This window comes from Siphateles boraxobius, unplaced genomic scaffold, assembly GCF_051911475.1.
Source record: "Siphateles boraxobius isolate OS27281-9 unplaced genomic scaffold, OSU_SipBor_1 12, whole genome shotgun sequence".
NCBI lineage: Eukaryota > Metazoa > Chordata > Actinopteri > Cypriniformes > Leuciscidae > Siphateles > Siphateles boraxobius.
The window spans coordinates 15,376,055-15,520,233 of record NW_027508722.1 but is presented as its reverse complement, the minus strand read 5'-3'; the positions used below and the strand labels follow the sequence as shown (position 1 = coordinate 15,520,233).

Below are 144,179 nucleotides of genomic sequence, written 5' to 3'. Positions count from 1 at the left end.
TGGAACCAGGAAGTGGGGTTTTGACAGCATCCTTGCACCACACTGAACACAATTGGATACTGAGACATCACATTTTTATTGGGATGTCACTATTAACAAAAAAATAAAAATAATACATGGATGGACGGAAACCCAGCAATTGTAGCAGCCTGGTAACTTCCAAGTGCACTGGTAAAACTAATTTTTATGGCCAACATGCATCAGGCGGTCCATATACGGTTCATGGTTATCCTGTCTGAGACTACGAGTCACCAAGGTAACATAAACCCCTGAATTAAGTTACATGCATACTACAATTCCAGAGAAACTACACAGTTTTTATCCTTAATGGGTATTGAGGGTGCTGTCTGTGACACTTAATCCTTCGTGATGCATAGATAGCCGTAGCCGTCCTGCTTCCACACAATGACACAGATGTTAATCTGGGATAAGGCTTATGGAGGTAATGAAGCCTGATTCTGTCAAGAGGGTTTAGGGACATGAGATAAACAATGAGATTGTGAAGAAATATACAGTAACTACTACGTAAGATAATTAATGTGATAAATGTTAACATGATACACTTTTGAGTGTTTTTGAAACTGATCACACAAACTATAAATTAAGGGGGCGTTTACATGACACCGCGTTTTCAACCAAAAAATGTACAACTCTTTATGCGCTCTGGCCGTTCATTTAAACGACAACAGTGTTTGGGGGCCTGAAAATGCAAGCTTTTGAAAACTGATTTTAAAGTGAAGTTTCTGAAAACAATACCATTATCTTCTCAATGTAAACAACAAAAACGCAAATTTGTGAAACTCGGTGACATCATGCGCAAATGTATAACATGTTCATGTCTATATGCGCGTGAAGTTTTTTTTACAAAGTGACATCGCCAACTACTGGCCTGCCATCATAATATAGCGTTGTAGTCGTTTTCACGGATCCATGTGAACGGGGATCGTTTTGACAACGTTGTTGTCTGTACACGAAAAACACAAAGGAAAAACTTTTCCTTTATTAGTACATCGTTGTCGTATAAACGTTTCCTCTTCAGCCAAAATGGAATTAAATTTAAAATGTTTTAAAACTCCAATATGTTTTTTCCATGGGTGAGTGTGACCGTGTGTGTGTGTGTGTGTGTGTGTGTGTGTGTGTGTGTGTGTGTGTGTGTGTGTGTGTGTGTGTGTGTGTGTACCCTGGCATTCAAATAAAGTTGCAGCATTAGCTATTTTATATTGATTTAGGAATCAAGCATGGAAGAAGTTTAAAGTAAATCATAAATGTTGTGGCGTGAGGGCATATTAACAACAGGAAATCTATACCACACAGTAAAAATCAAGCAAGGGTAAGTTTAATTTACAAATCCATCATTCAACAAGCAACAAATGAGAAAATAATTCCTAAACAATCTGATGCAGCTAGAATCTGCTGACTGAGCAAGAAATTGAAATGGGTGAAGATGGAGTATTACATGTTTTTCTCACCATTCATAGTTTATTTAAATGAAAACAGTATCTAGTTACTCACCTATGCAGGCATGGACTCTGACAGACAGCTGTGTTCTCAGGACAATGCTGTGCTTCTTTCCTCTCCTGAGGAACAAACACAAAAAACAAATTATCATAAAGCAGAAAACTGAATAAATAAGCATAGTTAACAGGAATATGTTTGAAATATGGTAAAACTTTTAATATCTTTGATGAGATTCACTTTTTTCGCAATGCATAAAAACATCCTAAGAGAGAAAGAGAGAAATAAATAAACTGTGTGCACGGTTTTACAATCCGTGGGGACAGATAGTTTTAAACTGTGGGTACAGATTGTCAATTTACATCCATGTGGACAGATTGGTAAACTGTGCCTAGTTTTGTAAAACTGTGCACACGGTAGTTTATTTTCCTTCTGTAATGAAGCTTGGCTGTCCATCTAGTGAAAAATGTTGGTACTGCGGCCAAATAAAATCTTACTGAAAGCTATTTTTTTGAGATATCAACCTAAAAATTGGAACTCACAAAGAGCTTAGAAAATGTGTAAAGGAGTCAAAACGGCACCAGGAATTCCACCATTGCACACACTGCTGCAAGAACACTGCTGCTGTACTGAACTGTTAGGATCAACATCACGACTTTGACGAAAAGAACCAGGTGTGCTTGAACATTCATTTTGTGACATTACGTCCCGTTTTTGTTTCGTTTAGATGTCTTTGATCCATGTTGCATCCAAGCAGAACCGCACCAGAGTTCGTTTGGAAGCGGACTGAGACCCATCTTTTCAGCTTGTTTGGTGTGCACCAGGGTTCGGATGGCACTTTTTCAAATCAACACCAGAGTTAGTTTTAATCTAACAAAACCTGTCAAGTGCGAACACACCCTAAAGTTTGAGTTGATTTGAGGGAGTGATGCTAGATGACTTGTCACAGGAGTAGGCTAAATAGCCTCATGTTATGATTGATGATTAGATAAACAAGCTCTAATGTGGAACTCCATATACAGGATAGGAGAGCATTTTGATAGAGCACAATGCAACCAGCCGTATTTATATACACTTGTGAAGGTGAATGTTCCACAGCACCTCTGTTTACATCAGTAGACTGATGCTGTGTGTTGCATCTGCTCTTATATTTAGGTTAAGTGATTTAAGCTACTAAAGTCTTGAGGGAGCGGAGCCATGTGTGGCCTTGAGCTCCAAAAGACAGTAAAGACTCAGCCGACTTCCTGTGACCTACTACTAAATACCAGGAGACTCAGGGGAAGGAGAAACTGGACAGACTAAGGGGGCGAAGAGAGCCCTGTTGTGAAGAAAGGGTCAGATGGCATCCGGACTTCCCTGACCCCTAGAGCAGAGGTGGCTGCAAGAATGACATGTAGGTCACGTCATCCATATAAAGAGTGACAGACAAGTACGGGCACAGACCCAACCCCCTGTTTTCCATAGATTATCAGGCCAGATGAACAGAGGAACTGTCTGTCTCATGAATACCTGGAAGTAAACACACAATGGAATGAGATGCAGCTGCATTTTGAGTTGGAGGATAGATAAAGATGGATGGATGCTTAACGTTCAGCTTTAGAACAAGTCGACCAACCGCAATCCGTATCGACAGCGACTCTGTAGTAACATCCATGTGGGTTGAAGCCTCCATTTACCAGACATGAGATAAACATGGAGTGGACAAGATGCAACACAATAATGAAATGCAGACAAAACAGAAACTCATGGAGATGGGAGAAAAGATATGATTTCACTAGAAGATTCACTTCCTCAAACCTACAGCGTATGACAGTGCTTCCCAAAAGCAGGACGCAAAGAGTGAGACCTATAAACAAACACAGCATTGTCTGAGTTACACAATGAAAGTTTGATGGTCTAGCTGGCAGCATGCCACAGATGGGGGCATCTCCATTAGTGACTACCTACCAGTAGTCTTCAAAATGCCCTGCTACACACTTAAAAACACTGAAGTGATATAGCACACAGATTTGAAGAGCAGTTTAGGCCAGAGGAGACATGTATTCGGTAATAGTGTGTACCTCTAACATTAACATGCATGCTGGTATCATTGTAGACACTTTCAAAATACTTTTTGGAAACATTCTAGATAATCTATTAACCAAAATGTTTAGATTATTCTGAACACATGTACAGGGCTCCAGACTGCAACCTTTTTTCCTCCCGGTGCGAAGAAAATGTTGTGAGAGGTCGCATTGGTGCCACCATCATGTTGCCCAACTAAGTTGCCATTATTTTTTGCATATGAGAAACAGAAAACAAAACTAAAACGGAACGAAACCACGCTACTCAGTGGACCTGTGCAGCACAGACCGTTTATCAGCTCGGACAAATAAAAGTCAACACAGCGCGAGCTCAGAATAGGTTAAAGAAATAGTCTATTGTTTTTACATTATTAATTTCAGGGTTCATTCAATCTTTTGAGAGTGAAATTCAAGCACTTTTTTCAAGGACTTTCAAAAGCATTTGATCTTACGATAATTTTTCAAATGTGCCTACAGTACATGTGATTTAAAGAACTTACGTAAGCACAAAAAAAAAAGTTATAAATCGCAAATGATCTTGAAAGTGTGCGCAGCTGAATGGTTTTCGATCTCCACTTTGTAAACGTCGCCTAATTAATGTCATTAACATATAAAAGAGCTAAGAGCACCAGTCAATGTCCAAATCTTTTACTTGAAAATGGTGAGTGGCAAGAAGTTCTTAGATTTCCAAATACCTGCAGTACTTCGACTTTCTGTCACAGGGAAAAGTGTGTACGCCTGATGTGATGCTAAGCACTTTTCCACAACAAAGACCGTTTTAATAAATATTAACGCTGGCGTGGATTTTAGTGTACACACACTCTAAGATAAGTCTGTGTGTAAGCACGCTTTATAAATGAGGCTAGAATTTGCTAAATTTTTGGTCAAACCGCCCAGCACTAAATGAGGCCCAGAAGCTCTAAATATTTTCCAATTTCTATGTTATTATTAATGTGATGACAAAATATATAAATCTGGATATATATATTTTTTAAAATAAGTCACTAATATTGGTCATCAAGAACAATAAAGTTTATCTTTAACCTATTTTGTAATGTAATACAATGATAATACTGTAGTGTATACATTGATAACAGTGTTAAAAATTTAACCAATTTGTCTAATAGGTTGTCTGAAAAAAATTCATGGCATTTCAAAATGGGCAATTTTCAAAACACAACATATGGACACATGCCTGGGCCGAAGACAGTATGTGTCAGCATGGCTTTTACAAAGGGAACTTGACAGACAACATCATGCAACATAATCTTTCTGCTGTTGAAGCTAATGAGTAACTGGATCTATTTCATAATGAACTTGCGCTTTCCTCACCAGTAACATTAGCCTGGCTACTAACAATAACCTTACTCTACAGCACCCAACATGCTCATTATCAAATTAAACAGCAAGTCTATGAGATACCCAGAGGAATCCAGTTTTTGCATTTCTGGAGCAATCCGGAGAAAAGTGCAGGATAACTGGATTCTGAGGGTGAAGCTGTATGTCTTGGCTTTACGTCTTGGCTCAATACTGTGAGAATTTCAACGTGCGGGTGCCTGCCAAGTGACTACATGGCTATGGATGGTCTAGCACATACAGTACGGCTGACATAGAGTGTATCATCCTGCACTGGTGTCCACGCCGTTTCCCAGAGCGTAGATCTGCAGCGGGATGACTCAGTCTTTTTCCACAGCTCACGGCCCAATGATTTGAGTTACCCAGACAAACGTGCCCAGCTTTGTGAAACAGAATAGCCCCTGCAACCTGAGATCTGTTTGGGGCCAAAAGGAGAAAATGTCTCCAACTTAGGCCACGTAACACCAGCCAAAGACACAGACAGTCTCATTTTGCTTATCCAAGACAAATTATCCTGACTTTACAATTTCACAACCATGAACAGACCTTTCACAGTCGCTCTGTTACATAACACCACAAATAAAACACTGTTGCACTAACAATATCAGTCGATAAACGAAGAATTTTAATTTGGGCATTGGCAATCTGCAACAAAGTTCTGTTAAATTGGAAAACTTAAAAACTTAAAATGTATATAAATCTGTTACAATAATTAATGAATTAATCGATTAAAAAACAGAAATAAATACGCCGTTTAAAATATCATTGGCAATCTATTATATTTTTTATGAGTATGCTCCATTAAAATTTTAGTTAGTCCCAGTGCACACATTTCAGTTTAATCATACCCCTTTAAAACTTTAACTTTTTGTTACAATCAGTATTATGCTTCCATCTTTTATATACATATAGAGGCAAGCTGCTGTTCAGTGCCTATTAAAGATACAACAACATTGAGTAAGGGAAAGATTATTATCATGATGAGTAGTCATCCCAGCACAAAAAGACATCAAAAATTCTGTTCAACAGGATAAATACAAACAAAATATGTTCTATTCTCAAAAATTGAAAATGTAAAAAGTGTAGTTGCTGCCTGAAAATAAGTTTGGTTGATAAAGTGAAAGGAAAATAAAGTGTTAGCAGCTATTAAGCAGACAGTTACCAAATACTCTGACAGGTAGTTTACATGTAATTGCAAAATTATTTCTAGTCAGTAGAATGACTAGAAGTGGTACCATAAGTTTTAATCTACAGTCAAGCCCACTGCATGTTTTAGACCAATTTGAAATTAATTACTTATGTTTAAAAATCGTATTGTTCTCTAAGAAGAAATATATCCTTATTACATCTCTAACAAAGTATTTTATCAGAACAGTTTGTCCAACTACCAAGATTATCAGTAGCTGCGTTTCCATTACCCTTCAAATTGCGCAACTTGAAAATACGCCCAATGGAAGCACGTCAATGTCACAAAACTCCCCCACATATTGCAAAAAAGTTTTACGCTCGCATAAGGTGTTTTTTCAGGCAATTTGAAAAAGGAATATTTCGCAAAACTGCAATGGAAACAGATTTTCGCATTTACAGGTCACCTGGCGTACGTAAAAGTCAATCATTCTTTAAAGGCGGCATGGTATGTTTGGACAGAAGACAAAAGAATTATGGAAATACTGGATTCCAAGCAACATAGAAGTGCCACAATTGAAGCAGATGGGAGGGAGAAACACCCAGAAACACCTAATTCGTGGCTGCTCCCAAGTATAAGGGGCTTTCCTTGCCATTAATGCTTGGAAAACACGCCTACGGCTCATTCGATTAAAAATACTGGCTAGTGCGGTGGCAGTGATATACACATAAACCTTCGAACATCCGTTTAGATGATTTTTGCGATGACTTATCATCACGAGAGGAAAAAATTAAGTTTTTAGTTGCATAACATCTGTTTAATGGAAACGCCATCCTTTCGCAGTAGTTTATTATCAACATGTAGAAAATATCGCAAAAGTTTTGCGTAAATCTGTAATGGAAACCAGGCTACTGGATCATCTGATTCACCCACCTCCCAAATCCGACCTCCGCTTCAATCCCTCATTTCCATTTGTAACTAATTAAATACTGTATAGTGTATATCCTGACTTAAGTCTCTGGCAGAGAGAGCAAGTGAGGAGTACTGTAGATTCAGGACCCTGCTCTGGCAAATGAATGAACAAACCTAACCTCTGCAGGTTAATCATCACAACTCCTGAACAGACCATCATAACAAATGCTTGTCTGGAGGAAAAGTTGAAGTTTAAAGTAGTATCAGACATCTGAGTTGAACTAGCACATCACTCTACTCTTTATTTACTCCCAAAGCTCTTATAAACCCTGATCCCGGCCCCATGCAGTCTCTCCTGGGTCCGAGGAGTTTAACCATACGGACTCTAACCAACTTTATTTGACTGTTCACTACCAGCCTATTTATGGAACATCACACTATGAAGTCCCATAAAAACACAAAGGGACAGAAAAATTGAGAGGGAGAAAATTATAAAGAGAAGACCCATTGTCGACAGGTAGCGTTTACCTCCTTGCCCTGCATACTTGGACCCTGTTCAAAAACAACCATTTGCCTATAGTGCAATTAACAGCAGACTATACAGGGCCTCCTGGAACCAATAATATGACTGAGCAAATAAGCTAGAAATTAAGGTTTCCGAGCACCTAGTGCATTTATGGACCAGCACTTCTCAGTGCAAGAATTAAGCACTTATGTATTTCTCAAGACAAAAGGACAAAGTTCACAAAAAATAAAGGATTTGACATAATTTCCTTGTTCCTGTGTCATTCTTTCTTCAATGGATATCAAAATGGGAAAATTTGAAGACCTTTTTCCATGCTCTTTTCTATGTGATTACAATTAATGACTAAAGTTTCTAAAAGGACACAAAAAGCACCATGGAAGTATCATGTGATGCATATGTCAATGAAAATCTTGGCATACCTGTATGACCTAGAACTCTTTGAGAGTTCATAACAGAAGTAGCAATATCCAGTTTCTGAATGAATCATTATGAGACCAATACAATTAATCAGTTAATGACAAATCAGTTATTCACAAAACGAAAGATTTTAGAAAAAAATAAGTATACACATTTTTTTTTAAATAATTGTTTTTGTTAAATGTAATGGTAAATATTCTTTACAAAAAAATAAAACATTACGGATTACTTTTATAGTTTAGTTAAAGTTTAGATAAATATTTATATTAGTTGATATTCTTCCAGGTCATTTACAAGTTTTAACAAAATGTTACTAGAAAACGCTAAATAATCATTGTGACATATACCAAAGATGAATTTGCAACAAGGTTCAAAAAGACTCAGAAAACCCTGGAAACCTGTTTGGAAACAATTATTTATGCAGTTCCATTTCGTGCCACTAGTGGTGGTGGAATTACACACGGTAATGTGTTTTTATATTTTATTCATATAAACTGTATAGCTGGAAGCATCCTAAATATGTAAAAATCTGCTGAAGGATTATCACTAGGGATGCAGTGATATGAACATGTTGGACGATACCGCTAACCGATAATTCTTTGTATCTGAAAACCGATAACCGATATATTGGCCGATAAATCTAAATCCAATTGTTTAGATAATTTTTGAGAGCCTGATTACAAAACCAAGTAGCACCATTAAAATCCATGACCCAAGCACACAATTATAATGATGTTCTTAGTATAATTTTATGTATCTTATATGACAGATTTGCATGTTGCACTTGACTGTATTTTATTTTTTTGAAGTGATTCCAATCATATTTCAAGCAATTCAAAACCATAATGGGGAACAGGGTGTGTATCTGAGGTGTCTCAGATAACATTTAAAAATTAACATTTATCGGCCGACGGGCCAATACCGATATGGTGTATTCCTAATGATCACCTGCCAATCTATTCATAAAGTTCTCAAAAAAACAGATCATAGAAACACATACACCTCAGTGTTTCCACACTTTCGACCACACTTCCTCTGCCTGCCATTTACTTCAGCAATAAGGGAAAAATCCAGTGGTCCAGCTGAGCAGCCTCCTACCCCTCTATCCATTTAATCCGCACAAATATTTGAAGCGTTCCCATTAAAAGGAACTAGGCGTTTCTCCAGGGCCAGAGGCTAACCGAGCCCGACGAAAGCTCCTCCGGCATATCGGCCAGGAAAAAAAACAAGTTTAAGAAAAATATAAGTGGGCAGAGAAAGCAAGAGAGGGAGACAAAGAGAATAGGCGAGGTATTCACATATAAAGAAGATTTTTTAAGAGATTTCAGACACATTTATTCATTAAATGTCAACCGTTATCTTAGGAGTAAAAGAGTTCCGAGATTTGAGCCGTTTGATTACAATATTTTACAAATTATTAAAATATTTATTTATTTAAAATAAATTATCGTTAAAAAAAATCTAAAATATTTTTTTTAAATGTTTATCTGTTTCTAATGAAATAATATATTTATTTAAATATATAGAACAAATAATATTAATCATTTCTGTGGTGGGGCCAATAACATTTTTGGCAAGACAAGTAAAAATCTGACTGGGCCGCAAAACAGTTGAGCCCTGGTGTGAGAAAATTTTGTTGGTGGTTTGCCAGAAGAGGGTCTGCACTAACAGCGAGTAGGATTAAATCTGGGGCCCGGTTTCAGACTCTGACAGCTTTTTCTGCATGAGGTGGTGTGGTAATGATTAGGATGGTTAAGCCACTATGAAACAGAGATATCCACCTTACAAAATTAGGCGTTAGATGATCATTCCTCAATCAGAGACCAAAGTGACTTCATATGACTGAGGCACCTGTGGAATGCAACCTCTAATCTATATCCATTTCTGATTGTCCCTTTGGAATCCCATCACAGGCCTCCAGGTTCAACATTGAGAAAGAAATCTTCAAGGACATGGATAAGCAACAAGAATAAGTCGCATGCAAAATCACATTTTTATAAGATGAAGTTATTTAATAATGTGCATCAAAGCAATGGAGTAAATGTGTTATTGCAGTTGTTAGAACAGTTAATCTCAGTTTGAAAAGAACTGAAAGCCAAAAGAAGGGGAAAATGAATACTTGAGAATTAAGAAAAGCCTGATAATTCATCCCGGGCCTAATGTAAACAGTAAGAAGATACAGTAGCAACAATAAAGAAGCAACAAAGGAACCTCAAATTATTCCTTGAGGCAATTAGCCTACTTTTTGTGTTTTCAGCAATTGATGAAATGTAGGTCAGGGACATCACATGAAGCAAGATAGAAAAGCCACAAAAGAGGGAAGGAGGAGGAGATTGGGTTTGGTTTAATCACGTACTTCGGCCAAGGTTTTTAGACCCCGTAATAAAGCACAACTTCAGTAAATGGAGGGGGCTGTGAACTCCAGCCCATCCAGGCCATAAAAGCCCACTGTGCTGAATTACCCTGTTATTAACAGTAATGTAGTCCCCCATTCCTGCTTTCCACAGCCCACTCAGACACTCTGCATGGGTCTAATAATGCACACCCTTGATAGCCTCTTGGGAAAGGAGGGGGGGTGGGGGGCGGGTGGACACAGACAGAAGAGATAAACAGCATGCCAGTTGGCACTACTATTCATCTCTCAGAGACCAAAAGAAGTGGCCCTTCAGCCTCTCACTCTTCCAAAAGAAATCCATTCACTTACTGTCTTTAAATATTTTGAAATTGAGCCAAAATCCAGTGGAAATGAAATGGCGCTAGACCTGCCTCCAAATTTACACAAATACATCAAATACATAAATCTAGCCTTCAATCACTGGCATTTGGCGGTTTCTGAAGGCTATGTCAACTCGTGGCTTGAAAAGATAGCAGGGTCATCTAACAAAACTGTGAGTCAAAAGCTACTCCTTGAGGTAAAAGAAAAACTTGTTGGTTTTATTTGGTATGTTTACATGGGTTTGCACCAGTATAAGATTCATCTGACAGAGTTCAGGCACATTGTTAGCATTCATTTATGGAAGCTCGCTTTTGCCTCGGATTAAAAAATAAAATGGTAATGCTGGGATAAAGTTTAAAAAGTCAAAATTGCAAGAAATAAAGTCACACTGCAAGTTATAAAATTACATAGTAAGATATTCACATTGGGTTATATAAAATTGCTATTATGATGAAGTAAAGTCAATTGATATATATAAAACTAGCATTGTGAGATATAGTCACAATTACAAGACAGTCACAACTGTGACACAAAGCCACATTGCGAGAGATAAAGTTGCAAGTGAATTGTGAGATGGTCACATTTGATGTGGTAGTTCTCAGAATGAAGACGAGGAAGATTAAATGCTAAATTTCTTTAATAACCATGAAGATAATACATAGAGTAAGGCAGACAGAACGATCACACAAACTACTCACATATAGATGAGAACCGACAATGAACAGAAAGAAACGGGGTATAAATACACAGGGAACTTAAGGACAGACAGCTGAACGTAATCAGTAACCAAGGAGACTAACCAGCAGGTGATTAAGACTAAACTGAAGCACATGAAACCAACACAAGTCACAACATAATACTGACAGAAATATAAAAACTGACATTAGGCGATTAAAATAACAATTGTGAGAAATAAAGTTGCAATTATGAGAAATAAAGTCACTCACACATTGTGAGTGATAAAGTCGTAGTTATGAGAAATAGTCAGAGTTTTAAAATATAAAGTCAAGTCACATTGTGAGAGATAAAGTTGTAAGCGACTATTTCTCATAATTACAAGTTCTAATTATGAGAAATAGTCGTTTGTGAGATATAAAAGTAACATTGCGTGATATCATGTCACAAATACAAGAAATAAAGTGGTGGAAACAGGCTTCCATACTAATGCCATGGATTTAAAACTGTAAGCTAAAAGGATTCTAGGGGATACATAGTAATTTAAACCATGATTAATTTTAAAAGAAGCATTTACTCTTGGACTTTGCTCAACCCAAGACAATTAACTCTGAATCTTGCCAACTTTCTTAAAACCGGAGGCTGACATCATCTGTGCCCTTGCCAACCAGTCAGGTATTTTGAGGGCTTGCTGAATAGAGGCCTGTCACAGAACGATTGGTATGTGCTCAAGACAAAAGAACATGTGCTGTGAGATTTTAAGGTCTTTCTGATAGCTTTAGACAGAATGTTTTATGGAATGCACATGACTAGATTATGCTTATAGTTGTCAAGGTCAATAAAGGGACACCAGGAGATCATCATCAGACACTTCAGTATTAGAAGTGATTCAGACTAACAAAATGATTGTCAGTATACAGTATAGCTAACATATATTAGATGTCTAATTTTAAACTCATATATGAAAACACACAAATGCTTTAAGCGTGAGTAGCTTTTTTGCTTGTTTTTGACAATTCGGAAATCAGAACATGGGGTAAATATTTAAAGGTATACTTAGCCAAAAAAAAAAAAAATCTGTAATCATTTATTCACCCAGTGATAACCATACCAGTATGCTGTTTTTTTTTCCCATGGAAAATAAAGCAAGAAACGTAATGCAGCCCTTAAGCTACAAAATTACATCAAAACACTACAGACTGAAATCTAAGCCATTGTTCACTGACAAGTCTATTTAATTATATTATATAAGTGTCAAGCCTAAATGTGGGGTATGGGATCAAATTTGGGTCAAACATATTTGGCTCAATGAGGATAAAGAAAATAAAAAAATATTATTTAAAAATTGTAGAATTTAAAACACATCAAATTTTAGAAATTTACTCTTTGTATTCATCATGTTGGTTACAGTTTTCAGAAAATGAAGACAATATCTATTTTTTGTTCCACAGAGGAAAGTCATACAGGTTTGTAACAACATTACCGTAAGTGAATAATGACAATGTTCTTTTTCTTTTTTTGTTGTTGCTTACCCTCCATCCTCCTGAAAGCCTTCAACTTCATCTCTCTGCTCGGCCAAGGTGGATTCCAGGTCCAGATAACTGCCATTATGAGATAACTGTAAAGCACAGTCGTCGAGCTGAGAGAGAAACAAAATGAAAAAGGCAGATTAAAAGAAATATTCATATGCTAAAAGTATCAAAGTTCCTTCTTAAAATATATAACTATGATGAGACAACATTACATCCGCGTGCAATAATAAATGCATATTTTAGTAAATCATCAGTAATACTGATGCATTTGATATGCATGACATCAGGCTGATATAATGCTGAGCCTTGACATGTCAGCTATGTGCATCACAGGAATGCACCATCATTTTTTTATATATAACATCACACAGATTTATAACTGTGACTAATCACATTCAAGCAGTCATGATTCATATTTCAACTTAATATCAACTCTTTGACACAGATACTGCGAAACACTAGGTGCCATTAAAGCTTAAAGTCATTATGCTGTCATGTTTCTAAACTCACTTCATTAATGGACACATTTTGTCAGAACGTTATTTCAAAACGTGTCTCGTTCATTTTAATATCTCAACCGAGGAATCAAAAGAACTTGCCATAACTATAACACACTCTTGTTCAAGGCATTCAGGCTAACTGATTTATAGAAGTGCTGTGAGGAGCCCATCCACACCATTTTGAGATATGCAGCAGTGTTAAGAGATCTGCTCCGTTGGAGGCCTGTCTGTTTGTTGACACTCAATTACAGCCCAGTGATGGGATTTGAAACCTCCCAGGGGGCTGTTGCTGGGCAGCAGCGTGAACTGTCAATCAACGTGTGAGCCCGGGTCACCCGCGACTCTAAACATGCTAATTACACGCACTGTTCCCAGTTGACTCCCCCCACCCCCAGTTCAGGCCTTTAAGCCTCAGTCTGGCATACTGAGCCACTTCCAGCCCCAGGGACAGGTAAGAATATCCTTCATGCGTTGGCACCAAGTGGAGTTTACTTTTGCCAGCACGTCTATGAAAACCAAAGGGGTCTTTGCTAAAAGTCTCTGTCCCCACCCGTAAGATCTTTGGAATCCTGCTAGCTTTGATTTCCATCGCTATATGAAAACACATGCTTGGACAGGGGACAACTGATTTAGCTAAAATTACCATAAATGTGCAAGAGCCTAAATGTGGGGTATGGGATACAATTTGGGCCAATGACAAAATAGAGTATCTACGACAAAGAAAACACAAAACAATTAAAAACAAATATCCAAGTTCTAAGAATATACTCTTTGTATTCACATTGGTTGTATATGGTTTAGAAAAACGTATAACACTTTCATATGGTTTTGAAAAACTTTTATACCATTTTCAAGAAAGTTTACGTTTAATGCCTCATGCGTTGTGTAAACATTGAATAAAATCATTAATGTAAAAAATGCTTTTTAAAGATTTTTAAGTGTTTATTTTATTAGGTAACACTTTAGTTTAGGGTCCACTTCTTTGTATTAACTAGTTGCTTCTTAGCATGCATTTTAATAGGATATTGGCTGTTTATTTGTACTTATAAAGCACATACTAGTTCCTCATTCTGCATGATCATATTCTACATACCATAATCCTACCCAATACCTAAACTTAACAACTACCTTACTAACTATTAATAAGCAGTAATTAGGAGATTATTGAGGCAAAAGTCATAGTTAATAGTTAGTTAATAGTAAGAATTGGACCCTAATCTAAAGTGTGACCATGCATTAATATCATTAGCCTACTTATTGGAGTCGCACCACATGACATTGTCTTGTCATTTAAAAGTCAAAAGATCTGACTATTTTGGAGACTTGCTGACCTTGACTTGAAGTCATGAGTGTAATTTCCTGTTTTTTTCTGCATTTTTATTGCACCACATGACTTTGCAGACAACGTTGTTGTTTTTTCAAATATAAGGTTTTCTTTTAAAGAATTTCTTCTTCAGTATGAAACCAATAGAGATCTATGGAAGCCTTTTTCCGCCAAAGAATAAAAAATAAAAAGGTAATTGCTACCATTTATCTCGCAATTTTGACTTTTTATCTCACAATTGCATGATATAAAGTCGCAACTGTGTGTTATAAAGTCAGAATTGCGTGATTTAAAATCGCAATAGCGTGTTGTAAAGTCAGAATTGTGAGATATAAACTCGCAATTCTAAAGAGAAAAAAGTCAGACTTTATTTCCTTAGAATTGGACTTTATAACTTGCAATTGTGAGTTTATATCTTACAATTTTGAGAAAAGATGTCAGAATTGCATAAAATAAACTCGCAATTGCGTGTTATAAAGTATATATTTATATATCGCAATTCTGACATTACAAAACACATTTGCGACTTTATATTCCGCAATTCTGACTTTATATACTGCAATTCTGAGAAGTCAGTTCACTGACTTTTTTCCCTTCCAAAAAAAAATATCACAACGTATTTTAATTCGAAAATTAAAAACAAGTTCATTATAGGGGAGGTATATTCAAATGACTATGCATGAATTGTATTTTAAATGTATTTTTAAATAAATTAATGAATCTGCACAAATAAAAGAAATTTAACATCATATCATTGATCCATTTATATTATACCTGCAACCCTGAACAGAGCACTTTCCCCAAACCTGACTTAACTATAACCTTTGAAACGATTAATCCAGCCCAGAGTTTTGGTCTGTGTTTTCCATAAAGTCACTGTCTCTGTTTCTTCCTCTGTCTTGGGCAGAACTGAGATAAAGACGACAGACCTTCAAGCAGATTGCAATTGGCCCGGTAACAGGATTATAGCTCTTCTCCACCTCCCAGAACCTTTGACTGCATGTGTGCTGCGAATTACACACCAGTCAACACCATTAGGTGTGGCAGCTAGAAACCTTAAGCCTCTTTTACACAGAGATTTCAGAAAAGTTGTTCCGGTAACTGTTCTGGTATATTAGGATTTGTTCATTCACACTGTCAGAGCTTTCTTGAATTCTGTGCTTGGGAATTTGACCAGATTTAAATAGCTAACTATCGAAGAAGGAGAAAGTCTGAATACAAAAGGGGGGAAGCGAAGATGAAAATAGCTGCAAACTGATTTGCTGAAAAATGTTTCAATTGTTCGATATACACAATATTACAATACAAAATACACAATACACAATACAAAATGAGTCGATATACACAATATTCAAAACATCCTACTTGTGATTTAAATATTATAACCATAAAAAATCTGTTTTTAATCATTTAAAAATTAAAGATCTAAAATATTTAAAACAAAAAAAGTGTAAAGATTTAAAGTTAAAGAAATAATATAATAAAAAATCAATTAAAAAAAATGTAAACGAGTTTTTACAGGATGTCCTGCCACTTTTTTCCCATTGCATTTTTAAAAAGATTTTTACCTAAGTTGAACATTACGCTTTCCTCCCCATGTGAATATTAGGGATGTGTCCATATTTTTAAATAGACTGTTTAGTGCGTTGTCTAAATGGCTAGTCCACTAATCGTCTTAAGGAAGCTCTGTATAATAAGGCTAGTTTCAGGTTAAACTGAACCTGATCGGACCTGTTTCTTAGAGGCGTTTACATAAGACGTGTTCTTGGCGAAGCAAAACAAAATGGAACAGTGTTCAAGGTGCGTTTTTAACCTGACAACACTCATGGCGGGAAGCTCAAAAAACACCAGACAATGTGATGCGATCACCAAAATGGCCTTAATCGTAATGCGTATGGCATTAGAGGCAGTGCTTTTTTGAGAAATTTAAGGGCACTAGTTTTCCAAGAATGCTTTATCATGTCTAATGCACACCAATTACAACTATTTATCATAAAAGTATCAAAACTATAAATATACATATGGGAAAATAGACATGATTGCTTACTGTCTAGTCAATTTCTGGATGCAGATTTGTCAGTAAAATTAATGAAACCAGGGACAAAAATGTTCCTGTTCCAGGTTGTCCCTTCTTGAAAACAGCCCCAGTTGGACCATCATGTCCAATTTGTGAACATTTTACATACACTGTAAAAAACTATTTTCCTAAGTTGTAAACAAAACATTACGTTACAATGTGTTCTAACCTTGACTGGTTTTCAAATTATCCATTAACAGGCTCTGTCATTCAATTTCCTGCCACAAATTACAGTAATTTAATTAAAAGTGGAGAGAAGGATTTAGGATGTTACTGTAACTGGTAAAGGCATTAAGAGTTGAAAAGCTTTGATCCCATTGCAACTCTATTCATTTCAGAGAGCTGGTGGTGCCCATACATCATGTCATGTTGGAGAAAAGACAAACAACATGTGGTCAACCACGGCAACGATAACTACACTGCCTCATCTTTCTACCTCAAGGGTCTACATTTCCTATCACCCCATGAAAGAAAGCCCAAATTTTCTTCTGACAAGAAGCTCAGTGAGGCATGATATAGGACAGGGGACTAGAAGGAAAAGGATGAGGGCCGTTACAAATAGAGAGTGTTTAATTTAACATGTCCTTAAGATAGAAAGAGTGCTCCACAAGATTATAGCCCAGATCTGAAGCTCACAGGAAATCCAGACACGCAATCCAAAGTCAGACTATATTTAGGGCACATAGACCTGGTAGAGGCATGTCTGGTAGAGGTACAGGTGGGGAGTGATAAGATGTGCAAGTACTCATGACAAAAAAAAGAAAAGAAAAACCATGAACGTTCCACTCATTCTTGTTCCATTCACCAGTTTTAAAGCCATTTACAGCAGGGCAAGAGGGCATAAAGTAGACAATGACATAACTGTCCTGATATTATACAATGAAAAAAACAAGCCTCAAAAAGTACCAAATTCCTTTTCTTGATGGTTACACCACATGACAAATTATTGAGTTAAAATTGTAGATGAAAATGGTCTAATCTTTAAAAAATGAATGCAGATGGGAAAAAAAACAGAAGAATAGTTAACAGAAGAGATATCACAGGTTTATCACTTATCTTAAAGGGTTAGTTCATCCAAAAAAAAAAAAAATCATAATTTACTCACCCTCAAGTTATTCCAAACCTGAATGTATTTCTTTCTTCTGGTGAACACAAAAGAAGATATTTTGAAGTATTTTGGTAACCAAACAGCTGATGGGCCCCATTGACTTCCATAATATGGAAAAGGAAAAAAAAAAACTATGGAAGTCAATGGGGCCCATCAACTGTTTGGTTAACAACATTCTTCAAGATATCTTCTAGATTTTATTTTACAGAAGAGGCCAGGAAATTCCAGGAACGTAGAGAGATAGTTTATCCAAAAATGAAAATTCTGTCATCTTTTACTCATCCTTAAGTCGCTCCAGTCCAAACCTAAGACTTTTTCGATATTTTACTACGTTTTTGTCCAAACAATGAAATTAAATGGGGTCCAATGTTGTTTGGATCTCAACGTTCTTCAAAATGTTGTCTTTTGGTTTGGAACAACAAGGTGAGTGAATTTATTTTCATTTCTGAGAAAACTATCTCATTTTATTCCTCCTAAAGTAACAAGAACTGATCCTGAATCATCTCATAACTTCAGACTCTGTTAGCTTAAAATAACTCCGATTTAGATCCAAGACTAAACTCTTCCTTTTAAAACATTGCAAACATTAAAGTGCCTGATACCCCTGGATATAAATCCTCAGGCAAACATTATATATAGCCCATTATGTTGTTATAAGACCCTTATGTTAGACCCTTAAACTAAAGTGTTGCACTTCGTTCTTGAGCCAGAACTCCCTTGTCTTGGCTCAAGAGTTGTAATGTATTTACATCTTCAAGAGGCAGAAAGTAGATTGCTTCCTAAGAACTTGGCAGGGTAATTGAGCGAAGGGAAAAAAAACATTTTTGGTTCATTTTTCCTCCTTTTCGTGGTCTCCAGATGTGCTCAGTCTTTTTCAGTTTGACCCAGATATTTCATTGCAAGAGACCCATTGCAGGTACTTCAGATTAGTCACCCGGCCGGGAGCGAGTCAGGGACACTGATAACCATCAGACGGATGCGGCCTCCAGGGTGCTCGATTCCATGTGTTTTCATGTCAGCTGTACCATGGATCAATCAGACTGAAGCTAACAGCATTCCTCTCTGCTGCTGAGCTGACTGCCAGGTTCCTTGCATTACTGTCAACAGACTTGTGAAGGTGAGGGCCAGCTTTAACCGTAATGTGCTGGTGTTTCTTGGGAAACAGTCACCCTTCAATGGTCTTCGTCATCATGTCTGTTCTATAATCTCACTCTCTCTGTGCCCTTCATCAAGTGTTTCATAAGGCTCACAGTGATGGTGTGAGATTCGCCAGCCTTTCTTCAAAATGACATCAGCCCCTAAAAAGGGCAGTGACTCTATCTGAAAACTCATTTTCACTCATTTACAACTCTTGTTACTGGAACACACACTGTCTAATGACAAGACAATAAGAAATCATGTGCAATTCAAGTAAAACAAAAGAAAAAAAATAGATGGAAGTTATTAGTATTTTTTTATTTTTTTTATAACCGAAATTCACAGTTAAAGCTAAATTCCTAGTCACAGAGCTCAAAACAAAAGTATTGTGTGATTGGCCGAAAAAAAAAGTATTTAACTTTTATTAATTTGATTTCATATTTATAAATGTTAATTTCTATTGTTAAATGGATACTATTTGCATTCACATTTCAGTTGTATCTCATCATTTCTTTCAAAAAATCTTTTTGTATAGCTTTTTTTTATTTTTAATGTATGTGATGTGTACTTTATCTAAAGTAACTGAAACTTTATCTAAAGTAGAGATTTAGAGGATAAATATTATTTACTATACTACATTTTTTTCAAATGTTAAGCTTTTTTAATGTTTGTTTAAATGTTTACTTGATTAAGAAATGTTCTTACATTTTGTTTTTAAATGTATACTATTTACATTTTATTTACAACATATTTTTAAAAAGTTTAATATATATGTGTGTGTATATAGGCTATACATATATATATATATAATATATATATATATATGTATGTGTGTGTGTGTGTGTGTGTGTGTGTATATATATTTATATATATATATATATATATACTCGATATATATATATCATACTTTGTTCTGTTTGTTTTTATTCCATCAAATGTAGTCAAATAAAAATTTTCAATAATAACTTGGACTCATAGTGTTACATTAATATTCAGTTGAAAATTAAGCCATACATGGTCAAATAAATAAATACTGGCGTAAGGTTCCAGACTTTATCTGCAAATTTAGCTAGCTTACCCAAGTTGACACACATAAAATGCACCCAAATGGGTAACACTTTATATTAACTGCACACTATTTATTATTAGTTAATCATCAGTAAACAGTTAATGCATCATTTATAAAGCGTTAATATAAATTAATAAGCAGTTTATACATACAGCTATAAATGATTTATTCTTGATTTATAAGGATACCTATAATGTGTTAAATAATTGTATTTTCAAACTTTATTAATGATTATTTATTATTTCTAAATGAAGTATTGCATTATTTACAAACCAGTTGTTTAGTAGTCAGTGGTTCATAAGATCACTTAGAAAGTGTAAGTAAATTATTAATAAACAATTTAAATGTACATTCATACAAATTATTCAGACATATAGTAGTTACTTAGTGTGTTTATAAATGCTTTATTAACAAATATTTCTGCTGTAATTCATGGTTAATTCAGGTAGTTATGAAGCATTTAGTAGTGGTCAGTTAACTATTTTTGTGAGTGATACAGAACATAGAACAAGCGACTGTTCTGTCATTTGAATCACACTTGGAATGTATTCAGGAAAACTGGGTCATTTTTTGACATTAAGGTGACCCAAATGGCCCAATTTAACTGAACACACCCTAATAATACAAGGAATTAAATGTGAATATACAATATATACAGGTATGGTTAAATAAACAAGCTCCAGATTAAAGAGTAGTGCAAAGGATTAAAGCAGTAGCAAAGGCTGCAGTTCTGGGAGAGCAGCTAATCTGAGCGCAGAGCTCCTGGATTAACAACAGTATAACTGACGGTTCCCCACCCAGCCACTGACCCTGTGACCCTGTGGTCATGAGGACGGAAAGCCGGGCCTGGCCTTCCTCTTCCAACCACAGAATACAGCACTGGCAAGCGAGCACAGATCTGGGGATGTCCTAAAAATAAGAGTTCACTGGGAACTAGCATCGCTTTCCAAATCCACACACAAAATTTCATCCTCAATTTCATCTCCAAGCTCAGTTTTAGCCATTGTAGGAAGGGAATAAACTTTTCTCATTCAGATTTTTTCAGTCGCTGCCGTCACCCTGACTGAACTCCTCAGGTCATGGCGAATAAAATATAAAACAACATCCTCCAAACTGCAATGTAGCATATTAACCAAGCTGCTTTTATTAAATCTGTGAACTGTGAAACCGACAGCGGTCTGCGTGTTCCAGAAAGTCTGGTTCTACATCAAAGACGTAATTAAATGACATAACAATGTGCAGCGGCTAAATGAATCACTCGTTGACATGCTTCGGCCACTTGATGTGTGTTAGCAATAAGTATTTTTGTGTTTGTTTCCATTTTAAAATTATAACAGTGTCTGTGGCTGCCTTCTAAATACGCAGCAGCAAATTAGCAAACATGTTAAGAAGGGTTTGTCACATGTATGTGGACCACAACAGCAATCATTCGTGTTTCGGAGGCGTGCGAAGCCAACGAGAAACGTGGAGCTTTTTTTTTTTTTTGCAGACTCTGCCGAAAAAATACAGAGGAAAAGTCGTTGGCCTGCAAAAACCTTAACTCTGCATAACAATGTGTAAGGCTAATCCAGAGTTCAGCCGCAGATGTGAAGGGCTAGCCTATATTTTACAGCATTTAGCATAACTTCTCATTACCAGACTCTGTAATTTCGGCAAAATTCATGCGCAGACAGAAAAGGCTTCCCGAAAAAAAGGAACTCGGTGAAGACCCGCATCCATCAAGCTTAGTAGGAGATGTGTGTGCAAGTGTATGTCTGTGCGTGTGTATGTGAGAGAGATAAAACAGAAAGTGAGAAATGTCGATTTACTATTTAAATAATCTGGCTTTTTTTACTATTTAAATAAAAGTACCTTAAATTATGATCTTAAAAGCAAAATAGGATTTAATAGGAGTAAAATAGGATATTCAATGAGAAAAAAATTACTGGTGAGACTTAAATTTATCCGTCAAGAATTTATTTGATCATGAAAAGTGGGCTTTAAACAACAAAATAATGCCTTAGTAGCTCTATTTGGTTGTTGGTTTACATTATCCAATAGCCCGCCCAGCCTGAGTGACATCAGCAAAAAGTGATGAAAAGCAAGTTCCTTTTGGAATAATGTGCAGTGATAAATTGTTCACAATAAGTGCAAGAATTTGCTCCATTACTTTATCAGTTGGGTGGATGTTTTAATATTCTGCAATAAAGTAGCATTTGGATCAGATGTTTTACAAATGGAGTAAGTCCTTAAAGGACTATTCAATCTGGAAACAAGATAACTAAACCATCTGAAAATACATTCAACCCATTAAGCTCAGAAGGCATCACAAACCATATCACTATAATTTGGTTGGCACATTGACACAACATTTCACCTGTTTTGCACTGCACATACTAGGCTACCTGGGGGGCAAAAAATAAATCTACACCACAAAGTAACTCCAACTATTCAAAATCAACAACAGTGTCACACCATATGGTACATGTTCCTCATTGCATCCTGAATAAACAATTTATAATGCTGCTAAAAACATGTCTGTATATCTTACATAAAAATATTATAATCAGGCTAGTCTTCATTTTATTCAAGTATGAAGAGAAATATATGTCCTAGGCATTTTATAACCAAGTTCCACATTGATGGAATTGTTTGATAACTTTAAAATACTCTACTAATGCACATTTTGATTAACAACATAACTTATGACAGCCTTTTATGACACCCTGGACACGTAACTCTGTTACTCTTTGCTGTAAATGAAAATAAAAATCAAGACAAAGATGGACCGTGTTCAACCGAACGAATCCAACTGGCTCATTTGCGGGCTGATGTTAAATAGCAGGCCAGCACATCACATGACCTCCACCAACCCCTAACCCCCCTCCCCGTCCTTCCCCCTCTCCCTCTCTCTCTCTGTTTCTAACTTTCTCTGTCTCACTGGCTCTACTTCACTGAAGCTTTATTTGATCTCTGTTGTTTCTTATACTGACTGCTTAATTGTAGTAAATCTGGGAAAACAAACTGTTTCTTCAATAAGAGTTTAAATCATATCTCATGTTGCAAAGCTGCCAACACTTTTAAACTGAAAATTGTGTGGAGGGTAGGGATGTTCAGGTTCCCTATTAGCATTTAAATCCCAAATTTAGCAAACCTAAGTGGAGGGAAGTTGAAAAATTTGCTGGCCTGGGACCTTCTGATGCACCAGAGAATTCATTCCTTGCCAGAGAGAAGCAAATTAGAAATAATAATAATAAAGGAAACACCCAGATATACATGTATGAATCATAACTACATTGATCTTATTTTGGAAAAACTTTGTGATCAAATTTGGTCCAGAGTTATATAATAATAATTATATAGTAATAAATAAGATAACAGAGCTTTGATGCTTGTTATATTAGTGCATTGTGGACCACTAGCATCCCCAACAGCCATGTCATAGCCTACATATATGAAATATGGCTACACAGCACTGGGCACTGAAAAAATGGTGCTCACTTTTACATTCAAAGTTCCAATGGATGCCGTTTACTGGAAAAAGAATCCTTCAGATCTGGTGCCTTCAAAAGTGAACCGGATCTTACACGATTGGGCATGTTTTGTTTCAAAATACAGGTATGAACTCCAATTTTCATTATGCATGTTTAGATCTGTGCTTCTGACACAAATTATGAAAATATGATTGCTAAATCGTTATCGCCATGAACACATCATGTTCAAAATGATAGTTACATTATTTATTTATTTGGAGAGCGAGACCTAATACTGGACATTGTAAAATACAATATGGTCAGTGTCTTAATTGCACACATATGTGGTCAAGAAAAGAAGTCATGGTCACATGAGGGCAAAATCCAATAGTTAAGAGAGTAGCGATATATAATAATAATAATTCATTACATTTATATAGCGCTTTTCTCTGCACTCAAATCGCTTTATTTAGAAGGGGGAATCTCCTCAACCTTGTATTGAAGCACAATATATCAAGCACAGGTCAATTTCAAAATCAAGGAACTATTTGTTAGGTCACCACAGCACATCCAAATGAAAAACTGAAACATGTTGCAAAATCTGCAAGGAGAAATCTTTCCCTTACGCGCAAAGTTCCGGATCGTGTGGATTCCTATTGAATTTACTTGATTTTGCCCGTGAAAATTTGCCGAACAACAGTATTTTGGTAAATGTGGAAGCACCTTAACACTGCTTATATTTCTCTCTGGGACATTAGGAGCACACCGGGGGGGTTCACGGTGATGCCTTAAAAGAACCATTTTGGGTTCCCCAAAGAAGCTTTCAGTAAACAGTTCTTAAAAGAACCAACCATCTTTTCTTATTGTAAAGAACATATCAATAATCTAAAGAACCTTTTTTTACTAAGACCTTTCTTTGCAAAGGATGTCAAAGATTCTTCATGGAACCATAAATTATAATAAATAACTTTTATTTTTAAGAGTGAATTTTAACATACTATAAAAAGATATTCTGTTGAGTATTCATCCCTAAATAGTGATTAGAATAATCAAATAATATAATTCTTCATGAATTTTGTCCTATTTTTGGACTACAATGTCAACAGTTGAAGACATCTTTCACAGGAAATACGTCTAAGAAGACTTTAGGTAATTGGGCTCATCAGAAAGTATGAAGTAGAACAAAATTCTAATTGTAAAACAAAAGTCAAATAACTAATGAGTTTCTGGACTTGTGTATCCATCTGTTGAAAATGTTTCACCATTTAACCAAGTGGCTTAAGGAACCGTCTAAATGGTGGGGATTGAGTGCTAGTCACGAAGCAACTGAGATGCTGTAAAAGTTCCATTGATGTAGTGGGTAAGTCACATTATCTTTTATCTGGTGAACGTTCGCAAGCCAACTAATGGCAACACGGAGTTGACATTCACCTTTTTGAAAACAACAGTCGTACTCGCAGTACACAAGAGAACCGTTATGTTCCTATACAAACAACAATAGGACAAGCTACACCAAACAGGAAGGTTCGGCCCCTCGTAGGACCCTTTTTATCTGAACGGTCATCACCGACAGTGCCAATGACAGCTGAAGATTCCTGAGTATATGGACATGGTATGCTCAAGCATTCAGTCCACCCAAGTATGGCCCTCAGCTGCTGTGCATTCCTCTAAGACCACAATAACAGCACTCCTAAAACCTGCTTAAGGGATAACACTGTTTATGTGGTGGAAACGAACCAAGTTTAAGACAACAATTATATCTTATACAGTTGGAGAAGGACCTTGATTGTTTTGGGTCATGAGTGTAATGAAGGAGAGCTGGGTAATTTAGACGTGAGGTTTATTACAGGCTGTGAGAAGAGACAGAATGTGAATATCCACAATACCAACACCAGCTACCTGTCGTTCCTATTATGACATCAGCAAACTGATTACTCATAATTGCAAATAAACAATGCTGCCAGCTATAATAGTTTTGTTATTGACTGTATCTAAATAGAACAGCATAAATAACTATTCCAGCCTGAAAAGATGTGCTTTAGAAGCACTGATAAAAACAAACAACCCCCTGGGTGCACAGGACACCACCTTGGTGCAGTGCGGACCGAGACGCACTGAAGTATCCTGACATCATATCACTTCTCCCTAACAGTGCCTTGCCACAGCACAAATAATATGGCAAGTCATTTCAACATTAAATCTTTTACTCTAACTAGTATCTATTTTATATTACTACTACATGTTTTTAAATACACTGAAAAAAATGGAAACATAAATTGAAAAAATTTATTAAAATCAAAATTATTATTTAACATCAATGAATCAACAAAAATACATCAATTTATACCAACAAAAAAGAGCTCTTTAAAGTAACAATTGCAGGTTTCAATTTTTTACAGTGTACTAGTTAACCCAACAATGACTAGTATCTGATTAAATTAGTCATTAGAACATGTACTTTTAGTCACTATTACAGTAGTGACAAGTAACTGTTCCTTAGTTTTGATAACAATTTGCTATTTTTTGTCAATTAATTTTAAATTTAATCTGTGGTTTAAATATCAACTATTCAATTCAGACTTCAAATACCACTTTTACAAGTAATTATTCACTAAGTACTAGCATTGTATAACTGTTACTAGTGTGCAGTCCAAGTACTTGTTGAATAGACTTGTACTTATTTATTAACACTAATAACTTAGTATCTATATTTATTAGACACTTGTATTAGTAACATTTCTTATCTAACTAGTTACAATTGTTGTTTACAAATTAATACTCAGACTAGCCACTTAATAATTACAATATACCCGTTTACTAGAATACTAATTGGTAGGCCTATATGTATTGTCTAATAAATAGATACTAATAAATAGTTGCAAGTAATTAATTAATAAATACTAGGCTACTAGTAGGCTATCTAATGAAAAATGAACCTGGTCACTATTAAAGTATTTTCTATGAATTACAAAAAGAACTAGTAGCATAAATATAGATGCTGCTAGTTCTAAGTTTTGGGGAATAAATGCCAAAAAGGCTTGCCATATAACTGCATGATGCCCTGCAGAATTACTGCAATAACATTAGTGCACTGCATCAGAAATAGGTGTAAATACCTCTAATAAAAAGTAATGTAAATAGAGTGAATAAAATGATGTTTGCCTTAGGGGTGTCATACCTTGTGTGGTGCTTTCAGAAGTCTGTGAACTCCAGCGATCTGATTGATGAGCGGAATATCCTCTCTGAATGTGAAATGTGGGGGTCTGGTCGGCTCCGGAAAATTTGTGCTATTAAATGGATCAGTATCATCTAAGAACTGCACCCTGCATGCAAACGTAGCCATGATACATCCATACACGTCGATTTGGGAAAAGTCGGTACAACAACAAAAAAGTATATAACGACTTAAAATCCTTTAGATCAGTCGCAGTGTAAAAGTGTCAAGAATCCAGGTAACGTTAGCCTACACTCCGTCCTACTCCGATGTCCTGTTAGTGTTTAGTGGTTTCTATATTTCTACAGTAGTTTATAGCTAGAGAAAGGACGGTAATATCCAAGGGCATGTCGGGTAGGCAAGGTGCTGAGGCAGACTGCTGCAGATGGGACGGGACGGGACATCTACAGCCTGTGATGTCTACAGCGATGTAAGTATGTGAGCGGGACTGGGGGACTCCCTCCAGTCACAACAGTGAAGGGAAGAGAGAAAGAGCCGGAGTTTTGGCGACATCTAGAGGTGGAGTTTATATCACAACACGGCGCCTTTGTGCAAAATTATCTTTAAATTGTATTGTTTATTCTCTTGTGAAAACGCAGTACTTGGCATAATTTTTAAAAAGAGTACTTATAACACAAATAATAAACTTTAAAGAATATACTTGTGAACAGATTAAGTGTGAACAGAATGCATTTTTTTTAAACAATTATGTGCATGATATTTACAATCAAATGAAATGTAGCCTAATATTTAAAAAAAATTGAAATACGGTTAAACTGTAGCCTGCGGTCCAGCATTTGGTAAAGGATGTATATGGAATGTACCATATTGGAAAGCTTAAAGTAAAACTTTTAATTTTATATTATTAGGCCTACACACTTTTAAGTGAAAGTAAAAGAAAGTTTACTTTCTCTAGGTAGCCTAACCTACACTAGTTTACCCAAAAATTTAAATTCTGCAATTTTACTTACCCTCAAGTTAAGTGTATATACCTGTATGAATATCAGCAGTTGATGGGCTCTATTTTTTCCCCCATATTATGGAAGTCAATGTGGCCCATCAGCCTGAGCCCATCAGTTTGGTTACCGACATTCTTCACTATTGGGTGAACTATCCTCTATTGTTGATAGTGAAATTGTATTTTATTTAATTAATAGGCCTATTATATAATAAAAAAAATACATTTTAACTAGGCTACGTTGTTTGTATGTAGGCTATGTATATGTAGCCTATATATATATAGCACTTTGCACATTTCAGAAAAGAACCATATCTTTCACGAGGAACTGCAATCGTTATTGTGGTGAATTATGTTTTTTACTGAAATGTTGTCTCACTACATCTCACCCTAATTAGTTGTAAGCATATTAGCACTCATAGTAGGCTAACCTAAACCTAAACTATGTTTGCTTATTAAATATGGCATCTGTTTCAGCGTCCGACAAGGAAGCAACATTCTCTTACGAGAGGTTCTCTCGTATTGCGTAAGTTTAGCTTACGCTACGGAAAGATTCATCTTCTCGAGATACTGAAGCCAAAAAATTATCCTTAATTTTGTATACCTTGTCAACGCAGTGCAGCAGCTAGCAGACCTAGAGCAGGCCATCTCGCGTGCTCATTGGCTGCCCTGCGGGCAACTGCTGCAGCCTACCAGTGAGCCCGGCGTGACGTCACGCCCAATGAAGGGCGCCCGCGCCTTTATAGCGTCACAGCCCGCCAGATAGGCGTGGCTTAGCGTATAAAATAGGGGCTGTAGGCTGAATTCTCTGATTTTTCGACTCTTCAGCGAGCTCTTCGCATCGCTGGATTTGAGAGAAGCCACCGCCGCCGTCGAACAGCGAACAGCCAGCCTAGGACAGCGCTGAGGAAGCCGGCCGTCTTCGCCACCTTCAGCCATCCGTGCGAGCTACGCTATCCGGCGACGTATCCTTTTTGCCTTGCTATTATTCTAAAGCCCCGCTCAGCGCCGGAGACCGCCACCTGATCTGCGCTCTCTGCCTGGGCCTGGAACACGCAGAGCTCGCCCTCCCGTCCGGGGGCTGCGAGCTCTGTGAGGAGCTTCCGCTGTCGACCCTGCGGGCTCGACTCGAAGTTTTCAACACCACAGCAGTCACTCCGCCCCCTGTGGGACCGCGCAGAAAGAAGCGCCGTTCCCTGAGACAGCCGGAACCTGTGGCCACAGCGACGCGCTCGCCGGAGAACCTCCCTCGAGCCTCGCTCTCGCCTTCCCCACCTCTCCTCACTGACGCGCAGCTGACGCGCAGAATGGTCGCTTCACTCCGCCACCTCGTCAATCCAGGAATCCACCCGTACCCGCGCTGGAGCTGACGCGGAACTTATGCGCCTGCTGACACAAGCTGTTGACCGTCTCGGGCTCGAGTGGTCGCTGCCGAAGGAACCCGCGGCGAACAGGCTCGACGGCTGCTTCCTTCAAAGTCGCCGCCGCGCAGTTTCAGAAACTAGGCCCGCTCCATTCCTGCCGGAACTTCATGCGGAGCTGACGAAGTCATGGAATACACCGTTTTCTGCTAGACTTCAGTCACAGGCCTCCGCGTCGCTCTCCCGAGTGGACGGCGCTGCCGAGAAAGGGTACACAGCGATTCCCCCTGTGGAAGAGGCGGTCGCAGCGCACCTTTGCCCGCCCTCCGCGAGATGGCGGTCACGGTCATCCCTCCCGTCTAAAGCCTGCAGAGCCACTTCCGCCTTGGTCGGCCGCGCTTATGCCGCCTCCGGCCAGGCCGCGTCTGCTCTACACTCGATGGCTGTGCTTCAGATCCTGCAAGCCGACCTCCTCCGTGTATGGGATGAGAAGGGCCGGGACCCAGCTGAGATTACGGATTTGAGAAGCGCGACGGATCTCTCTCTCCGCGCCACCAAAGCCGCAGCCCAAGCCATCGGACGAGCCATGGCCGCGTTAACCGTGACGGAGAGGCACCTCTGGTTAACGCTTGCGGATATGAGGGAACCTGAGCGAGCCACCTTTCTGAACGCGCCGCCTTCCCCCACTGGTCTCTTCGGCCCAGCGGTGAACGGGATTGTTGACCGCTTCTCTGTGGTGCAAAAGACCACGCAGGCCATGAACCTCTTCCTGCCGTGACGCTCGAGTTCCGCCACAGGCCGCTCTCGCGAGAGACAAAGCCAGCCTCCTGTGCGAACCAGCACCCAGCGTCCAGCACAGCCTCAGCCTTCGCAGCGACGTCAGGGCGGCCGCCCTAGATCGCGCTCAGACAGCCGTCACAGACCGCCGCCCCCCAGAGGGCCTCGGCAAAGAATCACGCTGAAGTCCGAGCACGCGAGGCCCTCCTAACAGTGAGAGAGAAAAGACGCGCGTGTCCCGCTGCGGCCGGACCGCCGTCAAAGTTCATTTCCCTGTCAGTCCCCTTCGAACAGGCTACTGCAGTGGTTCAACTAGCAGCCAACGAGCCGGTTTATTCACCCTCTCGCCTGCACACAAACACCGTTTTCACAGCGACCCAGAGAAATCTCAAAAAGAGTATAATGTCTGGTCCGGCTCACGCCGTCAGTGTTTTAAGTGTAGTGAATGTGCCCACGCCCCAGTGTTAACCCCTACACATAAGCACTCCAAATCCCGTGTTACTCACAGAGCACACTCTCATAAAGCGCAGAAAAGCTGCTCGAGTGTTGAATGTAAGAAATGTGTCCACAGGTCTGTGCCCACTATCTGCCCGCTCTGTTACACGATCAAAGAAGCAGGTTATGAACGTAAGTCTCGTGCCCGCCAGAGAGCGCTCACGCTTGCTAACACAAACCTCCCCCCGGGCCCCGCCTGCGCGTTTAAGTGTTATCACAAAAAACAGGGCGTTAATAAAGCGCTCCCCATCTATCATGATCGAGGCGTCAGATACAGTTGTGAGTCTCGTGCCCGCGTGCGCGCGCTCACGCTTACAGAGAGCTCTTCCGCCCAGAGCGCTGCTCGCGCGTCAAAGTGTGGTAAAAGTATGTTCCCCATCCCTTATGATCGGGACATCTCACATAAGTCAGCCGGTTTCGGCTGTGAGCGAGCGGCCATTGCCCAGAACCGAGAGCGCGCGCGAACCCGGAGGCCATTCGCCCCCTAGCGGCTCACATAGCTGCGTGGGAAACTATCCCAGGGATTTCAGAATGGGTGTTGAGCACAATAAAGCAGGGCTATACACTTCAATTCATTCGGCGTCCCCCGCGCATTCAAGCCCGGACCGCGACGATAGTGAATGCGGAAGTAGCACACCTACTTCACGCAGAAATAGCAAAGCTGCTGTGCAAAGGGGCTATAGAAAAGGTACCGCCTTCTCTGAGCGAGTCAGGCTTTTACAGCCGATATTTTCTCGTACCCAAGAAGGACGGAGCCTTCAGACCTATCCTAGATCTGAGATATTTGAACGGCTTGCAAAAAGACCGTTCAGAATGCTTACGACCAGGAAAATCCTCGCCTTCGACGATCAGGCATATCAATACACCGTCCTGCCGTTCGGCCTGTCCCTGGCACCCCGTACATTTACAAAGTGCATGGACGCAGCACTCGCCCCCCTGAGAAGTCAGGGGCTGCGCATAATGAACTATCTGGACGATTGGCTGATATTGGCACAGTCAGAGACAGAACTACTATCTCACAGAACAGTGCTTCTCAGTCATCTGGAAAGCTTCGGTCTCACGGTCAACTGGACCAAGAGCTCATTACTGCCCAGCCAGTCAATTTCCTTTTTAGGAATAGAACTGGACACGGTGACCATGACGGCTCGTCTATCGACACAGCGCGCGCGCCGTGTTCGCCACCTAGCCGCATCTTTCCAGAAGGGCAGCTTTCTCCCTTTGAAAACATTTCAAAGGATGTTGGGCTGTATGGCATCAGCTGCAGCGGTGCTCCATCTGGGCCTACTGCGCATGCGCCCGCTCCAACGCTGGTTGAACGCTCGCGTGCCTCGCCGAGCCTGGGTGTCTGGCGGCCAGAAAATCAGAGTGACTCAGACCTGAGTTAGCAGCTCTGCAGCCCTGGTTAGTGGCCGACTGGTACCAGCAGGGAGTAATGATGGGAACCATCTCTTATCGTAAAGTCATCTCGACAGACGCGTCCAACTCGGGTTGGGGCGCGCTGCTCGAGAGCAGACCGGCCTTTGGCCAGTGGTCAGACCAGGAGAAGGGTTTTCACATAAACTGTCTGGAAATGATAGCGGTCGAGAACGCGCTGAAGTGCTTCCTCCCGTTCATACAGGACCAGCATGTTCTTGTCCGCTCGGACAACACATCTGTGGTATCCTATGTAAACCGTCAGGGCGGTGTCAGATCCAGAAATCTCTGCAATCTGACGGAACGCCTCCTTATTTGGTCACAGATGAACCTGCGCTCGCTGAGGGCGGCGCATGTGCCTGGCCATTTGAACGATGGCCCAGACAAACTGTCCAGGGACAATGTTCCCCCAGGGGAATGGTCCCTGCACCCCCAAACGGTCCAGAAACTGTGGCGCCTATTCGGCAGAGCGGAAGTCGACCTGTTTGCGTCAAAAGACAACGCTCAATGCCCGACGTTCTTCTCGAAGGACGAGGACGCGCTGGCCCAGGTTTGGCCCAGCCTCCCGCTATATGCTTTCCCTCCGGTCTCTCTGTTGCCACAGGTGATCAAGAGAATCAGGGAAACGCGCCACTCAGTGCTCCTCATAGCCCCGCGTTGGGAGAATCAGACTTGCTTCCCGGAACTGGCACGGCTGTCACATACAGCTCAGTGGCCGATTCCGGTGAGGGCAGATCTCCTCTCTCAGGCTCGCGGCACGATCTGGCATCCCCATCCAGAGCGCTGGTCTCTGCATGCATGGTTGATCAACGGGTACTCGTTGCCCTGCCAGAAGGAGTGATGAACACGATCACGCAGTCTAGAGCCCCTTCCACGAGAAGGCTCTACGCGTCTAAATGGTTGGTGTTCTCTGGATGGTGCACCGACAGAGGTCTGGACCCGCGGACATGCGGGGTGGCGCAGCTGCTCACCTTCCTACAAGAGCTGTTGGATAAGGGAAGGTCCCCATCCACGCTCAAAGTATACGTGGCGGCCGTGGCAGCGTTCGCGGAATCAACGCACGGCCAGTCACTGGGAAGACATGAGTTGGTCATCCGCTTCCTTAGAGGAGCTAGAAGGATGAATCCGCCGCGCCCCCCGTCGGTTCCCATGTGGGATCTTTCATTGGTCCTCGAGGCCCTGAAAGCTTTTCCATTTGAACCACTAGACTCCGTGGGGTTTAAATATCTATCACTAAAAAACGTTTTTCTGACTGCACTGTCGTCAGTAAAACGTGTAGGGGATCTGCACGCACTGTCTGTCAGCGCGTCGTGTCTTGAGTTCGGACCAAATGACTCTAAAGTCATCCTCAGACTTAGACATGGTTATGTCCCTAAAGTGATGGGCATTCAGAGCGCAAGTTATTTCGCTGTCAGCTCTCCCAGCATCTGACAGCGAAAGTGATGTGAATCTCCTCTGCCCTGTCAGAGCGCTGAGATTTTACATTACGCGCTCCGCCTCCTTCAGGCGCTCGGATCAGCTTTTCGTTTCGTTTGGTGGGCGCGCCAAGGGGCTTGCCTCCTCGAAACAGAACCTGTCCAGATGGATAGTGGACGCTATAGCGGCAGCTTACGCGTCAAAAGGTCTGCAATGCCCTCTGGGCATCAGGGCTCATTCCACGAGAGGCGTGGCCTTGTCGTGGGCATGGTCCAGTGGAATTTCTATCCATGACATATGTGTAGCGGCGGGCTGGAGCTCCCCGTCTACCTTTGTCAGGTTTTATAACCTAGAAGTTCCTGCCTTGCAGGCTAAACTGTTGTCAGTCTGAAAAATAGGTGTATTCTGCCCAGATCTCCTGCTCAGATCACTTTCATGACTCAGCTCTCCTGGTTGAGCTGCACTAAGTAGGGTATGTGCCATATGACTATACAGACCGGCGCGCTGCTCTGTATTCCCTATGTGTGCTTATGTACAAGTGATGGCCCGCGTGGCTGGCCACCTTATTTTTTCCACTTATGGGGTTCCCCTCAAGCTCGGGGTCTCATGTGGATGCTTGGCGCGCACGGCGTTGACAAAGTGTTCCCGTAGCGTAAGCTAAACTTACGCAATACGAGAGAACCTCTCGTAAGATAACGATACTCGGTTACTAACGTAACCTCGGTTCTCTCTAGAGAGGGAACGAGTATTGCGTAACCGGCTGTGCTCGCGCCACGAGCGACTTCGATTCAGTCGTCGAAAAACCAGAGAATTCAGCCTACAGCCCCTATTTTATACGCTAAGCCACGCCTATCTGGCTCACTGGTAGGCTGCAGCAGTTGCCCGCAGGGCAGCCAATGAGCACGCGAGATGGCCTGCTCTAGGTCTGCTAGCTGCTGCACTGCGTTGACAAGGTATACAAAATTAAGGATAATTTTTTGGCTTCAGTGTCTCGAGAAGATGAATCTTTCCGTAGCGTAAGCTAAACTTACGCAATACTCGTTCCCTCTCTAGAGAGCACCGAGGTTACGTTAGTAACCGAGTATCGTTTTCAACTGCTATCTGATTGTGTAAGCACATTCGATCACACATTAAGCTGTCTGTGGGGGAAAAACTGATATAAATCCAATCTATTATTCCCGTCCTATACTCAAATGTAACGGATTCCACCATTTCCATGACGATGCTAATGTCACGCACTGAAATGTTCTATCCAATGCTCTTTTCTTCGCATAGGTCTGCGTGTAAAAATTGTTTGAGTATCCCGGTTGGTTGCTCCAGTCTTGCTTCTTGCTCGTGATGTGTGGCGGGGCTACTAAACGTCCGTATGCTGACGTATTTAGGAGGAGTGACGTTTACACGTGTGGCCTGAACAACATTTGTTGACCCTAAAACTGTTTGACCACCTGCGCTCCCCAGTTTCCTGTGGTTATTGTGATGCAATTATTATTCAGCAACTAATGCTAGGTGTCAGTGTAAACGAAGAGGAAAAATTTACAGTTTTTAAAAAAAATTGCTTACACACTAAAAATGGAACTTGAGTCTAACTCAGTGAAACTTCACTCGTGTACCGAATCTTCAGACCAAGTCTGCAAAACTACAAGCACATGATACACTTTACACTCAGTTTTCTACTGTAAAACAGACTTTTTGCAAAAAACTTTAAACACAGTTCTCTACACACATCATTCAAAACTAACAGCTAAATTGTTTAATTTTGGAAACATTGCCATTTAAATGCCACATTCATTGACTGATGACCAACAACCAATGATCATGTGTTGAAACACGTATACAAAAATGTACCATTTAGAAATCAAAACTCACTGTTTTGAGAAAGAAATTATTTTTACCCCCTTGAATTTTTGTTTATAGTTTATATATATATATATATATATATATATATATATATATATATATAGCCTATATATATATATATAGTATCTCACAAAAGTGAGTACACTCCTCACATTTCAGCAAACATTTTAGTATATCTTCTCAAGGGACAATACTATAGAAATTAAACTTTGATAGATTTTAGAGTATCAATGTGTTGCTTGTATAGCAGTATATAGTTACTGTCCTCTGAAAATAACTCAACATACAGCCATTATTGTCAAAATAGCTGACAACAAAAGTGAAACCCTAAATCAGGGGTCGGGAGCCATATATGGCTCTTTTCAGGATTTAATATGGCTCTCCAATTTTCAAATGTTGACTGAAAATACACTCTCAAACATTATGATAAAATTATTGTTAAACAATTAGCATATTTGATTAATGTATAATTATGAATGTGTAAATTTAAATTAAATATGTTCCAAATATTTACGTAAGAGACTGGCAGCTTAATATGATTGACAGCGGCGTTTTGCCTGTACCTAGCCTACCTTACAAAGAGCAGCATTTTAATTGGCCGGCGTGGTTAGGCCTGCGTCCAAAAAGTGTTATGGAATTGTTTTTCATTATTTTAGATTAATTAATATGATTGAGGGGATTTCATTTTTTTTCCTTTGTAATAAATGTAAGTAATAGTTATTCAGTTCCACATTCCATACCAGTTGGTGGCAGTAATGCACCATTTCATTGTGTGCCAACCGCCAAAAAACTCTAATAGAAGAAGAAGAAGAAGAAGAAGAAGGCCTGCGTCAAGACAAGATCAAGTTAAACAACTACCTAGCTGGCTAAATTAAAAATCATCATCAACGAGAGGAAAATGGTGAAAAGAAAAAAAGACTACGATTACTGTTCATTTTGGCCCGAATGGACGGATCAATTTGCATGTGTAGAGAAGTTGGGGTCCGCAGTGTGTCTCGTTTGCAATGAACGTATTGCGTCACTCAAAAAGTCAAATATTAAGAGACATTTTGAGACGCACCATGCAGCATTCGCCGCAAAATATCCCGATGGGGAATGCAGGGGAAAAGCTTGCGTTGAGCATCAGCGGAGAATGGAAAAGAATGGACAGCAGGAGCTGCTAGCATGGACTAATAAAGGCGGGAATCTGAATTCTGCGAGCTTTGCTGGCGCTCTGGAGATTGTACGGAGTGGGAAACCATTTACAGATGGAGACTACATTAAGGGTTGCATGCTCAGTGTGGCAAAAAAACTGTTTAACGACTTCCCAAACAAGGATAAAATTATCCAAAAACTCGAAGACATGCCTTTCTCTGCAAGAACTGTTAATGATTGTGCACTTGTGATGGCACGCCAGATAGAGGAGATGCAAATCAATGACATCAGTTCAGGTAGTTACTTTTCTCTTTCCTTGGATGAGTCTACCGCTGTGAGCAATATAGCACAGCTAAGCATAATCGGGCGGTATGTGACGTGTGATACAGTGCGTGAAGAGAGTCTCGTTGTTTTGCGATGAAAGATACAACAAGAGGCGAGGATGTGTTAAAATCTCTGATGGACTTTGCTGCAGAGAAAAAGCTACCACTGAATAAGCTTATAACTGTGTGTACTGATGGAGCACCCAGTATGTTAGGGAAACATAAAGGATTCGTTGCCCTTCTGCCTGAGCAAGAGAAGTGGCCCATCTTAAACATTCATTGCATTGTACATCAAGAGGCACTGTGTGCTCAGTCGTGTGGAGAGGAACTTCGCGAAGTGATGTCATTGGTCATTCGCATTGCGAACTTCATTGTGGCCCGAGCTTTAAATGATCGCCAGTTTAAGGCCCTGTTGGATGAAGTGGGGAGTAATTATCCATGGCTGCTACTGCACAGCAATGTGTGTTGGTTATCCAGGGGAAAAACGCTCGCCCGCTTTGCTGCCTGTTTAAATTAAGTGAGGGCATTTCTGGAAATGAAAGGAAATGTTCATCTCGAGCTCACTGACATTGAGTGGCTCCTGAAGTTTCACTACCTGATGGATATTACATGTCATATGAACCACCTCAATGTGCAAATGCAAGGCATTGGAAACACAATATTGTCCCTACAACAGGCAGTGTTTGCATTTGAAACAAAGCTGGAGCTGTTTATCAAGGACATTGAAAGTGGCCGTCTCCTGCACTTCGAAACATTGCGGGCATACATGGAATTCTTAGCAAGGCAATCAATGCTTACATCTGATTTACTAATGTCATTCAAATCACACTTTGTGGACTTCCACAGACATGCTGATGTGTTCAAAGTGATAACTCATCCACATGTGTGCACCGTGGACGCACAGAACCTGAGTGTCTTCCCTGACATCTCCACCAGAGATTTTGAGCTGGAAGCTGCTGAACTGAAGGTGTCGGATATGTGGGTGTCAACATTTTTCACTTTGAATTCCAAACTGGAAAGCCTCGCTCGTCAGCGGGCAAAACTGGCAAAGCAACATAAGTGGGCAGATATGAGAAAACTCCAACGCGAAAACAATCTCATCCTGAAAACCTGGAACAAACTTCCAGCCACTTTCAGCACAATGCGTCGCATCAGTGTTGCTGTCTTGACAATGTTTGGCTCAACATACACATGCGAGCAGTCCTCACATCTGAACAACATCAAAACCAACCTGCGCTCAAGGTTAACAGATGAAAGCCTGAATGCCTGCATGAAGCTAAATATCACTAGTTACGACCTCAACTACAAAGCACTCAGCAAAATGATGCAGCAACAGAAATCTCATTAATGTAAGTAGGGTGCAATGCACTTCTTGTTAATCACTTGTTTATGATGCCCGTTTCGCTATTTTTTTTTTTGGTGTCTTAGGAGTGCTAGAAACCAGCACTATGTCAGTGGACAAAATATAGTATGAAGTACCCTTAGCTTGGGTGTTAGCTTAATCCTCCTGGACATGGAGTTCACCAGAGCTGCACAGGTTGTTGCTGGGACCATCTTCCACTCCTCCATAATGACATAACGGAGTTGCTGGATTTTAGACACATGGTGCTTCTCCACCTTCTGCTTGAGGACACACCACAGGTGCTCAATAGGGTTCAGGTCTGGAGACATACTTGGCCACTCCATCACCTTCAGCTTCCTCAGCAAGGCAGTTGTCATCTTGGCGGTGTGTTTGGGGTCCCTCGGATGAGACGTCAAACCGAGGTCCTGACTCGCTGTGGTCATTAAAAATCCCATGGTACTTCTCGTAAAGAGTAGGGGTTTAACCCTGGTGTCCCGGCCACATTCCCTCCAATGGCTCTTGCCAATCATGGCCTCCTAATAATCCCCATCCATTGAATTGGCTCTATCACTCTCTCTCCTCTCCATCTATAGCTGGTGTGTGGTGAGCGCCATCAGACCACAGTTACATGGTTCCAGTAATTCATGCTCTTGGAAAGGTTGCTTCCAGCAAACTGTTTGCAGGCTTTCTTGTGAGCCAGCTTCAGAAGAGACTTCCTTCTGGGACAACAACCATGCAAACCGACTTGTTGCAGTGTGCGGTGTATGGTCTGAGCACTGACAAGCTGACATTCTGCTTCTGCAACCTTACAAAGCAATGCTGGCAGCACTCATGCGTCTGTCTTTTGAAGCCAGCTTCTGCACCTGACGCACAGCACGAGGACTCGACTTCTTAGATCGACCCTTGCGAGTCCTGTTCCGTGTGGAACCCATCTTGGAAAACCTATGTATGACCCTGGACTGTACTGTAACTCAGTTTCAGGGTGTTACCAATCTTTTTATAACCTAGGTCAACTTTGTGGAGAGCAACATGTCTAATTCTCAAATCCTTGGAGAGTTCTTCACCACGAGCTGCCATGTTGAACATCCAGGGGTCAGTGTGAGAGAATTTTACTCAAAGCACAAATTGTAACTGTTCTAATACAAGATACACAAATTTGTATGGTCCTGTCAAGCAGACAAAAACATGAAAATGATGAATAGGACATGTGGCTTTGCATGGTTAAACACTGTGCAGCTATTATCACTTAGGTTGTACTCACTTTTGTAGCCAGCTATTTTGACAATAATGGCTGGATGTTAAATTATTTTCAGAGGACAGTAAATATATACTGCTATACAAGCAGCACATTGACTACTCTAAAATATATAGCTAAAATATATAAAAGTTCCATTTCTATAGTACTTACCCTTAAGATGCATATAAACTTACACACAAAGCGCTTTAGAATCAAAGTTGAAGTTCCGTTAAAGTTGGTTTGTATGCATATTCAGTGTGTGTATATATATATATATACAGGTCCTTCTAAAAAAAATTGCATTTTGTGATAAAGTTCATTATTTTCCATAATGTAATGATAAAAATTAAACTTTCAAATATTTTAGATTCATTGCACACCAACTGAAATATTTCAGGTCTTTTATTGTTTTAATACTGATGATTTCGGCATACAGCTCATGAAAACCCAAAATTCCTATCTGAAAAAAATTTGCATATCATGAAAAGGGTCTCTAAACGAGCTATTAACCTAATCATCTGAATCAACTAATTAACTCTAAACACCTGCAAAAGATTCCTGAGGCTTTTAAAAACTCCCAGCCTGTTTCATTACTCAAAACCGCAATCATGGGTAAGACTGCCGACCTGACTGCTGTCCAGAAGGCCATCATTGACACCCTCAAGCAAAAGGGTAAGACACAGAAAGAAATTTCTGAACAAATAGGCTGTTCCCAGAGTGCTGTATCAAGGCACCTCAGTGGGAAGTTTGTGGGAAGGAAAAAGTGTGGCAAAAAACGCTGCACAATGAGAAGAGGTGACCGGACCCTGAAGAAGATTGTGGAGAAGGACCGATTCCAGACCTTGGGGGACCTGCGGACGCAGTGGACTGAGTCTGGAGTAGAAACATCCAGAGCCACCGTGCACAGGCGTGTGCAGGAAATGGGCTCCAGGTGCCTCATTCTCCAGGTCAAGCCACTTTTGAACCAGAAACAGCGGCAGAAGCGCCTGACCTGGGCTACAGAGAAGCAGCACTGGATTTTGCTCAGTGGTCCAAAGTACTTTTTTCGGATGAAAGCAAATTTTGCATGTCATTCGGAAATCAAGGTGCCAGAGTCTGGAGGATGACTGGGGAGAAGGAAATGCCAAAAATGCCTAAAGTCCAGTGTCAAGTACCCACAGTCAGTGATGGTCTGGGGTGCCATGTCAGCTGCTGGTGTTGGTCCACTGTGTTTTATCAAGGGCAGGGTTAATGCAGCTAGCTATCAGGAGATTTTGGAGCACTTCATGCTTCCATCTGCTGAAAAGCTTTATGGAGATGAAGATTTCCTTTTTCAGCACGACCTGGCACCTGCTCACAGTGCCAAAACCACTGGTAACTGGTTTACTGACCATGGTATTACTGTGCTCAATTGGCCTGCCAACTCTCCTGACCTGAACCCCATAGAGAATCTGTGGGATATTGTGAAGAGAAAGTTGAGAGACACAAGACCCAACACTCTGGATGAGCTTAAGGCCGCTATGGAAGCATCCTGGGCCTCCATAACACCTCAGCAGTGCCACAGGTGATTGCCTCCATGCCACGCCGCATTGAAGCAGTCATTTCTGCAAAAGGATTCCCGACCAAGTATTGAGTGCATAACTGAACATAATTATTTGAAGGTTGACTTTTTTTGTATTAAAAACACTTCTTTTATCGGTCGGATGAAATATGCTAATTTTTTGAGATAGGAATTTTGGGTTTTCATGAGCTGTATGCCGAAATCATCAGTATTAAAACAATAAAAGACCTGAAATATTTCAGTTGGTGTGCAATGAATCTAAAATATATGAAAGTTTAATTTTTATCATTACATTATGGAAAATAATGAACTTTATCACAATATGCAAATTTTTTGAGAAGGACCTGTATATATATATGTATATATATATATATATATATATATATACATATGTACATTAGGGGTGGAATGGTACACAGAAGTCACGGTTCGGTTCATACCTCGGTTCAGACATCACGGTTCGGTACGAGTTCGGTACAATGGAGGGAAAAGCAAAACAAAAATGCAGAAGGCAATAATTTTTTTTATTTTTTTTTTACCCCCAGTTCTTGCGTCTAAATTAGTTGCTTACCTTAACAAAATGAGCAAACAATAGCAGACATAAGCCCTTTAAATAAAAATAAATGGCCATGTTTTATAAAAAGGTTCACAAAACTAAATAAAAATGTTTAGAAAATATGTAAGATAACGTTAATTTAGTTAACATTTTTTTTCTAATGTCACAAGAAATAATCTGGTTTACTGCTTTACACGATTCTTTAGTAGTGTGGTTTGCGTGTCCTAAAGTGTTAGTAGAGTACTAAAGTACTAAAATAAACATTCACGAGTGTACCTTACTTCTCACCGCTGATTTCTGATGGTTTAGAGGACAATTACACAGAGTTGCACACTGTCGTTTCAAAGAATAGTACACCGGCGAGCGCAAAGTATAAATGCCTTGTTCATTTGGGAAGGCGCGCGCGCAGTCAGCGGAGGCTTGCGCTGCGGAGGCAGGCTAAAGTAAACAAACCTAGCAGGGCAACAGCTAAAGGACACGCGTATCTAACAGTAGTTCACCATTACATTAATTATTTGCACGCGAGTTTTATTTATTTTTATACCGTGTATTCTCCGTGTTAATTCATGCACCGAACAGTGACGCCCGTACCGATTCGGTTCAATACGAATACATGTACCGTTCCACCCCTAATATACATATACATATATATATATATATATATATATATATATATATATATATATGTGTGTGTCATCAAATATACATCCTAGGATGCGCTGGGACACATCTTTAGTGATGTTCCTGAAGTCATTGGGTGTTTCGGATCTTTCAACATCATACACCCTCACCCAGGTGACCCAGCCAGGGTTGATCAGACCCTGGCTTGTGCCCCAGCAGTACTGGCCCACAGATCGCTCCTCTTTAGCCACAGCCATCTGGAGGCCCTTTCTGCAGCCTCCATAGCGGACTTCATGGCTTTGCCCTTCTTAGCCCCAGAAATGCCAAGCAGCGTGTTGACCTTACACAGTGACCGACCAGCAAAGCCTCTACACCCAACTTCAATGAGCTCACAGCGTGCCTTCCAGCCCTCACCGGCCCTGACAAAGGTGATGTTCCGCCGGTGGCAGCTGTGCTTATTGTTGGGCTCTGAATGTGGCTGCTCACCGGCCTTGACAAAGGTGATGTTCCGCCGGTGGCAGCTGTGCTTATTGTTGGCCATAGCTTTGGAAATGGACCATGCAATAGCCTTAAGCACCTGATAATGCCGCCAGCGGTAGCGGCCCTCCCCCAGGGCTGTTGGGCAGCTGGTTAAGATGTGCTCTAGAGAACCCCTCCCAAGGCACAGAGGACATGTTGGTGATTCATTCCTACCCCAGATGTGGAGATTTGCCGGGCAAGGAAGAACATCACAGACTGCTCGGACCAAGAACTTGATCCGCTGTGGATCTGCCTGTCAAAGAGATCTTCTGTTTGAGAGCACTCTCCCACCTTGTCCATGCTATCTGCTGCTGCATGCCCACCATCCTGCAGGTCCTTTCCTCTTCTGCACCTGCCCACACTTCCTCAAAGGACTAGCTGGTGTCGGTCCCTACCCTGGGCCTTGTCATAGCGAGGTTTTGGGTTGGCTCCTAACTCTGCCAGGCCCATAGCCACAGTGCCAAACAAAGCCCTGTGTCTCAGCCAGGACTCTGCTATTTCTAGACCTTCCTGTGCTCTCCACTTCCTACCTGTCAGCACTGTGATGCCTGCTGATGCCACCACCGGGTCTTTGGAGTCCCGATAGAGTAGTGCCTCTCTGGTGCGAGAGACCATAAACTCCTTGTCGAGACTCCTAAATGGGAGCTGAAGCTTGTTCCTCTTTACATGGAGTGCTGCGCTGCTCAAACTACGTGGCAATACAAGCCACCTACGAAGGTAGCTACTGATCTTCTTCTCCATGGTTTCCACTGTTGTCAAGGTTACCTCATACACGAGCAGTGGCCAGAGGACTCGAGGTAAGATGCCATGTTGGTATATCCAGTCCTTAAATCGACCTGGTAGGCCAGATTTTTCGACTGTGGTGAGCCAAGATTCAAGCTCCCTGATGGTGCCTTGGATGGCTGTCACATCCCTGAGGCTACAGTCAAAACCCTTACCAATGCTCCTTTTCAGTGATGGATGGAATTACAATACCATCCAAACTTGTCCACCACTTTCCCCCTCTTCGGAACCATGGACCTGGACTTGTTAGGCTTGAAACTCATCCTTTTCCAGGATATAAGTTTCTCAGGCCCTGAAGTATCCACTGGTCTCCTGGCACTGATGGTGTGGTTACCGTTAGGTCATCCATAAAGGCTCATGTCGTTAACATGTAACATTAACATTAATAGCATTAACATGTAAGCAATTTGAAAGAAAAAAAACGGCAAAAAAATTTGACAGAATAATAAAACAACTCTAAAACATTGTAGTAGGGCTACGCTTATCTTAGCCAAATTAACTGCAGCTGATAAGTAAAAGCACAGTAAGACAAGACTTTTTATGAATATATATACTGCAATTATGTAAATATTTGAAAGTAACTACAAAATTAAAATGAAAAAAACACAAATTTTATATACACACACACACACACACACTATATATATATTACCAGAGACAATTGGAGACGCTGATATATATAAAGAAGTGATAAGAAACCAGCTTTATGAAAAGATTATGAAAGTTATGAACAACACAGTGTCTCCATTTGTCTCTGGTAATATATAGGTGTGTGTGTGTGTGTGTGTGTGTGTATGTGTAAATAAATATATACACACACACACATACACACACACACACACACACACACACACACACACACAACGTTTGGACTTTGTTTTCAGTTTGCAACGTTTTCCTTAGTTTATTGTCATTGTTATTAATGTATTAGTCATTAGTTCAGCTGTGTTTACCCATTATTACTAGTATTGAAGTTCTCTCTGTTTCTGTTCAGTTTGTCTTGCCTTGTTAATGCTATGTAGATGTTCCCTTTCGAGGGAACTCAACACTGCGTCGAGAATCGACACTTTGGGGACGCTCCCTTAGCGTGCGCCTCTGACGTAAGAATGAAACTAATCCAATCCTGATTGGTGTTGCGTCGTGACGTAACATGTGACGGCATAACCGGATGCATAAAAGTGACGCTGACACACACACACATCAGCTTTCGCTCTTCAGCAAGCGCTCTCTGTGAAACTGTCTGTCTTATTTGGTGTTGTTTGTCTGTGCAAAGCTCTATATTATTGCGAGTGAACAATACACTAAGTGTGTGCACCCCTGCCCAAGATTATATGCCAAGGGTGGGGACACGCATCAGCTATGTGTGTGTGTATTGTTTAGGGGCGCAGCACGCACTGTCAGCTCTCGAGAGGGCTGCCTGTGCACACTGTGAAGCACTTCCTATTAGAGTGCTGCGCTCCCGCTTGGCTATATTATTTCCTGATGATGGCCAGGCTCATGATCCCCGCGATTCGGGGGCCACGCAACCGTTGAGGCGGCGCGACGGCTTAGATCGTGGAGATCGCAGAAGGATCTCGCGGATGAGAACGAGACTGCTGAGGCACCTTTTCTCTCATCATCCGCAGATTATATGACACTCGTTCACGACGCAGAAGCCCGCGATGCGGCTTCTTCTGCCCGTGACGAGTGCCCAGTGCTCGAGCTATCTGTTTATAAGGAAGTAGATGTGCTCAGCATTGGGAACGAGCAACATGAGTCACTCTCGCCGGCTTATGTTTCTGCTTATGTAGAGCTCGTGGAGGTTGTGATGCGTGCTGTGGCCAGACTAAATAAATAAATAAATAAATATCTAAAATATATCAGCTGGCCACAAAATAAGCAGGATGATCCCCGTCAAAATGAACTAGACGAGAGATTCCTGCAGCACCGTTCATAACCTCAGAGCCGGGGCTTACTGTTTTTGCCAGATCTTTATAAAATACATATATATATATATATATATATGTTGATCCTGGGAAAAACCCCACTCTTTACGTATCTCACCACACTCGCAGGTTTATGTTTCTGCTTATGTAGAGCTCGTGGAGGTTGTGATGCGTTCTGTGGCCAGACTAAATAAATATATATATATATATATATATATATATATATATATAAAATATATCAGCTGGCCACAAAATAAGCAGGATGGTCCCCGTCAAAATGAACTAGACGAGAGATTCCTGCAGCACTGTTCACAACCTCAGAGCCGGGGCTTACTGTTTTTCCCAGATCTTTATAAAAAATATATATGTAGATCCTGGGAAAAAACCCACTCTTTACATATCTCACCACATTCATATGTTTATTCGAATGTGGTGGGTGCGAGAGAGGCGGGTTATGGCAAGATGGCGCAGATTGTGGAAGCTTTAGCGAGCTATTGTTCTCCTGATGCCGCATCTTCGCTTTAAGCCCCGGCGCTACCCAACAAACCGTGCTGTGACACATCTGCACTGGTTGGCCGGGCTTATATGGTGGCTGGTCAGGCTGGTGCGTGCCTGCACTCTATGACGATTTTGCAGGCGTACCAGGCCGATCTTCTTAAAGATCTAAATGAGGCAAATATTCCTGTTGGCCGCTCCGCTATCTCCTTCTGGGCTGTTTTCCAACGCTGTCACTACAGTCGTTGACAAGTTTCAGGAAGCGGAAAAAAAAGAAGAAAAAAAACAGTCGGCGGCATTCCAACGGTATTTCTCTCGCCACTCTAAATCAAAGCTCCTCCCATAGTCAAGAGCAAAAAGAGAGCGTTGCCTCTAGAGCCATTCCTGCGGGAGCTTGGCAACAGAGGAAGCACTCTCAACCGAAGTCCTCCAGCAAGAAGGGTGACCTGAGGGCCGTCCTTCAGGCGAAGAAGGCTTCGGGAAAGAGGTCCTTAAGGTCCTTCTGTCGACTTTTTCCTGGCGGTCCTCCGCTTCAGGAAGTCGAGAATAGTGCTCGAAAAACACCCGAGGCCAGTCTCGAGGGGCTTGTTCCCTTAGTAGATTTTGTAGAAGAATGGCAACGCCTTCCGAATATATCTATATGGGTCCTGTATATTATAAAATATTATAAAATATGGGTACAGATTGCAGTTCGGTCACCGACCTCCCTAGTTTGCTGGGGTGGTACCGACTGCAGTGGTTCCAGAACAGGCTCGGGTTATGGAACAAGAGCTACAGAATCTACTGGAATTAAGGGGCCATAGAATGTGTTCCCCTACCAGACAGGGAGTCCTGGTTTTACAGCCAGTACTTTATAGTTCCAAAGAAGGATGGCGGACTGAGGCCAATTTTAGATCTAGGGCTTTTGAATCGTTCTTTGAGGAGATTCAGGTTCAAAATGCTTACTATTCCCATTATCGTGAACCAAATCAGATCCGAGGACTGGTTTGTCACGATGGATCTAAAAGACGCTTATTTTCATGTCACCATCCTTCCATGTCACAGGAGGTTCCTGAGGTCGCTTTCGGGGGCGAAGCATACCAATATCGGGTTCTTCCGTTCGGCCTAGCACTCTCTCCCCGCACGTTCACAAAGTGTGTGGATGCGGCTCTGGCCCCACTGAGGCTTCAGGGCATCCGTATACTGAATTACATCGACGACTGGCTCATATTGGCCCAGTCTTGAGAAATGGCAGTTCGACATCGAGATGTCGTCCTTGGCCACATTCAGAACCGGATGTTGAGGCTCAACACAAAGAAAAATGTGTTGGACCCAGCTCAGAAGACTACTCTTCTGGGCGTGGTATAGAATTCGGTTATGATGCGGGCACGTATGTCTCACGTATGGCCTCATAACAGCGGCATCCAACATAATTCCTTTGGGCCTGTTTCACATGTGGCCCCTTCAGTGGTGGCTCAAAGCCAAGGGTTTTTTCCCCAAGGGGAATCCGTTCCGTATAATTAAGGTTAAGCGCAGATGCCTTCGTTCCCTATTAATATGGAAGAAACCTTGTTTCTTGTCCCAAGGGCCAGTGTTAGGGGCTTCATGTCGCCGGGAAACTGTTTCGACAGACGCTTCCCTCGCTGGCTGGGGCGCGGTCTCGGACCGCCGCTTTGCCAGGGGTCTGTGGCAGGACCATCATCATTCTTGGCATATAAATTGCCTAGAGATGTTGGCTGTGTTCAGGGCTCTGAGGAGCTTCCTCACAGACATCAAAGGTTACCACGTCTCAGTGGTAGATTATCTAAACCGACAAAGGACACTCAGATCGCGCCCTCTATCCAGATTGGCGCATCAGATCATTTTATGGTCCCAAGGGAAAATATTATCTATAAGAGCAATATATGTCCCGGGGGCTCTGAATCAGGGAGCAGACATCCTGTCGAGGCAGGGGCTGAGGCCCGGGGAATGGAGACTCCATCCAGAGGTGATGGAGTTCATATGGCAGAGGTTTGGACCAGTGGAAGTGGATCTGTTTGCGTCTCGAGGGACGTCCGTCCCACTGTCCACTTTGGTTCTCCCTCACTCATACAGCCCCGCTGGGGTTGGATGCCATGGTACAGGCCTGGCAGAGGCTTCGCCTGTACGCTTTTTCCCCCAATCGCTCTGCTCCCGGGAGTCCTGGAGAGGGTCCGTCAGGAGGGTATCAGTCTTCTTCTGATAGCCCTGTTTTGGCCAGCCCGAGTATGGTTTTCAGACTTAATTTCACTCCTGATAGCTCCGCCATGGCAGATTCCTCTGAGGAGGGGGTCTGTTGTCTCAGGCGGAGGGCACTATATTCCATCCTCATCCAGAGCTGTGGAAATTGTGGGTCTGGCCTCTGAAGGGGCTCAGTACCTAGATGCTGGTCTATCATCTGGGGTGGTCGAAACCATACTTATCTCTAGGGCTCCGTCTACTAGGAGATTATATGGCCTCAAGTGGAAATATTTTTCTACTTGGTGTAGAGAACTTGAGGTAGGCCCAGTTAACTGCCCAATGGCTTCAGTTCTGGAGTTTCTTCAAGATCGTTCTCTATACAAACCATAAGTAGGCCTACAAGGTGAGGAATTTGCCTTCACCTTTGGCCGTTAGGGCTCATTCTACTAGAGGCATGGCATCCTCTAGGGCCCTCCTTTCGGGAGTTCCCATCAAGTAGATCTGTGAGGCAGCCGGTTGGGCTGCCCCACACACTTTTGTTAGGTTCTATAGTCTGCACCTCCCTAGTACGCCTGGCACACATGTGCTCTCGTCCTAGCTGAGTGCCTGAATCAGTTTCACTCCGGGACAGGCCTGTTATCGGTGTGTGGCCTAGTGGGCATTCGTTCCCCAAAGTGTCGATTCTCGACGCAGTGTTGAGTTCCCTCGAAAGGAAACGCCTCGGGTTATGACTACAACCCTTGTTCCCTGAGAAGGGAACGAGACACTGCGTCGTCCTGCCACACCCCTCGAGGCCTTAGAGTATCTTGCTTCACCGCGGAGCTGATGTGTGTGTGTGTCAGCGTCACTTTTATGCATCCGGTTATGCCGTCACATGTTACGTCACGACGCAACACCAACCAGGATTGGATTAGTTTCATTCTTACTTCAGAGGCGCACGCTAAGGGAACGTCCCCAAAGTGTCGATTCTCGACGCAGTGTCTTGTTCCCTTCTCAGGAAACAAGGGTTATAGTCATAACCCGAGACGTTTTCTGTGTTCCTGTTGCCTGAGACTTATATTAAAATACTCCTGTTTCTTCATGTTCGAGTTCACTACATACTTAGCAAATATTTGATAAAAGCCCCTAAAATAACACCTTTGCACTTGCAGAAGGTCTTTCAGGTTTGACTTTCACTATTCTCTTCAACTGTGGGTAAAAATATCAGATCATGTTGAAACAACTGATCCCAGTCACTACAGCAACAATTTTTAAACTTCCAGATAACAATAAAAATCCATACAAACTTTCAAGATCTACAGTAGCCTATACTAAGTAGTAAATTACTATGTTTTTTTATTTATTTTTATTATCTGTAGAAAAACTGGTAATTTTCTGCCAGGGCATTCATTATCTGCTAAGTTTATGAGGGTATTCCTATAACCCAATGCAATGCATAATTCAAAATATGGGCAAAACGGCTGTAAAAAAAAATAACACATTGCAGTCCCAGCGGAATGGTTTTCTCATGTGAATCACAGGAAATAATAACAAAAACATCAACCTTTATCAAGTTGGTTTAAAGTAAACTGCTTTTAAGGACCATTGAATACTAGATACTATGTATGCTGAATAAATATAGTATCTGTAATGTGACTATATGTGTGATGTTTGGACTGTTAAGGATCTTTGACACTGAAGGGTACTGACTTATCTCTGTGCACAAAGATCATTATCTTTAGTTATTAACCACAAGAATGAGTATGAAGTGACGTGTGCATGAGTGGATGTGCAGGTCATCGGATTCCCAATCTTTGATAAGACATTAATTATTGCCATGCGCAGAATCTCAGTCACAGCCCTTTTTCCACAGTATTCAGCTGACAGGACATTTTCCCCATTTTCAAAGGCACACCGTGACTCACTGGCCTGGTGGGATGATGCCAAAGTTCACTACAAATACTCACTTAATCCACTCAGAAAGTCCTTATCTCTGCACAGGTCCTTGCAGTCCACACCATCAGAGATTCAGCCACAGATAGGCTACCGAGTGCCAACCTGCAGAGAGCCGAGGAGATCATGAAGCTGAAGTTGCCTAACCCAGGCCTGGATGACCGGATCTTGAGCCATGATGAGCTGGAACGGCTGGAGGTGGAGGAGGCTGGAGACAGACCCAAGTGGGACAACAAAACCCAGTATATGCTGACCTGTGTGGGCTTCTGTGTGGGTTTGGGCAACGTCTGGCGCTTTCCTTACTTGTGTCAGAGTCATGGAGGAGGTGAGTGCTTACTTGCATTTATGTTTGGTGCTCTAACCATTTCCCATTCTCAGTGACCTTTTGGGCTATCATTCTTCATGCTATCTCCATGCTTAATGTTCACATTTGTTTTGATGGCGTTGAGCCAGTGAGTTTATTGCCGTCCCCTTCTTCTGATTCCAATGACCATTACCAACATTACTGACTTCTTTAGCTTGTTTGCACGCATAACCTTGCTACAGTAAGTCAGTCATAGTGATTTTAGTGTCTCGTAACGTCTCTGGTTTTATGCGATCCAGTACTTCTTTATAGTTTTCCAACTGCATGGTATTTGTTATAGTTTCCACCAGCACCACATTTGAATTGATCAATTTTCCTGCCATCGGCCTTTCTTAGTGTCCAGCTCTCACACCCATTCACCATCGTGGGATAATGGGTTAAATTAAATGTGTTGGACCAATTTAATTGGTTGAGGTAAGAAAAACAATGAAAAGAAAGTATAATTCTCCTGCGATGCAATTAGTAAGAGTAAGATAAGTATGTTTAAGGGAGTTTTTTGCTGTACAAAGTAGAAGAAACATCATTTGTTTTTGTCTGTTCAGTATAATTTTATATTCCCCCTTTGCAAATCTAAAAAAAATTATTATTGCCATCTCAAAAGAATATAATGACATATTTAATGATATATCCAAATAGTAGAAGCACATTAAAAATAATAATAAATATTGTTATAGTATATATTTTCGAGGAGGTAATGATTTTAATAAGGAATATGAAATCCACTTGGACTTTGTTCAACATCTATTTGCGTTTCCCATTGAAATGGCATATACCGCAACTGTAAAACCATCAGTTGAAAATGCATATAAAAAACAACACACAACTTTCAGTTAAAACTAGCAGATTTCAATTTTGTTCTTTTTGTAATATGAACCTCACAATAAAAATGTCCTGTGAAGCATTTGCCATGCTTTTGTTATTTAGCTTTTCTTATAAACAGTCCCAACTTTTCAAACAGCTTTAATGCAAATATTATTGTTTTACCCTTGTCCCAAACCCAGACTAGTTTTAGTCTTAAACTATATGAAAATCCATCATAGAAAAAATAAAAATTCCAAGACTAGATAAACATAAACTACTTCAAAATTTGTTGTGAAAATTACATATTTTACACAAATTATGTTCCTCATTTGCGGCATTCACCACAACCAGCAGTTTTTGTGTGCTTGTTTAGCAGAACAGTGTTAATGAAGAGCACGCCAGAGATGAAATATGATATATTTGATATATAAAGTAAACAAAGAAAAATAACCAGTTTTTAAAAGTATTTTTAAATTAATATTTATTTTTATTTAGGATACATAAATTGCAAAACAATAAAATTAGCCTTAGCAGACAAAATAGTCTTACATTTCAAAATAATATTAAAAATATTTAAAATGTGTTTTTACAGAACATTTTTTAACACAATATATCATTTTAATTAGTTGAGGTTAAGAAAAAGAGTATACTTTACAATAATGTCTAATTTGTTAACATTAGTTAATGTATAACTGCATTAACTAATGTTAACAAATGCAACTTTTGGTTTTAATAATGTAACTGTTGACGTAAACATGAACTAAGATTAATAAATGCTTTCACTAGTTTGTCCAATTAAACAAACTGTGAAAGTAAGAAAGGTGTGTTTAAAGTTTTTTTTCCTCTCTCCATAATTGAAATAACATAATATCAATTAAATTGGATTAATACATTTTTAAAGTCATCTCAAAGGAAAAAGTGTCCCAATTTGCCTTAATTCACCCCTAAATACGAACATTAATAAAAGTTCACAATGATTACCAGAGCTTCTAAAATACCTTAGTTATTAAAGTTATTCTTATTGCATCAGAATTAAACAAATTAAGATTCTGAACGCTTTTTATGCTGTTTGAAGGGGATCCTGCATTCATTTATTATGACTTTACAGCAGTACATGAATTTTAGTGAATATGTAGCTATGTTCTCTGAGATGGCTATGAACTATGATTACTCTGGTGTAAATTTGTGTAATGGATTTTCTTTTATGAGATGCTATCAAAACTTAGGCTCTTAAAGTGTCATTAGTTTTCACAGGTTTCCATGCAAGTGCAATAAATGTATGTAATTTTTGAACAGACCTCAGTTCAAGGTTAACTAGACAGCACGGTAAGATCACTTTAAGTGAGAAAACCTCAAAGGGTCACAGCGTTGCAGACAACCATTAACTCAACTACAGTGAAAATGGCTGAGAGTTCTGGAAATGACTTTTCTCCTTTTAAGTATAAAAAAAGCATTAATGGGAATGGACAACAGAATGAGTAATATATTTCACACAGCCAACGATTTTATAAAATCTATTAAGGCAATCTCAATTAAAATTTGCAAATTATAGTCACCATGAAATCAAAATGATCAGTTCTTTTTTCTTTCCTTTTTTTAAATATTGCAGTATTTATTCAAATTATTTATCCATGCACACACACATATATGTGTATATGTATGTATGTGTGTATTCTATTCATGTTCCCTTGTAATCTTTAATCAAAATAACTTCCCCTCCCTTTTTCAACAACATCTTTTCTCTGATGACATTTACTAGCGCAAGGGCGGGACAACCTGTCACTCACATGACATCACAGCAATAGCAGACCACAACCATCCAATGTCAACAATCTAATCAATAGCTGATTAAGTCCCGCCCTACGTTTTTTCTTGTTCGAGAAGCCGTTTCACCACAGTGGCTGCAGAAAACACAAAACCACTAAATGACATGCTGAATGAAAATAAAAGACCTTTTCTTTCAGGTGCCTTTATGATTCCCTTCTTAATCCTGCTGGTTTTTGAAGGAATCCCTCTTCTTCATCTGGAGTTTGCCATTGGTCAGCGGCTAAGGAAAGGCAGTGTGGGGGTGTGGAGAACTATTAACCCCTACATGCTTGGAGTTGGTAAGCAAAATATTAAATATTATATTAAATATAATAAAAATAGATAGACAGACAGACAGACAGACAGGAAGACAGACAGACAGACAGACAGACAGACAGACAGACAGACAGACAGACAGATAGATAGATAGATAGATAGATAGATAGATAGATAGATAGATAGATAGATAGATAGATAGATAGATAGATAGATAGATAGATAGATAGATAGATAGATAGATAGATAGATAGATAGATAGATAGATAGATAGATAGATAGATTTGATCAATACTTGAGTATTTTACTCATACTGAATATAGGCTCAAAGATGCACTAGTCCTCAACACCAAATCAGTGAATAATGAGAAACAGTTGATTTGTGAGGAGAGCAATCACATTTATTTTCTAAAATCGAAATAAAACTAAACACCTCAATATTGCAATCAACACAACAGCCTCTGAAACATCTACAGACACCCAAGTCTCAATTAAGCTCAAGTGCTCAGAAAGTATAGCCTTGTTGACAATTTTAGGTGAGTAAGGGCCCTTCAATGCCCTGTAGATGGCAAGATTGCTTCTTTTGTAACTGAAATGATGTTTCATTAAACACAGTTCGGGAAGAGCACGTTCAAATAATCAATCCAATCAAATCGTCAACAACAATTACCATGTCTATCATATCAGCATGAGAGGAAGCATATATATTCACTCAGTCGACTCACCTACATTCCTCGACAGTTTTTCAACATCCCTCCACCACCCGACACCTCACACTCGGCTTGTTCCTTCCACAGCCAGGAATATGGGGGGAGTACTCTGGGTTCGGGCCAAATACTGACCCCGAAGCCCTCTCCTCGGACAGCACACCAAATACGCATACCATTTATTTGATCTGACTTATTTGTAAGTGTGAACTCGTGAAATAAACTGCTGCAGAAAAAGTCAGGAGCCATGCACAACGTAATGAGTAATTCCGTTAATCATTACAAATGTACAGGGCCTAAAATCAACACTCGGCAAGTGCCAAATGGTAATAAAAAACGGTGTTGGTGAGTATATGAAATGGTGTCACTCGTCAGTCGGCCGGTAACATTTTTATGAATTCTAAAATTGCATAAACGTGAACAACAAAAAACAAGGTTTTTGAGAGGAAGAGGGCCAAGTACGAGGAGCTGGCAGGCGAATGCCGTATCAGGGGGTGGAGGACCAGATGCAATCCCATCGCGGTCGGGTGAAGAGGATTCGTCGGCCAGTCACTCATCAGGGCCCTCAAGATGCTTGGAGTGAAGGGACTGCACATCAGGAAAGCCGTCAAGAACATCACAGACGCCAACGAAAAGGCGTCAAGATGGCTGTGGATCAAGCGGGGCGATCCGTGGATCATATAAGCTACTCAGACACAAGCCAGGGTTTGATCAACCCTGGCTGGGTCGCCTGGGCGAGGGTGTATGATGTTGTGAGACCCAAAACACCCAATGAACCCATGATACATCACTGATGATGAGTTGCACCAGAGGTGTATTTCAAGAACTCACTGGTATCTACAATTTTGGTGTCATAACTGCTGCTTTTTGCCAAAACAGTTTCATGGATGGTAAAAAAAATATTTATGGCCAGTTAATTTGCTTTTGTAACCGGGCATTGGCAGGTGTGGCAAAAAGTTATAGTTTTATGCAAACTTATTTGCAAACTCTGCAAACTTTAAAATTGTACATATAAAAATTCAAAAATGTATTCAAACAGAGAGTGAAGGTTACTAATTATCCTTAATACTCAAAGTACAAAGCAACTATAATTACATTTACTCAAATACTATACACAACTGCATGTTACATGTGTTACATGCAAGCTAACGTGTTCTGTTTCACAGGTATTGCGTCTATGTGTGTGTCCTTTCTGGTCAGTCTGTACTATAACACCATCATAGCCTGGGTCATGTGGTACTTCTTCAACTCCTTCCAGGACCCTCTGCCTTGGAGCCAGTGTCCCATTAACGCCAACAGGACAGGTACTGAGAACATCCTGAGGAGGAACTAAAAGTGCTAGAATGGATATTTAGTTCAAGGTTCAATGACTGTGCTTTGTTGGCAGGACTAATTTCCGAGTGTGAGAGGAGCTCACCTGTGGATTATTTCTGGTATCGTAAGACTCTTAACACTTCTGCTGCCATAGATGAGACAGGGAATCTGCAATGGTGGATGATCCTCTGTCTGATCTCAGCCTGGGGAGTGCTGTATATCTGCTGTATCCGTGGGATTGAAACCACTGGAAAGGTAGAACTGCTCAAATACCAGCACTGTATTTTACAATCTGAATTAGATTTCCACTGAATTTATTCAGAATGATGGCACGTCTATAGTTTTTGTCACTCTGTCAATCCAGTTTCCAAAATGGGGGCTTGTGAAGAAACTGCAGGGGGTTTGTGAGTAGATGAAAGCTAGCAATTAAATCAAATGTTAAAATAAGCTTTGTTTTCAGTATTTTTAGCACCAGAGCACCTCAGTTCACAGTAAACACTGCTTCTCACAAACTCCATCTCTGTATGTGCAGTGAGTTTACACGACATTTACATAACAACGGCATTTCGGGGGCCTGAAAATGCAACCTTTTTTTAAAACGGGTTTCAAAGTGCAAGTTTTTGAAAATGATAGCGTTTTCGTCTCCATGCAAACAACAAATGTATATATTTAATAGACAATTGTAATTAACCGCAGTAATATTTTTGATATCTTCATTGCTATAATTAGTTTTAAAATATAATATAATTAAAAGAAAACACTTACTAAAAATGATGTTAAATTATTGAAATATTAACTCTAAGGGGTGCTTCAAGTAAATTATTTTACGTCTAAAGCATTTGACTGAAAAAAGTTTGGGCACCCCTGTGCAAATCTATAATCATGTGCTCAAGACAGACAGGTCTAGCAGTAAAACAGTAATCAATACAGTTGTCAAAGGTTATTCCTTTTTATTTCATGAGAATGCTATAAATGAATGTTGAAAAAAAGAATAAAGATCACTATAATGTATCATAAGGAAGGACACATGCTTGTAAAAAATTTCAAAACAGAACAGATTTACAGCTTTACAACTCTTGTGAACAATTAAGCAGATGGTTTTGTTTCAACTGTTGCAATAAAAGGGCTTATAATACCAGAATGTCCAAAGTGTTTATCTCTAAATCAAGAGCCACGCAATGTAAAGTTTGAACTCACTGTTCCAAAAGTATTTATCATCAGATTGTATTTCCTCTCCTTTCCTCCAAGGCTGTTTATGTGACATCTACGTTACCGTACTTAGTCCTTACGATCTTCCTGATCAGAGGACTGACTCTGAAAGGATCCGTTGACGGCATTAAGTTCCTCTTCACTCCAGACGTGAGTGCCAAAGTCAAACAAATTCAAAAGAGATTAACTTTTTATAACAAATAAAAAGTTTAACCATATTCAGTACTATCATAAATAACAAACCTGTGTGCTTGTGTGCAGATAAATGAGTTAGCAAACCCCACCACATGGCTGGATGCAGGTGCACAAGTGTTTTATTCATTTTCTCTAGCTTTTGGAGGTCTCATCTCCTTCTCCAGCTATAACTCTGTGCAGTAAGTTCATTGTTTTAGTGTTTTTCTGTCTGTTGAGACTAAATACAAATATCTTTTTGATTGTTCTTTTATAGAATAAAGCTAATGATTGTTATTCTTACAATGAACTTATTCTTACACCCAACTTTCTGTGCAAACACTTCAATGATTAACAATCTAATAATTATTCTCTCTCTTTCCACCAGCAATAACTGCGAGCAAGATGCGGTTATCATCTCCATCATTAATGCCTTTACCTCCATCTACGCAGCCACTGTCATCTACACCATCATTGGTTTCAGAGCTACAGAGCGATTTGATGACTGTATAGATGGGTAAGTGCTTATTATTGTCATAACATTATCATCTGACCTTCTGTTTGGGGGAAAAGTGATTCATGAAAATTCCACAGAATCAGTGACTCATCTGTTGTTTCCTTGAATCTTATCCAAAGATTATTTTGGTATATCTTGGCACTGATGTTATTATAGTTAATGCAATAAACTAACATGTGAATATGAGCTAACTAATGGGACATTTATACAGTTTGGTGAGTGTTGGACTGAGCAGGTTTGTTCAAAACTAATTTTAAAATTCAATTATCTTATCAGAAGGAGAATATGTCTGACAATCTAAAAATACACTGGTCAAGTTTAAGACTCAAGCTCAATAACCTAATTAACCTAATCATTCTGACCAAATATTTCACATGTGCTAAAATGCATAAAAAATGTCTAGTTTTAGTTAAAAAAGGTGTTGTACTGAAAATGCTATGGGATATACATCTCCAAATACTTGGGGTCTCAATCAGCTCCCTAGTTCAGTAGTCAGGGCACAGATCAGGGAGTCAGCCTTTATAAGGGCTGTCTCTATCGCAAAATCTTTCCAGGACGTTTGCTGTCCCACAATTCACTGCAATAAACAGGGAGCATCAATGCTCACTATGCTTTCTTACCGGAAATGTTGATTAATACCAGCGGTGATGTTGTACTGTCCCAATGTGAAGTGAGCCAGGGTCTTTACCAGTGCCCGGACTCTATCGTCCTTCCAGGCAAGAAGGGGTAGAAGCTTGCACAGGGCGCTGGATGGGGTGCAGCAGCTGTGAACCTTTGGTAGGGATTCCTATTAGTCGGTCCTCGACGAGGCATTGACTGACCGACTGAAGAGGAACGTCTTGGTTACATATGGTAACCCTCGTTCCCTAAAGGAGGGAATCCTTGCCACATCTGCTGCCACCCGCCAGGGCGGCTAGCTTATCAGGCTTGGCTCCTCAGCAAAAAATTGAAGTGCAATCGCACCTATACCCGCGCTGTGAGGCTGCGCAGGTGATGCAAATGATTGCACGCCAATGTGCATTGGCTTTTTTAGTTTCACTCGAAGTAGATTGGCCTCTCTAGCGAGATTCCTATTAGTCGGTCCTCGACAAGACATCTCCGTTCCCTCCTTCAGGGAACGAGGGTTACCATATGTAACCGAGACGTTAATTAACTAACACTAAGATGTTGTTACATCACCTTATGTAGCCTGTTAACTTTTGTTAAAATTTTAAACCTTATTGTAAAAGTGTTTTAATGTTTTTAAACTAGAATACCACTCATCTTGCCCCTGTAATGCAGGAACATCTTGACTCTTCTGAACACGTTTGACCTGCCAGAAGGAAACATCAATCAGAGCAACTATCAAGAGGTTCTCCAGAGCCTAAATACTACAAACTCTGACATCATCGGCAACCTCGCCCTGAAGACCTGTGATCTAAACAGTTTTCTCAGTGAGGTACAGTATAGGGATGGGTGATGCCCATCCAAAATTACAATATCAAGGACTTCCAAGACAAATATCACTAATAGAGATACAAATATACCTCTAATAAAAGAAATGTGTATAAAAGGTGGAATTTTGCTAATTTACCAATATATCTTAAAAGCATTATTATTAACATAAAAATATTTTTTGTTAATTTATTAACAATATTTAAAAATAATTGTCATTATTATACAAACTTCTATTTTTAATTTGCATTAAAAACATGAAAATCTATTATAATAAATGTTACATTTAAAATCTATTTTCTAAATGCATGTTATTGATCTCATTATGAACGATTCATCTATATTGTTTTTTTGTTTTTGTTTTTACTTCACAATTTCTTATTCAAATGCATAACTTGATCTTTCAGTTAAATGTCAGATTTCTCTCTAGTGACATATGCTGGACTTCTCCAATTATTTACTCCTCTTAAACCCCGTCTCTTTCTTAGAATTGACTGCAAGCCTTCATTCAGATCTGCTTCCATCCAATCAACAACCAATAGATAGACCTTATATTTATTTTTATTTTTTGATAATCCATTTCTCATGGATGTACATAACAATACGGATCAAAAAATCTTCTGCGACTTTAACTTTGATATTAGAATGAATTATTGAAATAAAATCACCAGGATCTTTATGTGAGGTCTATCCTCTCAATCCAACATGAGTATCAATATTATCAATTTTATGAGAACTAAATGTACAGCATTCCTTTACTTTTAGTTTAGGCATATAATTTAAAGTGTGCCTTTTACGCTATTTTAAAAGGTTCTGAATTTAGTTTTGGAGGTCACTTACTGAACAATAGTTTTACATGCATCCAAGGTAGTAAAAACAAAACAAAACAAAAACATTTTATTTACTTGTAATATGTTGCAGCACCACCTCTTTTCTCTCCGTGCCTAAACCGGTTTGATAAAGAATTCAGTCTCTATAAACCCATCCTTTCCAAGAGAATGCTCTGCTTTTATTGGTCACATGGGATTGTGTTTTGAATTTCATTATTCATCCAAAGATTTAATACAGTAATTGTGGGATTGAAATAAACCAGTAGTTTTCACACTTTCACAGGGTGTGGAAGGAACAGGTCTGGCCTTCATTGTGTTCACTGAGGCCATCACTAAGATGCCACTGTCTCCTCTCTGGTCCGTCCTGTTCTTCATCATGCTCTTCTGCCTCGGCCTGTCCTCCATGTTTGGCAACATTGAGGGTGTTCTGGTTCCCCTGCAGGACCTGAAGGTCTTTCCTAAAAGCTGGCCCAAAGAGGTCATTTCAGGTATACAGATTATACATGATATGATTATAAACACTCTTAAAAATAAAGGTTCCAAAATATATATATTATATTTTTTTTCCTTCAGCACTTATTAATTTTTGGTTCCTCAAAGAATCTTTTAGTGGTCAGTTCTTAAAATACTTTTTTCTTAGTGTGAAGGACATTTTGATCATCTAAAGAATCTTTTTACACTATAAAGAACCTTTTGTTCAATGGAAAGGTTCCATAAATGTAAAAAGGGTTAGTTGAAAATTCTGTCATTAATAACTCACCCTCATGTCGTTCCAAAGCCGTAAGACATTCGTTCATCTTCGGAACACAAATGAAGATTTTAAATTAAATCTGAGAGCTTTCCGTCCTTCCATTGACAGCCTACACAACTACTTTGGAGCCCTATAAAAGTAAAACATCATTACAGTAAACGATGTGACTTTCTGTTAAACAAGGTTTAACCTCAAATTTGTGAAGCGACACCTGTTGGAGATTTGTAAATAAACTGCTAAATTATGTTTCTTTTTAGCAAACAAATAACTTATGTCGCTTCATAAAATTGAGGTTTAACAGCTGGAGTCACATGGATTACTTTAATAATGTCATTACTACCTTTCTGGGGCTTGAAAGTGCTAGTTGCACAGGCTGTCAATGGAGGGACAGAAAGCTCTCAGGTTTCATAAAAAAGACCTTCATTTGTTCTCCAAAGATTAACAAAAGCCTTATGGGTGTCGAACGACATGAGGGTGAGTATTTAATGACAGAATTTTCATTTTTGGGTAAATTAACCATTTAAAGGTTCTTTATGGAATTATCAATGACAATTAAAGTGAAGAATGCATTGCAGATTTTACACACCTCCATCCAAGTGATGATATTAGAAGTAGCTTAAATTCTTCCTTTTATTGTTGACGACAGGGGTGACGTGCTTGGTCTGCTGCCTGGTTGGGCTTATATTTGTGCAGGGCTCAGGGAACTACTGGCTAGCCCTGTTCGACAGCTTTGCTGGCTCGATTCCCCTCCTCATCATTGCTTTTTCTGAGATGATTGGAGTCGTTTACGTCTATGGGATAGACAGGTAGGTCAGAGCCTATACTTTTGCAGTTAAATGGTTTTTAACACTTCTCGAACACATGATGGGAAGTAATTATAGGACATGTTAAAGAAGACACATTGTTTTACAGTATGCAGACCAGTTTGATCATGTATCAGCAATACACGGATGTTTTCACAGTAACTAGACAATGAGTTTATGACTTTATTGTTTAGATAAAGCTCACTGAAATCAGCCATAAATGATTGCGTCTCCTGTTTATGAACAGGTTCAATGAAGACCTGATATTTATGATTGGACACAAGCCTAATATCTTCTGGCAAGCCACATGGAGATTCATTAGTCCCCTCATCATGTTAGCCATTTTCATCTTCTACTTTTCCACCGTTGTCACCAAGGAAATCTTCTACAGTGCCTGGGACCCTGAATCGGTGATCTACAAGCTTATCAATCATTTAACATAAGCTGATTCTCATTACAAAAACTATAATATGCAAAGCACTACTTTTAGAATTGATTAAATAATATTGTTCTTATTTATAGGAAAATTTCCCAACCCTGGAGAGGAAGCCATATCCATCTTGGATCTATGTAATAATCTTTTTCCTGGCTGGGATCCCGAGTCTGTCTGTACCCGGCACTGCTGTTTTCAGAGCCATACGAGACCACTGCTGCAAAAAACAGCCCAGTACCTCGGAGCCCAGTGCCTTGGTTCAAGAACTTCATTCTGTTTCTTACAAGGTTCAGATGCAGGATGAAGAACTCAAGTCACAAAATTCATATAAATCAGACCAAAAGATCTACAGATGAGATTCAATTTAAAGTTCTACAGGTTTAAAAAAACACATTCATAGGTTAAATAATTGTTTTTTTGGGTACTGCTGGAATATTGCCATAATAATGCCATAATCAAAATATTTGTCTATTTGTCAGTCATTAGTTGTTCCAGCTTTTGTATTCTGCTTCCAAATTTACATAAAACAACCACGTGTAGCTGCTGATAAAATTAATTTGCACATTATATTAGTAATATAAAATACATGTAATTTTACATACATTTCACTATTGCAAAATATAAAAAACACAACGATAATACAATGCTCTGCCATATTTGGTAGTGGCACATGGCAGGCACTTATTATTATTATATATAGATTTTGTATAAAAATGCCATTTCATTAGAATTTTGACTATAGAGAAACAGAGTGTTTTTTATATTTGACCCAATTTTTTCCCCAATACAGATGTTTTGCTATGATTTTGAGAGGATTTCCCCCAAGTTTCTTGCTAATAAATAAATATTTATATATACTGAAAACCTACTGCCTCATCGAATAATTTGCTCATAAAAAAATAATTTGTTGTACAATCATTCATACTACTCAGAATCAGCCATTTGGACAGTGCTGTACATTTCTTTCCATTTATATTTATCACGATCAAAAACAAGGAAGCAAGGATGCAAGTAACTCTATATATATTTATTATAAAGTCAGAAAACACAAGAACACTAGTGACGCAGGGACTAGATGATCAGGCGTCCGGTTGTTGAGTGGTGATGATCAGTTGTCCGATTGTTGAGTGGTGAGGTGATGAGTGCCGAGTGGTGAAGTAATCCAAAGAACACGAAGACAGGAACAGGACACGAACTGAAACTCCGACAGGACCAGGACCAACACGCACGAGAGACATCACACAACGATCTGACAAGGAGAGGAGAATGTGGTGAGATTAAGTAGGCGAGTGAATGGGCTGCAGCTGGTGAGTTGAGTACGCTCAGCTGGAGCGCTGATCAGTGAATGGAGTGGCAACGCCCATTCCCACACACCCACACATATAACAACAGAAACACGAGACAAAAAGGAAACAGTGAATTTATAAACCGTGACAATATTACATGAAAACCTGGAAACATCGGGCTCTGAGACACCATTGAAGCACCCGAAGTTGCAGTAAGAGCCATTCCAATAGCAGGTATCACATATTCTGCATTCAAAGCATTGAGGAATTCTTCTCGTAGATCAATAAGTGATCTTTAACCAGTTGAAATGCAAAATTTAAATCTGTTTTCAGATTCAACATTAACAACATAAATAGAGGCAGGAAAGCATTAACAGTAAAGTTATAGATGAATACAAAAAAAGTACTATATAAAAACAAAATATCAAACATATCACACCACACTACTTTATTATATGAATATTATATATGATTTTTTTAAAGTACCATATTGCTTAGACTATGTGTGAGTTTTTCTAAATAAATAAATAAATAATTAGTGAAGCAGCCTATAAACAAAATTAAGAGAAGTTATGGAACATCTGCATGCTCTTAGAAGAAAAGGTTCTGTCAGGTGCTTCATATAAGCCATCATGGGATCATTTTATGGATTTAGATTTAATTATTTTTGCTTTAATTCATTTTAAATTTTAATTACATTTTATGAACAAAGCTCCATCATGCCTTACATGCTGCGTTGCGCAAGATGATCCAGAAAAATGATGAGGCGATGAAATAAAATTTAATAAGCACTAGGAACTAAACAAAGATGCATAACATTAAAACAAGACAATAACAGAAGAAACTGAAGGGCTTAAATACAGGATGATGAACATAATATACAACAGGTGAGCTCTGATCAATTAAACATTGAAAACATGAATAACTATGACAACCAAATAAACCGGAACTAAACACACTGGAACTGAACACAGGCAAAATAAGACCAAATAATATCAAAATAAAAGTCCATGGACAGACACAGAGAAATTGTGACACAAGCTCTTATGCTTTATTACTAGAAAAAACTGAAATAACCCATTAATTATGAAAGTATTATGCAATCATGTAAAACGTTTCTCCTTGTATGGAACCCTTTTTTGGCATAAAGGGTTCTTTAAATCCCTGGGTTCTATATAGAACCCCATGGAATCTTTTTTTCTAAGCGTGTGGAATCTAGTGATGAATCCACTTGTTATGTTATTAATATGTTGAGAATATGCTAGAATTAGGTTCTTCTTTGGACTAAGAGTGGGCGGTGGTATTGGCTACACAAACACACATTCAAAAATAGTAACAATAATAAAATGACAAATTCGTAGACCAAAATAAACACAGCACTATTTGTGAGAACAATGAATCATTTGATAAAGTATGTAGGGTTTGGACTTTTATTGTTTTGTTATCTGAAGTGTAGTGGTGAGATAAAGAGCATTCATTATGTGTTCATGTCATCTGAAGGGTTCAAGATGCTGCTTCTTGTTCAGATGTCAATTGTATAATCTGTAAACATTGTTGTTAAACAGTACATTGTGAATGATGGCCATAAAACATTTTGATATAATAAACTGATTCTAATTGAATATTAATTGATCACAAAACTGAATCATATCAGGGCACTGTAATTAAATGGATATCTAATTATAACACATCACTATGTTGATGTTTTATTACTGTTTGAGAGCATGTGTATGAGATTTGAGTGACAGCTTGGTCTTTTTTTGTGATGTGGGGGGTGAACGGTGACATTGTCCCCCCTCGCTGTCACGTGCTGTGGAATATGCTGGCTGCCTTTGTCAGCCTGTGACTCGTTCTGCTTTTCTGGCAGTTTCATACAATGGTGCCCTCATGCACTATGATGTTATCAAGCCCCTCACAGTACGACTGCTGGAATTTAGGCCTGCATGGAAGCATCCTTACATGGGACACATGGATAGCACAACCTTGAGACACAGCAAGCGCTCATAGCAAGAAGGACTCCAGGAGTCAAATATCAGGTGATTTTCTTTTTTTTCTTTTTTTTTTCTACCTGTCTTTTTTGGCTTAAATATTTAAATATAATGTTCACAGTGGGGTCTGGAGGTCTAAGGCCACACTGAAAGCCTGGGAATCTAGATTTTATTTAAAGCGGAAAAGAACATCAACATGGACATAAAGTTTAAATATTTTAAAAATAAGGACTGTTATGATGCAAAATGAGAAAGAAATATTTCATTTTGCACAATTTCTTGGTCAATCTAATTGTGACATTAATCATGTGACGGTCAGATGTTCTTAATTCCATTGAAGCTCAAGATGCTCTTTGGTTCATTTTATATTGCATGATTATTAGGTTTCACAAAAACTTCTGCTGCCATCAAAGCAAAAGGGAGACCACATACTAAGAATGTATGAAATGTAAGTTCATTTTACAATTCAAATTTATACAGGGCTTTATACAATATACATATATCAGTCATTATTCAGGTGAAATTAGTTAGTGTTGATTCATTTCAGTTCAATAACTGTGTGAAGTTCATCAATTATATAATGGGTTCAATTCATCTATAAAGATGCTCTGGAGTGATGTCAACAGTGATGTCATCATGTAGCTCAGATTCAGTTCTCAGTAATATTGTTGAATATTCAATGTCCCCAACGCACCCATATATATAGTTTGGGATTGGTTCAAAAATTTGGGATCGGTAAGATTTTTTATATTTTTAAAATAAGTCTATTATACTCACCAAGGCTGCATTTATTTGATGAAAGGTACAATGAAATATTGTGAAGTATAATAACATTGAATAACAATTTAATATAATGGTTTTCTATTTGCATATATAATAAAATTTAATTTTCCAGTGATGCAAGGCTGCATTTGCAGGATCATTGAGTCTTCAGAGTCACATGATCCTTCAGAATTCATTCTAAAATGCTGATTTGCTGCTCAAGAAACATTTCTGATTATTATAAATGTTGGAAATGGTTGTGTACCTTTTTTTCAGGATGCTTTGATGAATGGAAAGAACAAGAACAAGAACAGCATTTATCTTAAAATAGAAAACTTTTGTAACATACACAACATTTCAAAAGTTTGGGGTCATAAGATTTTCTTTGGGGGCGGGGGGATCGGGGGGTAAATTAATACTTTTCAGCATGGATGCATTAAATTGATCAAAAGTGACAGTAAATACATTTATAATGTTACAAATAAATTATTTAAAATGCATTTATTATTTCTATTTATTTTTTATTGTACACTATTTTTTTTACAATGATAATAATAATAACAATAATAATAATAAATACGTTTCTTAAGCAATAAATCAGCATATTAGAATAGTTTTAACATATAATCATTAACATACCATTACAAAGTTTGGGATCTGTAGTTGTTGTTGTTTTTAAGTTTTATTTTCTAAGAAATACATTTTTTTATTCAGCAAGGTTGTATTAAATTGATCAAAAGTGACAGTGAACAAATTTATAATGGTACAAAAAATATTTAAATTTTTTTATAGAGCTTTGTATTCATCAAAAATCCTGAAAGAATAAGGCATGGTCATGGTCATTAGAAACAGATTAAGCTGTACAACTGTTTTCAACATTGATGATGATATGATGACAATAATAATAATAATAAATGTTTCTTGAGCAGCAAATCAGCATATTAGTACGGCTTTTTTAAGGATCATTTGGCCCCGAAGACTGGAGTAATGATCCTGAAAATTCAGCTTTGCCATCACATGAGTAAATGACAAGTTAAAATATATTAAAATAGAAAAAATTCATAATAAATTGTAATAATATTTCACATTGTTTCACTGAATTTTTGTTCAAATAAATGTAGCATTGGTGAGCATAAGAAAGTTACATCTATGTGTCAACTAACTCTCAGTAGAGTATTAGTAGACTGTCTGCTTAATATCTGCAAACTCTTTATTGTGTTGGTACTCCAACATACATTCTATTGACTATTAGTAACTTTGCAACTGTCAATTTATTCTAACCCTAAACTTACCAGTCTACTAATATTCTACTGACACTCTAATGAGAGTTAGTAGACATGTAGGTGCAATGTTATAGTCGACAGCATGTTGCCCATTTCATACTCAAATCATCATAATATTGTATTTTCGGTATTTTTATTTAAAAAAAATATTTTCTACATGTTTGTATATAGGCCTCACTAGAGCGTGACAACCAGGCCAACAAAAGAAATGCAAACTTGTTAGGATTAAACAATGTTCTTTAGTATTTAAAGTTTATTTATTGTATGTATTGATTTTAATGATGCATGCATTTACCATCTATTGACCTGATTGTAATTCAGTCATGCTGTTGATGCAGGATGTCTCTCAGAACAGAGGGGGCCCAGTGTGGCGCTGTTGCTCTGGAGTTTGACCATGATAATGACAGAGATTCACCTGTGATCAAAGCCAGAAATATATCACGTATGTTTCTTTACTATTTATACTGCTTTGTGTATACAGGGAAACAAACAACAAGTTTTTTGATACTCGGACATGTTCTTCAAAAAACTCAATATAGGTGATATTCCATATAACTAAAGAGTGGAATTTCTATAGAACTTAAATCAGATTGACAGAATATGCTTAAAGAAACAGTTCAGTCAGGATTTACTAAACAATCCTTGTCATTCCAAACCACTTGAATTTCTTTCTTATGTGGTACACAAAAGGAAGGTCTACGCTTTTCCATGAAACCGTATCAAAAAGGATCCATTTTAGTCATGTGCGACACTCCAAATTTTTGTTTTGTGTAACAGATGCGAATTTAATCAATTATTGTGAAACTTTCTTTTTGCTCTTAACAGTTCATACAGAAGTAGCAATCATTATCAAGTCATTTGAGTTTAACTTTTTTCAAAGTACTGGTAAAAAAAAGAATGATTTGGTACTCAAGTTTACAGTTAAACTAAAATCCTCAGCCCCCATTCAACGTAACTGCATGAAAAACATTGACCAGCACAATTCTCATGATTTTTACTTTTGTACTCCACAGAAGGAAAAGTCATGAGTTCAGAGAGTAAATGATGACATAATGATAGAACTATCTCCTTGAATTTTAAAGTGAAAGCTAGGGACACTGTGATTACAATACACATATGCATGTTTAAAATATGCATGCTTACAATAAGTCTGTCTGGTATGAAACAGTCTATTATTTAAATAAATGCTCATGCAAGAAATAAAAAATTTGAGACCATTTATCTCATAGGATCAGCCCTCATCTACCTCAAGGGTCCCAAGTTCCTCATCTATGTGAGCGGAGCATTATCTATGTGGGTAAGGAGCCCTTTTCATATCTGCCATGCTGGCACTCAGTAAGAAGGGCATGAGCTCTGGCACAGTATTACATGTTTTTTTCCTCATGATGCTTTGAACTATGATATGTGAAGTATGATAGAGCTGAGCGTCTCTTTTCACATACCAGGGTGATCGCATGTGGCATTTTGCCATCTCTGTGTTCCTGATCGAGCTGTATGGCCATAACCTGCTGTTAACTGGGATCTTTGGACTGGTGGTGGCCGGATCGGTGCTCTTACTAGGGGCTTTGATTGGAGACTGGGTTGACCGCAACCCAAGAAACAAAGGTGAAAGATATATTATCACAGAAATATTTGTTAAAAAAAATCTTCTGTTATTTCACAGAAAAGACAGTTATACAAAACAATAATAAATATAGCTGCACGCAGCGATGACGGGCCCAAGCCCTGGTGCCTCCGCCACATTGGTGGCCTTAGAGCCACTGTGCACGACGGGCAATATGCATTTAAACCAGGTAAATGTAAAAGGACTATGTCAAAGTCAACTGAATACGCAACATTTACTGCAGCAGTTGGTGCCACTATGACCACGAACCAAAACAGCCACATCCATGAGATCATTTATTTAGATTCATTTTATGTCATATAGGTCACTTTCAAATGAGTGCGAAATGATTTGTCCAGAAGTCCAGTATTCATCTAAAGGTCTCTTTTTATGTTTTTATTAACCCTATTTTTAAGCTAAATCTATAAAACTATGTTGTCAGTGCCCAACAAATGAACTGGTTCTATACCTTCATTTATTATAGAAACTTATTGAAATAGACAAAGCCCAAGATATTTCTTATCATTTAATGCCAAATCACACAGCAATGAATAGGTTACACACACACACACACACACACACACACACACACACACACACACACACACACACACACACACACACACACACACACACACACACACACACACACACAGATCTAAGGATAAGTTGTAGCCTCTTTACCAGTTGAGTCAGATTTAACATTTTAAACAAAATCTAAACTGTTACAGAAAATAGACTTTGATAATGTCTAAATATACATCCTAATACAATACCTACTAAAATAATTTATACCTGAAAACAGTTCTCAGCAAAACTGTTCTCAGCAATAAATGTTAATTGTTGAGAAGAAATGAGACTACTGTTTACATTTTTTGTCATTACTTTAATCCCTCGCCATGGCAACACCATACAAGATATCCAATATCTGTTCACAATTTATCATATTCTATGTACAGTGTATTGTCATCATGTTAAAAAGTTTTGGAGTGTATCATATAATCCCCCCAGGAGGAGTAGTTAAAAATTCAGAGCCTGATTTGTTTTTTCAAAAACACATCCAAACCAAAATAGCCAACTTCCTGTTGGTCGGAGCTAATGACTGTAAATTAGAAAGTTGCCCGGCTTGATGAGAACAATATATATATATATATACTGTGTTTGGTGACTGTAGGTAAAACTAACCCCAACTTTTGTCAAAAGCTGGTGCTACAGAGATCTCTCTCCATGCCCGTTTCTAAGGCTTTGCCAGTGTCTAATGGCCGATAACTCTGATGTGTCGAGTTTCATGCAATTTGAAGCATGCCTCAAAAACACCCCAAAAGATTATCACAGTTCGATGTGTTGCCATGGCAACAGTGTTAAGATATTAAGAGTTCCTTTTGCAAGTCTGTATCTGTTATGTCTTGCCATTATTCTGACAGAGTTTGAACCAAATTGGGTAAAAATAAGAGGGTGATTTCTGTTCATGATCGGGGTGCGCTGTAGAGACACCCTGCCAGGCCCATGTACCAGATTTGGCCCAGACCTAAAGGCCGTGGATTCCGACCTATGTGCAAATTTTGAGTTTTTGAGAATGTTAAGGCCCCCAAAAGCCCCCAAAACCTGGACAAAAAAGAATAAGAGGGATAATCATTTGGAAAACAATAGGGCTATCCTCCTTTCAGGGCTTAAGCCCTAATAATAATAAAGGTCCTCAAAACAAGCTTTTTCTTAATGGAGCCATTTTTTTTCATGTCATTAAAGTATTTTCTATTATTTTAAGTAACATAATTTCCTTTGTATCTCTCTCTACAGTGGCCCATGCATCCCTGTTCATTCAGAATATCTCAGTGACTGTCTGCAGCATTGTACTCATGTTGGTGTTCTCGTACAAAAAATGGATTGAGGAAATCTGGGATGGGTGGCTAACTGTAAGTCCCTCTTACATTGTACCCCAAAATGTGTTATTATTAATATCTGCCCATTCAGAAGAGATCCTGTGTTCAGCATAGCCTTGTGTGCCTTATGTTTCTGGCTAGCTATTGCAGAACATAAGCATTATTGCTGTCATGACATAGCATAGTAACTTGTTGCATCACACAACTCACACAAGGTGGTTTGTTATACGGTGGTGATCGTCCTGGCAGATGTGGCGAACCTCGCCAGCACAGCTCTCACCATTGCCATCCAGAGGGATTGGATAGTGGTGATCACAGGCTACAACCGTGGTCACCTTGCAGGTATGAACTTTATTTCTGTTAGCATAATGCTTATCTGTGTATTGGAAATCATATAGGTGTTTTAACATTTAATCAATATAACACGTCAAATAAACTCAGCAAAAAGGAAACATACTCTCACTTTCATCTGCTTTTTCCAGCAAATGTATTAATGTGTAAATATAATATACTTGCTGTGAGATTGTATCCCACTCTTCCACCTAGGTATTTGCAAATTCTCCAATAGATCTGGGGGAACATATGGTGACACACGATTTGGCACTGCAGAGGCCGATCAGCTGTCCTTCCTTACTCCCTGTAGCACTTAGGCGACTTATATCATGTACATTATTACTCTGGCCACATTTGCAGTTCTCATCTCCCTGCAGCAAGCCTATTGTGTTCATCCAGGTGATCCTGGCCATCTTTGTCCTGATGTTTTTCAGAGTCAGTAGAAAGGTCTCTTTACTGTCCTAAGTTATTGTGACTGACCTTAATTGTCTACCACCTGTAAACTGTTGTAAAGTGTCTTAAGAACTGTTGCACATGTACAATAATGGTTTATTGTTAAACTAGCATGAAAACCATAGCTTATACTCTTTCCAATAAAGATCTGCAAAGCTTATTTTGCATGGATTTTTACAAAATTATCTTTAAAATACAGTTTCCTGAAAAGGGGACGTTTCTGTTTTTGCCATTTCTGATGAGTTTATATGTGCATGCAAAAACAATTTACATCTTATTTGACAGACTTAGCTCAGTGTCAAAACCAAGTATGTAGGCAGCTACTTTCTAACTTCATGAATGAGCGAGCAATTCCACATGATGCACAAAAAAACAAACAGGAGAAACAACTCAATTGATTTTAGTAAAGTTTACTGTTAGCATGTTGCTAAGATAATAGTGCAATAATCTAATAGGCATACAAATACATTGCACACAAATATTCAAACACACACACAAAAAACATTTTGAATTTTGATTTCCTCCTGATACAGGAATGAATGCAACAATGAGGCGGATCGATCAGGTGACCAACATCCTGGCTCCTCTGGCGGTGGGTCAGGTAATGACCCTGGCCTCGAATGTGGTTGGCTGTGGCTTCATCTTAGGATGGAATCTGGTGTCCCTCATTGTGGAGTTCGTCTTCCTCTCCAGAGTCTACCGTATCGTACCGGCTCTGTCCGTCAAACCACCAGCACTGGAACAGCAAAGCTATTTGGAGAAGAAAAGAGAAAGAAAATGTGCACAAGGTAAAAAATTTTTTTAGCATAAACTAGTGCACAAAAGATTCTATCCTCCCCATGTTTGAACTAATGTATCATTTAAGTTGCTCTCAGTAGTGTGGTGTTAATTTTTTTGTTGATATTGCAGATATTTCCTTTTACTGACAGCTAGTGGTGTGGACATCATACAGAAGTTTTCATTTGCCGATACCATTGTAGAAATGTTTCATTTGCTAGTCAGAATTGACAAACAGACAGACAGACAGATGATAGAAAGATATATAGAACAGATTAATGAACGAACAGAGACAGATAGATAGAACAAAAGAATGAACGACAGACAGATAGATAGAAAAAACCAAATGAAAGACAGACATATAAATAGAACAAATGACAGATAGATAGAATGACAGACGGATGGTCAGATAGATAGAACGACAGACAGATAAAACAAATTAATGAACGAACAACATACAGACAGATAGATAGAACAAAAGAATAAACAACAGACACAGAAAAAAACAAGATAGATAGATAGATAGATAGATAGATAGATAGATAGATAGATAGATAGATAGATAGATAGATAGATAGATAGATAGATAGATAGACTACTGGTCAGATAGATAGATAGAACGACAGACAGAACAAATTAATGAACGTACAACAGACAGGCAGATAGATAGAACAAACGAATGAATGACAGACAGATGGATAGAACAAAGGTATGCACAACAGACAGGTAGAGAGAACAAATGAGAGATGATAGATAGATAGATACTGAAGAAAGAAAGAAAGAAAAACACTGCATGTTTACCAAATCCCTCCTCTTTTGTTCAGGCAGGACCTCAGCAAGTACCACTGGAGCCCCCTCAGAGGAAAGCACCAGCACCCAGGGTTTAGAAGAAATCAGCCGAATCCCGGTGTGCCTCCATCGGCTACGGGCACTCCTCAGCACCTGTCGGGAAGGGTGGAGGGCATATTACAGACAGCCTGTTTTCCTCGCCGGCCTGGGCTTGGCCTTCCTCTACACCACAGTGCTGGGCTTCGACTGCATCACCACAGGCTACGCGTACACCCAGGGCGTCAGCGGCTCGCTGCTCAGCATTCTGATGGGTGTGTCGGCAGTGGCGGGGCTTCTGGGTACTGTCCTATTCACGAAGCTGCGGAAAACATGTGGCCTGGTCAACACTGGGGTCATTTCTAGCGGCCTGCACCTAGTTTGCCTGTTGCTTTGTGTGTGCTCCGTGTTTGCCCCCGGTAGCCCCATGGACCTCAGCATACTAAATTTGGGGAATGCGTCGAATGTGGGAGGAATGACCGGAGGTCACCAGAGGCACGGATACCCACTGCGTGGAGGCAGCAACCAGCCTCTGCTCCCGGACCGCTCCTCTATTCACTGGACCAATAACACTGTGCTGTTTGAGAACGCGCCAGCAGGGACAGAACCCGAGTCTTACATCTCCATCATCCTGCTGTTCCTTGGAGTCATTACAGCTCGAGTCGGTGAGTAGATGGCGGCTTTATCCTATCTATTAATTAAAAATAATACATTTGAGGTCTGTAAGATTTTGCAATTTTTTTTTTTTTTTTATGCCCACCAAAGATGCATTTATTTGATAAAAAAAAGTAAAAACAGTTATACTGTGAAATATTATTACAATTTAAAATAACTTTTTTCGATTTTAATATATTTTAAAATGTTATTTATTCCTGTGATGGCAAAGCTGAATTTTCAGCATCATTACTCTAGTCTTCAGTGTCACATGATCCTTCAGAAATCAGTCTAATATGATGATTTGCTGCTCAAGAAACATTTCTCATTATTATCAATGTTGAAAACAGGTGTGCTGCTTCATATTTGTGCAAACTGTAATATTCAAATCTTCACTTTTCAACAATAGTGTACATTTTAAATATATATTTTTTTATAAATAAATTGGGTGTTATTCATTTCTTGTATTTAAATTACTTTTATTTAATTAATTCATTTAAATGAATTAATTATGTTTTTATTAAAATAGTTAATTCTCAACATTTTTAAGTATTTGGCATAATTTTTTTTCTTAACCATTTAATTGCTTATTAATATTTGAAAAACTTTAGTCTGCAAATGCAAAATCAAAGTCATGTGGTCCAACCAACATGCAGAAACATGCAGGAATAATAAAATAACCTCTGGATGTGTGTCAATAAGTGACTTGCTTAAAGTATCAAATTATTTTAACATTTATGACAAAGAAAGGTTAGTTGTGGTTGTAAAATGTCAAGTGGCACTGGTACATCTAAAAATGTTAATTTAGTAAGAATACTATGCTAATTGATTGGATCACACTATTACCAAACTATTAACAACGACATTTGCCTCAGCAAACTCCTAATTACTGCTCATTAATAGTTAGTAAGGTAGTTGTTAAGTTTAGGTATTGGGTAGGATTAATGGATGTAGAATATCATCTTGCAGAATATGGCATTAATATATGCTTTCTAAGCAGAGTTGGGAAGGTAACTTTAAAAATGTACTTCCTAAAGGCCTCATTATGCTGTGTATGTGTGTGACGCAGAGGGGTCTGCGGGGGTACGCCGTCCATTCGACGCAGAAGCATAAAACAGGCTTTACAGTTACAAATTACTTCATGAAAAAGTATTCAGTAACATGTCCAAGCACCACAATATGAAAATAAATATAATCTGATTACTTTTGGATTCCTTTAAGGTCACATGTAAATAAAGTAAAGTAAAAAGCAATATTTAGGAGAACGATTGCGCATGAACCAGTAGGTGGCTCATACGAGCCATGACTCGGCAACAGAACCAGAGATGCGCGGATCAGTTCTAACGTCAACTGAGTTCGCTGTTAATGTAAGTTTTAAACACGTTAATATTTCCATTATTATGTTGGAAAATGATTGTTATAATATGTTCTGTTAAGCTTGTGTATGTTTTTAGAAAGCTATTAGGTTAAGCAATCCTATAGTAGTTTTTTCCCTTATGTTTTATATAATGGCCACTAAAAGGTGCTCTAGGCATATGTCTTCCCTGAAGAGATATTGGCTGCGTCTGAAAAATGATAAATGCTGCTTTTGGAGGACGCATTAGAAGGTAGGAAGGCTTCAAGGCACGTCCAAATGCGATGTTAGTTTCACTTCCTGTCTCCTGAGATACCTTCATTTGATCGATTTTTAAAGGCAGCATAGTTCTACCTTCGCTGCCTTTGATATCCCACAATCCTGTGCTTTCCATTCTGTGACAGTTGAGCTAGAAAAATAAAGATGGCGTCTGAAAGTTGCGACTGGTGGTCAGTTTTTGTGTGAATGTACATTTTTGATAATGTTTTCCAATTATGATGTCATTTCTAGCGAGAAATTACTATTGTAGTCATTAAATATTCACTAAGTTTGTGCGAAATCAGTTTTGTCAGGTACCATCGTGCGCAGACGCTGCCTGCAAAGTCATTGCCTGATAGGGCAGTGAGTCAACAAGTCAGCTGCCTAGGTTTTCGGACGCAGCCCTACTGTACGTTGTTGTTGAAAACTAATGTAAAAGAGTGACGTATGTTCGTATCGTTTTCCCGTGAAATGAGAGTTCCGTGTTTTTATTAAAATCACCACATTAATGATTCATCTCTCATCGACCCATAAAACATTAATTAGAATGTTATTTTTGTATTACTTGCCCCGCCCGACCCGTGGATTATCTGCAGTCTCCATATATTACCGCGATCTGCGCATCACTACTGTCGATATACCGCTATTATGTCAAGATACTAATTTCTTTCATTTTAAGTGAAATCATCCAGATAATCTTCTGGATGGGGGGGGTTGTTCGGTTTTGTTGACGGGGGGGGGGGGGGGGGGGGGCGATGGGTTTACACGCGCTTCAAGAGGCACACACAAATTAGATTCCGGGAGATTTGAACTAATTTCCGGGCATTAGGGAGCCGCTATTAATATGCGGGAGACTTCTGGAACTTCCGGGAGACTTGGGATGTCTGCATTTTTTACACGATGTAACTGTAATCTGATTACTTTTTGTACCATTGATTGTATTACAAGATATAATTGATATTATACGATCTTGAAGTCAAGTCAAGTCACCTTTATTTATATAGCGCTTTTTACAATACAGATTCTATCAAAGCAGCTTCACAGTGATAACATGAAAATAATATAACAGAGTTTGTTTCTAAAAGAAAATTGAGTCAACGTCCACCTTAAGTAAAGCAGATCAATAATATTATTGAATATTAAATGTCCCCAACTAAGCAAGCAAAAAGCCAAGGCAACAGTGGCAAGGAACCAAAACTCCATCAGGTGACAGAATGGAGAAAAAAACCTTGGGAGAAACCAGACTCAGTCGGAGGGCCAGTTCTCCTCTGGCCAACGAAGGAACAGTGCATGATTTATGATTCGGGCAGCATTACAAGGCAGATTGGATCGGAACATTTAGAATATTTATCCATTTCCCAAATGTAACCCAAAGTAATATATAATGTGTACAATGTTTTACAGGTCTCTGGTCCTTCGACCTGACAGTGACTCAACTCCTGCAGGAGACCATAAATGAATCAGAGCGTGGGGTGGTGAATGGAGTCCAGAGTTCTATGAACTACCTGATGGACCTGCTGCACTTCCTCATGGTCATCTCGGCACCCCAGCCACAACACTTCGGCATCCTTGTCATCATCTCTGTCCTGTTCATTTTCACGGGACACACTATGTACTTCCTGTATGCCAGGAAAGCCAAAAGGAAACCACGTACAAACACATAAACAACAAAAATTTCTCTCTTGCTCACCAGTTTGTGAATGTTTCTACATTCCTGCGCTGTGATGTGTGTTAAGTTGCACTTACACAAAACTCACTATATCCATTGTATATTGAAAAAAAGCTGTCGCCGTGAGCTCTTGTCACTGGAAAGGGTTTGGCAGCAGCGCAGTACTCAGGTGAACATAATCAGGAACCAGCGCCTCCTGTTGACAGTCAAAAGAAATAGCATCATAGTTAGAGAGCCAAGGTCTCCTTAAAGTTAATAAGTGTCTTAAAACGCACATAATTACAAGAACATAACTGAACATAGCTGACACGACAGGTTTTCATGGATTATTAGCTAAGCAAACACCTTTTTTGTAAATCTTCTCACATTTGGCAGCTAACCAGAAACAGCATGTTGCCACTTGTTTTTAATAAAACACCAGTAAAATGTATTTTTTCCCCCCCAAGACTACTTGGTTTTAGAATAAAGCACACACAGACACACACACTACAAATCTCGTCCAACAGACAGAAGCTGCTTTTTACAGCTTATAAGGGGAATAGCTATTTTTTATTATTTGTGCTTTAGGTTGACTGATTAATCTTTTAGTTTTATCCCTAACTTTTCAAGTGAAAAATTAGTGAGTTTTAACAAGACTGTGGACTTTAATGTATTGCTTCCCTGTTTATATAAGTATCATGTCAAGGTCTTTTAACTGACTACTTTAACTGAGTGTTTTTGAGTTCAAAATAGATGGAAGACAGAAACTTATACCTCAGCACTGAACTGTTATGTTCTGAACTCTAGCTTGAACTTATTTGTTGACGGTAACTACAGAAGTAATAGTTCACATACATGTACAGTACACAGACTGCATTGCATCTGTTTCATTTGTGTTAATACCCTATTATATGGGTTATGAAATGCATTTTTATTATTTAGATTATTTTTATTGCTGATGTGTTATGTTAAATGTTGTTTGAGGACCCTTTAAGTGTCATACAGATAGTGACAACCAATAAAAGTGCTTTCAGAAGGAATGCATTGGATTAACTGAGCAGTATTGTGTTGAAATATATACTTAATCTGTGGAAAATCTATTTTTTAAATAATTATTATACTGTACATACAGTTTCCATGACCTTATTTTATGAGTGATTTAAAAAGAAATAGTGATCAGTTGCATCACTTAAAATGTAGCCTGACCTATTAATGCATTCAAAAATACATTAAAAAGCTATTTATGTGTACAATGACTTCAATTTATGAAAAAAGGGTAATTTTGGTAATTTAAGGGTGCGTAGTAGTCCAGAGATTGCAAATAAAACAAAAAAATTCTCTAGGACAGAAATTTACTTTGGATGGATTTGGTGGAATTCTGATATTTACCCAAAAGTACCTACTTTCCGGTGTCACTCTCCACCAGATGTCACTAAAGACTGCAAACAAGAAGATTCACATGCATGATGATCAAAGCCAAAATATTAAATGCAATTGATCAATATTAACTGCTTGATACTGCACATTACTAAAGTTAAAACCACCTGCCTATGTAAAACTAGAGGTTAAAAAACATCTTACACAAAACAATTACACTTATTTACACAAATTATAGTTACTTAATTATTACTAAGTTTGATTGTACCATTTCTCAATTATTTAAAACTAGAACAGTATTTCGTTTTACCTAATATGCATTTTCAGAGTTGGACTGGCTTTGGAATAATATTACAATGTGATGTCAGTTAAAAGTATAAAATTGCAGGTTATACTCAAAAATAATCAGAGCCTAACCCTGAAGATTTGTTTTGTTGACTTCCTCTACACGTGTGTATTGTCTCAATAAAAGCCTCATTAAACTTGGACTTACCTCTGTAAACTAATCCTTACATTCAGTAGATTACCAATAATACTGTCACCATGAACAAGGTCAGTTTATATCATGCATATTATGTTTATTGTTTATTTCGAATGGAGACCAAGGCTGGCCAATGGCAGCTGAAGACAGGTGACTGAGGCATCTTTGGGCTCCGGCTTAGAAGATGGCAATGATTGGACAGGGAAGGCCTTGGACTCTTGTGAAGTCAGTGACAGTAGCCTATGGGACTATGCAGGGTGCTCTGCAAAGGTGGGACTGTGGTGGTTTAGAATAGGCAGCTCAGTTTACAGAGCTTAGGTGGCAGTGACAGGAAAGTACGAGGCCGTTCTGATACTAACATCTGAGTGGCAGGAACCACATGACTAGGGTGGCCTGAGACAACCAGAGACAGGAAGCTCTGGGATTGAGGATACCATGGGCATGGCTTTGTTTAGGTCCATAACAGGAACCTATGGGGTTGTAGACAAAGGAGCATCCCTGGGCAAGGATCTCAGAAATAGAGCAGACTGAAAAGGGAGTTCTAGAACTAATTCATCCAAGGATGCTGGCTTTGACTAGGGTCATTACACTAACTTTAAGGGCAGCTTTGAAAGGCAGCTCTGAAATCGGAGTGACAGGAACAGGTCCTTGGGGACCAATCCGTCTGTGGTATTGGCAACCCTTGTGACATGCCATGAACATCTGAGGTGGCCATAACAGGACATCTTGGGTGGAAACTTAGGGATACATACACAGACAGACCAAGACACAGAGCCAGTTTTGGATACCGACTTTGGCTAGGACCGTAACAGTTTCCTCTAGGGTAGCCATATACGGGAGCTATGGGCACCAGTGATACGAACCTCTGATACACAGGAAGCCTAAGTTAACAGGGCAAAAAAGAAAATAGAACTAAAGTGGTCCCCAGCACTGGCTCAGGGGCTGGAATCTCTTGGGCAAACATATGCCCTGGGACCAGGGCTGGCCCAGGGCAGCTGAAGACAGGGAGATAACTGAGTCATCTTTGGGCACCACTTTGAAGATGGCAGTGAGCGGAGAGGGAAGGCCTTGGAATCTTGTTAAGTCTGAGTCTGATAAAGGAACCTATGGGCAGGGTCAGTGACCTATGGGAATATGCAGGGAGGTCTACAAGGATGGGACTGTGGTGGCCTGAGACTGGGAGCTCTAGGGTAGCCATAAGAGGGAGCTATGGGCACCAGTGAGCCAGTGACACAAACCTCTATTTCCCAGGAAGCCCAAGATAGTTATCTATGCTTTGGAGGGAAGTCGCCTTGCTTGTTGACTTGACAAGATCCTCTGGGGTGGCAATGATAGGGAGCTCTGGGCTGGGGCTGGGGCTGGGGGGGGCAGATGCAGGAGCTCACGACTGAAGAGCCACTCCAGGAGTTCCTGTCTCTTTCTTTATACTGTTTTCAGGTTTCTCCGCATCTGTGACCTAAAACAAAAAATAATTGAATCAGAAGAGATCATAACATTCTCTAAGCTGTCTTATAGTCAAACCTCAAAAAAAGACTTTCAAACTCTTTACAAAACAAATGTAATCTTAGTACAGTACCTTGAACCAGTCGTGGAGAAGAATCTCGGTTAATCGAATTCGCTGCTCTGGCTCTCGCTGGAGACAACAACCAATCAAATGGCAGCATTCTGTGAAGAATGATGGAATAAATATTGATTATTACTTTGATCTTCAATCATGTTATCTCACTAGCTGTTTTTTTCCTGTCATTTTGTTTTTTTTTTGTATGATTTAAAAATTACAATTTGCTTTCTTCATTGAGATTAAGAGTTCACCTTCTGACAAGCCAGCTTTGGAGTAGTTGTTTGAATTAATCATGCACAGGTCATCAGTGTTGGGATAGTCCCCGCACACCAATGCAAACAGTAGAACACCAAGGGACCAGACAGTCGCTGGCTTCCCATTGTACTCGCCCTTCTCCTCATACTCCGGGGGGCAGTATTGATCAGTGCCTGGAGAAAAGAGATTTCCATTACCACAGCAGATTTTTTTAGGCATCCATTCGCATTTGGTGATACGTATATGAATCCAAACAGAGGTTCCCATTTTATGGCTTGAGGGATAATACATACCATTGAATATCTTGTAGGCTGATTTCTTAAGGAGGTCGCCACACCCAAAGTCAATTAGCTTGACTTTATGGGTCTTCTTATTGATCAACAGATTTTCAAGTTTGATATCGCGGTGTAAAACGCCACGGAGGCAACACATGTAGGCAGCTTGAGTTGCCTGCCGCATGATGACACAAGCTAAACCTTCATCAATGCTGCCTCCATGGCGTTCCGTGAAACCAAACAGGTCCTCGCAGGGTGAGGGGCGTTCCAGCACCATAATATAATAGTCATGCTGGTCCTGCCAGTCCAGTAGCTGGATTATTTCTGGAACACTGGGGCCTCTGTTGGCGAGGATGAGCAGTGCAACCTCTAGTGGGAGGGGCTTGGAATGACATGGCTTGAAGAAATACAATTTTTATTTTGGTTAGATGGAAGTGGTTTCCCTAATTAGGGCCCAAATTTGTCTATTGAAAATCCATTATAGTAATATGAGATTTTTTTAATTGAAAAGACAGCAGAGAAAAATAGGGAGCACAGCCTACTTACAATACAGATGTATTCCAAATCCTTAGTCTTTGTGACAATTTTCACGGCCACCTTATAAACAAAACAATAAACAGAGACTTTTTGAAAAATTATTTACAATTAATATAAATCTACAGGTAATATTAATCAAATCCAAATGATCAATCTGCTAGCTAGATATTGTAAGTAAAAAAGGAACCTTAAAGCCATCCAGCAGTCGACTTCCCTCATAGACAGCTCCAAAGGTCCCTTCACCCAGCTTGTCGCCGATCACATAGTGGCGGGAATTGATGACTATTAAATAAGATTAGTTTTTCATGAAATATCATGCATTGGCTGCAGTGTCCTGCAGGGTGACGCATTACATCATCAGACAACTATTTTAAACAGCATAATTCAAATTCTTGTTTAAATAATTCTAGTATAAAAAGTGTGTGTGTGTTGTATTATTGTGGCAGTAAACTTACCCACAGTTTTCTTTTCATTATTCTCCAGTTGTCTTATCAGAGGTGAAACATGACCCTCCGTGGGACTAACTAGTGTTTGGCCAACACCGATGCTCCAGTCTGACGCGTTGCGTACTGGAGTCTGGGTGACATTGGAGTTCCAATCAGAAGCAGTGTGTACTGGAGTCTGGGTGACATTGGCGTTCCAATCAGAAGCAGTGTGTACTGGAGTCTGGGTGATAATGGCGTTCCAATCAGAAGCAGTGTGTACTGGAGTCTGGGTGACATTGGCGTTCCAATAAGAAGCAGTGTGTACTGGAGTCTGGGTGATAATGGCGTTCCAATCAGAAGCAGTGTGTACTGGAGTCTGGGTGACATTGGCGTTCCAAACAGAAGCAGTGTGTACTGGAGTCAGGGTGACATTGGCATTCCAATCAGAAGTAGTGCGTACTGGAGTCTGGGTGACATTGGCGTTCCAATCAAAAGTGGTGTGTATTTGAGTCTGGGTGGCATCGATGCTCCACTCAGAAGGGGTGCGACGGACTGGAGTCTGGGGGATGTCAGCACTCCAGTCTGATGTGGTGCGTGTTGGAGTCTGGATGATGTCGTCTGGCGCTGTTCGTGCTGGAGTCAGGCTGGCATCGATGCTCCAGTCTGATGCTGTGCGTGCTGGAGTCAGGCCGGCATCGATGCTCCAGTTTGACGCTGTGCCTGCTAGAGTCTGGGTGACATCAGTACTCCAGTCTGACACGGTGCGTACTGGAGTCTGGGTGACGTTGGTGCTCCAGTCTGACGCTGTTCGTGCTGGAGTCTGGGAGACACCTGTGCTCCAGTTTGATGCAGTGTGTACTGGAGTCTTGGTGATGTCAAAGCTCCAGTCAGACGTGGTGCGAACTAGAGTCTGGGCGACATCATCACAACAGTTCGATGCGGTGAAGATCAGGCCGGCATCGATGCTCCAGTTGGACACGGTGTGAAGGACTGGAGTCTTGGCGATGTCAGCACTCCAGTTTGTTGCAGTGTTGACTGAAGTCTGAGTGACATTGTAGCAGCATACTACAGATTGGAGGACATCAGCATCAGAGTGAACAGGAAGGTGTTCTTCCGCTGCTTGGAGGATTTCAGGATCACTGGTTGAAGGTTCCTGATGATTTTGATTGTCTACATTACAGACGACTTCCTGTAGAAAACTCTGAACTAAAGAGAGAAAAGATGTAAATTAAAATCAAATAATATTAATTATTAATTGCATACTCAGCATCTAATCGGTTAATAATTATTTTACTTTATGGAGCCTTTTACATTCTCTTAAACCGTGGTAATATCACTTACCATCAGGAATTCTTCCAGGTGATACTGCAACTGCCTCAGTGTCTTGAGACTTTTCCTCGCACTGAGTTGAGCTGGTCTTTCTGCTGTATTTTTGACCAGCTCTCCAACAAAAGGTCCACCTCCACAACCTGAACCTCTTTTTCTTTTTAGAGCTGTCCTCCTTCCTCGTTTTCTTCTTTCCCCCATTCAAATTCTCTTCTCCAACACCAACAGGATGTGTGTGGGTTTCCACCAAACTGGTAAAGGATTTCGGCGGTGAACCATGAAAATGCACATGTCCTGAGTCTTTTTCTGCCTCTTTGCAACAAGAGTTACGTTGACCCATCGCTATCGTGATTTAGCTGCAGATTGAGCAAAATGAGAGTTGCAAGACTTGCCTTCACGCATCTTTGTGATGTCACAATTTACAGCAGAACTGTAGGCCTATTCCATGGTCACGCACTGAGAAACGTTCTAATCTTGCTTTTTGCTACGCCTATGTAGGCCACCATTTCCCTTCTCTGGTTGATTAAACGAAACAGAAATTAAGTAGAATTCGCATATTTTAAGTTTCTCACCGTAAATAAATAATGTATGTAGTGTAAGTGACGCGCGCGCGATTAAAGTATTCTGCTTAAAAACACCAGACCTTTCCCATTCATTCCTTTATTAAATATTTAACGATTTATTTATTATCTTTTTCATTTAAACGTTCATCGCTAATGATCTGGCATACAAAACATGCATACTGCAAAATGGAGATAGTAGGCCTAATGACATGGTTATTATAAAGTACCTACTTCATGTCACGATGCCTACTCTGGATCAGGTTTTTATAGTAGCTCGTGTTATCAGTGATCTCATAGGTACAGCCCACTCCAGTCACGTGACACACCTTTTTCAACTCCGCACCTATGTTGACTCACGTGTCTGCCATTGTCACGATGTATGGAGTCTGTAAGCAAGTACTGGATGCGCTTTTACTGGTTATAGACGACTATTGATTTCATTTGCACACCTGCTGATAAACACCCGTCATTGATTTCTGTGTGGGCGTCCGAGCTTTCGTCCTCCAACCTGTGCTGACTTGTCCTGGACATGGACGTGGTGGATGAGAGTCCGGCTGTTAAGGGTCTCATAAGTAAAGTTCTTGAAGATCACAGGAGCAGCAGAACTGATCCTCTCTTACTGAGGAATGACTCTCAGTTTAAGAAAAACCTGGAGGCTGTAAGTGTATTTTAAAATTGACTATACACTGTAGCCTACTAGTGCCAGGGCATTTACGTGTAAAATTTGTTTAAAGACTGTTTTGCATATGCTTACAATAGTGACTTTGAGAACAGCTGAAACTAATTCATTGCATTGGCCAGGCTGTAATTTGAGATTGGTTAAAGGGAAACCTGCTGGGTGGGATTTTAAAACCTTTAAACCTGAATGTTTGTAAAATACAGTGTCAAAGCAAGAAAACATTTAAAATATGTATAGTTATAATATATAATTTAATATTGTAATTGTGAGGACACTGTGACTCAAATCTTAGATGACAAATTTAAGATAAATTTAAGAATTTAAATGTTTAAATTCTTACAATGACTAATTTCTCTTTTAGTATATTCTTAAAATGTAATTCCAGTAAAGTCGAAGCTGAATTTTCAGCAGCCATTAACAGTGTCAAATGTTCATTCAGAAATCATTCTATTCTGATTTGCTGCTCAAAAGATTTCTTATTATTATCAAAGTTGTAACCTGTTGTGCTTCTTGATTTTCTTTTGTGAGGAATACGCACACAGAAATATAATTTTTTGATCAATTAATATGGGGTCTTAAAATTGAATGTTTAATTATTATTATAAAGAGGAACTGTCAAAAAAGAAGTATTGTACATTTAAAGTTGTTTTACTTGAAATATAATTCCGACTACCCGAATGCTAATATGTAATGCAGCATTATGTATAATATAATCTAAATATTACATTTGTCTGCTTTTAATTTTGACCACAGGAAAATACTTTTCATCAAAATTATATTGAGTATTTTATCCAAAGACAACTAAATCAGCTTTCAGTTCATGACGTTTTGCTGATCCCTTCATTATGTATTGTATAGTATTAATAAATGACCCCTATCTTTTTATGGTTGCTTCAACAAAGATTCTAGACATGGGGGTTTTGAGCTGCTGTTTACACTGACTACAAAAATGACTTCACTGTGTTTCCCCATCACCCCACATGAGTCTATTAGCTAAAGTACACATTGAGTAATGGACAATCAGGCTGCTTCACTTTGTTTAATGCTGGTTTCTTTTTAGGCACAGCAATCCTGTTTTGACAATATAACATGTATATGTTATATATAATATATAATCTATATAATATGTTCTAACCTAGGTGGATGCAACCAGAAAAAGTGCATTGTCTCAGGACACAAAGCTGTATTGTTTTTCAGATGTTTAACCTCTTTCTCTCTATGCTAGATTATATCTCAGAAGCAGCCACCTGTGTCCATCCGCTGTTCAAATGCCGGACAGACTAGACACAAGGTAAATCAGGCATTTATCTCCCAACGTTGTCCTCAGTCCTTTGATGACTTGAAAATCTGGTTGTTTAATGGTGTCAAGTGTAATTCACTTGATGGAGAGGTTGGGGATGTTGTCAGCACTTGTTTCAGGTTATGTAATTGTCAAGATGAGTACATCATGAGAAACATATTAGAAAGTGAACATATCACCTAAAATTTTGCACATATCACCTGGACTATAGTGTAGATAGATACACAGTTCATGTTCTAAATTTTGAGGTCATGCCAGCAAATAGTGTTTTATATTTTTGTTCTTATTAAATTCTGACCATCTCATCCTGTTTCTGTCCTGACAATTTAAAATCTTGCTGCTTTATCTTGATTAAGAATGTTCTCTATGTGTTGTGAAGGCTTGCGTGAATAATGTGCCATGTGCCGGCCGAGCACTGAGGAATGTTTTCTTATCCAATGGCCAGGATAACTGGAAAGCACATATTAAACTGGCAAGAATCATCAGGTAAGTTTCATTGCAATGTTGTGTCTTAGCCAGTTATATATAAAGTATAGCCTTAAGGGCCAATCAAATCAAGCATTATAACTATAACGTTTTAATAATCTAATTCTATAACAATATAGGAGTCAACACCACATCTATAGGTAAAGATGAAATGTATTGTTGGAATCACTTTCAGAACAATTTTTTTCTCGCTGTTTATGCTAAAAACATTGGCAGCCAATCAGAATTCAACCGACTTTAAATAGCTCGAACATTTAAAGCAGCAGATGACATAACTGCATCTCGTTTGTAATAAACAGAACGTTCTCATCTTTTGGTGTGGTCGATAATGTAGTTATCGTTATCTTCATAGTAACCTCAATGTAAGGAATAGGGGTACGTTTTATATTATACGTAGTTAAAATATGTAGTAAGGTTGGGACCTACTTAAATGGACTGTTCACCCAAAAATGAAAATTTTGTCATCATTTTTTTCCAACTATCGAAGTCAATGGGTGCCGTTAACTGTTTACCAACATTCTTTAAAATATCTTCTTTTGAGTTCAACAGAAGAAAGAAACTCATACTGGTTTGGAACAACTTATACAACTTATATAAAATATTCATTCATGGGTGAACTATTCCTTTTAAAGAATATTGCACAAATGTATAAACAAAAGGCGACTAGGGACGGCCAGTCAGTCCTTTCCTATGTCACACATCCATTGTGTACTGAATTTCAAATGCTTCCCTTGGGCTGGAGATTTAAATTGCACTTGTGTAAATCAAAAAGATATAATAATTATTTTATTCCTGCAGCCATCATGTTTTTGAATGATTTATTGTAAAATGTGTTACTGTGTTAGAAGATGTCATCGCCCTTCACAAGCAAGGAACAGGATACAAAAAGATAGCGAAGAAACTAAATGTTCCTGGATACACCGTTAGAAGCATAGTTCACAAGTTCAAAAATTAAAGGAACAGTGGTTACACTACCTGGACGGGGCAGAAAAAATAGCTATCAAATGCTGCAACCAGATTTCTGAGAAGGCAGGTTCAGAAAAACCCTTGAGTGACTGCAAAAGACCTGCAGCAAGATTTGGTGGCAACAGGTTTCAGCTTGCACAGTAAGGCGCACACTAAACGCATGCCAGAACTCCAAGACATACACCACTACTGACCCAAAAGCACAAGAAAATTTGGCTCCAATTTGCTCAAAATCATATAAATAAGCTGGGGAGCAATGAAACAAAACTGTAACTTTTCTGCCCTATGGATCTGCGGTATGTGTGGAGAAAGAAGAATGAAGCATATGCTGAAAAGAACACTCTGTCTACAGTTAAGCATCGCGGGGCTCCGTTATGCTCTGGGGCTGCTTTGCATCCTCCGTTACTGGAAACCTGCAGCGTGTGGAAGGCAAGATGGATTTATCGAAGTATCAGAAAATCCTAGGAGAAAACGTAATGCCATCAGTGAGGAAGCTGAAGCTTGGGCGTCATTGGACCTTCCAACAGGACAACGATCCCAAGGATACCTCAAATTCCATCAAGGCTTGGTTTCAAAAGAAGTCCTGGAAGATTCTACAGTGACATCACAGTCACCCGATTTGAACCCCATGGAAAGTCTCTTGTGGGATTTGAAGAAGCTGGTTGCAGCACGCAAACCCAATAATATTAGTGAACTGGAGGACATTGCTCATGAGGAATAGGCTAAGATTCCTCAGAAACCCTGGCGTCTGGCTATACATCTCGTTTGCAGCAGGTCATAACAGCAAACGGATGCTCTACTAAGTACTATAGATGCTTGCCATGAAGGTGTTGAATAATTTTGAGACTGCAGAAGTCATTAAAAGTTGCATTTTCAGTTGAATTTGGGGAAACCACTTGAAACATTTGTTGTGCTTTGGTATTTGTTCATTGCAATTTTGCAAATAAACCTGATTTGCAATAGGGGTTGAATAACTTAGATTACTGTAAACTGTAAATCATGTAGGCGTGTAATGGTTCTTTACAAGTGACATTGCCAACTATCGGCCTGGTCGGATTAATACAGTGTTTTTAGTTGTTTTTTGCAGATCTGTGTGAACAGGGAGGATATTGACAACGTTGTCGACTATACACAAAAAACTCCAAGGATAAATGTTCCCGTTTTTAGTACATCATTATCGTTAAAACGTACCCTTAGATATCACCACTTTGTCGCATCACATTCAAACTTGAAATGACATAAAAATAGGAACATCAGTATGGTGAAATTAAAGGTACATTTTTAACCGAGCTTTGATGACTGATGATCTGAAAATAAGTTGACATTTAAAGAGAACAGCTTCATATGCATTCACAATTATTGTACATGAAATTTACTATCGCGTTCTTATAGTTATTATTTTGGAATAAATGTAAATATGCTTGTAGCACTTGATGAGAAATATACTTTGTTTTTCTAATGAATAGAACATTAATTACATCTGAATCTAAAAATACAAAATATAATTATTTTGGTTTTTGTTTTCTTGATATTGTAAGTAATGTTTATTTATTTTACCTTAAAAATGTGTCAACATTAAGTACAACTGGAACATAAATTTGCATTAAAAAAAGGACAGTGAGGACTTTGCCTTCTTATTTCAGAAGAACAATGGATTGTATCGCATACAGTTGGGTCCAAAAATCTGACACCAATCTGAATGTAAAACTAAACTTAATTTAAATTAAATAAACAAAAGGAATGTAAAACATATTATTGGTACAGTATGAAATAAAATAAGATTTATTTTAGATTCTGCTCTGTTTTAAGTCACTAATTAAATTGGATGTACAGTGTATCATTCAATCATGAAATATTACATGAATTCAATTTGTAACATAAGATTGAGATACTGGTTGGAATTTACCAGTTTATTTACCAAGTCACATTAACAATAATTTTACATCCTTAACAATCCTTCTCTAATTCAAAATGAGCAAAAAAGGTGCAACTGGTTTATAAAATCTTTTTTTCTTTCTTTTTTTTAAACAATCAGCAAAATATCAGCCAATGGTGTTGGTTAATGAAAGCATAAACATTTATATAATGGTTTTGTTTTGGTTAATAAAATCATGCCTGTCATTTCCTGTAACACTTTCTTCTTTTCCCTGTTCTCATCTGGCATATTCTCAGGAGGACATATATAGGTCAGGAGCTGGTGGAATGGCTGATGGAGCGTTGTGAGTTTATCCAGGACAGAGCAATAGCTTCCAAAATCTGGAACGTTCTCCTGGACTTGGGCATGCTGCTTTCAGGTACACAGACCAGATTAAAACAGTTAATGTGAATGATCAAATTGCTCCTTCAGTATAAAGATGAGGCACATCAGACGCTGTAGAATTTGGATGATTTATTGGTTATATTATAAGGAATTATATGTATTTTGAATCTCCCTCTGAGGTGCCTGACTAGAAAATAACGTTTACATAAGCTTTGTCTAGACTGCTTTATGTCCGATGTTTAACCCTGTTGTGTCCAGTGGAGCAGAACAATGTATTTGAGGACTCCAGGTCTCTGTACCAGTTCACCTTTGAGGAATGTGAAGCCCAGAGCTGTGATTTCCGAAATCAGGTCAACTGGCCGAGTGCAGTACATCTACTGCTACAGCAGGTCCCACACGTGCAGCCTCGCAGTGGAACCCACAGGCGGTGAGCATATGGTTACACATAAAAGCTTAATGAGAGTGTTTTTTCTTAGGTCAAAGGTCATTAAATATCTTGTCCCTCATGATTGTACAACTTAATGGCTTTTAATTTACTATCCAGTGCTAACAGAACGTGCCTGGACCCGTAAACAACCATTACTGATTATCTAAGCAAAGCTAAACGTATAAAAGAGGCTTTTAATTACTATGGAAGTTGTGACCATTTACCCCTTGGGTTGTTTTTCTTGTCTTGGGATCCAAAAGGTTATTGTGATGGAGGCTTTTTCTCTCACTGGACCTCAACTGAGGGTCTGGATTGGGCAAAATTCAGAATTTAAGAATTGGCTGCCTTTCAATTCGTGAGTGTTTGAAGTGATTTGGAATTTGAATTGGAGTGACAGGAAGTGAAATGAACTAAATTTCAATTCATTCAAAGAAATTGAACAAGTAGGACTAATACTGGGAAATGAAGAGTTCTTCCATCATGCATCTCTCTGTCTGTCAGTTGGCCTATAAACGTTTTAAAACGTCTTTTGTTTGGTTGTTTTACACTTTCAAACAAGGCTGTCAAGCTAATAGTGTGCAACAGCGCCTGCCCACTTTTTCAGCAGTGTTGGTTTCTGGAAGTATTTTTTCCATACATTTCTCCTATAGGGATTAAAAAAATACTTTTTTAAAAGCGTTAGAAGCCATGAACCAAGCCAGTCAGCTAGGCGGTGAATCATAACATTACAAACTTTGATTGAAGTAAAAAAAAGTTTTGGGAAAATCTGACAAAAATACAAGGTTCAAGGCTGTGTTCTTAACGGCTTTAGTGAGGGAAAGAACTACAATTTCATGAAGCATTGCAAACAACATAATCAAATAAAAAAACAATGTATACTAATTAAAAAACAATTATAAAACTACTCAATTAAAACATATTTTAAGTTTTTTTGCAAAATGCCCATATATGTACAAATATTTAAGTGGTTTGAGAACTTAGGGAGAGATGGAGCTAAAGAGCTCTTTTGGCGCGGTTGCTTGTTTCGACTCCTCGACTCCTGGATTTCGATTACTGGAATTTTCTATACATCATGGGTAATGAAGATTTTTGCCACAAATTCCAATGTTAAACACGGTAATTTCAAAAGTAAGTTGAAATAATGCGGACTAACAGCTTTAAGAGAAACCTTTTTAGACAGCCCTACTATGAGCTACGAGGTTGTTCATCGATGGTATATGCTTATAAGTTATCATTAAAAATCTATTTTTTACTTCCGGAATCCGACTGTTGAACTCTATGAGCAAAGTTTGTCTTAACAGACAGTTCATTTCCTTGTTAAAATGGACAGTTAATGGGTTTATATGATTTTCTTTGAATTAATACGTCATCCCTGCAGAAATCTATGATGACACAATTTTCATTTTTGGATGAAAAATCACCATAAAAAAAATTACAATAGGAAAATGGGGTTTGACATAATCTGCAAACCATGATTTTTAAATAAAATCAATGACCTGTAATCTGGACAGGGCTTGTAGATGATTAAGGCCAAATGTGGTAGGGAAATCATTCAGTATCTTTCCATGAGCATATAATGTAGTAACGTCAGCTGCAGTTCCAGGCTTCACCAACAGATGTCTGTGTGACAGTGCTCATCCGAGTGCAGGCCAGACAAATGATTTTGCTCCAGGCTCTGTCTGTCTCACTTTCAGATATTCAGACATACCTCACCTGTTCAGAGTGCTGCCTCACTGCTTTTGACCTTTCACAGTCTGTCAAATCACATCTCAAATCACAACACACTGACATGTTTTGTTGGTGCATCTAAGGTTTATAATCTATATTAAAATTTGATATATATTCTGTAGCCAATATTATCTGTAGAAAATATTGTCAGGTCAAGTTGAAATCTGAAAAATTCCTTCCTTTTTAGCCTGGCTTGCTGGCTTGACCTCTTATGAGCTGCAAATAGTTTGTGCAGGGCCTCACTTAATCAGATCAATGACGTTTAGCACTTTGGTATACAGTACGTAAGCAGGGGGTCAATGGACACAAATGGAAGTTGTGCTATAGGTCATGTATCTGCATCATTTCCTGTCTGCTGGGAAAGTCAGTCAGGTTCTGTCCTAGTGGCTTTGTCTAGGCAGGATGTCCATCTTTAGTGAGATCAGACCTGTTTTTGGTCCCTCTGTCTGCACCTCCAAATGGCCTGTTTAAGCTTTCAAAATGCAAGCTTTACCAAATTAAATGTATTCCATTTATTGTGATTCTTTTTTTTATGCATCCTTGCTGAATAAGTATTGATTTCTTTAAAAAAAAAAAAATCTTATTTTTTTTTATATAAGATAAAAAGATATATTTTACTGCCTATATTATTTACTTGGCAGTAAAAAGTTTGTTTGACTGAAATAATCAGTACAAAAATAAAGCTAAAAGCAATATTTATAGTCTGTAAGAAATAATAAAACTGCACAAAATTCCTTGACAAGATTGATCTCAGAACAGTAGTTGTATAACTTTTTGACTAAATGTCACCAAAAATCATTTTAATCAAGAAATCTTTTAAAACAAGCTGATTATAAAAAAGTGTATTCATCTCACTTTATTTGTAAATGGCCTTTTTGTGTATTTAAAAATTAATAAAAATAATGTTATGTAATTGACCCATTAACATGGTACCATGTCCAAAAAACAAACATGGTAAATTAAGATAAAATTGTGTTTTATGTTGTTCTGTAGCTGTAAAGAAGATGCAGAGAAAGCATTTGATGCTTGTAACCCAGTTCTTCAAATGAGAGCATTGGAGCATCTCACCTCAACGGTAAGAAAATTTGTTGCATTATCTCATGAGCTTTTTTCCAAATCTTGCATTTAGGAAATTTTAAAACCAGTTTCATCCCTAAACAAACATCCAGCGACTAGTGAACCTATCTTTGTGTGTGTTAACCACAATACTCAAAAGGTTTAGTACAGAGCATTTTCACTTGCACAGAAACCCCGTGACACCTGCGCTCTGTCCGTTTGAGAGCCAGCAGCTCTGGTGTAATGACTGAATCAGTACATTACTCTGTCCATGCGGCACATGCTTAGCTTCCAGCTATCAAGGTAATGTTGCAGAACCTCTCCTCATGGTGGCCCGTGCACCTGCAGTCACCTTGGCAACAGAAATATACGGCCACTTCCTGAGATTCGTAGAGGGTTGTCATTTGCATTGGACTCCCTGGGGAACTGATGATGCTCACCTTTGTATTGCTGTGTTCAGCTGAACAGTTGAGATGCTCAGTTTGATGGCTTAATCAATGTACTGTAAAATACTGTATCATGTAGCTTGTGGTTGTGTTTAGGATTTAGAGCAAGACCTAATAATAAAACCAGCAAAAACATAACTTGCAGCAATGTTCACCGGATGCTTGCCAAGCTTAAGATGATCACCTGAGTGCTTATGTTTTAAAATAAATAAATAATTATATTTGCTAATGTATTGTCACCTATGACCAATGTAATTTGCATCCCTAATTGTAATGTTTTAAATGTTTTATATAATGACTAAACTCATGTTTTTATCATTTGAATCCATCCATATGTCTGTTCATCCATCTTTCCATCCATCCATCTTAATGTCCATCCATTCATCATCCATATGTCTGCCTATCTGTCTGTCTGTCCATCCATCATCCATCCATCCATATCTATTTGTCTGTCCATCCATCCATCCATTCCTATGTCCATCCATCCATCCATCCATCCATCCATCCATCCCTATGTCCATCCATCCATTCCTATGTCCATCCATCCATCCATCCATCCCTATGTCCATCCATCCCTATGTCCATCCATCCATCCCTATGTCCATCCATCCATTCCTATGTCCATCCATCCATTCCTATGTCCATCCATCCATTCCTATGTCCATCTATCCATCCATCCATCCATTCCTATGTCCATCCATCCATTCCTATGTCCATCCATCCATTCCTATGTCCATCCATCCATTCCTATGTCCATCCATCCATCCATCCATTCCTATGTCCATCCATCCATTCCTATGTCCATCAATCCATCCATCCATCCATCCATTCCTGTCCATCCATCCATCCATCCATCCATCAATTCATTCCTGTCCATCCATCCATCCATCCCTATGTCCATCCATCCATTCCTATGTCCATCTATCCATCCATCCATCCATTCCTATGTCCATCCATCCATTCCTATGTCCATCCATCCATTCCAATGTCCATCCATCCATCCGTCCATCTATTCCTATGTCCGTCCATCCATCCATGTCTATCTGTCTGTCCATGCATCATCCATCTCTCCATCCATCTATCCATCCATTCCTATGTATTTGTCTGTCTAGCTGTCTGTCCAGCTGTCTGTCCATCTAACTGTCTGTCCATCGCTTCATCCATCCATCCATTCATTCATATGTCTATCTGTCTATGTCCATCCATCCGTCTGTCTGTCTATTCGTCTGTCCGTCCGTCTGTCTATTCGTCTGTCCATCCGTCCGTCTGTCTACTCGTCTGTCCATCCATCCATTCACCCGTCCCTCCATCCATCCATCAGTCAATTTATCCCTCCGTCCATCCATCCCTCCAAATAAATCATGGGTATAATAGCCAACTCATGAAAATGGGGGAAGACATCAATCATGTTCCCACCATAAATGACGCCGATGGTCATGTACACTATTCATTTATTTAGGTTATTAGTGGAAACTGTTACTAAGCGCAGATCATTTGTTGTTGGCCTGTATGAGGTCACAGTGGCATAGATCCCAGTCCAGCTCCATTGACATTAGCCCTGAGTCTGTGCACTCAGAGCAGGGGCTGCCACATCAGATGGCCCCATAGGACATGTCGATTTAATGGTCCACTAAGCACAGTTAAACCTCTCCACTACACCTGGTTTACTAATGCACAGAACTCCCATGGTGAGACAGCAGATGGACTTCCCTTCATAAGTGAAGTGATTTTCTTTCTGATGCTTGATGGATTGGATACATTTGCATTCATTGTGTGCCATGTGCTGTGGGATTTTAATGTAAAGTCCCTACCTCAGTTTGCAGTCAGATCAGAAATAGATCACTTGAAATTTGAGTCAAGTTTTTATAGATCCTCAAAGGAATAATCCAACAGTTGGGAAATCAAAGGCAGTCATGCTTAAAGAATAAGCAATGCAGTCTTCTTTTATAACCCTGCCAAAAAAGAAAAACTTCCAAGTATGAAATAAATCGAGAGCAGTAAAACTTAGAGAGATGAGCTAGAGACGAAGTTTCATCTCTTCAACCTAGAGATGAAGTTTAGTGCTGAACTTGTTGATTCATAGCTTCAAAGCGTTATGGATCTCAAAGCACAGACCCTCAGAATAGCTTCCCAAGCAGCAGGTTGTGTACAATAAAATATGGTGTACAATAAAAGATGCATTAAATGGTTTCGAGCCTATTATGCCTGCATATTTGAAAGAACTAACTAAACCATGATCTTCTCTTTTAACAGGTGCAGAATGAACTGTGTGCAGCTTTGGCTCGCAAGGCACAGACTAAATCAAGTAAGGATTATTCTGTGTTACATGGTTTGATTGTGGGTTTTTGCTCCAATAAACATGGACAATCAGTTCCAAGTGTTTTGCCTGTGTTTGAGTATTACGCTTTTAAAAAACAACAAAGTATTGGCCTATATTATTTACTTGGCAGTAAAAATGTTTGTTTGACTGAAATAATCAGAACGAAAATAAAGCAATTATAAAAAAGAGCCTGAATAATATATAAAACACTACTTTAAATAACACTTCAAAATCAAGAGGATAAAGTTTCAGAAAGAGACTGTGTTCTCATTGAGGTCTCATTTGAAAGTGGTGTTAATGGGGGAAAGGAATACAGGCAAAATGTTCGTAACTGGTGTAGAAATAGACATGAATGGGTCAAACTAGTGGAAATAAACAGAGTAAACAACTCATTATTCAGGCACCACCACTTATATTGGTATATGTTGTCCAAATCGATGAACAGTTTTTTCAGCGAATTGGTTTTAAGTGACCACTGAGCTACAATTAAAGCTACAGTACAGTCACCTGTGCTATTTACCAAGGATAAATGAGTAAAGGTTATGAAAAAGTGGTAACAATTTACTTGGTTCATTTTGTTAAGGAAAATTCAGCAATTATTTGTTCATTGTTAGTTCTTGAAATGTATTAACTGAAGTTAACAAACTGAAATGTTTCTGTTGTGTCATTGGTAATGAAGTAGTAAAATTCAATATAATAAAATGTGCCTGTACTATTGAAACAGGTTAATATTTTAACATTTACTGATTGATTCACTTCCAGTGTAAGTGTTATAGAAGTTAGCACTATAACCCAGATTTTTTTGTTTTAAAGTCGAGAAACATTTTTTTAGTTATAAACATAAACATTATTATTAGTTATAAGATGTATTATGAACAAACTTAAATTAATGTTAATTTATACCACTAGAAATGTTAGAAATGTATTGGTATATGTTGAAGTTATAACATTAACCAAAATTAATGAATGCTGTAAAATTGTTGTTGTTCATTATAGCTAATGCATTATCTAGTATTATCGAATCAATGTTATTTTAGTACCAGTGATATACTTGTAGTTTTTTATATTTCGAATTGTATTTTTGTATTTTATCTTTTCACAAATTTAAAGTTTTGGTAATTTTTTTTTTTCAATTGTTAAAAAATGAATTAATGTCTGTCTATATAGTTTTTATTCATATTTATTACTTCAAGTTCAACTATACAGAAATGAGAAATGTTGCTTTGTCAATTAGCTGAAATAAAATAAGTTTAAGGGTTGTCTTATATTATTTAATTTCATTTAATGTTGATTTTGTTCCAGGTAATAACATTTTTTTTTAGATAATAACCCTGCACCAAACTTAACCCTAATGTTAAGTGTTACTATAGCATCTTACTATAAACATAACATAAAATTATGTTGTTGTTTTTTTCTGTGTGTGTGTGTAAGGTTAATGACGTTCCACATGAACTGGAACATGAATCTATATTGCTAAAAAAAGAAAGAAGCACAAACCCAGGCAGCACACCACACTCCACTGATTCTCAGCTGTAAATTTCTTGTTTTCCAGTGATGGAGGCGAGCAGTCCACTACACAATACTAACACGGCAGGACCATGTCCCAATCCTGCTGTGCGCAAGGTAATGAGAAAACAGATTCCAGGGCAGCTGGCTTTACATTGACAGTGTGTGTATGTGTTGGTGTGCATATATGTTTTGCTGAGCTCACCAGCTGTCCCGCTTGCCCAGGGCTGTCCATACATCCCCTGATTGAGCACCGCTTTCCTGCAGCTCAGTCATCAGTAGAAAGCCCTTGAACTGGCAGAAAGAGAAAGAGCCTGTGATTGGATATAGATGGATACTCTATACTGTGTGTCAGGACAGATCCTTGTGCCTGTCTGTGAGGCTCTGTCTGTCTGTAATAGCTAACGGTTCACTGCAGCACATCTGACGAAACTGTGATCAAGACAACAAAATAGCAGTGCTTCACAAGGACAAACAGTGCTGTGCAGATTATAACATATATACATCATCTTATCAGAGTGAACCGTTGGTTAGCAAATGATTTAGCTTCGACTGGTTTGCTTTAAGCGAAAACCAGTCAGTATCTGGTGTGACCACCATTTGCCTCACGCAGTGCAACACATCTCCTTCGCATAGAGTTGATAAGGTTGTTGATTGTGGCCTGTGGAATGTTGGTCCACTCCTCTTCAATGGCTGTTTGAAATTGCTGGATATTGGCAGGACCTGGAACACGCTGTCGTATACGCCGATCCAGAGCATCCCAAACATGCTCAATGGGTGACTGACATGTCTGGTGAGTATGCTGGCCATGCAAGAACTGGGATGTTTTCAGCTTCAAGAAATTGTGTAAAGATTCTTGCAACATGGGGCCGTGCATTATCATACTGCAACATGAGGTGATGGTCGTGGATGAATGGCACAACAATGGGCCTCAGGATCTTATCACTGTATCTCTGTGCATTCAAAATGCCATCAATAAAATGCACCTGTGTTTGTTGTCCATAACATACGCCCCCCCATACCATAACCCCAACGCCACCATGGGCCACTAGCAAAACGCTCACCCACACGACGCCATACACGCTGTCTGCCATCTGCCCTGTACAGTGAAAACCGGGATTCGTCCATGATGAGAACCCCTCTCCAAAGTGCCAGATGCCATCGAATGTGAGCATTTGCCCACTCAAGTCGGTTACTACGACGAACTGCAGTCAGGTCGAGACCCCGATGAAGACGACGAGCATGCAGACGAGTTTCCCTTAGACGGTTTCTGATAGTTTGTGCAGAAATTATTTGGTTATGCAAACCGATTGTTGCAGCAGCTGTCTGGGTGGCTGGTCTCAGATGGTCTTGGAGGGGAAGATGCTGGATGTGGAGGACCTGGGCTTGTGTGGTTACACGTGGTCTGCGGTTGTGAGGCCGGTTGGATGTACTGCCAAATTCTCTGAAACGCCTTAAGAGACGGCTGATGGTAGAGAAATGAACATTAAATTCACGGACAACAGCTCTGGTGGACATTCCTGCAGTCAGGAATTGTATCCCTCAAAACTTGCGACAGCTGTGGCATTGTGCTGTGTGGTAAAACTGCACATTTTAGAGTGGCCTTTTATTGTGGCCAGCCTAAGGCACACCTGTGCAATAATCATGCTGTCTAATCAGCATCTTGATATGCCACACCTGTGAGGTGGATGAATTATCTTGGCATAGGAGAAGTGCTCACTAACACAGATTTAGACAGATTTGTGAACAATATTTGAGAGAAATAGGTATTTTGTGTACATAGAAAAAGTCTTAGATTACTGTACTTAGAGTTCATTTCATGAAAAATGGGGGCAAAAACGTGTGTGTGTGTATGTCTATGTATATATATATATATGTATATATATATATATATTTATATGTGTGTGTATGTTAACTGAACATTTTCAAAGTTTTGGTTGTCTTTTCTTGCCATCTACAAATGATTTTCCTAATTATAGGATTGTTTATGTAATGCTCTTAACATGCTGATTAATAATGCAAAATGCATATGAAAAAAAGGTCAGGTCAACAAACTTTGTTTATTTGAATGGAAAGAGTGCCTGCATGACAGATACAAATAGTATTTGCTGCATTCTCGTTTTTTCTGCAGTGTTTTTGCAAAAGCATTAATCTATTTTGATGTTCACTTTTTTTTTTTTTACTGTTGTTAAAATAACTGCATCATCTGCAACTTTATCGTCTTTAGCGGGAGAGAGAAACAATGCAAACGGAAAGAGCTTGAATATATAGCGTGTTTGGCTCTAGATAAAAATGAGAGGATATAGCGCTGAAAGATCATTAGCATAAACTCGCGGTTATGTCTCGCGGTTTATGGTTTAAGCCTATATACAATGCGATGTCTAACTATGCACGATTATGTGATTAGTAATGCTCAGCATTGTGTTAGACCCTATCAGAGCATGCTACAATATTTTGGTTCAGTTAGAAACTGCTGGTAGTCTTGAATTGCAGTGTGAGCTTTTGTTCTTTGTAATATATTATGGATATGAAGTGATTTCCTGTCTTATTGTATTTATAATGAAAAAAGAAAATGCTCAATTTAATTAGACTGATCATATTTGAGAGCTCCCATGGACATTAGTTTTGTTATGGTTGGATTGGATATGTTATCTTAATTGCTTATCATTAGGCCTTTTTCTGGTAATTCACTCTTATCAGGTTTATGCTATTAGTATAGTTCAATCCAACTGCCCATTGTTTTCTATATTCATCCCTACACTGAAGGGCTGAAGAATGTCAGGGCTTGTGTTGAATTTGTCTAGCATGAGGTTTGATTCCTTATATAGCCAGCTGAGTTGATATGGACATACTTGAGTGTGTTCAGGACAAATTCCTCTCTCCTTCCCTTACATCAGAGAATGAGGTCACAGGTTTCTCCTCTGGACGTGTGGCATTTGCCATTTTGTCTAAATGAAGAGGGAAATCTACACGGGATACATCCTCAAATATGATCTAAAAATTTAGATAATTAATTAGTAACTTTATAGATTATTCCTGATGTATTGTATTTGGTTGATCAGTGGTTTATTCTGCCATTTTGAAGGGAACTGACTTTATTGACCTTATGCACCAGAGAAACAAAGCGTGCAGACGTCTTTAGAATTTTGTGTTAGAACTTCCGTTTCTGCATTAGCTCTGTATATTTTCATGGCATCGCTGTCGAAGAGTAATTTGCTGGTGAAGTAGATTTACTTATTGTAGAGTTAATGTAAGTTATCTTGAGCATTGTAATGTTTGAAGTGGATGTCATAACAAATGTCAATATACGGGAATATTTTAAAATGGGTGGTTTTTATATACGATTTTAAAACGATATTACCTGCATGCTGTGGAAATACAAACTGGAAGACAGAACACAACGAGTGCAGCGCTAAAAAGGGGCAGGGCTACATAAGCTCTATATATCCACTAAAATCACTATAAAATTAATTGTAAAACTAAAGTTAAATGAGATGTGAGAAATGGGACCATCATTTATTTGCTTTTTTCCCATTTTTCTTCAATGCAGTTAATTATTAAGTGTAACTAAAAGGGATAGTTCACCCAAAAATGCAAATTCTGTCATCATTTACTCGCCTTCAAGTTGTTCCAAATCTGTATTAATGTCTTTGTTTTGCTGAACACAAAGAAAGATATTTTGAAGAATGTTTGTAACCAAAGAGTTTTGGGGCACCATTGAATTCCATAGTATTATATTTTCCCCCCATACTAGGGAAGTCAATGTTCGTTAATTTCATCAACTGTTTTGTTACCTACATTTTTAATATATTCTTTTGTGTTTAGCACAATAAATAAATTCATACAGGTTTTGAACAATTTGAGGTTGAGTAAATGATGACAGAATTTAATTTTTAAGTGAACTAACCACATTATGTGGGTCAGTGACATACCATTTTTGTCTGGATCTATTCTTTTTTTCAAAAACATAATAAAAAGGCAATTTATTATACAAACACTTTTTGGGGAATAAAGTGAGAAATGTCAGGGTGATACAACAGATATCCTGATATCGTAATATCATACAAATTCCTGAAAAGAAACCCCTTGAAAAGATAAGGAAAGTAAATTGGCATAATATTTAATTACTATTTCTTTAAAAAAACAAAAAACAAAAAAAAACTATTGCTTATATCTGATAACTTTTTTTTAAAAACAATGTCATCTAGTGCAAAAAAAAAACTAAGTCATATGGTTCAGTCAACAAGGAGACAAAAAAAGGAAATTATGTCATACAGAGGAGCTAGACCCTTATGATTGTGCATCAAGATCAGGAAGTTTCTTAAAATATCTGACCTTTTTATGAAAAGGCCAAGATTAGGTCAAGCTCTAAAATGTCATGTTGTATGACCTCCCCAAAAAAACCTAAACTTATTTTTAACATAATTGAAACTTTTTTTAAAATAATGTCTATATTCACATGATGTATTCAAGGAAAATATGTTTTTACTTTTTTGATGGTAATATCACATGACATTTTTAGTCATTACATCGAAACTGTTATTGAAAATTGTATAAATGTTTTCATAAAATCATATAAAACCAGTAAGAATACACGTAGTACATTTCTAAGAACTTGTTCATGCTATTTAAACTAGATTTGGAAAAGATTTTCGTTACTGCAGACACTCTTTGTCATTGATGCATATAATATTTGCAAGATGCCAAGTTACTAGCACATGACCTTATGAATCACTTGTGAACTTAAATGATACAAACAGTGCACATGATCAGTAAACCCATCAGTAACCTGCCCTAGACCCCATGCTGCCCTTTCTCCCATTTTCTGGAGATTGTGATACTTCCTATTCGGGTTTGGAGGGACAGCCAGATGTTTCCTGGTCGCCCCCACCCTGGCTATGTGCGTAAGAGAGAGAGAGAGAGAGAGAGAGAGAGAGAGAAAAGTCAGGTTCGCTCCCCCCCTCAGGCAACTCTGTCTCTGAGTCTTCACTTTTGAAAGCTTTCCTCTTGACCGGTTGTGTGCTTCTAGAGCTCACTAAACCCTCAGGACTACTGTGACCATCTTCAGTCTCACCTGAGTAAAGGCACAGCTGGAGGAGACAGTGACACGGGCTGTCAAACTCTCAGTGACTTTGAGAGCTGTGTTGCAGTCTCATGGCGTGGGACTGTGGCCTGAGGTATGTGTTTTCGGTGTCTCCTGCACTGCAGCAGGGCCCCGGGGCTGGTACACACGATAAAGAGGATATCAGCCGATTGGAGATGGTCCAGAGACTGGCCAAGGACGGATGCCGCCTTTTACACAGCCCGCTCAGAGCTACCGAAAGGCCTGCTGAGGTGAGATGCAAACTAATGTTCATGCATCAGTCAATCCACACACTTAAAATTATTATTAGGGTCCTTTTTCAATTCTGGGCTCTATTGGAAACTTCAGTAATAGGACTAGTATTTTAAATACAAATTAAATACACTTAAATCATTTTTATGCTTTTAATTTGGCAAAATTACATTCTTGTTAAAATCACTTTATTAGTAGCGAAATTGTAGGTCCTGGTTGAAATAAAATCATGTAATATTAAAAATGTTTTCTGTTTATTTCACTCTTTGTTTAGACTATTCTGTTTTTTTTTTTAATGTAATGATTCCAATTTTTAAAATGGATTTTCATATTTTATGATTGAAAGTCTTGATGACAGAAGAGGGGTAAACAATTAAATCTATAAAACAGAACAATCTTTAAAAAAAAAAAAAACATAAATGGTAAATAATCTTTGTGTTTTGATTGTTAAAAAAACCCGCTGGGACATAAACATGCCCATAGTTGAAAAAAAACATTCGAATGGCATTTATAGTCAATCATGCATATTTAATTTTGTCTTTTGGTAGTACTTGACAATTTGTTGTTTTGTTGTGTGTTTATTTGTTCAGATAAGGTATTCTTTATATTATATTAACTATTTTGTTGTGGTTTGTGAAGCAGCACCCTTATAAGTTGATCGATATCATTATTTAAAAGAAAAGTCATTGTTTGATGTCACTTTTTATCATTGAATCTGTTTTCAAATCTGTAGCTGGTTCAGGAGAGACTTTCTAAAACTGAAAAGGGCACCAATCTCATGCTAGTCTCTGATTGGTTGATCCCACAATAGTCCCAGTTGCCTTTTCCTGATGGCGGGCGGCCACTCACAATTACAGGAAGAGTCGACGTGAGCACCATAAGGTTGCTGGCAACCAATCACTACTTCTGCTCTGGGTGTCATGTCGTTCTATTCTGGAAGAGATATTTATTTGAACTTTATGAGACAAAAGCCTATTACCATGATAAGGAACTTTAAAATTAATTTAAGACAAGCCACTTGTAATGTGTTGTCATATTCAAAAGCTTTTTTGATCCAAAGCATCCAAAAAAAGTCACAGTAATTTGAGGTTGGGCTCAGAAGTTTTGTGCTGTTAGGAATCAGGATTAGTTTTATTCACCCTCTATTCAGTAATATTTTTCCCATTTAAATTCTACATTTAAATGAACAATTTTCAATTTTCAACCAGGGCTGTAGTACTCGAGTCCGGTCTTGGACTCGAGTCTGGACGCGAGACCGTTTTTCTATGATCTCGGACTTGTCTCGGACTCGCTGGTATTCGGACTCGGACTTGTCTCGGTCTCGGCCACTGGTCTTGCCAAATATGGCTTTTGGTCTCGACCGAGTCCAGGTGTCTTTATTATGTTCCCAGTAACGTATTATTGTAGTATGCACCTGCAGACTTCAGCAGAAACCTCCACAGATTACTGCAGATTGTAGTGCCCGTCATTGACAAGTACAACCTGCGCGTGTGTGATTTATTTTCTACTATTTGCTACTGCAATACCGGCGCATAGCTGAAATAACAGATCTGTCTATTCACTGCCGATCATAATATGAAATTGCTATATGGACTAGTGACTGTGAATATTAAAGACTGCTATCAAATCTGATTGTTCACCGAGTCTCTGCAAATGAGTGCCGCAGGTTCATGTACTTCACATACTCAAGTACACGTTTATCTTCAGCATTTCATCGTCAGATACACTCAGAAACCCGTCAAAATAAAAGTTTGGTTTAACGCGGGGGTAGGTAAGTTTGGTCCTAGAGAGCCGCTGTCCTGCAGAGTTTGGCTCCAACACTGAAAAAATAACTCACCTGCCTATAGCCTTAGTATCCTGAAGACATTGATTAGCTTGTTCAGGTGTATTTGATTAGGGTTGGAACTAAATTCTGCAGGACAGCGGCTCTCTAGGACCGAACTTGCCTACCCCTGGTTTAACGTGAAGAAACTACCACAGATATATTTTACTGGAGTGAAGCTATATTGTCATTTAGTTGCTCAAATACTCAGTAGGCTACTAGTAGCCTACCTAGCATTTGTAATAGTAGTGGGTTGTTGTTTGTATCAGTTTAACACCGCTATTATGAGGTATCACCATATGTCATCATTCTTTTTTCTTTAGATTAGAAGATTATATGATATCAAGGGGAATGTTTATACTTAAAAATCCTGGGTGTTGTGACACTATTTTTGCTTTTAGTTCAACAAATAATAACCCAAAATGACTTGATAATGTCATAGATACGACTTTTTTCCTGTCCTGGACTCGGTCTTGACTCGGACTCAAACCTTTTTGGACTCGGTCTAGTCTTGGACTCTAACTTCTTTGGACTTGGTCTTGACTTGGACTCGACTAGTCTTGGTCTTGGACTTGTCTTGGACTCGACAAAGGTGGTCTTGACTACAGCCCTATTTTCAACCCTCTTCATATTGTTACAAACAATGTCGGTAGTAAAAGTACTATAAAGGAACAATGTTTACTCTTTCTCCGTATTACCTGGGGCCTATACCATAAAAGTCTTGCGTAGCCAGACCTTCAGACTGATGGCAGAAGGTCTGGACTACATCGCAGCTTTCATTGGCCAAGGACGGCCCAGAGGCCATCTGACTGCCATGTAAAACAACCAATCACAGTTATTTTTTTCCACGTCATGTTTAGGGGCTTGAAAATGTAACGTCCATGTCCCTACAATAACAGACTGATGTGTAGAACTCTTGGAGGTATTTTATAGAGTCTATGCCACAAACTTTACATACTTCACATACTTTTGAAAATCCAGCATTTAGCTGATCCTCATAAGCGCTAACTGTCACAGTTGTAAACGTGACAGCGGTCTTTTTCCATGAGGGGGTTTGGCTTCACGGCATCTTTATTTCGCATGACGCACACATCTCTGGGACATCCTGTATAATCCAACCCAATCAGATGACAACTTCCTGAAGTGTTTACAGTTAAGTGTGCCATATGCATTAGAGTTTCAGCCAGCGGTCCATGGCCATGATGTCTGAGGCTGCAATTATATGACGGTAGTTGAACAAACTCAGGGTTACAGGATTTGTTTCAAGTTGACAAAACCAAACCAATTCAGTCAGGCTTTGTTGGTACCATGATGCTGATCATTAACTTTCTCTGTCAACTCAGGCTTTGATCCTGAGTTCATGGAGTGTGTGCACATGAAAGTGTGACATCAGTAGCGAACCAACATATGACTTGAAACATAGAGAAACTGCGATTCACTTCTCGCGAGGGAATCAGATTCTTTTCTCTCTTCTGCCGAAGATGAAGAGATTGAAGAATATGAAGTAAATAAATGCATTTACACTGCAAGAAGAAAATATCTTGCTATATCAGTGCAAGTGAAAATTGTGAAGTTAGTTTATATAGTTGATAATATGCATAGGCATACAGAGACTCGGAAATGCAAGCTTACATGTAGTCATTTTTAAAGCTTTATCTACCGATTCCAAATCATATTATATATTATTATTATTGTGTATACATTTATGTTCATTTAAACTACAGGTCCTTCTCAAAAAATTAGCATATTGTGATTAAGTTAATTATTTTCCATAATGTAATGATAAAAATTTAACTTTCATATGTTTTAGATTCATTGCACACCAACTGAAATATTTCAGGTCTTTTATTGTTTTAATACTGATGATTTTGGCATACAGCTCATGAAAACCCAAAATTCCTATCTCAAAAAACTAGCATATCATGTTTTCTGGTCTGCAAGTTAGTTTGTGTTGTTGGTTTTGTAATGCATATGCATGAAATTAATATATCATGAAATTTGTACATACTGTTTCATGACATTTTGTAAGTCTTTATCATTATGCTATTATGGGTCTGTTTCCTAGATACATATTTCATGTTTTTTGCAATAGGGAATACATTTTGTTGTTTAATTTATTTTTTCATCTTTAGTTGCTTTAATCTAGTGGGTTTTGTTATAGATCATATTCTATATCCATGTAACACTTAGGAGCAGTAAATTATGCATATGGAAAAAAAAAGTTATTTGTTATTACAGGAGGAATTTTGAACCCTTTGTGCAAAGTAATATCAACAGACCAGGAAATGATTTAAAATATCACATTGTCGTTTTGACACTTGCATAAACATAGCACTGTTCCAGAGGCTTCTGCTCCGTGTTGCAGTGACAAAAACATTTGCAATTTACATAACTGTGCTCGTAAAAAAAACATATTTTCCCCATGTTTTTCATTGGTGTATATAGTATACCAGTATTATATAGTATAATAGCATTACAGTATGCAAAATAATAATAAATAAAACCGATAGATAGATAGATAGATAGATAGATAGATAGATAGATAGATAGATAGATAGATAGATAGATAGATAGATAGATAGATAGATCATTGTATACAAATGATCTGAGCTCTGGAGGTTTTGTTATTTAATGATACAAAGCAAAAATGTGAAGTGACAGCGTAAAAGAAAAACGCCACCAGGCTGTTGTCACACATTCAATATGTTGTCTTGTGACAGTTTTTTGTCTCTGAGAATGGTGCCATGCATAAATGCATTACAATCATCTAACCCCATCATATGCAATATACACAATACAAGGTGACTGGCTTTTGTAGCTTTCGACTGAAGCTCAGAAAAGTGTTGCGTCAGCCCCTGTATAATCACAGAACTGGTCTTCAAGTTCTAATCATGACGCATGCAGTCACTTCAGAATGGAGCGGGCTAACCAGGACACCTTTTAGTGTGATTGAAGTGTTTCTCTCAAGTTCACAATAACTTTTTTTCTGGAATACGACATCTGTAGTACCCGGTCAAGTGAGATTATTGTGTTGATTGTTTTTTGTTGATTAATGTTCCTCAACCCAGAAATGTCATTTTAGAATGAAGGGCATGTGCCCCCTTAAATTTCTGAGCCAAATGTATTTTATTTTTTTCTTACTATTTTTATTTACCTTTATTTAACCAGGAGAAAAGACTCACTGAGATTAAACATCTCTTCCAGGAGTGTCCTGGCCAAGATAGGCAGCTGAGTTTGCGTATATACAGTATAACATACAATACTAAATCCAGCATAAAACATACAACCAGTCAAAAATATTTACACATCAATTTCACTCTCTACGTTAGATAGTACAATTTTTAAATGACTTCAAGTTTTGTTGCTTCATCTCTGCCTGGAAAATATTCCAGTCCGAGGTTGTGGCATATTTGCATTTTTTTGTTGTTGCAAAACTCAGAACACTAGAGGCATTATTGCTTGAACAATACTATTATGACCTCAAAACACTTTTACCATAGTGCATCATTTCTTAAATAATACATTTTGATGTTTGCATCACATAACCTGCTCCATAAGAATGGCTTTTCTCAGGCAAGTAAGCTAAAATGGCATTGTCACTTCAGAAAATGTGTTTTAATCTTGCGTTTCCTTTTGTTAACACTATCAAGTTTAAGGGTTTAGTTTAGGTGGTATGGTATTTTCAAACGGCGATAGAGCATTAACATACTAGCACCACTCACCAAACATTTCATTTCTGAACTGTAGTGTGCAAAACACTTAATATCATTTTGCCTACATTTTTGATGACCTTGCCCAGGACATCAAATACACTAAGACTACCATTGATGCCCCTTCAAAAAATGCATGCAAATAGATACTCTGTGGGTAGAAAGAGATGATGCAAATAGATTGTTGCATGAAACAGGCACTGCTCATTTGAATTTGCCTCCAGCCTGCAACTGACGCCATTGTGGCATTGTGGCTAAATGTTTCCAATTCACTTCCCACAAAAGCGCGAGCACATCTAAATGCCACTAAATGCCACATTTCGATCCTGTGTAATATTACTCTGTCGCTTTATAATATAATATTATATTATAATATTACCCCCCCCCCCCCCCAATCTGGATGGAGCTCAATGGAGCTTTTTGCCAATCCAAAGCCAAGCAGAAACTTCTGCCTGGGGAGATGAGTCTGAGATTGTGGCTTTTTAAATGCAGTTTGTGCTGATTGTCATGAGAGTGTGCGGGGGTTGCAGTGATTACATGCATCCGTATGTGTGTGTGTGTGTTCGTTCATTCGTTCGTGCAAGATCATTGGCGGTCTCTCAGTGTTTCAGTGCAATGAGCAATTAGAGCAGAAAAGTGCTGGTCCTTCCAGCCTGTCTGTCTGCCTAATTACGGGCACACACACGCGCCACATTGACTGATGTGCTGTTTGCTGTAGTCTAAGGACAGAGAGAATGAAAACCAGCTCATTAAGACACACACACACACACACACACACACACACACACACACACACACACACACACACACACACAAACTCTGCATGATCTATCCATTAATTGCACTGCTAACTTGAAATGCACTTCTCCTAGTGCTGTAATGAGGATGTTTTTCGAAGAGTGACTGTAAGATCCCGGTCCGTATGTTGTTGGCACAAGCGTTATGGAAGGCATGAGATGCTCACACCCATATTTACACACACTAGTGAGACACACAGTTCACATGCTGGCTAAACTACAGCAAACAGACCTTTTACTGGAGTTCAGAGTCCAGAGCTGTTTTTAAGTATTCATATCAGAACATAATTAGATACAAACTCTCAAACTTTCTTTCCATTTTAGACAGTACATGAGAGTCCTGCATGGCTGGCTTAGTCTACACTAGTTTGAGCACATTGTACAGCATTGCACGCAGTTGTTGAGATGTTTATGTCACTGATATAGTGAATTGTGTTTGCAATTATAGGTTGAGTTTTAGGTGTGTATGAATATTGTAGATTGGACAGATTGAGTGCTTTGTTCTCTGTGTGTGTGTGTGTGTGTGTGTGTGTGTGTGTGTGTGTGTGTGTGTGTGTGTGTGTGTGTGTGTGTGTGTGTGTGTGTGTGTGTGTTTCAAAATGTTCAGAGATCTGTGGAAGATTGATAACACACACCGGGCAAAGTGACATGGCTTTTACAGGACAAAAGCAGTGGAATGTTGCTTCAGAGCACCTTTCCTTCATACACATACACATACATATACCCATCCACATATACATCTACAATGGCCACAAAAGTTTTTGACATATTGCCTTATTTTATTTTATCCAAAATTTCAAGGGTCCAAATTATAGTTATTTTTGCAACACCCTCTAATTGTGGGTGAATTAAGTATATTTACCTGCCATCCATGTGACAATGGGATTATTGAGTAGATAGATAGATAGATAGATAGATAGATAGATAGATAATGTTTGTGCTATCTTTAAAATAAATCATTCTTTGTTTGATATTTTGTTCTAATTGTTCTAATAATCATATATTTTTTCAAGTTTGACTTAAAGGGATAGTCCACCCAAAAATGAAAATTCTCATTGTTTCAAACCTGAATGCATTTCTTTCTTCTGCTGGACACAAATGAACTATTTAGTTACCAACATTCTTCAAAATATCTTCTTTTGTGTTCCACAGAAGAAAGACATGGTTAGGGTGAGTGAGTGATGACAGAATTTTCATTTTCACATGGACTATCCCTGTGTTCAAATGTTTTCATTACACATTATGCATAGATGTACGTACTGTATAAATATATATTCAACCAACAAACCAGCTCAGCACACACACATAATATTTCAGCCTAATCTGCTTGCAATTCATGATTACGCAATATCAAATAACTCAATCAGTTGAATTAATTCAACTTTAAATGCAGCCTCGTGCTGAGCAGCGCTACCGCAGCATTGTGTTGGGTCACGATAAAACGAACCCATTGAACGGCGCCATTTGATGTGGGATGTTTAATTTAAAACTGTATTGTGATGGAAATCAGGGGAGCGAGACAGACAGGGACGGGAAGACAGGGAATCTCCCTGGTGATAATGTTCTCTCTCCCCCCGCAGCCCCCCGGTGACGCAGCAGTCCGTGTGTGTGAGAGAGAGAGGAGCCACGAGGTGCTTCAGAGAAAGACGTCACCGAGAGCTCCCTCCTCCTCCTCCTCCTGGACTGGGAGGTAAGCAGCCACACACCCGTTCTCACATGCGAGTGGAGCTCCAGAGCGCGCACACCCTTTCTCTCTCGTCTCTCATTTCTCACTCTAGTCATTCCGTCTTTCATGTAATCTGTCCAGCCCTGCCTCTTTGTCACTTTATTTATATCTCTCATCTCCCTGAAGTAATTCTCTAACGAGCTCAATCACACTCACACACACACACACTCGTCCGAGGATGTGCTGCATTGGCGTGCGCTCTTTCCTATGGAGCCCTTCTGAGGGATCTTAAAGCAGAAGCTCCAGAGCGCAGTCAGGCTTTTGACTCCTCGATTCCTCCGGGTCAATGTGGTAAGTCGGCGCCGATGTGGACATGGGCAGCAGGCGTGCAGTGGCCCCGGACCCACGCATGGACGACAGGTTGATGCCGGCCGCTCTGGTGGAACAGGAGGAAGACGAGGATGAGGACGAGTCCTCCGATACCTGCAGCACAGACCGAGCCACCGTGCCTACGTTCGACGTGCCGTATTTCCGTTATATTGACGAGGAGGGCACGGAGGAAGAGGGCGAGGAGGAAGGCTGGTGCAGCAGTCACTCCCTGTCCTCCATCGAAGAGGAAGACTCCAGTGACTCTTCTGTCTCCCACAGGTACGCTGCCGTGCCTGCCGCCCCTGAAAGGGTTTTGGAGCATCTGCTGGGCCACCTGAGGCTGGACGAGGAGCAAAAGAGCCCCCAGAGCAGAGAGACAGGTGAGCCGTCACCTTTTATCATAGTCGTGACTCGTGACCCACGTATAGATGTTCTCTGCTGACTTTCTCAACTGATTTTGAGGCCTAATCTAACAGGTGTCTTTCCATTATGCGGAGATCTGTAGGCTTGGCTGTATTTCTTGTCATATAACTTACGTTTTATTATGAGTATTTTTTCACTATAGAAGAATGAAACAGGGCTGAAAACTATTAAAATAAACCATTCAAATTGTTTTGTTAATTGAAAAAAGCTGAAACAAAATGGCAACATTCATAAAACTAAAATTACTAAAACTAAAATTTAGGTAAAATTAATTAAAGCTAAAAAAATTCTAAAGTAAGATAATAATAATAATAGAGATGCCTAAAGTACAAAATAAATTACTGAAACTAAAATTAAAATGAAAACTGAAAATTAATTAAAATATCAATACATACTATTATAATAATTGTAAAGAATACTAAAATAACACTGGTCTGAAAATCTTCCATCTTCTTAAACATGATCATCCCATCTCTTAAACTGATAGTTCACCCAAAAATGAAAATTCACACTCTTGTGTTTATCCAAACCTTTATGACTTCCATTCTGCTATGGAACACAAAAGAAGAGATTTTGGACAAAATAAATCCTTTTTTGTCCATGCAATTAAATTCAGTAGGGTCCATTGTCTTTTGTACCCCATTGACTTTGATTAAATCGACAAAAACAGTTAAAACATTCTTCAAAATATCTTCTTTTGTGTTCCGCAGAAGAAAGAAAGCCCTACAGTTTTGTAATTTTCATTTTTGGGTGAACTATCACTTTAAGAGATCGAATGATCATATTTTAGGAATAGTAGACCTGAATCTAGTACCTAGACCATTCAAAACAAGGTACAAGTCTTAAAAACCTTCTGGAAACCTTCTGAAAATAAAGAAAATACTCTACTATCTACTATACTTTCTATCAACGCTGCACTTTAATTTTTGTGGCACAAACATCTATCAACATTGTCACCTGCTGTTCAAAAAATGTTGCGGCATGTATTTCAAACAGCAGTATATTTCCTGGTTCTGTTATCATGCTAGAAGGTAAATGATGTGATAGTAGTGATCTACTTTTAGCTGACTGCCCGACTATATCCTGCTGGTACAGAGTTATTATCTCCTGCTGGCTTTAATGTCCTGCCCGTCATGGATGGCATGCTGCACTCCATCTTTAGCTGGCAACAGTTAAACAAGGTGGTTGAAAGTGAAAAATGCAGATTGTGGGATAGTTTCACCTATTGGGATGCACAGAATAATTTATCATTCAAATGCTTGAATTTTTATAGCATTGTCATATCTGGGACATATGAATTAAAACTATAGAACTAATGCATGGATCCTTGCATTCAGGGAGAGATATTCTGCCTGCCAGGCTTAAATCATTCTTGTTTTTCCAGACAGAATGTTTGTAGTAAAAAAGTATTGATTTAGATTCTCCATAGGGAATAGAACATCTCCGTAGCCCTGAAGCCATTAGGTCTGGGTCAAATCTGGAGTGAAACAGTGGGATTTGTGACTCTTGTTGTGTTTTGAAGCTGAACAAAGAAACAAATTAATTTTCAAGCCATTATAAGTAGTATGAATGCACTCTGCATTAGTACTCTGAGTTGCTGAAGTAGCGTGTGTTCGATATCAAGCTGTTATGTGTCTCAGACTAGATTAGAGGAATGAGTAAGTGTTCTTTCCCCTTAGAAAAAGCCTGACTTTGCGGTGGGTGTTCCCCCTCCCTCTGTATGGCGAGCCAGTCCAGCGGAGTGAGTTCTAACCTAATTAAAGACATTGATAGCTAATCGCTATAGTTCAGCTCACTTCTCTGTTGTGCGCACAGAGTCTTGTCTGTTTAAATCCTGCACTGCTGCAGTTCTTCTGTCTGCTTTCAGTGCAGTTCCAGAACTCTCTTCCATTGCTGAACAGAGGAAAAGATGCTATTTGGACAAGCACACCACTTATACTCCTATTAATTACCAAAAAGAGTACACGTGGAGTGTGAATAGGTTTAAAGAGAGTTCAAATGAAAATGAAAATTCAGTTTAGAATTTTTTTTCTTTTTTCCCCCTGAAAATTCTCATTTAGAATTTTAAATTCACACTTGGCAGGGTTGGTCTGATTAAAACGAACCCTGGTGCGATTGCTCTGTTTGTGCAGTTCATTTGAATAAGTGTGAAGGCTGCCATCAGAACCCTGGTCGAACCAAACAAGAGGACAGAGACCCCTGAAAAGATGGGGGTCTCTGTCCGCTTCCAAACGAACTCTGAATCAAATCAATTTCAAATCAAATATGAGCACAACACAGACCAAAGACATGCAAACGAACCATAAACGGCCATGAAGGACAGAATGCTCAAGCATACCTGTTTTTTTCTCGCATAGTTGCAATGTTGCCCACCACAGTTCGTTACAGGCATCAGAACTATCTCTTCGCAGGAAATCTTCGTTTGTGTTCGACGGAGGGATTCCTGACGCTTTTTTGACGGCATTACACATTTTATAAGCTCTTCATGAGTTCTCAGCTGGTCAAAATACCATTGTATGTAGGCTACACACATACAACGACCACATTTAGACCAGCACACAACTTTGTTTTGGATGTTCAGTAAATTCCGTCCCGAAATATATACGTAATAAAATGCAATAAAATCAGGTTCTGAACATATCCCTATGCCTTTAGGTTTGGTATCTTTAGATTCAGTGCTAAAATGCCAATGTGAACGCTTAGTGGACCAGGACACTGCAGGAATAAGCAAAGCGAATCGAACTACAAGTGTGAACACACCCTTACTTTTGTGTGCAAGCCACACCTTTGTTTCTCTTTTTCACACACTGCAAGTGAATGTGGGCTGGAGATTTCAAGCTCTAAGAATATTATACATCATAAAAGTAGTCAATATGATGTTTGCGATGTATTTGCAAGTCTTCTGAAAAACACTCAGAAGTCATTATTAGCTGAAAATCTTTCCTTGAAAATCTTACTTGACAACCGTATAGTCCCCATTTACTTTCTGCTAAACTTCTCTCTTTGTGTTCCATGGAACAAAGAAAGACATACAGATTCCTAAAGACGGAAATTAGGATATAAATCAAATATGTAGTTGAACTGTTCTTTTAAAATCTTTGTGCTGATGAAGTATGTATCTTATTGTCACCATTCTATTATATATCTGAAATATATTTTAGGTGTTGACAGGGTAAACAGTGATATAGTGGTGAGAGAAAAGGTCGCCATGATCTATGAACTGTCAGATGAAGTGGCTTCACTTCTAACTGCCTGGTAAGCTCTATTCTACTGGGATGGTTTTGTCCACACTATAAATCTATTATGGTTTAAATGCTATGACGGATAATAAATGAGTTTGACGCTATTTTTGAAATGCATCCATAACTGCATTAGCTCAGACTGCCAGGTGATCCATACATAGTTTTTCTAAACCGTTGAATGTGTATATTTTGGTGTATTGGTATAAATAGTGTGTTCTTGTAAACGCAGAGAGACAAAGAAAGAATTAGACAGACAGAAGGAGAGACCGAGATTCCCAGAGGACAGGTCTCAGGGGACATGAGGCTTGCCGGTGTATTGTCATGCTTGCACACCCCTCACATGTGTAGGGAGTTTGATAGGGCTCAGTATTGATTTCATACGGCTTCTGAAGTATCCATCAGCTGATCCCGTATGAATTCCGTGTTTACATCCTGCAGGACCGCCTGCTTCTGCACACAAAGGGATTTAAATGTTTGTTGTTTAACGTATGAAGCCGAAGGGAAGCGTGCAGTAAAAGTATTGATTCGGTTATGGAGAGCAGAGGTTGTTTTATTGTTTTTTCTAAATGAAAGGTATCCAGCCCAACTGTATCTCCCTACAGAGCTGGAGCTCTTGGCATATCTTAATGCTAGTAAATGCATAAGCAAGACGATGTGCAATGAAAGAAAGAGGAAAAATAACTCTGTAGTGGTTTGGTACTTTTATGTGTTTGCCTGCAGTTCATTGCTTTTGTTTATTAAAAAATATTTTATGCTCAAACATGCAAGAAACGTTACAATTAGGGATTCATTCAGTAATGACATATTTTTTTCTGCATTCAGTCTGTGTGTGTTTGCCTGAGGATTCCAGGAGACTTCTGCCGATAGTAAAGAAACAACTGGGTTGAGGAAGAAATCTGAGCCATTTCATTGCCAATTCGTCTTTGATTATTTTGTCAATCCTCAAGCCAAGAGGGTATATCGGGTTATTATATTTTTGAATGTAGCATTTGTTTGATGAATGTAAAGTTTCCTCTGTGTTCAATACCAGGGATTTTCTCTAGTAATGAACATGTCTTTTTCAATTTGCAGTGCTCTGCATTTAATACAGAAATCATTGATTTGGTGTACTGTATAACACTGATAAAAGACATACAATGCTAAACAGAAACTCATAGCATCAAGTGTGGTCCAAAAGAATAAGACCACTTTAAAAATATAGAATAAAACCTGAAATAAACCGAGCCATTAAGACTTTTGTATGTAAAACTAAAAAAGGGGGGGAAAAAACACACAAAAAAACACGTTATTGTAAATGGATGTACCAAAACTTAAGAAATTCTAAAATACAATCTCGTTCAAAAGTTTGGGATCAGTAAGATTTTTGTTTATTTTTTTAATGAAAGAAATTAATACTTTTATTGAGCGGACACATCAAATTGACCAAAAGTGACCAAAAGGGACAGTATAAACATTTATAATTTTGCAAAAGATTTCAAATAAATGCTGTTCCTTTGCACTTTCCACTCATCAAAGGATCCTGAAAAGAACTGAATCACTGTTTCCACAAAAATAAAGTGATTTCAATTTTACACAACATTGGTAATAGTCAGAAATGTTTCTTAAGCACCAAATCAGGATATTAGAATGATTTCTGAAGGATCATGTGACACTGAAGTAATGTTGCTGAAATAATGCAAGAGTGAAGTAATGATGCTGAAAATTTAACTTTGCCATTACAAGGATACATTTCATTCATTGTCTACAATTCTATAATAGAAAAGTATTTTAAATTACAATAATATTTCACAATACTACTATTTACTGTATTTTTATCTAATAAATGGAGCCTTAGTGTGCATAAGATACTAATTTCAAAAACATAAAAAAAATCTCACCGACCACAAACTTTTAATCGATAGTGTACTTTAACCTTTCCCTTAAATTTGTTATGGTGATGATTTCATTTGTAATTTACTTTGCATTCAAAAGCAAAAAACGTTTAGATCTATATCTAGATCAGGTTGGTAACTGTATTTCATGTGTTCTTTAACAAATCCAAACCTGAATTGATTTTTCTTCCCTGATCCAATATCTTCTATTTCTGCTGTAAATGAAGTCAATCACCTGAACGGCGCTCTGCTCAGGCCTGCTGAGGGTAATTGGCAAGCTCGGCTCAATGAGCGATAATCAAACCCTGTCCACATGGTTAATGGAGAGACTTGTGGGAATTGCTTCATTGATGATGATAACTCAGCTCACGAATCCTGAGCATAATTGGCCCGAAGCTGTCAGAGCTCATCATCCATGATTTATGGAAAACGGGAATAATTTGAGTAAAAACATCAAAAAACAAAACTAGGAGAGGGATTGTGTATATGAGCTTTTCAAGAATGCCGATGAATTTGGAGCAAACATTAAATGAGATGAAGTTGTTTAAAGTGAATCATCTGTCACATCCTCTCATTAACTGTAACAGTCTCATTTTCCTTTTTCTGCATGCTGGGGTTTCTTGTATGCATCTGTCAATATCATAAGCAGCTGACCGGGTCTGAGTCTGCAGACCGTGAACTGTGGTATCCCTCAGCTGTCCATCAAAGCATCAAACAGCAGCTCATTTGACCTCCAGGGTTTGCCGCTGTCATTGAGGTGGTCATTAACTCTCAGCTTTTTCACATCATGTTTTCAAGTCAAGCTGACACACTCTGTCTGATCGTTCCTGCAGTGTGGGTGGAGGAGCTTGAAAGAGGTTGGAAGATGCAAGAGACGCCAAGAATATAGTTAGACCTACTTTTTCCATTATGAGAGAAAAAGCAAAACATAGTTTCTGCTGTTGTTTAGCCAAGGTTTTCAAAAATATTTTCCTTTATAATACGAGTTTAAACAGTATTCCAGGATGCCTGAGTATTCATAATGATTGTAAATGGTATCTTATCAGGAATGCATCTCCTGAAAACGCATTTTGGATAATTTCATCAACATCAAAAATAGTAGGGGTGGGAATCTCTTGGCACCTCACTTTTGTTTTTCTTATTTATTAATTAGTTTCTTAATCTTAAAATATTTTTTTACTTAATTACATATGTAATTATAAGTACTTTTTTCATATAATTACAAGTTAAAAATGTAATTAAAACAATAGTATGCTTAGATTTTAAATACATAAACTAAATGTAGCTTAAAAACAAAAGCAAGTAGCCTAGTAAATAATAGACGAACATCAAAACATTACAAGCAATAAACAGAGTGCTTTCAGTATTTAAAAGTATCTGAACGTTTTCCATTCAAGAGCTGTGAGTGTTTATTCTCTTTCTCATCTTTACTGTTGTTTGATTATTACTGATGACATCATAGACAGCAGCACACTAATGCACAGATCTCTTTTGAAATGTAATGTTTTTGTCCTGTCTGTTTAAGCCCTTAAAGGTGTATTGTGTAATATTTAGGAGGATCTGTTGACAGAAATGCAATATCATATACATAACAACTATGTTTTGAGTGGTGTACAAAGACCTTACATAATGAACCGTTATGTTTTTATTTCCTTTGAAAGAGCCATTTCAATCTACACACCCCCCGGGTCCCCTTACATTGAAATGCTCAAACATGTTTCTACAGTAGCCCTAAATGGACAAACACGTTTCGTCACTATGTTATTCTTTGTGCAAAGAAGCTAGCTAAAGTCAGCGAATAAAATACTGACACAATGATGAACAAGTAACAATAATATTCGCAATAACATATCGTTTTACTGAATAATTAAGTAAACCTAATTTCTTAATTTATCTTTGTAAAGAAACCTCATTGCTTAACTAGCTACTCTCTGCTGTCTCAGACGATGACATATTTTCCTGTCGGCCACCGTAACTTCTGTTGGTTGCAATTCGCAACCTCACCACTAGATACTGCTAAAAATTACACGTTGCACCTTTAAGACATAACTGAATGTGTTTACATTAATTTTGCGTAATAAAACATATTTTGAGATGCAAGTGCATTTAACCACTTACACGGAGTTGCACACAGCCACATACGCGAGTGCTCTTCACAAAGAGCGCAGGAGTATTTGAAATTGAAAGCAGCCTTCTGCCAGTGAGTTTCATATTTTTAATAAATAAGCCCACTGCATTCCAAACTCCCGAATATCCCACGAATGTCCTTGTATTTCGCTTCAACCTTTCCAAACTTTATTAAAGATTATTTTATGAAAGGTTCGAGCGGTGTGTGTGAGGAATTGGAACCAAGCAGAATGCTAGTGTTTCTAAAACTTGTTTCGTCATTGCGCATTTGCGGTTAAAAACTAAGCTCAGAATCGTTTTTTAAATTCTCAGAATCGATCCAGAATTATAACATAATTTTTATGGCGATTACATTTATTTTTAAATAATTATTTACTTTTACATTAATTAATTTGTTTTTCATTTTAAATCAATAAAATATATATTATAATATAAACAATATTTCATATAAATAATATATTATTTTTTTGTGTGTAATGAGAATATGTATTTCGTGTGATGGTAATGAGAATGAGAACGATACACGATATTCAGCTCACGATACGATATATATATCACGATATTCAGCTGACGATACGATTCGATATAATTCGATACACTTCCATCATTTTCTGAAAGATTTAAAGGGGACAGAGTGATTTTGGTGACATCTTGTGAATGTTCCATTTACTTGGAGTGAATTATTTGAACTGAAAACTAAAAACTTGATTTACACAATATATGTCTCTGACTGGACAAGTTTAAGTTATTCATTCAAGAGCTGTGAGTGATTTTCTCTGCCTTTTGTTATTTGATTCACATTAATGGCTCAATCGTCAGCAGGTTTATTAGACGCTGCCCCTTTAAGACCGAGTGCAGATCTAATAGGTGACTGATGCACCATCATTTTCTCCTAACTATTAAAGTCCATTTAAGACATAAACTGTTTAAGTGAATAAACTGTTTCAGTGAATCTCAGAGCTGGTCATTTTTATATTATTATGTATATTTGATAGTTTAGATGCGCACATGAAGCCCAAAGTTAAGTAGCCTATACTTTTCTTGTCTCGTTGCAGTCCATTTCAGAGCGTGCGTCGCCTTGTGAACAGCGTCTCTTGCGCAGATGTTTGTGCTTTTTAATAGCTCTTTTAATGATTAAACCCGTCCGCAATTTAGCAACAGTAGAGACTGCATTTTAAAACAATCACCGATCGTGCTGATTATGACGGTACGTTTGGGTTTTAGGAAGAAATGACAGCGCATCGCTGTGAAGGGAAGGAATTTGCTCTAGACATAATGCAGTTAGTTTGGTTTCATCTCAAATATCTTCTTTTTATAATCTCTGAAAGCCGAAATCTAAAATAAAATTTGAATATTAACCCAGATCTAAAGTGTAACCACGTTTGAATGTTTAGTTCTGTCCTCATTGTCAGTCATTAAGCGGGGCTGTGTGTTGTGCGCGCTGTGGCTCCGCGTGAGAGATCTCTCTCTTCTGGACTGCGAATAGCAAAATTGCATAACAGACAATATTATTATAATTTAATATTATTATATATAGAACTGGCTGGCGAGATAAACATGTTCAAGATTACGTCTTTATATCAATAATAAATAGTAGCCTACGTGTATTTTCTATTTTCTCCAGTACCAACAGCATAACTGAAAACGTCCGAGCTTTAAAGCGAATGGGGGTAAACACGGGGGGTTTGAATGGGACTTATGTATCGATACTCGCGGCTGAAAAAATCGATACTTTTTTGGGAAAAAAAATATCGATTTATATCGCAGAATCGATAAAATCGCTCAGCCTTAATTTTGTGTGATGGTAATGAGAATGAGATGTATTTCGTGTGACGGTAATGAGAATGAGATGTATTTCGTGTTTCAGGGATGACAATGAGATCTATTTAGTTACAGTAATGGCAATGCGATTTTTCTGCTACGGTAATGGGAAGGACAATTATTTTGCGTTATTGTAATGAGAATGGGATTTGAGTTACGTTGTTTGAAAATATTTTTTTTATGATACAGTTATGAGAATGATATTTCTTTTTCCCCGTGTGTTACGAAGAATTTGGTGTGGAAGTATACTTTAGTGTCATAAAAATAGTGTCAAAAGGCAAAAATCTTAAAGGTTATAAAAGTATAGTTCAGATTTAATTTAGTTTAAAATTTAATTCAGATTTAATTTTAATATAGTTCAGCTTAGATTTAAGCAAAATCTAATGTATAACTTTTTTATTATCTTGTGAAATATGAAAAAAGGGTGTGAAAAATGGCTCGGACATCCCAGTCTTTATATCTTATAGAAATCTGATTCAAAATTCAGTCCACACTCTTAGTCATGGTCAGTTGAATAGTTTGCTACATGCACAATTAGCATGGATTAAACATGTATTTTTTTTCCTAGGGAAGACAAGTGCGTCTAATCTTTTGCTGGTTCTCATTGCAGAGCAGCAGTCTGAGTTTTTTTTCCAGGAGAAGTGGCACGTTCAGCTGCAGTAAAGTCCTTCATTTTTCAGATAATGAAAAATGCATCCTGTTTTGGTTGTAGCAAAAAAAAAAGAGAGAAAGAAGTGAAGAACTGAAAAAGAGAAGAGTGAGTCAGGTTAATGCTGCTGCAGAATATCGAGAGCTCTTGTGAAAGTGTCTCTTCAAATTAGTGTGCGTGTGTGCACGTGTGTGTGTGTGTGTGTGTGTGTGTGTGTGTGTGTGTGTGTGTGTGTGTGTGTGTGTGTGTGTGTGTGTGTGTGTGTGTGTGTGTGTGTGTGCAGCAGCTGATTGTATTATTAGATTTAGTTTAACTAGTTTAGCACCGTTTCAAGTGGCACAGCACATCATAAAGATGCACACTTGCAGTGTAGACAGTTTCAATGATTAGTGAGGAACTGATTAAGCTCTATGTTCCTTCACTCGTTTGCTGTGTAACTGTGTGAGTCTGGAGAGAATGTGGTGAGAGTGCAGCTTTCCTGTTAAAGCAGTTTGGATGACCTTTCAGGGTGTCATTTGGGGCTGAAAAGGATTATTAATTAAAAAGGATTATTTATTAATCGTTTGCAAGAAAAAGAGACCTGAGATAAAGTCGTACCTTTTTTAGTTCTTCAATAAAAACAAGCGGAAACGAGCTTCCGCACATGCAGTACGTCATCCAGTATTATGAATACTGTGTTTTGGAAGTCATACTCATTTGACATACTCTATTTTTACATTCTGTCACTGTGTTGGGAAGCGCATTGCATATTCGGACAGACAGTGTCTGTCTGTGAGTAAGCAAGGACCACTGGCGCGGTGTGTACAGCTGCTAGCTGCAGATTACCATAATGATGCGAGCAGTAGAGCAGAACGCTCAAAGCTCAAGGAAGTGAGTGTGAAATTAAAGAAGAATTTACAACAGTGCCAATGCAGCACACTCAAACCGCAGCTCGCAGGAAGACTGTCACTAATTGGATTTCGAGCTTATGGAGGAATCCCTCTGTCACCATACACTGCTTCAGAAAACACTCATTCATTATTCTCTCTTTCCCTCCCTTCCTCCCCCTGACCCTCCTGCTTCTCTTTGTGATGCATACGTCTAATTTAGTGGTAATTGGAATAAACTAAACAGAGTGCTTTAAAATGTGACTCTGATGAATTGCTGTAGTCTGTTTATGCAGTTTGGCTCTATTTAATTACAGTTTCAGGGATCCTTAAGACCTACATTTATATTTACCGTTTACTTAGTATTAGCACCTAAAAGACACTAACGCTGTGTAACTTCCCGCAATTTTAAATGCAAAATCAGGTTATACTTTATTTTAAGGTGTCCGTGTTACAGTTCAGTTATACATTTAACTACTGGAGTAATAATAATTAAGCATGTACTATAAGTATAGGATTAGTATTTGGCTTAGGGTTAGTTGCATGTAATTGTGCATAATTTACTGTTGTTACTATAGTAACTACATGTAATATGGGTAACAAGGACACTGTAAAATAAATTGTTAACCAAAATCATTTTATATATAAAATATAAAATTCAACTTTGTCATAACAGGAATAAGTCACATTTTAAATATTAAAATAGAAAACAGCTCATTTAAATTATAATAATATTTTACCATATTTCAGTTTTTGTTTTTGTCAGACAGTGAACAGTTGTTTACTGTATTATTGATGCAGCCTTAAACAAAAACATAAAAAAAAACCTTACCAACCCCAAATTTTTGTACAATAGTCTAATTGATAGGCACAACTGCATAAGATATCAAGTTTTTTATAGAAGTTTATTTTACACCAAAAGAATATTTGTGTATATTTTGCCAGTTTGTCTTTGATCTTGGCAATAATGTTTATTGATACTCTTGCCAAGAGGGGTGGATTGTATTATTTTGCATTCGGGCATGCGTTTAGTGAGTGTAATGTTTCCTCAGTGTCTCATTATAAGCCGTTTTCTCCAATAACGATTATAACTTCCATTTACAGTGCCAAAGTCACTTTGAAAATCATTATTTTTTATGTCTCAATGATAAAAGTTTTAATAAATAAACTCGGAATGTACAGATTAACCACTTGTGAAAATATTTCCACATTATTTTGCATTTATTTAATTTAATAATACAAAAATCATTACAAATTATAATATCAGATTAATTATTTGAGTATAAAGTTGAATTGAAAAATAAATATAAATTCCAGAATGTCTTAGTATTTAGTTTGTTCTGCTTTTGCTTTAATCTCAGCAGCATTTAAAACTCCACAAGTTGATGATCATGTTCTCCAGCATGATTTAAGAAGCATCCATATAACATCTTGCACTTCAATGTAAGAAAAACATCTGCCCTTCTGTACAAAGAGGTTCATGATCAGTGTCACAAATGTACTTATGTTTTTAAATATTTGTTAATATTTCCACAAGGGAGGCACAAAATTAGGAATTGCTTAAAGTTGTTCCATTTGGTTTTCAGAATGTACGTTTAATGCATCTAAATTATTCTCACAAGCCAAAAACCAAGAGATTCTGTCGATCTGTAGATCAGATGAGAAAATCGATTGATGTCTCTGTAGGAATCTAAATTTCACCATTTGCTCTCAGAGCAAATTAAAGTGGAATGAACAGTGAATGCATATCAGTCATTACGGTCTCATCCGAGTAATAGTGTCATTATGAGAGTAATAGTGAGTTTCAGTGGGATCAGCAGAGAGGTCAGGCGTATTAAGGGACATTTAATGTCCTGCTCTCCCTCTTTCTTCTTGGTCACTGTATGTGTCTCTTTCTTTTGGCTCTCTATTATTAGCTATAGATTATAGTGGGGTTGGTGTGGAGTAGTGAGAAGTTGCTGCAGGACCTATATAATTGAAACTTAATTATAAGTTTGCAGGTTGGACTGAGGTGAGTGATATAGTTCTTTATCTTTTTCCAGAATGAAATGAATCTCTTTAACAAAGGTTACCCAGATAAGTTTAAATGTGGCCCGTTACTGTACACAGAGGAAGCGCTCAGTCGTTCTGCATGGCAGATAAGGATTGTCGCCATCACGGCGCAGTGGGATTAAAAACATTAGCAGTCTTGCTCAAGGTCACCACGCACCATTCCTTCACAAATACTTTCACAGCGAGATGATGTATGAACAGAGGCACCGAACGCTTCCAGGCAAACACCGGTCTAATTAAAGTGGTGCAATAGCAAAATGTGATAATGCAGGAGAAAGGAGGTCAGGAGGAAAGAGAGAGAACAGAAGAAAACAAACAAGAGCACATGTAAACTGTCTGTTGGGTTCGATTCAGCTATGGTGAATTTTTCATGATGCCTCACTTTAAAGTCTGAACGTTTACCGGCTTATTGTAGCTGCAGTGTTAGGCATTGTAAAAAGATCAGATTTAAATTACGGTTTGGTTTAGTTAAGGTTTTGGCACTTGCTATGTGAACACACACTCAAAAAATGAATGGACATGATTCGAAAAGGTTAAATGGTCCTGAAAAAAAAGAGTCACACTTGTATTGTTTGCGGTTAAAAATGACCGCATTGGAAATGAATGGGGGATGAATCTTACACAATCTTACTGAAAGCTCATTTTTTGAGATATCAACCTCACACAACTTGTTTAGTTTTATGGCTTTGTTTTTCTTTTTCTTTTTGTGCATTTTGAATAATATTAAAATAAAATAAAATAACTTCTTTAATGTTCACTTATTTTCACTTCAGCAGTAAGCTCTTAAAAAGACCAAACTTAAAGCTGTGCTCTAAAGCATTTAAAATTTACAAAAAATGTATTTGGAAATGTAATTTTTTTGGCTAAAAGTGGTTAACAGGTAATACATGGATCATAAGTATTGCATAAACATAATTTAGTACCATAAAATAAAAAATAAAACAAATAAAAAACATTCACATATGACGTTCTGTTTACTGTGGAACTCAAAAAAATGGTCAGAATGTTCAATCTGCTGAAAGTGAATGGTGACTACAGATGTCAACGAGTTTCCCAGTGAATGAAATTTTGGTTTGTTTCTTTTACAAAAGAAACAGAAGACTGACAGAAGACTTATAGCAATAGACAATATAGCACTTCAGTCATAAAAAGTAATTTTATGATGCTTTTATGGAACTTTTGTCCTTTTTGGGGCTTGACAGTCCCTTGTCCACATCCACCATCACTGTATGTAAAAGAGCAGCGTGAACATTCTTCAAAATGTTTTTGTTGTGTTCCAAAGAAACAATTAAAACAAATTAGATGAGATTAAATTAAATGGTGACAGAATTTTCTTTTTTTGGGAACTATTCCTTTGAAAACATCCTTCATTACAATTTTTTTTACAGATTTCTTCATTATTCTCATTTGTTTTCTCCCTAAAATGTCTAATGCGTATGACATGTTCTTGTTTATTTCCAGAGAGTGTACTGGATGACTTCCTGCTGACGTATCCTGTGTTCATGTCCACCAGTGACCTTTGTCAAGCTCTACTTGGTCAATATCCTTATAATGACATGCATACATGCTCCTATATACGTCATTGCTGATGTTGTTTTTGCTACACTAGCTGCCTGACTACATTTTTAAAAGTGAAGTGTGTATTTTACAATACAATATACAATAGACACTACACATTAACATGGACTAACAATGAACAATACTTCTACAGCATTTATTAAGCGTAGTTAATCTCAACATTTACTCATACATTTTTAAGATTAATAGGGGTATCTGTTAACATTAGTTAATGCACATGAACATAATCATTTTTAATACTATTTGATTAAAAAATACAGTAAAAACTTTAAAATAAATATTATTACATTTTAAAATGTATTCCTGTAATGGCAAAGTTGAATTTTCAGCATCATTACTCTAGTCTTCAGTGTCACATGATTCTTCAGAAATCATTCTGATAGGTGGATTTGCTGCTCAAGAAACATTTCTTATTATTATCAATGTTGAAAACAGTTGTGCTGCGTAATATTTGATATTATTATTTTATTTCTTAAACATTTTTTCTGGATCCTTTGATGAATAGAATGTTCAAAAGAACGGCATTTATTTGAAATAGATTTTTTTGCAACATCATAAATGTCTTGATTGTTACTTTGCTGAATAAAAATGATCATTTCTTTAAAAAAAATGCATACATGTAACACTTACTGTACATTTACAGTATATTAGAATGCAATATATTACTAGATAATTCATTAGTTAATAGATTATTTTAATAGTATTATATAGTTCACACATTAAAATAACACCAGGTAACTTTTCAACCTTCATAATATATTTCCAAGTCTCTTGTGATGGTACATCGACTTACAATAGGTTGAATGACACGTCTGCCATAGCCTGACGGGGTCTGTAGCGTATTTAATCGTACTTTTAAACTTCGGGTTTCGGGTAGTAATCGGCGAACAAAGAGAACTACAAAACTCGACTGCTTTACGGCATATACGTCACTTCCACCACCACCCCCACTTCCTTAAAATCGCAGGGCTGTCAAGTGTCACGCATTGAGCGTGACAGTCACTCATGTCGGTCTTTTGTCACGGTCTCCCGCCACACATTGTATTTCTCACGCTGAAAAACTATTTGTAATATATTTAATATGCCGCATCGCCCAAAACTCTGGCCGCGCCGCTCACACTGTGGAACAGGCATGAATTCAAGTGCGTCTCCTCTGGTGTTGTTCGTCTGGTGTTGTTAGCCAATCAGAAAATAGCACTATTGTATCTGGGTAACATTTAACACAACAACCAATGACACCCTGTAGTCTGGGGTGTTTTTTTGTCTGCCTGACTATGTTACGGAAGCTATCTTATCCTCCGTTTATCTTCATGAATCAGGTAATGATTATTTGTCTTGCCTCAAGCTATAATGCAAAAATTATTAGCTTTAAAAATTATTAGTAGCTTGATATTATAATATTGACGATATATGGTTATTATCTACCACTCAAACATTGCATTGAAGTATCATATAGATTCAGTAAAACGGTAACCAATAGACTAGGCTACTATAATGACACTGGCTTGTAAACGTGATCATCGCGATCATTTGTCGTTAGAAAACTAATAAAACCCATGAAATTATATTCATATGACATGCTGAAATATATGCCACTGTACCTGCGATGAAGACATTTCACACGCGACGCAAGCAGAACAACTCCATGTGACCTCCTCCTACAGTGTTCAGGGCTATCATGGTTGTCAACAAATGCACGATGACAGAGTTTACGACAGTAGTAGAGGACAATACTGTTACCCAACTGTAGGGGGACCCCGAGAGCAAAAGTTACCTGGTGTTACTTTAAACAGTTATTATCAATAATGCACTAAATGGTTGCACTTTATTTTACAGTATGTGCACTTGCATGTACTTACCTAAGAAAGTACTGGTGACGTGTTAAGGGGAAGGTTCAGGGTTAGTACCTAGTTATTTGCAATTACTATAAGTACATATTATGTACAAGAGGAACACAACTGTAAAATAAAGTGATACCCCCTTCATAATATATTACAATTTAAGTTTTGAAAAGAAATTTAAATGTAGGGACAATTAATCTTTGTCAACAAAACTTGAATTTGAGCATGAGCGTACATATTTTTTTAAAAGATCATTCAGTAAAGTGTCGACATTTTGATTAGTGTACATTTTGATTGTAGATATACATGAATGTATCAGAATCAGAATCAGAATCAGAAAGCTTTATTGCCAAGTGTGCTTGCACACACAAGGAATTTGTTTTGGTGCTGAGGCTTCCAGTGGACTATACAATACAACAAGAAACATGAAACATAATACTACAAATTATAAGAATAGCGAATAAAAATATAAATATATGAGAATAAAAAGTATCACAGTTAGGTTTAGTCAGAATAGACATTTCCAGATTTCCAGATTATGAACATAAGCTGGAGAGCTCCACACCGAGGCAGCCATGTGCGGCGCCATCTTGGTTATCATCTTGATATTGTAATTTCTAAGTCATGTATTCTTCAGTTAACTAATGAAAGATGATCTGAGACTCCCATGAAGCAATGAGCATCTCAGGAAACTGTACTATGACCGAGCAGCTCTATGTTATACATGCTCTTTTACATGATCTTAACAGCACGCTCTGTCTTTCATTAAACCACTTAACAAATCCTACGCCCCGTTTAGCCGAGGGCACGCAATTAATTCTCTCTTACTGAACCTCTGTTCATTTAATAAGGAGAATTCGGCCTCAGGCATTTCCTCCTTCCTCTGAACTGTGGTTTTGAGCAGAATAGATTTGATGCCTTAACTGTTCCTGGTCTACCTATTGTTCAAAGAAAGAACAGATGAAAGAGGAGGGGAGAGTCACTCTGCTTAGGAAACGAAAAGTGCTGCACCTGCTGTCCCAGTGGAGCTCGCAGTGCACAGACCTGCCGCAGGACGACGAGCACGCCAAAATGTTCCTCAAGGTAAGGATGGAGAGAGAGGGGGAGGGAATTATTTTTGGAAATACAAAATTGCCTCCGCCCCTGCAGTTTTTGATTTCTTAATGCCTCATAATGAGGACGAGATCGTGAGATTATTGCTGGCTTCAGAGGATTTTTAAATGCCCTCAGACCTTTTAATTATGTGAACATGTATTACAGTCAAATTGGTACACACTTTTTTTTGTTACACTTTATTTTAAGGTGTCCTTGTTACAGTGTAATTAATCATTTAGGCTCTAAGTTATATTGGGGACGTTTACACGACACCGTTTTCTACTAAAAATGGGAAACTTTTTATGCGTTTTGGCCGGTTGTTTACACATCGTTTTGGGGTCCTGAATACTCAAACTTTTGAAAACTGGTTTCTATGGTGACGGCGTTTGCATGTGTATTACGTGTTCATAATATATGCGCATAGTGCTTTTTTTTTTACAAAGTGACATTGCCAACTACTGGCCTGGCAGCAGAATACAGCGTTTTTAGTCTTTCTTGCGGATCCTTGTGAACGGATACAGTTTTGTCAATGTTGTCGTCTGTACACGAAAAACGCAAAGGAAATACTCTTGCATTTTTTTGTACATTGCTGTTGTGTAAACGTACCCTAAATTAACAATTGTACTATAGGGTTAGTTACATGTAATTATGTAGTTATTACTACAGTAAGTACATGTGACATATGTAGCAAGGAGACTGTAAAAAAGGGGTTACCTTTTTTTAAATTAAAATTAAATCAAATCAGATCTATTCATTCAGACAGTGTAATCAATATCTGATATATTGGTTGCAATAGTAATAAATTATGCCACATTCACAACCTGAAATTTCAATCTTGCATTCATTACATGTTTTCAGAATCTGTACAGACACGTTCTGGATGATCTCTGTGAGTTTCCCTCTCTTGAGAAGGATCTCAAAGAACTTCAGAAACTTCTAAGAATGCAAAGGAGACAGTGAGTCACTTCATCATAACTTAAATTATACATTTCTTGTTCACAACTGATATCTGCGAAGCTCTTTGTTATGGTAGATATTTTAAGATTCATTAATTAATTATATTTGCACAATAACATCCAGTATTCATACTCTTAAAAGTGTTTTATCCATGCAACCACTTTGGGATTAGCCCAACAAGGCATGGTTTTCCTTTCACTTCAGGGAGACATGATGAGAAATAGAGTAACAGAGAGATAATAAAGGAGTGAAATGATGTTACAAAAAAGACAGTTGAGATCCTCATCAGTCGCTCCCCAGATGACAGATATTCTGCTGTGGGCGATAACTGAGCTTTAATTAGTTTTAAAGGATTTAAAAAACTGCAGTTTAAAATGACTTCTTTTGAATGACTGTCAACATATTATCAATCAGAAATTGACTCTTACAAGCCTCATTACCCTGGGTGTCGAAAAACAAATCATGCCAAGTCAAACTGAGAGGCATGTGCCCCTTTAGATTGAGTTTTTTTATTCAATACAGCTTCCAAACTTCCAAAAATGTAATGAGGTTACACTTTATATTGTGTCTTTAACTACAATCTGGATGCAGGACGTGACGTGACGTGATGGCCAAGAATGGTAATCCATGCTTGGAATTTGTCCTCTGCATTTAACCCATCCAAGTTAGTGCACACACATTAAAGAGCAGTGAGTAGTGAACGCTTCAAACCGTGAACACACACACCCGGAGCAGTGGGCAGCCATTTTTGCTGTGGGGCCCGGGGAGTGATTGGGGGTTAGGTGTCTTGCTAAAGGACACCCCTGTCCACTACTTTCGAGTTACCAGTCTGACTTTTAATATTATATTATTATACAGTGTCTTAAAACCATTAGTGATTTAAAAAAGCAAATGCAGTTTAAGTCAAAATGTTTTAAGGAAACCTGGCACTTAGATATTATATTATATTATATGAATTATATTTTAAATGAATACAATATTATAAATTTTATATTTTACATTTGCTTATTTTAGAGCTGCTCATTTACAATAACAAGGCATGCTGATCACTGTCTGACAGGTTTAGTTTTTAATTGTATTGTAATATAACTTTTATATGTTGTTGTTAGTACTATTATTATTATTATTATTATTATATTTTAATATTTTATATTTGCTGTTTTACAATGAAAATACATGCTGATCACTGGTTGACAAGTTTAGATAAGGGTTGTATAATAGTATTATATTATAGATTTTAAGTAAATGATACTGTATATATATATATATATATATATATATATATATATACACAGTATCATTTACTTAAAATGTATAATATAATATTATTATACAACCCTAATCTAAACCTGTCAACCCGTATCTTCAACCTATATTTTATATATAATATATATATATATATATAATATATATATATATATATATATATATATATATATATATATATATATATATATATAATGTTACACGGCTCTCTGAAATGCTTGTTTCTGATTGGCCAGTCGCGACACTCCGAGATGAGTTATTCTCTGATATCGTCATCGTCAATAGTAACGCTGTATAATGACCATCTCATCCGAGTATTTGAGGCCGGTGCTTCTTTCAAACGGAGCTGGCGTTCCTCCTGAAAGTGTAATAAATGGTGCAACCGTACATTATCCCTTAAATGTCCATCTAGTTTGAACTTGTTCATTTGCCTCAACTCAAAGCTGCTTGGTAGGAACTGTTTTTCTTCACAGAAGCATTGCATTTAATGAGCCCATAAACAACTTCAACTCATCAGTATTTTTTGTCTTAATTATTTACATATTACAAAATCTCCCTGTCTGGATTTATTTTGAGATAAAAACCGTTTGGGTGTACATTATCCATAACTTAATATTATTATACTGTAACCCATTATACCAAGCCATCTTATGCTTTCCCTATATAAGGAATTTTCTTCTTCTTTGTTCATGTCTCACCTCACCTTGTTTTTTGAAGCCTGGACTGTAGATTCATGACAGCCATTTTAATAACTACAGTAAGGTCTGGATCAGGTTTTTTTGGGTACTGTACATAAGCCTACAACTAAATTAACACCGGATTAGGAAAGTGGTGTCGCAATATTCCTCTAATACATATGCAGACAGAGCAGAATGAATGAATTCCTCCAGGCCAAAGAGCTTCGCTCATCCACTATTTGTGTTCAGTAAGCAGCAGTCCTGCCGTTGACCTCAGCTATACATCACACTCCTGCTGGTGCTTCATGAAAGACCAATGATTAATTAGAGAGGCATCAGATGGGGAATATGGAGACTATAAAGCTCTCTCCGATTGCCCGTTTTTATCAGGCTGTTTAATCAGAATGAGCTGTGCATGGATGAGGACGTTGTGCGCTTTCATTTAGATGAGGCAATCAGTAAATCACGTCGTGTCAGACTTTAATGTTAGAGCTGATGATTCAGGCCTGATCTGAATGAGAAAAGGCTTTTTTACGAGCGCTCCTCGCAGCGGGTGGAGATGCCATCCTGCAGTATTGATATAATGGCACATTTGTATTTCAAGTGATCCCTTTGGCTCATTCTTCTTTATTTATTTCTGTCTCTCTCTTGTCTTTTTCCCCTCATCTCTCAGCACGGTTGATGAATCCTCTCCGCAGAAGAAGGTAAGAGTTAAGACCATCCGTTATATCACACAGAAGCTCAATGAAACCACCTCGGTGCACTTTGATTGAACTTTTTGTTGTTTAAAGAGGTCGCATCATCAGAAATCATCATGATATAGATGACTGAACCATGGCAATGCTAAGATATGTCCGCCCCCATTTATATATCGATGAGAAGCACTGATAGATATCAGAAATAAGCTCATTGTAAAAATCTGACCACACAAGATAACTGCGTTCACATTACACTTTGAAATCTCTGGGTTTTTCTCAGATATTGATGCTGAATGACACAAGACATGCGCTTGTGGAATAAGCTGACAGGATGCCAATAAAGTTAATGACATGAAAAGTGTATTCAGGTTAGTGGGCAAATATCTAAGTGCCAGGTTTCCTTAAAACATTTTGACTTGAACTGCATTTGCTTTTTTTAAATCACTAATGTTTTTAAGACACTGTATAAATGTAACATGTTGTCAGCTCTTAAGCATAATCAATGTAAGTTTGTGCACTCAATGCTCCTTCAATATTCATCAACTTGCCCTGCTCTCGTGACTAAAGTCATTTACATGTAGAGGTCTTAAAGGTACAGCAACAAAAACATGTACAACTAAATTATTACTGCTTTTGAGACAAGAAACGTATTAACTTATTATAACAGAGGAAATTGTGATTTATATTGTGATATATGTTCACAGGACAGGTTTTGTTCAGTCATTCATTCTTTGTTCACTTCATTCTCATTTAAATTAGCGTGAGAGCGCAATCCCATAAGTACTGATGTGATGTAAAGTTCTGCGCGTGATATAGAAGGCTTGTTCGACTTGAACCGGCGCTGCGCAGACCGATCGGTTGATGACATCAAAGTACCGCGAGAGCGATTCAAAAGCATAAGGAGCCGTCTGCTCTCTAATCGCTCTCGCGGTACTTTGATGTCATCAACCGATCGGTCTGTGCAGCGCCGGTTCAAGTCGAACAAGCCTACTGACAACGCTCAAATTAAAGAACACAGACGCAGTCAGGTCAAATAAGCAATCTAACACAAATAAGCATCTGGTTTAAGACGTGCTTTTAAGGCGGTAAATAATGGCACAAACACTAGTAAACTGACGAGCGCAAACTTTAGTATATCACCTTGCATGATTCATTTAAACACTCTCTTCCTATAAATTTTGCATCTGAAAGAGAAACTCCTACAAATGCTTATGTTGTATGGTCAGCCACAAAAATAACTCTATTCAGGCCTTTTCAGTGCTAATTTTTCACTGCGTGTCTTTAGTAAATCCTGACATTAGGTTTTTAATGCCAAAAGCTGTTAGTAAATTGGCTCTTAATCCTTAATTCTTTTAACTATTATTTATATTTTATTTTAGTTCGTTAACAATAACAAAATGGTGCTTGCAAGCTCAGACTGTATGCTTAAATTATACAGCATGAGGCTTTCACTGTTGCTTTAATGTGTCAGTGTTAGCATGTGCATTTCTCATAAGCAATAATATTCTCAATCCCACATGTTTACTGTCTTGCAGAATAAAGCGCTCTTCCACCAGCTGAGTCTGAAGGAGAACTGGCACCCTGGGAGAGGAGCTCAGAGGGAGAGGAAGGAAGGTAAGCTCATCAAATATTCCCTCATATTTCTCTCCAACACTCTCACAGAGGTCTGACGATGATGGCAGGTGGTTTATGTATAACAGCATGTGAGAATCTTGTCGGATGGTGCTTTGATGTGAATTGGTGTCTGATTGATGCAGCTCTGGATGATTGTGTGTCTTCAGTGCTGTGTCGCGTGGACGTGACCGTAGATTCATACGTGAGCGTGAGGACACACATTGAGGTGTCCGTGCAGGAACTGCTGAGGACTGTGGCCGAAAGACTTGACTGTGCTGAGGACGACATGGTGTTGATGGCCGTCACATATCCTGGAGGTCTGATCGAGTTCATCCATCTTTCTATTTTCATTTTGATTGACATTGCTGCAGCTTTGTGTTTGAGACATCACTGTCCACAGGTGTGCAGGGGTGCTATTGTGCTTTTGAACTAGTCATTAGGGTACAACGAGCCCCCTCTTTGGATCCTAATGTATCTGATGATTGAAATAGTATATTTATGGTTATTTAAAATGATCAAACAATGGAATTTGTGTATAAAGGAATAAAAATGGTAAGGCAGCTAGTGCAATAGGCCAGGGGTGTCCAAACCTGCTCCTGGAGGGCCACTGTCCTGCAGAGTTTAGCTCCAAACACACCTCAACCAGATTTAACACCCCTGCAATAAGGTGATATGGTGAAAATTTGTCACCATATGCAAATACTTTTGATATAGCAACAGATTATTGGAGTAATAGTTAGTTTTTAGAAATAACCACTTTGGCAAATTATGCACCAATTTTTAATGGTGTGCTGTACTGTAGTATGAGGTTCATCTTGGAGCTTCAGTGTTGGTAAAGGCATATTTCACTATTGAATTGTGAGTGAAACAGTCAGTGCTGGTTGACTTTAATTCATCCACCCAAACAAATCTGTTCCATCCTGTTTATTCAAATTAATTTGTTGCATTTCAATTATTCTGGATGTTCTTCCTTTCAGAGTTTTGATGGCGTTTTAGTATTTTGGTTCCAACCTAAGTGTTTAGGTGCTTAAAGGGATCTCCACTTAAATATGAAAAATCTATCATCATTTACTTATGTTCCAAAACTTTCTTCTTTCACACTTTATTTTAAGCTGTTCGTTTTACAGTATAATTATACGTTTAAGTACTGAGTAATAATAAACGACATGTACTTACTATAAGGTTAGGATCGGGGTTTGGTTTTGGGTTATGCTTAATTTATAGTTATTACTACATTAACTACAAAAACGGAAAAAAAAACAGTGTTTCTGAAGGTTGTTTAAAAAAGGTGTTTTCTGTCTATACAATTTCAAGGTAATAGGCTCCAGTGTTGTTGGGTTCCCAGTATTCTTCAAAATATATTGTGTTTGTAATGACATTTTTATGGTAACACTTTACAATAAAGTCTCATTTGTTAACTTTAGTTAATGTATTAACTTGTATGAGCAATGCATTTGTTAAAGTATTCATTAGTCTTTGTTAAATTTAGTTAATTTATTGTTTGTTTGGGTTAGCCAATGTTAATAAATACAACTTTTGATTTTAATAATGTATTAGTAAATGTTTTAATTAATATTAACTAAGATTAATGCTATAGAAGATGTGTCCATTGTTATTTTTACTCTAAATCCATATTTTCACTTCAAATGCTGAAACGCTATTGATTTAATTGCCTTGAACAAAACTGAATACCATAAATTCATAAGTAACATAAAAATATATCAAACTAAATACCAAACTCTTAAGTCTCAAAATATATGTGATCATTTGTGGGATTCTCATTAGCTGCATAATTTTGCAACATTTGAAATGTTATTACATGAGATCAAACTAATCTGAAAATCAACCTTTGGACACTTCCCACAATGACCTCATGAATCAGGAACATTTTCAGTGTGTATGTTGTGATGTTTTTTTGGGAGACAGAAATTAAAGCGGCACTATGCAGGATTTCTGTTTTTGTCAAACAGCGATCTCTAGAGTCGCTGTAGAGTACTTGTATTTAACGTTACTGTCGTAAACACCACTCACGCAGAGTGTATCTGCACTCACGGCCTCTGCACTTCATAGTAATAAAGTAGCCTACCGCGTTAGGCTTACCTGAGCCTAAATGCCAGATGACACCAATAAAGTGTATCATGTACGTCGCATTATTTAGCAGGGCTCTCAAGTTTTGAAGACAGGCAAGAGTGACATCCAGTCGACGGATAGATTTTTGTCATTGGTTGTTGCGTTAAATCTTACCCAGATACAATAGTGCTATTTTCTGATTGGCTATTGTGTAGCTCGACGAACAACACCAGAGGAGACGCGCTTGATTCTTTACACTTGAGAGCCCTGATTTCGTAACAATGTCCGTTATGATGCAACATGATTATTGCAATTTATCATAATAGTTTCCAAATTGCAAATTCCAAATCCAAATTGCGCCCCGCCGGCCCAAAGTTGCAAGGCTGGTTTTGCGGCTCACAGGCACCAGGGGGGTGCGAGACGACCACCATTCAACACGAAATCAGTAATATAAACATTACAATGACTCCAAAGCTGTTCGGTTAAGGTAAAAAAGTTACTTAGTTCTGCTTTAAGGTGGCCTTCAGGACCTTTGTATCCTAATTACCAAACTGGGGTCCAAATAAATGATCTTTAAATAAATTTTCTGTTGTACCTCACTGTTTACCCCATTGATGCTTTCTCTTCATCGTTATTCCTCTCTCTTTCTTTCTCCAGAGAAGGTTCTGCTTCAGTCGGATCAGTGTGTGTTCTCTTCTTCACTCGGAGCCGCTGAGAGGCTGCTGGTCTGCAGAAGAGACCTGACTGACATCATGGTGAGAGTCAGAGTGATGCGCTCTTAAATCAAACCTGCTTTCCACACCATTAGTTCAGGTCTACACGACTGTACAAGCTTAAAGGCGCCGTATTCTAAACTTGTCTTTCTTTTCTGCCTGTATTGTTTTTTAAATGTTATGCCAGACTTTGTGAATGACCCACTTTAACTAAGTATAACGCTGAACAGATGAATGTCTGTATTGTGTTCTCGCAGAGTCCCTTCACTGATAATGGGCACCAGCGCTCAGTAAAGATGCTGAGCATGAACACATGGGATGTTGCCGTGTCGCTCACCAACTGTGACTGGAGTCTCTTTAGTAACGTTCATGAGGTAAAGTCTTCACATTTCACGCGGTGCTGCACAAGAGGTGGTGTTCTAGAGAGCATATCCTTGAAATGCAAACTAAAATGAAGTTTAAATTTAAAATAGGCAATGAGGTAATCATCAAACACAGTTGCTTTATGTAATGTCAGTCTGTAATGAAAGAAAATATTTCCTACAAAAGAACATAACCCAACATTAAAGGGATATTCCACCCCAAAAAAGAAAATGACGTGATCAATTGCTCACCGTGATGTCGTTTGAATTTCTGTCCCTCCATTGAAAGTCTATTTACTCAAAATTTTGAGGTTTGTTCTCACGGTGCTCAAGCAAGTAAGGTTGATCTTGTTTATCAAATTTGATGTGTTTATGAATGTGCATTGAACATTTTTTTATGTGAAAACAATGAAATTAATTAAAATTCAAAAAATTTAATTTAATTAGTTCATCATATAAAGTGATCTTGTCTAAGAAGATTCATATGTATTAATTAGGATTACGTTTCCTATGTCTTTGTGATATTTGGGTGGAATTTCAGTGGAATATACAAGGTCCCAAGCTGAAATTTAGAAATGGTAAATGGGCATTTTGAACACCATTCACAACAGACCGGACCATCTGACCAATCAGAGCAGAGTAGGCTCTCGGGAAGAAAGTGGTTTAGAGATGAGTTCCATTCAGCAATCCGAAGGGTTCAAAGCACGTTTTATGGGTAATCACTTTAGTGCCTGGTTACAAATCAGACTAAAATCACTTATATATACACACACATTTGAACTATGTTATCACGTCCATTAATGTCTTTTAACTTATATGTTTCATATACTAGTACGTAACCGAAGCTATAGAATGTGAAATTAAACATTTCTTGTTTTTACTGTTTTTTTTTTATTTCGCTTACATAGAAACCTATTGTGTAGTAATTGAATTGTATGTCTTTGTGTACTGTGAAAAGCACTATACAAATAAATATATTACTTGATGGCAGAAAACTGCTAGACTACCTAAAATGTTTTTACGAACTGCTTTTACCTCATCTTGTACATATCAGCGGGATTTAGCATGCGACTCATCTCTATGGTGGGACTATATTCACCACACAGGAATCACAAATCACAAATCCTTACCATTTCTAAAGCTGTTTCAGTCACTGTTAGAAAAGTGATGATGCTGCAATGTATATTATGAAAAAATTAAGGTGTTTTTGGACCTTGGATGCATGTAAACCTTTTGTAGGAGACCTAAACCAAATTAGGAACCTTTAAAATAGCACGATAGGGGCACTAAGAACACAGCTGGCTTGTAAATTGGACATACTCAATAGTCTTGATTCAATACTGAGATTCTCTACAATGTTCAACAAGGCCCAGCAACCATAGCCATGTAATTTTCTTTTCTACTGTGCAGCAAGAGCTGGTGCATTTCACATTGAGCCGCGATGCGAGCGTTGGCCACACAGTGGCGCTGGAGCAGTTGTTGCAGCGCTGTAATGAGACTCAACAGTGGGTGATGACTGAAGTGCTTCTGTGCACAACCCTCTGCAAACGTGTGCAGCTCTTCAAAAAATTCATCAAGATCGCAGCACAGTAAGTACACACGCACAAACAAACACTCGCAGATGAAAATAATCCCATAAACTCCGAAGGTCCTGAGCCATATCGTAAACTTATCGCCAGTAAGAATCCACATTACAAGCCAAAACACCTTTGCAATCACATAGCAACAGGCTAACATAACTCCTGGTTGTATTTCTTTCTACTCAAATTGATCAGATGGTGTACATGCTCATGTTCCCCTCCTTTCTTGTCTCTCTCACTCTTTCGTAGCTGTAAAGCACAGAGGAACCTGAACTCGTTCTTTGCGATTATTATGGGACTGAATAGTCCCGCTGTCAGTCGACTCACTCAGACATTGGAGGTAGGAAGACAACAACTCCAATGCATAGAAATATACTACCATATATGTGGAGTGGTAGTGGTGCAGTCAGATTTTCAACATCAATCTTTGTGATTATTTTTAGAAGCAAGAAACTAGAGTGTATTGCAAACTGTGCTAAACAGGAATTCAATTCTTCCATTTTTTTTTAACTGTCCTAATTTCAGAAAGTCCCTGGGAAGTTCAGGAAGTTGTTCTCCGAGCTGGAGAGCCTGACGGTAAGTGACTGTCTTTCACAATCTTAAGTTGCCTCCTGCTAGTTCTCCTCCTGCTAGAGCATTTTGTGCTGTTTACGGCTCATTAGGATATGACGCCGTAATCTTATCAGAGACTCCAGGGAGGAAACAGCAGGAGGCATTACAGAGGAAGAGAATTGAGACAAGCCAGATGCTTTCACGGGTAAAATAACACAATATGTTACAAAAAATACACATTAATGCTTGTGCATGACCCACAGGACCCTTCTTTAAACCATAAAGCCTACAGAGATGCCTTCAGGAAGATGAAGTCTCCCAAGATCCCTTTCCTACCTCTGCTACTGAAAGGTGCTACAACCAAAAACATACACAATATCATCCGATCATTAGTAATCTGCACATGACATCGTGTTCTAAGCAGCCACAAGCTATTTGTGTCTGCACCAAACACAAAATTGCTCTACAAAGTGAAACAAGGTCTAAAAATAAAAGAAACATGCATAGATGAATAATTCACAATATGATCAATAACATTAAGAAAACAGGTGAATTTCTATTCCTTGTCAACTTTAAATGTTTAAATATGGGGGTCAGGATTTTAAACTGAGTCAACCCAACACAACAGATATTAATCATTTCCGGGCCCAAACACAGTCAAATGCCAAAAGCAAACGGCTCAAATATACATTCACTGAGTGTAGTAATACTACTGACAAAAAAAAAAAAATTCATGATCCTAACCTATTCCAACATCTCAGAAGGCCAGACACTGATTTCATCTTTTGTGGGTTCTGTAATGTAGTGTACAATGTGAGTTTTTAAAAGCTTAGCTTAAATGAGTGATATGAATAAGTAGTTCTCATAAACGGCTGTTGAGATAGTTGAAACCCGTATTCTTTACATCACGACTTAAAGAAATAGTTAACTTAAAAATGAAAATTGCCATCATTTACTCACCCTCAAGTTGTTTCAAACCTGTTTTTCTTTCTCCTGTTGAACACAAAAGAAGATATTTTAAAGAATGTCAGTAACCAGACAGTTGATGGGACCTATTGACTTCCTATAAATACTATGGAAGTCAGTGCGGCCCATCAACTGTTTGGTTACTCAAATTCTTCAAAATATCTTCTTTTGCGTTCAACAGAAAAAAGAAATTCATACAGGTTTGAAACAACTTGAGGGTAATTAAATGATGACAATTTTCATTTTTAAGTTAACTATTCCTTTGACAAGTGGTTTGAAAGAAAGAATGAGCATTTATCGCTAGTTTCTTTATCACAATGTATCTGGTTAGGACTCGTTGAGAGTCTCTTTGACAGACTTTTGGCCAGTTTTGCAACAGCAATGTGTGTAGTGAAATTTGAACAAACATTCTATCTGAACAGATATTACCTTCATTCACGAGGGCAACAAAACCTTTCTCGACAACCTGGTCAACTTCGATAAGCTAGTAAGTCAATAATTGGGCCTTATACAGGTCCTTTTATTATTGTTTGTTTTAATTAAAGGTATAGTTCAAAAATGAAAATTCTGTCAATTCATTCCCCCTCGTGTCATTCCAAACCTATATGACTTCTTGTTTTTGTGGAACAAAAGAAGATATTTATTTTGAAGAATGTTGGTCACCAAATTGTTTTGATTACCATTGACTTCTGTTGTATGAGGGGATATTTATCAAAAGTCCTACAGGTTTGAAATGACACGAGGGTGAGTAAATGACGACAGAATATTCATTTTTGGGTGAACTATCCCTTTAATGTCACATACAGTACCATCAAGTGAGCAAAACAAGCTTATGTGAGATGTATTTTGTGTGCAGCACATGATAGCAGACACAGTGCGGATTATCAGGCAGTGTCGGACAGATCACATGGGTAAGTGCTCAAAACGCACAGATTTACAAGAATAAAATAAGGTATCCTTGCTTAAGTGTGTAATCTCTGCACCGCAACCACATTCCAAATGGAATTGAAAAAAAAAAGACTGTTTCAAACATTTTTCCCAAACACTTCCACAATCCCACAAAGCCCACAATCTCCTATTGGCCAGGTAAACTGATAATCACGCCCCAATCTCATGCCATTGGTTGAGCTAATGTTGCTGTTGCTGGTCGGACTGCTCAAACAACCAAAGAGTTTTGATAGCGCCATTGTTGCACAAAATCAGCATACAAATGCTTTACTTAGTTGTCTTTTCATATTATACTTGGATAGCAGAACGCATTTTAGTATTTAAAACAATGACACACTTCAACTTGTATTTGAACACACAAGTCCGTATATATTACTGAGTAACTCAAATCTGTCTCTACACTTAAAAAAAAAAGTTCATCACAGATTAGTGGCTTCAAGTACACTGAAAGTCAGCCTCACTCCTGTTGTGCTGATTCTCTATAGTTTATAATAATGATTTTTGTCCTTTGTCCATTAGGAAACATGTTGTCCCAGAAGGACAGCGTGGAAGTGAGAACGTACATCAATTACCTGCACGTCATCGACAATCAACAGACTCTATTTGAGCTCTCACATAGACTTGAACCCAGGACTTAGAACAACTCCATACATCCTAAATCAACTACTGAACGACAGGGCAGAAGACTGTGATGAGTATGTCCTCCACTAGGGGGAGACACACCCACACCAGCCACACAGAGCAGAAACAGTGCATCTCACAGCCAAAGAAATCTCGACAAGATTAATAATGTGAAAGGAAGAAACACGCTGAATCATGCAAGATTGCGAAATATAAAATTGCTTCTGAAATCTACAGAACAGTTGTAACAGAAATGAAACATTACAGTGACCCAGTGTTCTGTAAATTACAGTACAGAAACATTACAGTGACCCAGTGTTCTGTAAATTACAGTACAGAAACATCACAGTGACCCAGTGTTCTGTAAGTTACAGTACAGAAACATCATGTTGAGAGTCAGATGTTTTTTTGTACAGCAGACTTTCACTCAGTAGTGTAGGACAGAGTTTTAGTTGTTTTGAGCCAGTTTGCCACTGCAAAATAGTTTTACAAAAATAGCCAGTGTATGGTTATTTAGCATACTGTATGCATATATGAGAAAATAATCTTCATTTCTATGTAGTCCAATTAGTATGGAATTTGAGCTACATGCACAAATGATAAAACAATTTGATGCCTTTTTAGATCATGTCCAACAAACTATTTGTAGACAATCAGAAAAAAATGTCAAGGCAGCACACTGTATTTTAGGTACAGTATTGCTTCCAGAAGTAGAACTTTAGATCAAAGGCCATTAGTTGAACTTGCACACCCGTAAGGACATCTTTAAATAATGCATATCTTTAGGAAAAGATATTCAATTTATTTAGCAGACTTTTACATAGATAATTGGATACACATTCTGGACTAACCTCCTGTTTGAACAACTATGAGCAATGCTTCTGACACTAGATGGTGCTTGAAGAAAGCAAAAAGTATAGATTTCTTTCTCAAAGTTGTACTTTGATTTATGAGACATTAAGATATTTATTAAACAACAAAGTTTTCCCCGATTCAGAAGGGAAGACAACATCTAAAATGCAAAGAAATGATGTAATGTAAATGTGATCAGATGGTCTGAAGGATTTGGCGACGCCATTGATTGACCAGTCTGATAATGCCTGAGGTTCATATGTGAACTCTGTAAATACTAAGACTTTTTTAAAAAAAAGAAAAGAAATAAATACAAAAAAAAAAACAAGCCATAAAGCAATAGAAAGGTGTGAATCTCACCTTCAGAAAAAAATGTTAGCAGTGACTGACTATAGCTCCTGTTTGCACTAGTTTTCTTTACTAAGAGCCTGACATTAAAGGGAAAAAATAATTTGCCACTGTCTGTTTTTTTTTGTGTGCCCATGCTGTAAAATCCATCTTTTGCCTAATATTTTTTTACATTACATAGTATGCAAATGTGAATTAGACACATACCACCACCTAGTGGTAGGAATGTGAACCGACAGACATTACTGTTAAAAAGCTGCATGTAATTTTTGTCTCTACAATGTTTTTTGAGAAATTTAAGTTAAAATATGTTTCTCTGAAAAAAAAAAAACTGCTATTATTTTACATTGAAATGTGCGTTCCGTGTCGTAATGTATGTTTTTGTTTTGGTCTTTGTTATTCCGCCCCTACCAATTTACCCAATAGTAGTCATTTCGACACACCAGGTTGCCAGTTGTTGGAAAGCAGAGTATTACAGCCATGAAAGCCAGCAAACAAAGTGGGTCTGAAATTGCAGATCCTATCTGATCTAAAACGCCTCGTCAATAAAACTGTCACAAACGTATACATTAGCTGATCAACTTACCATGTAAATCCCAATTTATACTTCTGTGTTGAACTCACGCTGTAGCTGTGTCTAGCACACTTCTCCAAAAATGTAACAACGCGTCAATTCTGCGCAGACAACAAGCGCTGTGATTGGTCTTCTAGAACCCCTTCCCCGGGTTTTACATGCTCCCTCTGCGTGTGTAATTGCACGTCAACGCGGACAACGACGCAGAAGTATAAATGAAAACCGACGGGTACCCTACAGCGTAGGTCCGACGCAGAAGTATAAATCAGCCTTAAGACTCGCCGCTCTCCTCACTCTCAATATTACATACTGCACCTTTAAAGTCACCATGATCAAAATGGACAAATCTTTTTTTTTTTTTTTATACTGCAGCATTTATTATAAATTACCCGTGCTACTCCACCTTTTGCAATGACATCTCTTCTCTGATACGTCATAATTGAGAATAAAAGGCAACTTCTGTTTCATGCCGACATTAAATTGACCCTGTAAAATGCCTGACGAGCAGCTTTCTTTCGTTTCCTAATGAAACTTTAATGTGGAGAATTTGAACGGCTCCATTTTTTGTTGTTGTTAAGCACAGTTGCACAGCCGTGTTGTTGTACAAGTATAAATCTCAGTGGCTATGCACACTTCTGGTATATTATTTTCTCACAGGATCTCCCATACAATCATAACTTATTATAATACAGTATATTTATATTATAATACAGTATATATATAACAACCTATTATTATATTAAAAAATATTTTATAGAAATGAGTCACAGAAGTATTAAATACCTTTTAGCGTAATTTTGTTAACTTTTAAGAGTACAATATCTTATGGAGACAACCGGAAAAGCCAAAAAACTCGTATTTTGATTTCATGGGGTCTGTAAATCGTGACTACTTAATAAACCAGAGATCTCATTATACGTCACTAGAGTGTGAATCTTCTCTGTGACGCTATATTGGCATCTCAGCTGTCTGAGTGAGAACCGAGGATGAACTGTCTAAACAGTTACTGATCCATCCTGTTCTGGGCCATTATTACCTGCTGTGAGGCCGCCGCTGGACTCGCTGAGAGGGGAGGGACCGCCACAGCTTGTGCTAACCTCTCATTTCCCTCTCTGGGACAGATGTATCATTTTCTTGTCTCCTGAAAAGGTCTGCGTCATAGCAAGGAACTACGCAGACAAACAGCAGCAGATGTTGTGTGTTATTGTGATTTTGTACTAAGTAGATTTTTATGTTTAATACGTTCTAAAATAGCTTCTGTTGAACAAAACCACATTTGTACAGTTCAGCAGTGCACTGTAGAAGTTATTAAATCACATCGAGGGACACGTGAGGGAAAAATGGATAAGACCAAACATGTCATTCAAAGATGATAAATTGGTTTCTGTACCGACGTGAGATGAATCATACTGATCTATCTGTATTCATCAGGAGAGGAAGGTCAAACACACCTCAATTGAAAATCAGTATCAGCCTGGTTCATAATCTACTGGGACTCTTATTGTGTGGCACTCGAGGAGATCGTGTCATTCACTGAGCTGCTTTAAATTTAATTAAGCTAATAACAACATCAATATAAAGCGTTACAGGACAATACTTTTATTACAATAATTGCAATATTATTACAATACTTACTACAATACAATACAAACATTTTCTATTGTATGTTGTATTTTTTACAGTTACGCTTTTATAGGTATCAGACAGAGCTGCACGATTTGGGGGGAAATTTAGATTTTTTTGGGGGGGGGGAAATTCACAATTAGATTGCAATTTCAAATGCAAAGAAAGAGAAAAGCTTAAAGGGATAGTTCACCCAAAAATGAAAATTCTGTCAGTATTTATTCACCCTCATGTTGTTGCAACCCCATAAGACCTTCGTTCATCTTCGGAACACATTGAAAAGTTGTTCCCTGAAAAGTTATTAAAGACATCTTTAAAATAGTCTAAGTGACTACAGTGGCTCAATCTTAAATTTATCAAACGACGAGAATACTTTTTGTGCGCAAAAAAACAAAAATAACGACTTTATTTCAACCTTTTCATTTCCTTCTCTGTGGGCCTTGAGTCAGTTCACTAGTGTAATAGCGTAAGCTTCTGTT

General features: G+C 38.4%; 5 protein-coding genes across 13 annotated transcripts in view; 3 read left to right on the top strand and 2 right to left on the bottom strand.

Moving 5' to 3' along the window:
- The window catches only part of fhod3b (formin homology 2 domain containing 3b), a 242,332-nt gene extending 215,062 nt beyond the window's left edge, over positions 1–27,270 (bottom strand). For 2 of the 6 annotated variants that reach the window (XM_077209220.1, XM_077209222.1), the window contains exons 1-3: positions 26,624–27,267; positions 12,779–12,885; positions 1,513–1,577 (exon numbers count right to left, since the gene is read on the bottom strand). In XM_077209220.1, coding sequence (XP_077065335.1) covers positions 1,513–1,577; positions 12,779–12,885; positions 26,624–26,788 — 337 coding nt within the window. In that variant the 5' untranslated portion in view covers positions 26,789–27,267. Of the gene's footprint in view, positions 1–1,512; positions 1,578–12,778; positions 12,886–26,623 lie in introns of all 6 variants that reach the window. The other 4 variants (XM_077209219.1, XM_077209221.1, XM_077209223.1 and 1 more) reach the window with 4 other exon arrangements.
- A 22,263-nt stretch (positions 27,271–49,533) lies between these two features.
- Positions 49,534–61,801, top strand: slc6a19b (solute carrier family 6 member 19b). Its single transcript, XM_077209201.1, has 12 exons — positions 49,534–49,846; positions 52,651–52,791; positions 54,642–54,779; positions 54,863–55,044; positions 56,038–56,148; positions 56,260–56,372; positions 56,558–56,686; positions 57,968–58,124; positions 59,234–59,438; positions 60,348–60,507; positions 60,752–60,914; positions 61,027–61,801. Exons 1-12 carry the CDS (start codon positions 49,648–49,650, stop codon positions 61,291–61,293), a joined length of 1,965 nt encoding a protein of 654 aa, XP_077065316.1. The 5' UTR covers positions 49,534–49,647; the 3' UTR covers positions 61,294–61,801.
- A 4,794-nt stretch (positions 61,802–66,595) lies between these two features.
- LOC143717743 (ferroportin) lies at positions 66,596–77,903 on the top strand. Its single transcript, XM_077209200.1, has 8 exons — positions 66,596–66,698; positions 67,486–67,575; positions 67,682–67,861; positions 69,657–69,772; positions 69,955–70,081; positions 71,059–71,313; positions 72,127–72,792; positions 75,798–77,903. The coding sequence occupies exons 1-8, from the start codon at positions 66,596–66,598 to the stop codon at positions 76,055–76,057; spliced, it is 1,797 nt and encodes a 598-aa protein (XP_077065315.1). The 3' UTR covers positions 76,058–77,903.
- pimr108 (Pim proto-oncogene, serine/threonine kinase, related 108) lies at positions 70,920–83,217 on the bottom strand. Of its 3 annotated transcripts, XM_077209196.1 has the most exons (14): positions 83,073–83,217; positions 82,294–82,634; positions 80,983–82,158; positions 80,715–80,809; positions 80,537–80,587; positions 80,009–80,387; positions 79,712–79,888; positions 79,476–79,564; positions 79,138–79,355; positions 77,431–77,480; positions 76,140–76,258; positions 75,899–76,012; positions 72,104–72,449; positions 70,920–71,275 (listed from the first exon to the last, which is right to left on the bottom strand). In XM_077209196.1, the coding sequence occupies exons 2-9, from the start codon at positions 82,616–82,618 to the stop codon at positions 79,281–79,283; spliced, it is 2,367 nt and encodes a 788-aa protein (XP_077065311.1). In that variant the 5' UTR covers positions 82,619–82,634; positions 83,073–83,217; the 3' UTR covers positions 70,920–71,275; positions 72,104–72,449; positions 75,899–76,012; positions 76,140–76,258; positions 77,431–77,480; positions 79,138–79,280. The 3 variants fall into 3 exon arrangements, with proteins under 3 accessions (XP_077065311.1, XP_077065313.1, XP_077065314.1); XM_077209198.1 differs by lacking the exon at positions 83,073–83,217 and having other exon boundaries at positions 72,104–72,244; positions 82,294–83,068; XM_077209199.1 differs by lacking the exons at positions 75,899–76,012; positions 83,073–83,217 and having other exon boundaries at positions 72,104–72,244; positions 76,084–76,258; positions 82,294–83,068.
- rapgef5b (Rap guanine nucleotide exchange factor (GEF) 5b) lies at positions 83,051–141,610 on the top strand. 2 transcript variants are annotated; one of them, XM_077209194.1, is made up of 26 exons: positions 83,051–83,499; positions 84,746–84,811; positions 85,200–85,306; positions 88,445–88,566; positions 88,791–88,959; positions 91,681–91,762; positions 94,443–94,494; positions 96,062–96,132; positions 101,224–101,349; positions 109,260–109,369; positions 109,994–110,094; positions 124,227–124,305; positions 127,123–127,267; positions 128,138–128,235; positions 130,853–130,883; positions 132,413–132,491; positions 132,659–132,808; positions 135,219–135,316; positions 135,532–135,648; positions 137,047–137,225; positions 137,466–137,556; positions 137,742–137,792; positions 138,032–138,119; positions 139,157–139,221; positions 139,591–139,645; positions 140,202–141,610. In XM_077209194.1, the coding sequence occupies exons 1-26, from the start codon at positions 83,371–83,373 to the stop codon at positions 140,318–140,320; spliced, it is 2,580 nt and encodes an 859-aa protein (XP_077065309.1). In that variant the 5' UTR covers positions 83,051–83,370; the 3' UTR covers positions 140,321–141,610. The 2 variants fall into 2 exon arrangements, with proteins under 2 accessions (XP_077065309.1, XP_077065310.1); XM_077209195.1 differs by lacking the exon at positions 101,224–101,349.
- The last annotated feature ends 2,569 nt before the right edge of the window (positions 141,611–144,179 follow it).

What these genes read in the sequence shown, in the direction of transcription:
- LOC143717743 (XM_077209200.1), top strand. Translation starts at nt 66,596, where the DNA reads ATGTCTCTCAGAACAGAGGGGGCCCAGTGTGGCGCTGTTGCTCTGGAG. An exon ending in CCGCAACCCAAGAAACAAAG is followed by an intron (nt 67,862 to 69,656) that starts GTGAAAGATATA and finishes CTCTCTCTACAG; the next exon opens with TGGCCCATGCATCCCTGTTC. An exon ending in CAACCGTGGTCACCTTGCAG is followed by an intron (nt 70,082 to 71,058) that starts GTATGAACTTTA and finishes CTCCTGATACAG; the next exon opens with GAATGAATGCAACAATGAGG.
- pimr108 (XM_077209196.1), bottom strand. Translation starts at nt 82,618, where the DNA reads ATGGGTCAACGTAACTCTTGTTGCAAAGAGGCAGAAAAAGACTCAGGA. An exon ending in ACCTGGAAGAATTCCTGATG is followed by an intron (nt 82,159 to 82,293) that starts GTAAGTGATATT and finishes TTCTCTCTTTAG; the next exon opens with TTCAGAGTTTTCTACAGGAA. An exon ending in CAAAGCTGGCTTGTCAGAAG is followed by an intron (nt 79,565 to 79,711) that starts GTGAACTCTTAA and finishes CATTCTTCACAG; the next exon opens with AATGCTGCCATTTGATTGGT.
- rapgef5b (XM_077209194.1), top strand. Translation starts at nt 83,371, where the DNA reads ATGGACGTGGTGGATGAGAGTCCGGCTGTTAAGGGTCTCATAAGTAAA. An exon ending in TGTCAAGCTCTACTTGGTCA is followed by an intron (nt 124,306 to 127,122) that starts ATATCCTTATAA and finishes TTCCTGGTCTAC; the next exon opens with CTATTGTTCAAAGAAAGAAC. An exon ending in CCGAGCTGGAGAGCCTGACG is followed by an intron (nt 137,793 to 138,031) that starts GTAAGTGACTGT and finishes CATGACCCACAG; the next exon opens with GACCCTTCTTTAAACCATAA.
- slc6a19b (XM_077209201.1), top strand. Translation starts at nt 49,648, where the DNA reads ATGAAGCTGAAGTTGCCTAACCCAGGCCTGGATGACCGGATCTTGAGC. An exon ending in TTTGATGACTGTATAGATGG is followed by an intron (nt 56,687 to 57,967) that starts GTAAGTGCTTAT and finishes CCTGTAATGCAG; the next exon opens with GAACATCTTGACTCTTCTGA. An exon ending in TACGTCTATGGGATAGACAG is followed by an intron (nt 60,508 to 60,751) that starts GTAGGTCAGAGC and finishes GTTTATGAACAG; the next exon opens with GTTCAATGAAGACCTGATAT.